This window comes from Xenopus tropicalis, chromosome 2, assembly GCF_000004195.4.
Source record: "Xenopus tropicalis strain Nigerian chromosome 2, UCB_Xtro_10.0, whole genome shotgun sequence".
NCBI lineage: Eukaryota > Metazoa > Chordata > Amphibia > Anura > Pipidae > Xenopus > Xenopus tropicalis.
This window is the reverse complement of record NC_030678.2, coordinates 179638359-179771760: the sequence shown is the minus strand read 5'-3', so window position 1 is coordinate 179771760 and position 133402 is coordinate 179638359. Positions and strand designations below refer to the sequence as shown.

The 133402-nt window shown below is 49.0% G+C and overlaps 1 protein-coding gene, 1 long non-coding RNA gene, 65 other non-coding genes and 41 pseudogenes across 67 annotated transcripts in view; 106 read left to right on the top strand and 2 right to left on the bottom strand.

The window, feature by feature from the left end:
• Positions 1-21272: 21272 nt before the first annotated feature.
• LOC116408940 lies at positions 21273-25276 on the bottom strand. Its single transcript, XR_004221447.1, has 3 exons — positions 24984-25276; positions 23127-23194; positions 21273-21924 (listed from the first exon to the last, which is right to left on the bottom strand). It is a non-coding gene; the product is annotated as an uncharacterized LOC116408940 (long non-coding RNA).
• Positions 25277-66050: 40774 nt separating this feature from the next.
• LOC116409045 lies at positions 66051-66169 on the top strand. The gene has a single exon (XR_004221502.1). It is a non-coding gene; the product is annotated as a 5S ribosomal RNA (ribosomal RNA).
• A 135-nt stretch (positions 66170-66304) lies between these two features.
• LOC116408983 lies at positions 66305-66423 on the top strand. Its single transcript, XR_004221486.1, has one exon. It is a non-coding gene; the product is annotated as a 5S ribosomal RNA (ribosomal RNA).
• Positions 66424-66568: 145 nt separating this feature from the next.
• On the top strand, positions 66569-66677 carry LOC116409029 (annotated as a pseudogene).
• Positions 66678-66813: 136 nt separating this feature from the next.
• Positions 66814-66932, top strand: LOC116408945. Its single transcript, XR_004221448.1, has one exon. It is a non-coding gene; the product is annotated as a 5S ribosomal RNA (ribosomal RNA).
• Positions 66933-67085: 153 nt separating this feature from the next.
• On the top strand, positions 67086-67204 carry LOC116409372. Its single transcript, XR_004221813.1, has one exon. It is a non-coding gene; the product is annotated as a 5S ribosomal RNA (ribosomal RNA).
• Positions 67205-67342: 138 nt separating this feature from the next.
• Positions 67343-67463, top strand: LOC116409011 (annotated as a pseudogene).
• Positions 67464-67608: 145 nt separating this feature from the next.
• On the top strand, positions 67609-67727 carry LOC116409256. Its single transcript, XR_004221701.1, has one exon. It is a non-coding gene; the product is annotated as a 5S ribosomal RNA (ribosomal RNA).
• Positions 67728-67865: 138 nt separating this feature from the next.
• On the top strand, positions 67866-67984 carry LOC116409338. Its single transcript, XR_004221780.1, has one exon. It is a non-coding gene; the product is annotated as a 5S ribosomal RNA (ribosomal RNA).
• A 152-nt stretch (positions 67985-68136) lies between these two features.
• On the top strand, positions 68137-68255 carry LOC116409145. The gene has a single exon (XR_004221590.1). It is a non-coding gene; the product is annotated as a 5S ribosomal RNA (ribosomal RNA).
• Positions 68256-68390: 135 nt separating this feature from the next.
• On the top strand, positions 68391-68509 carry LOC116409383. Its single transcript, XR_004221824.1, has one exon. It is a non-coding gene; the product is annotated as a 5S ribosomal RNA (ribosomal RNA).
• A 145-nt stretch (positions 68510-68654) lies between these two features.
• On the top strand, positions 68655-68773 carry LOC116409002 (annotated as a pseudogene).
• Positions 68774-68918: 145 nt separating this feature from the next.
• LOC116408966 lies at positions 68919-69037 on the top strand. The gene has a single exon (XR_004221469.1). It is a non-coding gene; the product is annotated as a 5S ribosomal RNA (ribosomal RNA).
• A 145-nt stretch (positions 69038-69182) lies between these two features.
• LOC116408960 lies at positions 69183-69301 on the top strand. Its single transcript, XR_004221463.1, has one exon. It is a non-coding gene; the product is annotated as a 5S ribosomal RNA (ribosomal RNA).
• Positions 69302-69446: 145 nt separating this feature from the next.
• Positions 69447-69565, top strand: LOC116408968. Its single transcript, XR_004221471.1, has one exon. It is a non-coding gene; the product is annotated as a 5S ribosomal RNA (ribosomal RNA).
• Positions 69566-69701: 136 nt separating this feature from the next.
• On the top strand, positions 69702-69820 carry LOC116408974. The gene has a single exon (XR_004221477.1). It is a non-coding gene; the product is annotated as a 5S ribosomal RNA (ribosomal RNA).
• Positions 69821-69965: 145 nt separating this feature from the next.
• Positions 69966-70084, top strand: LOC116408988. The gene has a single exon (XR_004221491.1). It is a non-coding gene; the product is annotated as a 5S ribosomal RNA (ribosomal RNA).
• A 145-nt stretch (positions 70085-70229) lies between these two features.
• LOC116409284 lies at positions 70230-70348 on the top strand. The gene has a single exon (XR_004221729.1). It is a non-coding gene; the product is annotated as a 5S ribosomal RNA (ribosomal RNA).
• A 138-nt stretch (positions 70349-70486) lies between these two features.
• On the top strand, positions 70487-70605 carry LOC116409047. Its single transcript, XR_004221504.1, has one exon. It is a non-coding gene; the product is annotated as a 5S ribosomal RNA (ribosomal RNA).
• A 145-nt stretch (positions 70606-70750) lies between these two features.
• Positions 70751-70869, top strand: LOC116409106. Its single transcript, XR_004221552.1, has one exon. It is a non-coding gene; the product is annotated as a 5S ribosomal RNA (ribosomal RNA).
• A 406-nt stretch (positions 70870-71275) lies between these two features.
• Positions 71276-71394, top strand: LOC116408984. The gene has a single exon (XR_004221487.1). It is a non-coding gene; the product is annotated as a 5S ribosomal RNA (ribosomal RNA).
• A 145-nt stretch (positions 71395-71539) lies between these two features.
• LOC116409040 lies at positions 71540-71648 on the top strand (annotated as a pseudogene).
• Positions 71649-71786: 138 nt separating this feature from the next.
• On the top strand, positions 71787-71895 carry LOC116409039 (annotated as a pseudogene).
• Positions 71896-72033: 138 nt separating this feature from the next.
• On the top strand, positions 72034-72152 carry LOC116408994. The gene has a single exon (XR_004221497.1). It is a non-coding gene; the product is annotated as a 5S ribosomal RNA (ribosomal RNA).
• A 138-nt stretch (positions 72153-72290) lies between these two features.
• Positions 72291-72409, top strand: LOC116409003 (annotated as a pseudogene).
• A 2516-nt stretch (positions 72410-74925) lies between these two features.
• LOC116409019 lies at positions 74926-75044 on the top strand (annotated as a pseudogene).
• Positions 75045-75188: 144 nt separating this feature from the next.
• LOC116409007 lies at positions 75189-75307 on the top strand (annotated as a pseudogene).
• Positions 75308-75451: 144 nt separating this feature from the next.
• Positions 75452-75570, top strand: LOC116408989. Its single transcript, XR_004221492.1, has one exon. It is a non-coding gene; the product is annotated as a 5S ribosomal RNA (ribosomal RNA).
• Positions 75571-75708: 138 nt separating this feature from the next.
• LOC116409022 lies at positions 75709-75817 on the top strand (annotated as a pseudogene).
• A 145-nt stretch (positions 75818-75962) lies between these two features.
• Positions 75963-76081, top strand: LOC116409195. Its single transcript, XR_004221640.1, has one exon. It is a non-coding gene; the product is annotated as a 5S ribosomal RNA (ribosomal RNA).
• A 145-nt stretch (positions 76082-76226) lies between these two features.
• On the top strand, positions 76227-76345 carry LOC116409006 (annotated as a pseudogene).
• Positions 76346-76489: 144 nt separating this feature from the next.
• LOC116409001 lies at positions 76490-76608 on the top strand (annotated as a pseudogene).
• A 138-nt stretch (positions 76609-76746) lies between these two features.
• Positions 76747-76855, top strand: LOC116409028 (annotated as a pseudogene).
• Positions 76856-77000: 145 nt separating this feature from the next.
• On the top strand, positions 77001-77119 carry LOC116409184. The gene has a single exon (XR_004221629.1). It is a non-coding gene; the product is annotated as a 5S ribosomal RNA (ribosomal RNA).
• A 145-nt stretch (positions 77120-77264) lies between these two features.
• On the top strand, positions 77265-77383 carry LOC116409014 (annotated as a pseudogene).
• Positions 77384-77521: 138 nt separating this feature from the next.
• Positions 77522-77632, top strand: LOC116409042 (annotated as a pseudogene).
• A 145-nt stretch (positions 77633-77777) lies between these two features.
• LOC116409173 lies at positions 77778-77896 on the top strand. Its single transcript, XR_004221618.1, has one exon. It is a non-coding gene; the product is annotated as a 5S ribosomal RNA (ribosomal RNA).
• Positions 77897-78041: 145 nt separating this feature from the next.
• On the top strand, positions 78042-78160 carry LOC116409005 (annotated as a pseudogene).
• A 144-nt stretch (positions 78161-78304) lies between these two features.
• Positions 78305-78423, top strand: LOC116409000 (annotated as a pseudogene).
• A 138-nt stretch (positions 78424-78561) lies between these two features.
• Positions 78562-78670, top strand: LOC116409026 (annotated as a pseudogene).
• Positions 78671-78813: 143 nt separating this feature from the next.
• Positions 78814-78932, top strand: LOC116409162. Its single transcript, XR_004221607.1, has one exon. It is a non-coding gene; the product is annotated as a 5S ribosomal RNA (ribosomal RNA).
• Positions 78933-79077: 145 nt separating this feature from the next.
• Positions 79078-79196, top strand: LOC116409013 (annotated as a pseudogene).
• A 299-nt stretch (positions 79197-79495) lies between these two features.
• LOC116408947 lies at positions 79496-79614 on the top strand. Its single transcript, XR_004221450.1, has one exon. It is a non-coding gene; the product is annotated as a 5S ribosomal RNA (ribosomal RNA).
• Positions 79615-79759: 145 nt separating this feature from the next.
• LOC116409273 lies at positions 79760-79878 on the top strand. Its single transcript, XR_004221718.1, has one exon. It is a non-coding gene; the product is annotated as a 5S ribosomal RNA (ribosomal RNA).
• Positions 79879-80023: 145 nt separating this feature from the next.
• LOC116408946 lies at positions 80024-80142 on the top strand. Its single transcript, XR_004221449.1, has one exon. It is a non-coding gene; the product is annotated as a 5S ribosomal RNA (ribosomal RNA).
• A 391-nt stretch (positions 80143-80533) lies between these two features.
• On the top strand, positions 80534-80652 carry LOC116408951. The gene has a single exon (XR_004221454.1). It is a non-coding gene; the product is annotated as a 5S ribosomal RNA (ribosomal RNA).
• A 145-nt stretch (positions 80653-80797) lies between these two features.
• On the top strand, positions 80798-80916 carry LOC116409095. Its single transcript, XR_004221541.1, has one exon. It is a non-coding gene; the product is annotated as a 5S ribosomal RNA (ribosomal RNA).
• Positions 80917-81054: 138 nt separating this feature from the next.
• On the top strand, positions 81055-81173 carry LOC116408979. The gene has a single exon (XR_004221482.1). It is a non-coding gene; the product is annotated as a 5S ribosomal RNA (ribosomal RNA).
• A 145-nt stretch (positions 81174-81318) lies between these two features.
• On the top strand, positions 81319-81437 carry LOC116408973. Its single transcript, XR_004221476.1, has one exon. It is a non-coding gene; the product is annotated as a 5S ribosomal RNA (ribosomal RNA).
• A 145-nt stretch (positions 81438-81582) lies between these two features.
• Positions 81583-81690, top strand: LOC116409037 (annotated as a pseudogene).
• Positions 81691-81828: 138 nt separating this feature from the next.
• Positions 81829-81947, top strand: LOC116409084. The gene has a single exon (XR_004221530.1). It is a non-coding gene; the product is annotated as a 5S ribosomal RNA (ribosomal RNA).
• Positions 81948-81986: 39 nt separating this feature from the next.
• Positions 81987-82105, top strand: LOC116408978. The gene has a single exon (XR_004221481.1). It is a non-coding gene; the product is annotated as a 5S ribosomal RNA (ribosomal RNA).
• Positions 82106-82233: 128 nt separating this feature from the next.
• LOC116409024 lies at positions 82234-82342 on the top strand (annotated as a pseudogene).
• A 145-nt stretch (positions 82343-82487) lies between these two features.
• Positions 82488-82606, top strand: LOC116408982. Its single transcript, XR_004221485.1, has one exon. It is a non-coding gene; the product is annotated as a 5S ribosomal RNA (ribosomal RNA).
• Positions 82607-82742: 136 nt separating this feature from the next.
• On the top strand, positions 82743-82861 carry LOC116408963. The gene has a single exon (XR_004221466.1). It is a non-coding gene; the product is annotated as a 5S ribosomal RNA (ribosomal RNA).
• Positions 82862-83006: 145 nt separating this feature from the next.
• Positions 83007-83125, top strand: LOC116408956. Its single transcript, XR_004221459.1, has one exon. It is a non-coding gene; the product is annotated as a 5S ribosomal RNA (ribosomal RNA).
• Positions 83126-83270: 145 nt separating this feature from the next.
• On the top strand, positions 83271-83391 carry LOC116409015 (annotated as a pseudogene).
• Positions 83392-83536: 145 nt separating this feature from the next.
• LOC116409250 lies at positions 83537-83655 on the top strand. The gene has a single exon (XR_004221695.1). It is a non-coding gene; the product is annotated as a 5S ribosomal RNA (ribosomal RNA).
• A 138-nt stretch (positions 83656-83793) lies between these two features.
• Positions 83794-83912, top strand: LOC116408972. Its single transcript, XR_004221475.1, has one exon. It is a non-coding gene; the product is annotated as a 5S ribosomal RNA (ribosomal RNA).
• A 135-nt stretch (positions 83913-84047) lies between these two features.
• On the top strand, positions 84048-84166 carry LOC116409401. The gene has a single exon (XR_004221842.1). It is a non-coding gene; the product is annotated as a 5S ribosomal RNA (ribosomal RNA).
• Positions 84167-84311: 145 nt separating this feature from the next.
• Positions 84312-84430, top strand: LOC116409008 (annotated as a pseudogene).
• Positions 84431-84575: 145 nt separating this feature from the next.
• On the top strand, positions 84576-84694 carry LOC116409034 (annotated as a pseudogene).
• Positions 84695-84847: 153 nt separating this feature from the next.
• Positions 84848-84966, top strand: LOC116408991. Its single transcript, XR_004221494.1, has one exon. It is a non-coding gene; the product is annotated as a 5S ribosomal RNA (ribosomal RNA).
• A 145-nt stretch (positions 84967-85111) lies between these two features.
• LOC116408996 lies at positions 85112-85230 on the top strand (annotated as a pseudogene).
• Positions 85231-85368: 138 nt separating this feature from the next.
• On the top strand, positions 85369-85487 carry LOC116408999 (annotated as a pseudogene).
• A 138-nt stretch (positions 85488-85625) lies between these two features.
• LOC116409038 lies at positions 85626-85744 on the top strand. The gene has a single exon (XR_004221501.1). It is a non-coding gene; the product is annotated as a 5S ribosomal RNA (ribosomal RNA).
• Positions 85745-85889: 145 nt separating this feature from the next.
• LOC116409027 lies at positions 85890-86008 on the top strand. Its single transcript, XR_004221500.1, has one exon. It is a non-coding gene; the product is annotated as a 5S ribosomal RNA (ribosomal RNA).
• Positions 86009-86155: 147 nt separating this feature from the next.
• LOC116409031 lies at positions 86156-86271 on the top strand (annotated as a pseudogene).
• A 917-nt stretch (positions 86272-87188) lies between these two features.
• Positions 87189-87308, top strand: LOC116408990. Its single transcript, XR_004221493.1, has one exon. It is a non-coding gene; the product is annotated as a 5S ribosomal RNA (ribosomal RNA).
• Positions 87309-87445: 137 nt separating this feature from the next.
• LOC116408961 lies at positions 87446-87564 on the top strand. Its single transcript, XR_004221464.1, has one exon. It is a non-coding gene; the product is annotated as a 5S ribosomal RNA (ribosomal RNA).
• A 145-nt stretch (positions 87565-87709) lies between these two features.
• LOC116409035 lies at positions 87710-87829 on the top strand (annotated as a pseudogene).
• Positions 87830-87972: 143 nt separating this feature from the next.
• Positions 87973-88091, top strand: LOC116409030 (annotated as a pseudogene).
• Positions 88092-88230: 139 nt separating this feature from the next.
• Positions 88231-88350, top strand: LOC116408967. The gene has a single exon (XR_004221470.1). It is a non-coding gene; the product is annotated as a 5S ribosomal RNA (ribosomal RNA).
• Positions 88351-88490: 140 nt separating this feature from the next.
• On the top strand, positions 88491-88608 carry LOC116408948. Its single transcript, XR_004221451.1, has one exon. It is a non-coding gene; the product is annotated as a 5S ribosomal RNA (ribosomal RNA).
• A 722-nt stretch (positions 88609-89330) lies between these two features.
• On the top strand, positions 89331-89451 carry LOC116409004 (annotated as a pseudogene).
• A 434-nt stretch (positions 89452-89885) lies between these two features.
• LOC116409043 lies at positions 89886-89999 on the top strand (annotated as a pseudogene).
• Positions 90000-90138: 139 nt separating this feature from the next.
• On the top strand, positions 90139-90255 carry LOC116408985. The gene has a single exon (XR_004221488.1). It is a non-coding gene; the product is annotated as a 5S ribosomal RNA (ribosomal RNA).
• Positions 90256-91434: 1179 nt separating this feature from the next.
• On the top strand, positions 91435-91550 carry LOC116408992. The gene has a single exon (XR_004221495.1). It is a non-coding gene; the product is annotated as a 5S ribosomal RNA (ribosomal RNA).
• A 6841-nt stretch (positions 91551-98391) lies between these two features.
• Positions 98392-98510, top strand: LOC116408952. The gene has a single exon (XR_004221455.1). It is a non-coding gene; the product is annotated as a 5S ribosomal RNA (ribosomal RNA).
• A 142-nt stretch (positions 98511-98652) lies between these two features.
• Positions 98653-98769, top strand: LOC116409394. The gene has a single exon (XR_004221835.1). It is a non-coding gene; the product is annotated as a 5S ribosomal RNA (ribosomal RNA).
• Positions 98770-99169: 400 nt separating this feature from the next.
• On the top strand, positions 99170-99288 carry LOC116409366. Its single transcript, XR_004221807.1, has one exon. It is a non-coding gene; the product is annotated as a 5S ribosomal RNA (ribosomal RNA).
• Positions 99289-99433: 145 nt separating this feature from the next.
• LOC116409328 lies at positions 99434-99552 on the top strand. The gene has a single exon (XR_004221770.1). It is a non-coding gene; the product is annotated as a 5S ribosomal RNA (ribosomal RNA).
• Positions 99553-99690: 138 nt separating this feature from the next.
• LOC116408953 lies at positions 99691-99809 on the top strand. Its single transcript, XR_004221456.1, has one exon. It is a non-coding gene; the product is annotated as a 5S ribosomal RNA (ribosomal RNA).
• Positions 99810-99954: 145 nt separating this feature from the next.
• On the top strand, positions 99955-100073 carry LOC116408962. The gene has a single exon (XR_004221465.1). It is a non-coding gene; the product is annotated as a 5S ribosomal RNA (ribosomal RNA).
• A 145-nt stretch (positions 100074-100218) lies between these two features.
• Positions 100219-100326, top strand: LOC116409036 (annotated as a pseudogene).
• A 145-nt stretch (positions 100327-100471) lies between these two features.
• LOC116409009 lies at positions 100472-100590 on the top strand (annotated as a pseudogene).
• Positions 100591-100728: 138 nt separating this feature from the next.
• LOC116409023 lies at positions 100729-100837 on the top strand (annotated as a pseudogene).
• A 145-nt stretch (positions 100838-100982) lies between these two features.
• LOC116409151 lies at positions 100983-101101 on the top strand. Its single transcript, XR_004221596.1, has one exon. It is a non-coding gene; the product is annotated as a 5S ribosomal RNA (ribosomal RNA).
• A 145-nt stretch (positions 101102-101246) lies between these two features.
• Positions 101247-101365, top strand: LOC116409349. The gene has a single exon (XR_004221791.1). It is a non-coding gene; the product is annotated as a 5S ribosomal RNA (ribosomal RNA).
• A 145-nt stretch (positions 101366-101510) lies between these two features.
• Positions 101511-101629, top strand: LOC116409018 (annotated as a pseudogene).
• A 144-nt stretch (positions 101630-101773) lies between these two features.
• On the top strand, positions 101774-101892 carry LOC116408998 (annotated as a pseudogene).
• A 138-nt stretch (positions 101893-102030) lies between these two features.
• On the top strand, positions 102031-102139 carry LOC116409025 (annotated as a pseudogene).
• A 145-nt stretch (positions 102140-102284) lies between these two features.
• On the top strand, positions 102285-102403 carry LOC116409217. Its single transcript, XR_004221662.1, has one exon. It is a non-coding gene; the product is annotated as a 5S ribosomal RNA (ribosomal RNA).
• A 145-nt stretch (positions 102404-102548) lies between these two features.
• LOC116409032 lies at positions 102549-102667 on the top strand (annotated as a pseudogene).
• Positions 102668-102805: 138 nt separating this feature from the next.
• On the top strand, positions 102806-102924 carry LOC116408958. The gene has a single exon (XR_004221461.1). It is a non-coding gene; the product is annotated as a 5S ribosomal RNA (ribosomal RNA).
• A 306-nt stretch (positions 102925-103230) lies between these two features.
• LOC116409010 lies at positions 103231-103349 on the top strand (annotated as a pseudogene).
• Positions 103350-103487: 138 nt separating this feature from the next.
• LOC116408957 lies at positions 103488-103606 on the top strand. Its single transcript, XR_004221460.1, has one exon. It is a non-coding gene; the product is annotated as a 5S ribosomal RNA (ribosomal RNA).
• A 306-nt stretch (positions 103607-103912) lies between these two features.
• LOC116408976 lies at positions 103913-104031 on the top strand. The gene has a single exon (XR_004221479.1). It is a non-coding gene; the product is annotated as a 5S ribosomal RNA (ribosomal RNA).
• Positions 104032-104176: 145 nt separating this feature from the next.
• On the top strand, positions 104177-104284 carry LOC116409044 (annotated as a pseudogene).
• Positions 104285-104428: 144 nt separating this feature from the next.
• On the top strand, positions 104429-104547 carry LOC116409073. Its single transcript, XR_004221519.1, has one exon. It is a non-coding gene; the product is annotated as a 5S ribosomal RNA (ribosomal RNA).
• A 145-nt stretch (positions 104548-104692) lies between these two features.
• LOC116408970 lies at positions 104693-104811 on the top strand. The gene has a single exon (XR_004221473.1). It is a non-coding gene; the product is annotated as a 5S ribosomal RNA (ribosomal RNA).
• Positions 104812-104946: 135 nt separating this feature from the next.
• On the top strand, positions 104947-105065 carry LOC116409128. The gene has a single exon (XR_004221573.1). It is a non-coding gene; the product is annotated as a 5S ribosomal RNA (ribosomal RNA).
• A 138-nt stretch (positions 105066-105203) lies between these two features.
• Positions 105204-105322, top strand: LOC116409016. The gene has a single exon (XR_004221499.1). It is a non-coding gene; the product is annotated as a 5S ribosomal RNA (ribosomal RNA).
• Positions 105323-105460: 138 nt separating this feature from the next.
• On the top strand, positions 105461-105579 carry LOC116409239. Its single transcript, XR_004221684.1, has one exon. It is a non-coding gene; the product is annotated as a 5S ribosomal RNA (ribosomal RNA).
• A 145-nt stretch (positions 105580-105724) lies between these two features.
• LOC116409021 lies at positions 105725-105833 on the top strand (annotated as a pseudogene).
• A 145-nt stretch (positions 105834-105978) lies between these two features.
• Positions 105979-106097, top strand: LOC116409228. Its single transcript, XR_004221673.1, has one exon. It is a non-coding gene; the product is annotated as a 5S ribosomal RNA (ribosomal RNA).
• A 145-nt stretch (positions 106098-106242) lies between these two features.
• LOC116409020 lies at positions 106243-106351 on the top strand (annotated as a pseudogene).
• An 18691-nt stretch (positions 106352-125042) lies between these two features.
• The window catches only part of LOC100494678 (arachidonate 15-lipoxygenase B), a 15021-nt gene continuing 6661 nt past the window's right edge, over positions 125043-133402 (bottom strand). The window contains 4 exon segments of the mRNA XM_031896272.1: positions 125043-125299; positions 126790-126960; positions 130199-130299; positions 130835-130956. Coding sequence (XP_031752132.1) covers positions 125120-125299; positions 126790-126960; positions 130199-130299; positions 130835-130956 — 574 coding nt within the window. The 3' untranslated portion in view covers positions 125043-125119.

The following is a 133402-nucleotide window of genomic DNA, read 5'->3' as shown; positions in this document are numbered from 1 at the left end:
GCACCTTCCATGTTCCCTCACTGCCCCCCAGTACTGTGTGCCCCCTGCTGGCAGCCTCTCTGTAATGCACCTTCCATGTTCCCTCACTGCCCCCCAGTACTGTGTGCCCCCTGCTGGCAGCCTCTGTGTAATGCACCTTCCATATTCCCTCACTGCCCCCCCAGTACTGTGTGCCCCCTGCTGGCAGCCTCTCTGTAATGCACCTTCCATGTTCCCTCACTGCCCCCCCAGTACTGTGTGCCCCCTGCTGGCAGCCTCTCTGTAATGCACCTTCCATGTTCCCTCACTGCCCCCAGTACTGTGTGCCCCCTGCTGGCAGCCTCTGTGTAATGCACCTTCCATATTCCCTCACTGCCCCCCCCAGTACTGTGTGCCCCCTGCTGGCAGCCTCTCTGTAATGCACCTTCCATATTCCCTCACTGCCCCCCCCCCAGTACTGTGTGCCCCCTGCTGGCAGCCTCTGTGTAATGCACCTTCCATATTCCCTCACTGCCCCCCCCCAGTACTGTGTGCCCCCTGCTGGCAGCCTCTCTGTAATGCACCTTCCATATTCCCTCACTGCCCCCCCCCCCCCAGTACTGTTTGCCCCCTGCTGGCAGCCTCTCTGTAATGCACCTTCCATATTCCCTCTCTGCCCCCCCCCCCAGTACTGTTTGCCCCTGCTGGCAGCCTCTCTGTAATGCACCTTCCATATTCCCTCACTGCCCCCCCCAGTACTGTGTGCCCCCTGCTGGCAGCCTCTCTGTAATGCATCTTCCATGTTCCCTCACTGCCCCCCCAGTACTGTGTGCCCCCTGCTGGCAGCCTCTCTGTAATGCATCTTCCATGTTCCCTCACTGCCCCCCCAGTACTGTGTGCCCCCTGCTGGCAGCCTCTCTGTAATGCACCTTCCATATTCCCTCACTGCCCCCCAGTACTGTGTGCCCCCTGCTGGCAGCCCCTCTGTAATGCACCTTCCATATTCCCCCACTGCCCCCCCAGTACTGTGTGCCCCCTGCTGGCAGCCTCTCTGTAATGCACCTTCCATATTCCCTCACTGCCCCCCCCCCCCAGTACTGTGTGCCCCCTGCTGGCAGCCTCTCTGTAATGCACCTTCCATATTCCCTCACTGCCCCCCCCAGTACTGTGGTGCCCCCTGCTGGCAGCCTCTGTGTAATGCACCTTCCATATTCCCTCACTGCCCCCCAGTACTGTGTGCCCCCTGCTGGCAGCCTCTCTGTAATGCACCTTCCATATTCCCTCACTGCCCCCCAGTACTGTGTGCCCCCTGCTGGCAGCCTCTCTGTAATGCACCTTCCATATTCCCTCACTGCCCCCCCAGTACTGTGTGCCCCCTGCTGGCAGCCTCTCTGTAATGCACCTTCCATATTCCCTCACTGCCCCCCAGTACTGTGTGCCCCCTGCTGGCAGCCTCTCTGTAATGCACCTTCCATATTCCCTCACTGCCCCCCCCCCAGTACTGTGTGCCCCTGCTGGCAGCCTCTCTGTAATGCACCTTCCATATTCCGTCACTGCCCCCAGTACTGTGTGCCCCCTGCTGGCAGCCTCTGTGTAATGCACCTTCCATATTCCCTCACTGCCCCCCCCAGTACTGTGTGCCCCCTGCTGGCAGCCTCTCTGTAATGCACCTTCCATATTCCCTCACTGCCCCCCAGTACTGTGTGCCCCCTGCTGGCAGCCTCTGTGTAATGCACCTTCCATATTCCCTCACTGCCCCCCCCCAGTACTGTGTGCCCCCTGCTGGCAGCCTCTCTGTAATGCACCTTCCATATTCCCTCACTGCCCCCCCCCCCAGTACTGTGTGCCCCCTGCTGGCAGCCTCTCTGTAATGCACCTTCCATATTCCCTCACTGCCCCCCCAGTACTGTGTGCCCCCTGCTGGCAGCCTCTCTGTAATGCACCTTCCATATTCCCTCACTGCCCCCCAGTACTGTGTGCCCCCTGCTGGCAGCCTCTGTGTAATGCACCTTCCATATTCCCTCACTGCCCCCCCCAGTACTGTGTGCCCCCTGCTGGCAGCCTCTCTGTAATGCACCTTCCATATTCCCTCACTGCCCCCCCCAGTACTGTGTGCCCCTGCTGGCAGCCTCTCTGTAATGCACCTTCCATATTCCCTCACTGCCCCCCAGTACTATGTGCCCCCTGCTGGCAGCCTCTGTGTAATGCACCTTCCATATTCCCTCACTGCCCCCCCCAGTACTGTGTGCCCCCTGCTGGCAGCCTCTCTGTAATGCACCTTCCATATTCCCTCACTGCCCCCCAGTACTATGTGCCCCCTGCTGGCAGCCCCTCTGTAATGCACCTTCCATATTCCCTCACTGCCCCCCCCCCAGTACTGTGTGCCCCCTGCTGGCAGCCTCTCTGTAATGCACCTTCCATATTCCCTCACTGCCCCCCCCAGTACTGTGTGCCCCCTGCTGGCAGCCTCTCTGTAATGCACCTTCCATATTCCCTCACTGCCCCCCCAGTACTGTGTGCCCCCTGCTGGCAGCCCCTCTGTAATGCACCTTCCATATTCCCTCACTGCCCCCCCCCAGTACTGTGTGCCCCCTGCTGGCAGCCTCTCTGTAATGCACCTTCCATATTCCCTCTCTGCCCCCCCCCCCCAGTACTGTGTGCCCCCTGCTGGCAGCCCCTCTGTAATGCACCTTCCATATTCCCTCACTGCCCCCCCCCCAGTACTGTGTGCCCCCTGCTGGCAGCCTCTCTGTAATGCACCTTCCATATTCCCTCACTGCCCCCCCCAGTACTGTGTGCCCCCTGCTGGCAGCCCCTCTGTAATGCACCTTCCATATTCCCTCACTGCCCCCCCCCAGTACTGTGTGCCCCCTGCTGGCAGCCTCTCTGTAATGCACCTTCCATATTCCCTCACTGCCCCCCCCCCAGTACTGTGTGCCCCCTGCTGGCAGCCCCTCTGTAATGCACCTTCCATATTCCCTCACTGCCCCCCCCAGTACTGTGTGCCCCCTGCTGGCAGCCTCTCTGTAATGCACCTTCCATATTCCCTCTCTGCCCCCCCCCCCCAGTACTGTGTGCCCCCTGCTGGCAGCCTCTCTGTAATGCACCTTCCATATTCCCTCACTGCCCCCCCCCAGTACTGTGTGCCCCCTGCTGGCAGCCTCTCTGTAATGCACCTTCCATATTCCCTCACTGCCCCCCCCCCAGTACTGTGTGCCCCCTGCTGGTAGCCCCTCTGTAATGCACCTTCCATATTCCCTCACTGCCCCCACCAGTACTGTGTGCCCCCTGCTGGTAGCCCCTCTGTAATGCACCTTCCATATTCCCTCACTGCCCCCCCCAGTACTGTGTGCCCCCTGCTGGCAGCCTCTCTGTAATGCACCTTCCATATTCCCTCACTGCCCCCCCAGTACTGTGTGCCCCCTGCTGGCAGCCTCTCTGTAATGCACCTTCCATATTCCCTCACTGCCCCCCAGTACTGTGTGCCCCCTGCTGGCAGCCTCTCTGTAATGCACCTTCCATATTCCCTCTCTGCCCCCCAGTACTGTGTGCCCCCTGCTGGCAGCCTCTCTGTAATGCACCTTCCATATTCCCTCACTGCCCCCCAGTACTGTGTGCCCCCTGCTGGCAGCCTCTCTTTAATGCACCTTCCCATATTCCCTCACTGCCCCCCCCAGTACTGTGTGCCCCCTGCTGGCAGCCTCTCTGTAATGCACCTTCCATATTCCCCTCTCTGCCCCCCAGTACTGTGTGCCCCCTGCTGGCAGCCTCTGTGTAATGCACCTTCCATATTCCCTCACTGCCCCCCCCAGTACTGTGTGCCCCCTGCTGGCAGCCTCTCTGTAATGCACCTTCCATATTCCCTCACTGCCCCCCAGTACTGTGTGCCCCCTGCTGGCAGCCTCTCTTTAATGCACCTTCCATATTCCCTCACTGCCCCCCCCAGTACTGTGTGCCCCCTGCTGGCAGCCTCTCTGTAATGCACCTTCCATATTCCCTCTCTGCCCCCAGTACTGTGTGCCCCCTGCTGGCAGCCTCTCTGTAATGCACCTTCCATATTCCCTCACTGCCCCCCAGTACTGTGTGCCCCCTGCTGGCAGCCTCTCTTTAATGCACCTTCCATATTCCCTCACTGCCCCCCCAGTACTGTGTGCCCCCTGCTGGCAGCCTCTCTGTAATGCACCTTCCATATTCCCTCACTGCCCCCCCAGTACTGTGTGCCCCCTGCTGGCAGCCTCTCTGTAATGCACCTTCCATATTCCCCCACTGCCCCCCAGTACTGTGTGCCCCCTGCTGGCAGCCTCTCTGTAATGCATCTTCCATATTCCCTCACTGCCCCCCCAGTACTGTGTGCCCCCTGCTGGCAGCCTCTCTGTAATGCACCTTCCATATTCCCTCACTGCCCCCCAGTACTGTATGCCCCCTGCTGGCAGCCTCTCTGTAATGCACCTTCCATATTCCCTCTCTGCCCCCCGGTACTGTGTGCCCCCTGCTGGCAGCCTCTCTGTAATGCATCTTCTATATTCCCTCACTGCCCCCCCCAGTACTGTGTGCCCCCTGCTGGCAGCCTCTCTGTAATGCACCTTCCATATTCCCTCACTGCCCCCCAGTACTGTGTGCCCCCTGCTGGCAGCCTCTCTGTAATGCACCTTCCATGTTCCCTCACTGCCCCCCAGTACTGTGTGCCCCCTGCTGGCAGCCTCTCTGTAATGCACCTTCCATGTTCCCTCACTGCCCCCCAGTACTGTGTGCCCCCTGCTGGCAGCCTCTGTGTAATGCACCTTCCATATTCCCTCACTGCCCCCCCAGTACTGTGTGCCCCCTGCTGGCAGCCTCTCTGTAATGCACCTTCCATGTTCCCTCACTGCCCCCCCAGTACTGTGTGCCCCCTGCTGGCAGCCTCTCTGTAATGCACCTTCCATGTTCCCTCACTGCCCCCCAGTACTGTGTGCCCCCTGCTGGCAGCCTCTGTGTAATGCACCTTCCATATTCCCTCACTGCCCCCCCCCAGTACTGTGTGCCCCCTGCTGGCAGCCTCTCTGTAATGCACCTTCCATATTCCCTCACTGCCCCCCCCCCAGTACTGTGTGCCCCCTGCTGGCAGCCTCTGTGTAATGCACCTTCCATATTCCCTCACTGCCCCCCCCCAGTACTGTGTGCCCCCTGCTGGCAGCCTCTCTGTAATGCACCTTCCATATTCCCTCACTGCCCCCCCCCAGTACTGTGTGCCCCCTGCTGGCAGCCTCTCTGTAATGCACCTTCCATATTCCCTCACTGCCCCCCCCCCCCCCAGTACTGTTTGCCCCCTGCTGGCAGCCTCTCTGTAATGCACCTTCCATATTCCCTCTCTGCCCCCCCCCCCCCAGTACTGTTTGCCCCCTGCTGGCAGCCTCTCTGTAATGCACCTTCCATATTCCCTCACTGCCCCCCCCAGTACTGTGTGCCCCCTGCTGGCAGCCTCTCTGTAATGCATCTTCCATGTTCCCTCACTGCCCCCCCCAGTACTGTGTGCCCCCTGCTGGCAGCCTCTCTGTAATGCATCTTCCATGTTCCCTCACTGCCCCCCCAGTACTGTGTGCCCCCTGCTGGCAGCCTCTCTGTAATGCACCTTCCATATTCCCTCACTGCCCCCCAGTACTGTGTGCCCCCTGCTGGCAGCCTCTCTGTAATGCACCTTCCATATTCCCTCACTGCCCCCCCCCCCAGTACTGTGTGCCCCCTGCTGGCAGCCTCTCTGTAATGCACCTTCCATATTCCCCCACTGCCCCCCCAGTACTGTGTGCCCCCTGCTGGCAGCCCCTCTGTAATGCACCTTCCATATTCCCCCACTGCCCCCCCAGTACTGTGTGCCCCCTGCTGGCAGCCTCTCTGTAATGCACCTTCCATATTCCCTCACTGCCCCCCCCCCCAGTACTGTGTGCCCCCTGCTGGCAGCCTCTCTGTAATGCACCTTCCATATTCCCTCACTGCCCCCCCCAGTACTGTGTGCCCCCTGCTGGCAGCCTCTGTGTAATGCACCTTCCATATTCCCTCACTGCCCCCCCAGTACTGTGTGCCCCCTGCTGGCAGCCTCTCTGTAATGCACCTTCCATATTCCCTCACTGCCCCCCAGTACTGTGTGCCCCCTGCTGGCAGCCTCTGTGTAATGCACCTTCCATATTCCCTCACTGCCCCCCAGTACTGTGTGCCCCCTGCTGGCAGCCTCTCTGTAATGCACCTTCCATATTCCCTCACTGCCCCCCCCCCCCCAGTACTGTTTGCCCCCTGCTGGCAGCCTCTCTGTAATGCACCTTCCATATTCCCTCTCTGCCCCCCCCCCCCCCAGTACTGTTTGCCCCCTGCTGGCAGCCTCTCTGTAATGCACCTTCCATATTCCCTCACTGCCCCCCCCAGTACTGTGTGCCCCCTGCTGGCAGCCTCTCTGTAATGCATCTTCCATGTTCCCTCACTGCCCCCCCAGTACTGTGTGCCCCCTGCTGGCAGCCTCTCTGTAATGCATCTTCCATGTTCCCTCACTGCCCCCCCAGTACTGTGTGCCCCCTGCTGGCAGCCTCTCTGTAATGCACCTTCCATATTCCCTCACTGCCCCCAGTACTGTGTGCCCCCTGCTGGCAGCCCCTCTGTAATGCACCTTCCATATTCCCCCACTGCCCCCCCAGTACTGTGTGCCCCCTGCTGGCAGCCTCTCTGTAATGCACCTTCCATATTCCCTCACTGCCCCCCCCCCCCCCAGTACTGTGTGCCCCCTGCTGGCAGCCTCTCTGTAATGCACCTTCCATATTCCCTCACTGCCCCCCCCAGTACTGTGTGCCCCCTGCTGGCAGCCTCTGTGTAATGCACCTTCCATATTCCCTCACTGCCCCCCCAGTACTGTGTGCCCCCTGCTGGCAGCCTCTCTGTAATGCACCTTCCATATTCCCTCACTGCCCCCCAGTACTGTGTGCCCCCTGCTGGCAGCCTCTCTGTAATGCACCTTCCATATTCCCTCACTGCCCCCCCAGTACTGTGTGCCCCCTGCTGGCAGCCTCTCTGTAATGCACCTTCCATATTCCCTCACTGCCCCCCCCCCCAGTACTGTGTGCCCCCTGCTGGCAGCCTCTCTGTAATGCACCTTCCATATTCCGTCACTGCCCCCCAGTACTGTGTGCCCCCTGCTGGCAGCCTCTGTGTAATGCACCTTCCATATTCCCTCACTGCCCCCCCCAGTACTGTGTGCCCCCTGCTGGCAGCCTCTCTGTAATGCACCTTCCATATTCCCTCACTGCCCCCCAGTACTGTGTGCCCCCTGCTGGCAGCCTCTGTGTAATGCACCTTCCATATTCCCTCACTGCCCCCCCCCAGTACTGTGTGCCCCCTGCTGGCAGCCTCTCTGTAATGCACCTTCCATATTCCCTCACTGCCCCCCCCCCCCAGTACTGTGTGCCCCCTGCTGGCAGCCTCTCTGTAATGCACCTTCCATATTCCCTCACTGCCCCCCCAGTACTGTGTGCCCCCTGCTGGCAGCCTCTCTGTAATACACCTTCCATATTCCCTCACTGCCCCCCCCAGTACTGTGTGCCCCCTGCTGGCAGCCTCTCTGTAATGCACCTTCCATATTCCCTCACTGCCCCCCAGTACTATGTGCCCCCTGCTGGCAGCCTCTCTGTAATGCACCTTCCATATTCCCTCACTGCCCCCCAGTACTGTGTGCCCCCTGCTGGCAGCCTCTCTGTAATGCACCTTCCATATTCCCACACTGCCCCCCCCAGTACTGTGTGCCCCCTGCTGGCAGCCTCTCTGTAATGCACCTTCCATATTCCCTCACTGCCCCCCCAGTACTGTGTGCCCCCTGCTGGCAGCCTCTCTGTAATGCACCTTCCATATTCCCTCTCTGCTCCCCCAGTACTGTATGCCCCCTGCTGGCAGCCTCTCTGTAATGCACCTTCCATATTCCCTCTCTGCCCCCCAGTGGAACATGTGGGTACAGCTGTGGGGCACTTAGCGGTTCTGCCTGAGGGGGGCGCCAGGCTTGGGCACTATTACTGCTGGGCACTGGAACATGTGGGTACAGCTGTGGGGCACTTAGCGGTTGTGCCTGAGGGGGGCGCCAGGCTTGGGCACTATTACTGCTGGGCACTGGAACATGTGGGTACAGCTGTGGGGCACTTAGCGGTTGTGCCTGAGGGGGGCGCCAGGCTTGGGCACTATTACTGCTGGGCACTAGAACATGTGGGTGCAGCTGTGGGCAGCGACAGTGTGTTTAGTGGGTTCAGTGGGTACAGTCGGTTGCCCCTCTGCCGTGCTGCATTAGGGGTTTGATTCCAGTCAGGGCTCAATTTGCAGGGACTGTGTATGTTCTTAGAGTGTCTGCATGGGTGTCCCCCCAAAATTCCAATTTGCTCCCACAAAATACATGCTGATTAAATGGTTAAATTGCCCTGATACAGTTTGCCTTAGTGTGTCTGTAAATGGGCCCTTAGATTGTAAGCTCACTGGGGCAGGGGCTGATGGGAATGGGATAGGGACCTTAGATTGTAAGCTCACTGGGACAGGGGCTGATGGGAATGGGATAGGGACCTTAGATTGTAAGCTCACTGGGGCAGGGACTGATGGGAATGGGATAGGGACCTTAGATTGTAAGCTCACTGGGACAGGGGCTGATGGGAATGGGATAGGGACCTTAGATTGTAAGCTCACTGGGGCAGGGGCTGATGGGAATGTGATAGGGACCTTAGATTGTAAGCTCACTGGGGCAGGGACTGATGGGAATGTGATAGGGACCTTAGATTGTAAGCTCACTGGGGCAGGGGCTGATGGGAATGGGATAGAGCCCTTAGATTGTAAGCTCACTGGGGCAGGGGCTGATGGGAATGGGATAGGGACCTTAGATTGTAAGCTCACTGGGGCAGGGGCTGATGGGAATGGGATAGGGACCTTAGATTGTAAGCTCACTGGGGCAGGGGCTGATGGGAATGTGATAGGGACCTTAGATTGTAAGCTCACTGGGGCAGGGGCTGATGGGAATGGGATAGGGGCCTTAGATTGTAAGCTCACTGGGGCAGGGACTGATGGGAATGTGATAGGGACCTTAGATTGTAAGCTCACTGGGGCAGGGACTGATGGGAATGGGATAGGGGCCTTAGATTGTAAGCTCACTGGGGCAGGGACTGATGGGAATGTGATAGGGACCTTAGATTGTAAGCTCACTGGGGCAGGGACTGATGGGAATCCTTGTACCTATCTAATGTATCTGCCAGTACCACTGATTCAGGGGGGGGGATCCCACAACTTCCCAGCCCCCCCTGTAACTCCCCTTCCTTGTACCTATCTAATGTATCTGCCAGTACCACTGATTCAGGGGGGGGGGGGGGATCCCACAACTTCCCAGCTCCCCTGTAACTCCCCTTCCTTGTACCTATCTAATGTATCTGCCAGTACCACTGATTCAGGGGGGGGGATCCCACAACTTCCCAGCCCCTCCTGTAACTCCCCTTCCTTGTACCTATCTAATGTATCTGCCAGTACCACTGATTCAGGGGGGGGGGGATCCCACAACTTCCCAGCCCCCCCTGTAACTCCCCTTCCTTGTACCTATCTAATGTATCTGCCAGTACCACTGATTCAGGGGGGGGGGGATCCCACAACTTCCCAGCCCCCCCTGTAACTCCCCTTCCTTGTACCTATCTAATGTATCTGCCAGTACCACTGATTCAGGGGGGGGGGATCCCACAACTTCCCAGCCCCCCTGTAACTCCCCTTCCTTGTACCTATCTAATGTATCTGTCAGTACCACTGATTCAGGGGGGGGGGATCCCACAACTTCCCAGCCCCCCCTGTAACTCCCCTTCCTTGTACCTATCTAATGTATCTGCCAGTACCACTGATTCAGGGGGGGGGGATCCCACAACTTCCCAGCCCCCCTGTAACTCCCCTTCCTTGTACCTATCTAATGTATCTGCCAGTACCACTGATTCAGGGGGGGGGGGATCCCACAACTTCCCAGCCCCCCTGTAACTCCCCTTCCTTGTACCTATCTAATGTATCTGCCAGTACCACTGATTCAGGGGGGGGGGATCCCACAACTTCCCAGCCCCCCTGTAACTCCCCTTCCTTGTACCTATCTAATGTATCTGCCAGTACCACTGATTCAGGGGGGGGATCCCACAACTTCCCAGCCCCCCCTGTAACCCCCCTTCCTTGTACCTATCTAATGTATCTGCCAGTACCACTGATTCAGGGGGGGGGGATCCCACAACTTCCCAGCCCCCCTGTAACTCCCCTTCCTTGTACCTATCTAATGTATCTGTCAGTACCACTGATTCAGGGGGGGGGGGGGGTCCCACAACTTCCCAGCCCCCCTGTAACTCCCCTTCCTTGTACCTATCTAATGTATCTGCCAGTACCACTGATTCAGGGGGGGATCCCACAACTTCCCAGCCCCCCCTGTAACTCCCCTTCCTTGTACCTATCTAATGTATCTGCCAGTACCACTGATTCAGGGGGGGGGGATCCCACAACTTCCCAGCCCCCCCTGTAACTCCCCTTCCTTGTACCTATCTAATGTATCTGCCAGTACCACTGATTCAGGGGGGGGGGATCCTACAACTTCCCAGCCCCCCTGTAACCCCCCCTTCCTTGTACCTATCTAATGTATCTGCCAGTACCACTGATTCAGGGGGGGGATCCCACAACTTCCCAGCCCCCCCTGTAACTCCCCTTCCTTGTACCTATCTAATGTATCTGCCAGTACCACTGATTCAGGGGGGGGTCCCACAACTTCCCAGCCCCCCCTGTAACTCCCCTTCCTTGTACCTATCTAATGTATCTGCCAGTACCACTGACTCAGGGGGGGGGTCCCACAACTTCCCAGCCCCCCCTGTAACTCCCCTTCCTTGTACCTATCTAATGTATCTGCCAGTACCACTGATTCAGGGGGGGGGGGATCCCACAACTTCCCAGCCCCCCCTGTAACCCCCCTTCCTTGTACCTATCTAATGTATCTGCCAGTACCACTGATTCAGGGGGGGGGATCCCACAACTTCCCAGCCCCCCCTGTAACTCCCCTTCCTTGTACCTATCTAATGTATCTGCCAGTACCACTGATTCAGGGGGGGGGATCCCACAACTTCCCAGCCCCCCCTGTAACTCCCCTTCCTTGTACCTATCTAATGTATCTGCCAGTACCACTGATTCAGGGGGGGGGATCCCACAACTTCCCAGCCCCCCCTGTAACTCCCCTTCCTTGTACCTATCTAATGTATCTGCCAGTACCACTGATTCAGGGGGGGGGGTCCCACAACTTCCCAGCCCCCCTGTAACTCCCCTTCCTTGTACCTATCTAATGTATCTGCCAGTACCACTGATTCAGGGGGGGGATCCCACAACTTCCCAGCCCCCCCTGTAACTCCCCTTCCTTGTACCTATCTAATGTATCTGCCAGTACCACTGATTCAGGGGGGGGGATCCCACAACTTCCCAGCCCCCCCTGTAACTCCCCTTCCTTGTACCTATCTAATGTATCTGCCAGTACCACTGATTCAGGGGGGGGGGGATCCTACAACTTCCCAGCCCCCCCTGTAACCCCCCTTCCTTGTACCTATCTAATGTATCTGCCAGTACCACTGATTCAGGGGGGGGGATCCCACAACTTCCCAGCCCCCCCTGTAACTCCCCTTCCTTGTACCTATCTAATGTATCTGCCAGTACCACTGATTCAGGGGGGGGGATCCCACAACTTCCCAGCCCCCCCTGTAACTCCCCTTCCTTGTACCTATCTAATGTATCTGCCAGTACCACTGATTCAGGGGGGGGTCCCACAACTTCCCAGCCCCCCTGTAACCCCCCTTCCTTGTACCTATCTAATGTATCTGCCAGTACCACTGATTCAGGGGGGGGATCCCACAACTTCCCAGCCCCCCTGTAACTCCCCTTCCTTGTACCTATTGAAAGGCCAAAGGCCATTTCCAAGGAACGATAGAACAGGAGATAATACAAAGCTCACCCAGAAAAGGAAATGTATTGATTGGGGGCACCAAGCATAGAATAGCAGCGCCGCATTCATCAGCTTCTCCCAAATGTGTGTGTGCCCCCACCCTGTGACATCAATTATTTATACCTTTGAATAAACATCATTAACATAAGTAATTACGTATTATTACCTTTGTAATTTCATTGGTTAACACATTAATATACAGAATGAGACAATTATTCTATTGGATAAGGTAGTTAAGCGCCACCTGGGGTAAGGCAAGATGCCCAGGGAAACAGGACTATATCTCGGCCATTCTCACTTCCCTCTGTACCTAAAGCCGCTGGGCCACATCCTGCCCCGCACACATGACTTCCTGTTGAGCAGAACATTTGCAGAACCGTTCCAGACATGGAAGGCTGCCGGGCATATTATTACGTAGGTAAAAGGTTATCTGAGCCCAATCTTCTGGGCAATGCAAGCTCAGGTCTAAGAAGCAAAGCAAAAATCAGACCTTACAGTCCCCCCTTTGGAGATGTCCATCCCCACACAAAGTGAGTTATACAGAGAGGTGATATGGTTTAAAGACATTTCAGGCACTTAGCAGTTTGGATGGAGATGCCCTATAGATTTCCATTTCCAAACATATTCTCCTGGATCACTAGATACTGTTCCAAGCATAACAGCTTATTGGCCACTAGACACTGGATCCTGCCCATGTCCACACCCAGATATGGCCTTGAGGAAACAATATTTCATTAACCAAATAATGACCCCCAACCCCTAAAATAAACACTACTAATCACTATCTGCCATGAATTGGGGGTAAGTTCTTTCTAATCATTTCTGGAACCCATGTGATTTAAATGGGACTTGATGATCCAGCACTGTATCTGCCATATAGATGAGATTTGCCCCTATACAATCAATATACCCTTAAATACTGCCGTTTTCCTTTCAGATCCACACAAACACTTGGGAATTCAATAGTATTTTTAAAAAAATGGTATGGCCGACTCAAAACTGTAATTGCTTTTTTTCCAGAAGGAATATTCAATTCTACAATCTTTGTATAATTAAGGAATAATCCTATTAAGGCAGATTCCCCTCCACTAGTAGGTATAGCAGAACAACCCAACAGATTTACAGTCTTACCAATAGGAACATGCATTTGAAATAGCATATTATCATTGTAGGAAATACTGTAGGGAAACAGGAAAGAAAGTAAAATTATTGTTGCAAACATCATTGGTGATAGAATGGCCAACTACTCTCAGGAGGTAAGTGACTTATCAATTACCACAAACCCCTTACACACAATGTCTCACTGGGTTACACCACTCAGCCACAAAAGATGTGTTGTTCTGTTGTTGACATGTTGTCTTCTTCCTTGTCTGGGTCTTTGAATAATAAGTCTCTGGGTCTTTCTTCTACACCTTGGTCTGGAGTTGTGGTCAATTCAGTAATCTTTTTAGCTTTTGCTTGTGCTCTCGTCACCGGAGGGCTATAAGTAGGAGTAGGCTTTTGCAGTTCCACCTTTTTAGCTATAGCATTAGCATGCACCTTTTTGCAGTGTAAAGCATGGACCCAATAGTCTTTACCCTCAAGTTTAACTGATGTTGGTGCCACAAGCAAGACTTGAAAAGGACCTTTCCACCTTGGCTCCAACGCACTCTTTCGCTTGTTGTAGACCCAATCACCTGGCTGTAACTGACGTGCTTGATCCATCGATGTCTTTGGCTGAGCGGCTTTAACCTGTTATTAGTGATAGGCGAAAAGTTTCGCCAGGCATGGATTCGCGGTGGAAAAATTCGCCGCACGTCCAAAAATTGTCACCGGCGTCAAAAAAGAATAGTCGCGGGCGACAAAATAATAGCCGCGCACAACGAAACAATAGCCGCGGGCGACGAAGCAATAGCCGTGCGACAAAATAAGAGCCGCAGGCGACGAAACAATAGCCGCGGGCAACGAAACTATAGCCGCGGGCGACAAAACAATAGCCGCGCGACAAAATAATAGCTGTGGGCGACGAAACAATAGCCGCGGGCAACGAAACTATAGCCGCGGGCGACAAAACAATAGCCGCGTGACAAAACTATAGCCGCGGGCGACGAAACAATAGCCACGCGACAAAATAATAGCCACGGGCGACGAAACAATAGCCGCGGGCGAAGAAACAATAGCCGCGGGCGACGAAACAATAGCCGCGGGCGACAAAACAATAGCCGCGCGACAAAATAATAGCCTCGGGCGACAAATTTTTTTGTCGCATGACATTTTCGCCGTTTTGCAAATTTTTCGCCGTTTTGCGGATCTTTTGAAAGATTCACAAATTTTTTGGCAAAGTGAAACAGAACAGATTCGCTCATCACTACCTGTGATTTAAGCATTGACAAATTGTGTGAAAGTTGAATGCAATACTGGACAACTTTATCACTGCAAGTCCTGAGCTCTGCAGGAATAGTCATTGAAACATTAGTAGCCAAACAATACCTCATAAGGACACAGCCCATGCTTTGCCAATGGAGTAGTTGGTAGGAAAGTAAGTACTAATGGTAGGGCTTTTACCCAATTGGAGTCTAATAATGTCTCTGAAGTTTTTGCAAGTTTTTGTTTTATTGACCCATTTTGTTCTTTGAAGCCTGTGGTCTGTATGGGGTGTGTAGTTGCTGGGTGATGTGCAACACTTTGCATACTTGCGCCATTAATTTATTATCAGAATGAGTACCCCTGTCTGAGCTTATGACCCAAATCTAGGAATGACCTCACGTACCAACAGTCTGACAGTGCTGGCTGCTTCAGGCCAATTAGAGAAAACATCAACGCATACGAATACATATTTCAACCTCTGGCCTGGGGACATTTCAATATAATCAATTTGTAAAACCCAAAAGGGGGCTTCTGTTTGTGGTAAATGAGTTAATATAGTTGGTACTGCTTGGCCTATATTAGACAAATAGTACAACCATCAATTATAAGTTGGGCTACAGAAGAAAACCCTGGGGCATGCCAAAATTTCGTAATTAATCGCTTCATCCCCCCTTTGCTAAATGTGAAACACGATGGGCAATTGCTGCTAATGGGGAAGCAAAGCCTTTGGAGCCACCACTTTCCCTTTAAAGGCATATACATTGCTTGTGTTAGGGAGACAGCCAGTTGGAACCCAGGATGTTCGTTGTGGTGCTCCCTCTTGAGCTGCTCTGTTTCTGCAGGAGACAGACAGTGAATCAGTTAAGGGTGAGGGAGCAGACTCTATTTTTGGTAAAAATGGTGACCCCCAACCATAGAGGAGCGGTGTCTTGGTTCCTAAGACCATCGGAAATAAGTGTTTTCCCATGGTCTTAGGCAACCCCTGTGAAAGGGTCGTTCGACCCCCAAAGGGGTCCCGACCCACAGGTTAAGAACCGCTGTATTAGATCTTTAATCAACTTGTAATGTGCTATAGGTTTACCTGAAGATGTTAAGAAACCTCGCTCTTTCCATAATTGAGCAAAAGAATACACAACCCCTACAGCATATGCGGAATCAGAATAGATATTTACCCGTTTTTTATGTGCAATCTGACAAGCTCGAATGAGAGCAAAAAGCTCAGCAGCTTGTGCTGATATACAATTAGGAATGGGTTCTGCTTCTGAATATATCTGTAATATATCTTTATTGTCATTGTCACATAGTAAACAACGAGATTTAAAAGAAGCAACAACTCAAAGCAGTGGCATAGTAAAAGATAATATCAGTCTACTGTTACATATTTAAAGCCATAATTGCTCTTGGATAAAAGCTGTCTCTCAGACGATTAGTTCTGGCTTTAAATGCTCTATATCGCCTCCCCGATGGCAAGGGCTGGAAGAGACAGTGGCCGGGGCGAGTCGGGTCGTGTGCAATGCCCAGAGCTTTTTTCCGGCAACGGGAGATGTAAATGTGTTCCAGGGTTGGGAGCGGACAATCAATTATCTTCTCTGCAGATCTAACAACCCTCTGAAGTGCCTTAACCTCTTTGGAGGTGCAGGCACGGAACCCCACACATAGTCCATACGTAAGTATGCTCTCGATGGAACAGTGATAAAAGGCAAGAAGAAGATGTTTAGGTAGATGGTTTTTCCTCAGAACTCTCAGAAAGTACAGTCTTTGCTGCGCTCTCTTTAACAGCCCCTTAGTGTTTACACTCCATGTCAGATCATCCTCCAACTCCATTCCTAGGAATTTAAACCCTGAAACCCTCTCCACCTGCATTTTATCAATGATGAGTGGTTCCACGTTGGTCTTTTTTTTCCTAAAATCAATGACCAGTTCCTTGGTTTTTTCAATGTTCAGGAGCAGGTTATTGTCTTTCCACCACTCTGACAGCCGTTCCACTTCATCCCTGTAGTCCATCTCACTCTCTTTTCCAGAGATAAGTCCGATCACCGTAGTATCATCCGAAAACGTAATGATTTTATTTCCAGAGTGTGTAGGAACACAATCATATGTGTATAAGGTATATACAGTAATAGCGGACTTAATACACAACCCTGGGGTGAGCCGGTGCTTAAGCATAGAGCGTTTGAGATGTGTGAGCCCAGTCTAACCCTCTGAGAGCGACCGGACAAAAAGTCCAAGATCCAGCTACACGTAAGAGATGGAAGACCCAAAACTGCCAATTTGGACACTAATCGTTGTGGAAGTATGGTATTGAACGCCAAGCTAAAATCCACAAAAAGCAGCCTCGCATAACTCCCCCGTTGCTCCAGATGAGTCAAGGTAGCATGAAGAGCTGTAGCCACGGCATCCTCAGTAGATCTTTTTGCCTTGTAAGCAAATTGGAATGGATCTAAATCTACTGGCAGGCACACAATGATATGATTCCGCATCGGCTTCTCAAAACACTTCATGATAACAGATGTAAAGGTGGCCATACACGGACCGATTTTTTACTTACAAACGACCGATTCCCGAACGATCCGATGCTATCGTTAAGTTATCGTATAGTTGGTGGTGTACGAACGATCGTCGGCCCACTAAACGAGCCGACATTATCGTCCCCAAAATCGATCGGCTAGGTTTAAAAATTTTGGTCGTTTAACGATAAAATCTGCCAGTTGGTGTGAGTGTCAGAGATTTGTCTTTCAACGATTGTTCTCTGCGCATGTCACGATTGCCAGCAGCGGAAGTCAACGACATTGGATCGTACGTAGATGTACGATCGTACGTATTTTACGATAATGATGCGACAAAATCTTTCCCGAATTATCGTTGCCCGTGGATGGCATATCGTATGGGAACTCGATCGCCATACGATCGTTTGTCGATATAATATCGTTCATCGCACAACGAGCGAAATCGCCTGGTGTATGGCCACCTTTAGTGCCACTGGATGAAAATCATTCAAGCTCTTTGTACCAGATTTTTTTGGCACTGGAACAATGATGGATACAAGAGTAAACTGGTGGTGAGCTGTAAAGCTGCAGACTATGGCATAAGATGCTGTGGAGATGCCAAGGTTATTACGTATGCAGCTACCATCAATGAACAAATCAAATTCTGACTGAGCAATGGGTGTATCAGATAAATCTGGGCGGGGCAACAAATTGACAAAAAATCACAACAATCGTGGCATACACTTCATCATGAATATCCGGTTGGTTTTCACATCCTGTCGGTAACAAAGTGGCAGGATTAAGGGTGGAACATTTCTTTAAAATGATGTTGGTATTGGACAATAATGGAAGTTCATACTTATACAAGCACGCAATTGAAAAATGTCTGGTATTGGCAGAGTTAAGCAAAGTATAGAGTGAATGAGGACTAAGGGACCAAGTCACTGCATTTTTATTCCACAATCAAAGCAGCTGCTGCAAGAGAACGTAGACATCCTGGAAGGCCTCTTGCTATAGGATCAAGATGGTAACTGTAATAGGCGATAGGACTTTGTCTGTCAAGATGAGCCTGTGTTAAAACTCCCGTAGCATGTCCATTCCACTCATGACATATAAGGTAAATGGCTTTGAATAATCTGGTAATCCCAAAGCAGGAGCATGCTGAAGAATATCTTTTAAAGCATTAAAGGTGTCCTCATTGTCATCTGACCAGGATAGAGTGTCATCAGGCTGCACCTGTTGGAGTCTAACAAAGGTCTGGTTAATTCAGAGTAACTGGCAATCCACTGTCTTCAATACCCAAGCATACTGTACCTAGGAAAGTGCGTAATTGAGAAGCTTGTGAAGGAAGGGGTAAATCACGAATGGCTTGTACACACATGGGACTTAAATGGCGTAACCCAGCAGAAATGCAATGTCCTAGGTAATGCACCTTAGGCTTACAGTACTGTAATTTTTGGAAAGATACTTTATGGCCTAGTGCAGCCAACTGGCAAAGTAAGGCATGAGTGTCAATTTTGCAAGCCTGTTCTGTGGGGGAGGCAATTAAAATGTCATCTACATATAGAATTACAGCAGAGCCCCCCCAGCAGTTTTAAAAAGTCTAAATCTTCCTTGAAAAATTCCTAGTCATGCTTTGGGATACATTGGATATTGTGGAATTCTAGAAATTGGTTTGGTGGGGTCAACAGTAATCTTAATTGGTGGAATTTCCATATGACCAACATCATTAGGGCCAGTGGAACATACACTGTAAGGTACTGTTAAAAGCTCAGCAGGTATATCAGTTGGTTTAGTATTTGTAGTTGGATTAGTAGTTGATTTAGTAGTAGAACAATACAACAAAGGAAAAACAGTTGAGGCTTGCAAAGCAATAGGATCATCAGCTATTTGTAAATAAACTCCATCTGCCGTACAGTGAATAGTGGCCCCTAACTTGCTGAGTAATCACAGCAAAAAAAACTGGCCAATAGAACAGTCATGTATGGTAACTGGCACACTGTTAGTTAATGGCAGTTGCCGAGGAGTATTAGTTACACCAACAGTGGTTAAAGTAATGCCAGGCAATGATAGCGAGAAGTGTCCATCAATTGGTCGTAGTAGAGATTTTGAAGCTCCGGTGCCTACAAGGCAGGAAACAAGTGACCCACTAATAACACAATTAATAACAGGCTCAGTAGTTGAATTACATACTTTGAAAGGTATTTGTATGAATGAGTATAAAGCATCGGCTTCAGTTCCCTGCGCTGCTCCCTGCTCATCAGCTCCTCAGTATCGCTCCAGCCCTGATACCCTGTCAGTTGTGGGCAGTTATGCCTAAGGTGTCCCACTGGCCAACATTGCCAGCATTGAGGAGGAGGCTGAGGAGGTAAACTGGTAGGCTGATCTAATGGAGGAGGTGGGAATGCTGGTTGCGCAGGAATTACAGCCTGAGGAGCTTGTGAAACTGGAGCAGGAGGGGAATTTGGTATTTGTTGCAAGGGGCCACTCCAATTGTTATAATAACCCCCGCCCTCTTTCTCTACTCCTCCCACAATATTAATGTCCTGGCCAAAGTACTGGTAAGGGTTAATTTGGGCAGGGGCAGTAAATTGAGGAAAGTGGGGGCTAGGGACAGGGGAGAAAGGGCATTGGCTGCGAGTTAAGGGTAGTAATGAATAGAATAGAATAGAATATATCTTTATTGTCATTGTCACATAGTAAACAACGAGATTTAAAAGGAAACAACGAGATTTAAAGGCATTCATCATTAATTGCATGCTTTGTTTCATCAGTACTGTTTGAGATTGCCGTTTCACTTTGTGGAGAATCAGCCTGTTTAGCTGGCTCGTTAGTTTGCTTTCTGTCAGCTAGTCAAGTTTTTATAGCTTTTAGCTGTTGGTTGCAACACTGGGACATAAGGAGCCTTAGCGTATCATTTAGATTCACAGCAACAATCTCGGTTCTACATCACTATCACCCTTTCATTGGCATTCAGATGTCCAATTTGGATATAATCTGTCAGGTTTTATTCCAGTCTGTCCCTGATCTTTCCCTGAATAAGGAGGAGAATTTGGATCTTTACAGGCATCAGCCTCCTCTTCCCACAAGGTGAACATTGCCCAATCACTATCATAAGGAACCTTACATTGCCTTAACAGAGTTTCTAGAAACCTTATACAAGCTCCATTATACATTATGGCCAAATCATATCTGGGTCATTAGTAGCCCGTGTGGTTTCCTAATGCCATGCTGCCATAAACAGTTGCAACTTCATGTTTCTTAACCATTAATGCACAAGGGGCAATATTGTCACTAGGCTCTCTCGGGGCCGTATTTACCACTTTGACAGGAATCAAATGCCATTCCTTTATAGTTACCTTTTTGCCATCGGGGTATTCTGCCCCCCTAGATCTATTGTTCCCCATAGCTGTCCCTCCGTAACTACCTCCTAGGCTCTGTCACTTTCTCTCTTATTAGAAGATAGTTCAGTTCAACCACCTGACCCTCTAATTCTCTCTTTGTAGTGATTGATCAAATTCTCTTTTCTTTTCTCTTTTTCTTCTTATTCTCTTTAACACTTCTTTCTCTTATTCTCTTTAACACTTCTTTCTCTTATTCTCTTTAACACTTCTTTCTCTTATTCTCTTTAACACTTCTTTCTCTTATTCTCTTTAACACTTCTTTCTCTTATTCTCTTTAACACTTCTTTCTCTTATTCTCTTTAACACTTCTTTCTCTTATTCTCTTTAACACTTCTTTCTTCTTATTCTCTTTAACACTTCTTTCTCTTATTCTCTTTAACACTTCTTTCTCTTATTCTCTTTAACACTTCTTTCTCTTATTCTCTTTAACACTTCTTTCTCTTATTCTCTTTAACACTTCTTTCTCTTATTCTCTTTAACACTTCTTTCTCTTATTCTCTTTAACTCTTTACTCAGATCATTAAAGATAGCATTAATCCACTTCAAAACACACCACCTTTCCTGTATACTCTTCCATCAGTGCGGTTGCAAAAATTGCCAAACCAATAGTTACAGTTACTTTAGGCAAATGCCTCTGACCAATAGTGACGGGTGCAAGCAACAGGTCTGTCTGTAGCAATACTACTATCATTTGGTGTAACTCAAGACAGTGTTATAGCCTAGGGTGAAATTCACCCCAATAATTTGGGAAAAACTTTCGATTTTAAGGCTTTCTAATTAACACTTTACAGTCCCTTGCTACACCCTAATGCAATTCCCGAGCTGGCCCAGCAACACATAAGTTTCCAACAGGACTTCAAAAGACACCAACCGTAACAACCAGACAAAGCCCAAATATAGGGTCATATACATACACACAGAGCTGCTTATTTTCACTCTTTTTTTTTTCTTCTTTTCTCTCAAGCAGCAGATGATCTTTCCCTTCCTATTCTCATGAGGAAACTTAATCCAGAATCCCAAAATACCCAGGGGGGAATGAGGAAAATTGTATCATACTTACCGTGATTTTCCTTTCCTGGCCACTCCATGTCAACACTTACAGGGATAGCCCCTCCCCTCTGCTCCCATCAGAAGGACCCTCCCCAAAGCTTTAAAAGACCAACCCTACCTCCACTCCGGTGTCTAGTAATGAGCTTCTAGAAACTTACCGAAAAAGGGTGGGAATCTTGACATGGAGTGGCCAGGAAAGGAAAATCACGGTAAGTATGATACAATTTTCCTCATTCCCTGGCCACTCCATGTCAACACTTACTGGGACATAGCAAGCTAATATCCCTAATCGGGAGGGTAAAAGTTCCACAAAGGAAGGAAGTCTGGATCCCAGAGTATAAATCTATTCCAGAAACATCCCAAACCAAGTGAAAACCCCACTGTGGGGTGTAGAAACCAATATCTGGTAAAAACCTGTGAACCCTATATCTGCCCAGGAATCGGGGCTGAAATCAAAGATGATTGAGCTGTGTGAATCGCCAGGGTAACGACTTTACCTATAAAAAGGTAAAGCCCACACCAAAATAATGATACCAAATGTGCAACCCACATCTGGGGAAAGAGGACCAAACACTTACCGATAAGGAAGGAGGATAGTTAGACCCGAAGGTCTTTTTACTTCCACTACTTACCAGCACGCCTGAAACAACGTGCTCTCTCAGCGATCACTGCTGGAAACCGCTAAAGTAGTAAACACCCGAGGAAAAGACTTAGCAGGGGAAACAAAAAAAAAAAACAAACCAGTCAATGACATTCTACCTGTATCAGACCAGGACAAGCTAATACTAATAGCCTTCTTGTTTACCCCTGCAAAACATACGCATCTTGTAGATATGTCACTCCTCCTGATTTCTACAGAGTGCATAAGGGCCTGCCCATGTCCTAGACCCCAAAACCCATGAATCATTCCAGGAGTCCAGTTGGAAAAAATCTAGCTAAGCATGAGACCCCTGAAACTAACCCAGCAAATCCAACCAGTCAAGAGCCTTGTAAGTCCCACAGGCTCTAAAATGGTACCCGTCACAAAAGCCTACCAAGTAGCCAATACTAACCCCCAGAGACTACATGCCACCACTGGAAGTGAACAGTGCCCGCCTCTGTGAGGAGACCGCATAGAGAAAGCTTCAGACAAGGCTGATCCTAACCCTACACTCCTGGTACCCTGCCCAAGCATAATTTGGATGGCACTACAGGATCTGCGCAAAATAGAATGGGGGTCCAGCTGTAATACATGCCCGCAAGACTGGCATTTGCAGAAATGCTTTTTTTTTTTCTCCCTCCTATGAGGATATATACCTTAACAAGGATAATAGATTTCATCATGTAGATTGGATCTAGAACCTATGACTCATTTGCATGCTCTAAAATAAGGGCACCAACAGGAAGTGAAGACCCAGGTAAAGAAAGGATTAAATCTAGGTAAGGGGACAGTTATCCCCCTATAGATATAAAAGGAAACCGACCCATACCAACAGTATGACAGTGCTCAAACCCATAGACCACTTAGCTCATGGGTCTGTCCCATAGCCTTAGCCTGCTGATGGTTCAAGCACCCTTCTAAGATTCTAAATGTGACAGTTGTAATATGTGGCCTCTGAGCCTAAACTTAGTCCGCTAACTGGCCCCTCTATGTACCTGACCAAGGATACTGGACAGGTCTATCTTACTGTCTACCCCAACAGTAAGGCCTGAAAATGATGCACTAGTCATGGCCATAGTTGCCTATACAGATTACTATCTCTGTAGTCCCATATACAAGAAGTTCTTTAAACCGATGCACCCACTGAATACTGGACTTAAATGGTGAACCAATCAGTGTCCAGAGCCAGGAATGTTTATTGACCATATAGAGCCCTATTGATCAGGCTTCTAGCATAATGCCCTGCTATATGGATAACCATGGAAACCTACAAGGCATTGTGAGCCACGTTCCTCTGAGCCGCTCCTTGTTCCTAGAAGTATCTGCCAGATCAGAAGCCCTGGCAATTTAAAAAAAAAAGTGATAAACATTTATAACACTTACCCCAGCAGCACAGCTGTAGTGGGAATCCTCCAACCACTAGTCTTGAGAAAAACCAGTGTGTAATACCTGTCTGCACTCCGAGTGTGGCCCTTAGCATCTACACAATATAACAGTGCCTATGAAGCCAAGATGGCTGCTGGTTTCAGACCAGTGTATCCTACCTAAACACAGTCTTGGCTGTTTGTACTGGTCCTGTATTGAGAGAAGAGAAAAATACATATACACTGTGTTGTTGCCCCCTCAAAATTTAGCTTTTTACAAATATACAGTATAATACCTGCATGCAACACCTCTGTTAGATATAATACATATACAACCACAATTCCGCTTGGTTGTACCCTTAAGTCAGTTGACCACTACCTTAAACACAAATAAAATACAGCGTAGGGACTACATTAACATGCAAACTACATTATCCTGCTTGGCTGTTGCTTCTACATAAGCCATAGTCAATGGGTGAGCAATACCCAAACAGCCCGTTTCAATAGAAACTATTCTGTAAACCAAAATAAATGTTGTTTAAACAAGCATGATACCGGGTCACTATCAGTGATAATGTTACCCCTACTTACCTGGAAGCTGCATAAGCCAATATGACCCAAAACTGAATCAATACAGTATGGACATTGCCTTAACCCACAGAACCGATAAAATGCTGCAACATATACATTCAAATTGTTAGTTATCTAAGCCGGCCAGGCAACTACAGATGTGTTTTAACATACATATCAGTTTAAATGGCATATTACCCTGCATGAGGACCGCTCAAGTGTTTGAACCTATACATTCAGTATTACATGGAATATTACCCACTAATATGTTTACCCTATACATTCAGCATCGATGGTATTTTACTGGAATGACTTAATCTATACATCCAGTATAAATGGTAAATTGCCCATAGCAACCACTAAAATGATTTAACATATACATTAAGCATAAATGGTATACTGCCCATAGCAACCACAGAAATGATTTAACATTTCCATTCAGCCTAGGTGGTATCTTATGCATGGGAACCACTGAAATTATTTAACATATACATTCAGCATAGATGGTATATTGCCCATAGCAACCACTGAAATAATTTAACATATTCAATCAGCATATATGGTATATTACAAATGGAAACCACTGAAATGGTTTAACATAGCAACCACTGAAATTAATTAACCTATGCATTCAGCATAGATAGTATTTTACTGAAATGATTTAACATATACATTCAGCATGGATGGTACATTACACCTAGGAACCACTGACACGATTTAACATATACATTCAGCATGGATGGTATATTATGCATGGGGAACCACTGAAATGATTTAACATATACATTCAGCATGGATGTTATATTATGCATGGGGAACCACTGAAATGATTTAACATATACATTCAGCATGGATGGTATATTATGCATGGGGAACCACTGAAATGATTTAACATATACATTCAGCATGGATGGTATATTATGCATAGGGAAACACTGAAGTGATTTAACATATACGTTCAGTAGGCTGTTCCAATAATCTGGCCCATAAAGATTCTGCTACAGAGCCATGCTGCCCATTCCAGGCTAGCACATATTCCCATGTACACACTGGCTGAGCCAGGTTACATATAAATATTGCAGACACCAGTTCCCTAGCTTAAAAAGACTAGCCCAACTCTTTATGAGAAGCAGTATGAAGGGAAGTAACAGCAACTTACGGCACCAAAACATAAGTGTAACACAAAGTCCTTACCTCATACTCCTGGGGCTTCAGCCTCACAGCCAGGAAGGAGAAAGGGAAGGAAGAAAAGGGGGAGGGGACCTATCTACCCCATTACCTACAGCTGAATACTGCCCTGCCAAGTAATTACCCAATTACCTGCAACTGGTGTCTGCTCCAACAGGCATTGCATTTGCACAGCTCCCAGAATAGACAAAATTGCAGACTTACCAATTTGCTCCAAGTGTTGAGATTTTGGAAATCAAGCTTGCATCTTGAGCATTACCTCCGTGTGCTGGCTTGAATGGCACCCTTTTTTTTTTTTTTTTTTTTTTTTAATTTTTTTAATTACCTCAACCTTGGAAAAGACTTGTGAGGAAGGCAGCTGGCTCTGAAACCTGGAATCCTCCATTTAAAGAAAAAAATAATGCCCCAGTATAGGGGAAATAAGGAAAGGAGGCCATAAGGCTCAGGCCGCTAACTAAGTCCATGTTTCCTGATGCTTAGCGAACTGCCACCTCCCTCTCCCATCTGTAAAAATGAGGAGGAGTGTAGGGGCCACACACTCCACTGCCGCTGGACGCTTCACAAGCAGGCCCAGTAGGGCACACAGATGGGGGGATAAGCACCTGCCACCAGACCTGCTACCCGCAGCTGGGAGGGCACATGGATCAAGGACAAACAAGTGATACCTGCCATAGCACCACCATGCCCTCCTGATCTCAGAGCCCAGACATCAAGGACTCCAAAAAAAAAAAAATGAGGTAATGTGCTTGGGGGGATAAAAGATCTCCATGACCAAAAACCCCCAGTCCCTAGGACGCTTTCAGGCAGTCCTAATGCTTCCCCAAGGCTAAAAAGAAAAATTTGCTTCCAATGGGAGCAAAACAAAAAGTGAGGCAGAAGGACAAAAAAGACACCGGAGTGGAGGTAGGGTTGGTCTTTTAAAGCTTTGGGGAGGGTCCTTCTGATGGGAGCAGAGGGGAGGGGCTATCCCTGTAAGTGTTGACATGGAGTGGCCAGGGAAAGATTACATGTAATATTCAATAAAGTTGCATTTTCTGAGAGTAGCGATTAGGGTGCAGCCTTACCCAAGGACAGATAGAATAGTGACCAACACCTGAGCACAAAATGAGGGAAAAGCTCACCTTATGGGCCCGGTTTGTACACAGGTCAATAATTCCCGGTTCCGTCCCAAGGTCGGTGCGTCCAATCCTCATCGCCAACTGAAAGGTCAAAGGCCATTTCCAAGGAACGACAGAACAGGAGATAATACAAAGCTCACCCAGAAAAGGAAATGTATTGACTGGGGCACCAAGCATAGAATAGCAGCGCCGCATTCATCAGCTTCTCCCAAATGTGTGTGTGCCCCCACCCTGTGACATCAATTATTTATACCTTTGAATAAACATCATTAACATAAGTAATTACGTATTATTACCTTTGTAATTTCATTGGTTAACACATTAATATACAGAATAAGACAATTATTTTATTGGATAAGGTAGTTAAGCGCCACCTGGGGTAAGGCAAGATGCCCAGAGAAACAGGACTATATCTCGGCCATTCTCACTTCCCTCTGTACCTAAAGCCGCTGGGCCACATCCTGCCCCGCACACATGACTTCCTGTTAAGCAGAACATTTGTAGAACCGTTCCAGACATGGAAGGCTGCCGGGCATATTATTACGTAGGTAAAAGGTTATCTGAGCCCAATCTTCTGGGCAATGCAAGCTCAGGTCTAAGAAGCAAAGCAAAAATCAGATCTAACACTATCTAATGTATCTGCCAGTACCACTGATTCAGGGGGGGGGGGATCCCACAACTTCCCAGCCCCCCTGTAACTCCCCTTCCTTGTACCTATCTAATGTATCTGCCAGTACCACTGATTCAGGGGGGGGTCCCACAACTTCCCAGCCCCCCTGTAACTCCCCTTCCTTGTACCTATCTAATGTATCTGCCAGTACCACTGATTCAGGGGGGGGGGGGGATCCCACAACTTCCCAGCCCCCCTGTAACTCCCCTTCCTTGTACCTATCTAATGTATCTGCCAGTACCACTGATTCAGGGGGGGGGGTCCCACAACTTCCCAGCCCCCCTGTAACTCCCCTTCCTTGTACCTATCTAATGTATCTGCCAGTACCACTGATTCAGGGGGGGGGTCCCACAACTTCCCAGCCCCCCTGTAACTCCCCTTCCTTGTACCTATCTAATGTATCTGCCAGTACCACTGATTCAGGGGGGGGGATCCCACAACTTCCCAGCCCCCCTGTAACTCCCCTTCCTTGTACCTATCTAATGTATCTGCCAGTACCACTGATTCAGGGGGGGATCCCACAACTTCCCAGCCCCCCTGTAACTCCCCTTCCTTGTACCTATCTAATGTATCTGCCAGTACCACTGATTCAGGGGGGGGGGATCCCACAACTTCCCAGCCCCCCTGTAACTCCCCTTCCTTGTACCTATCTAATGTATCTGCCAGTACCACTGATTCAGGGGGGGGGATCCCACAACTTCCCAGCCCCCCTGTAACTCCCCTTCTTTGTACCTATCTAATGTATCTGCCAGTACCACTGATTCAGGGGGGGGATCCCACAACTTCCCAGCCCCCCTGTAACTCCCCTTCCTTGTACCTATCTAATGTATCTGCCAGTACCACTGATTCAGGGGGGGGGGATCCCACAACTTCCCAGCCCCTCCTGTAACTCCCCTTCCTTGTACCTATGGGTGCCTATACATATATATATATATATATATATATATATATATATATATATATATATATAGACAAGGAATTCTTTCACTTTCATATCTGACTGTCGCTCACTGGGTGCCACTAAGGGTTTTGCCTTACAAGCCATGAATTATCTGACCAGATTCTTTTACGTATGGAATTTTCAGGGAACAATTGTGCGACTAAGTTTTCTTACATTTGTATTTATTGTGATAGAGGAGTTGCTGGAGTTGGAGTTTAAATGCCCAGAGGGGAAAGTGTTACAAGTTCTTTACTCGCTCCCTATATTCATTCTGGGACCAGTTGTGATCTGTGCTGTTCAGCCTTGTGTTTCTATAAGGAATCGCTGTGTTTCCTTCATTTTTAAGAAATGTGTCAAAAAATGTTTCGTACCTTCACTCATATGGATCATTGTTGTTTTGATTGATGGAAGATATCTGGAATGCTTGGTGCTACCAATTGGATCAGAATCTACAGGATCAACATGGTATTCAGCTTTATCCAAGGTAAGCCTAAGGTTTATATGTATGTTAGCTTTAATTATTAGCTGTTGTATAACTAATACCAAAGCAACACAATGACACACACACACACATACAGACACACACACACACACACACGCCATCAGGGGGGCACAGCGGGTACAACTGTCCCGGGCAATTTTTACTTTCAAAGGGGGCCCGGCGATGCTACAGTTTTTCTTAGTAGCTCGGGCCCCCTTTAATAAAATCCGGGCCCTGTCATTGGTTGCGCCCCGTGTGTACGGGTGACGTCAGTACGCACGGGGTGCAACGTTATAAAAGGGCCTGTGTGCGGTCGCGTGTAGGCAGAAGTGCAGAGGCGGCGCGTGAGGGGAAGATGCTGCTGGGCACCAATGTATTAGGGGGGGCCACGGGGCACACTGACTTATTACATTACATTAACATTTATTTATAAAGCACCAACATACCCCGCAGCGCTGTACAATAAGTGGGTTACATACATTGGGCATACAGAGTAACATATAAAGCAAGCAGTAACCGATACAGGAGGGGAAGAGAGCCCTGCCCAAAAGAGCTTACACTCTACAAGGAGTAACATATAAAGCAATCAGTAACCAATACAGGAGGGGAAGGGAGCCCTGCCCAAAAGAGCTTACACTCTACAAGGAGTAACATATAAAGCAATCAGTAACCGATACAGGAGGGGAAGGGAGCCCTGCCCAAAGAGCTTACACTCTACAAGGAGTAACATATAAAGCAATCAGTAACCGATACAAGAGGGGAAGAGAGCCCTGCCCAAAAGAGCTTACACTCTACAAGGAGTAACATATAAAGCAATCAATAACCGATACAAGATGGGGGCACTGCTGCTGGGCACCAATGTATTAGGGGGGGCCACGGGGCACACTGACTTATGGGGGCACTGCTGCTGGGCACCAATGTACTAGGGGGGCACTGCTGCTGGGCACCAATGTACTAGGGGGGCACTGCTCTTGGCACCAATGTACTAGGGGGGCACTGCTCTTGGCACCAATGTACTAGGGGGGACCTGCTGCTGGGCACCAATGTACTAGGTGGGTACTGCTGCTGGGCACCAATGTACTAGGGGGGCACTGCTCTTGGCACCAATGTACCAGGGGGGCACTGCTGCTGAGCACCAATGTACCAGGTGGGCACTGCTGCTGGGCACCAATGTACTAGGGGGGCACTGCTCTTGGCACCAATGTACTAGGGGGCACTGCTGCTGGGCACCAATGTACTAGGGGGGCACTGCTGCTGGGCACCAATGTACTAGGGGGGCACTGCTCTTGGCACCAATGTACCAGGTGGGCACTGCTGCTGGGCACCAATGTACTAGGGGGGCACTGCTCTTGGCACCAATGTACTAGGGGGGCACTGCTCTTGGCACCAATGTACTGGGGGGCACTGCTGCTGGGCACCAATGTACTAGGGGGGCACTGCTGCTGGGCACCCGTGTACTAGGGGGGCACTGCTGCTGGGCACCCGTGTACTAGGGGGGCACTGCTCTTGGCACCAATGTACTAGGGGGGCACTGCTGCTGGGCACCCGTGTACTAGGGGGGCACTGCTGCTGAGCACCAATGTACTAGGGGGGCACTGCTGCTGAGCACCAATGTACTAGGGGGGCACTGCTGCTGGGCACCCGTGTACTAGGGGGGCACTGCTGCTGGGCACCAATGTACTAGGGGGGCACTGCTGCTGAGCACCAATGTACTAGGGGGGCACTGCTGCTGGGCACCAATGTACTAGGGGGGCACTGCTGCTGGGCACCCATGTACTAGGGGGGCACTGCTGCTGAGCACCCATGTACTAGGGGGGCACTGCTGCTGGGCACCAATGTACTAGGGGGGCACTGCTGCTGGGCACCAATGTACTAGGGGGGCACTGCTGCTGGGCACCAATGCACTAGGGGGGCACTGCTGCTGGGCACCAATGTACTAGGGGGGCACTGCTGCTGGGCACCAATGTACTAGGGGGGCACTGCTCTTGGCACCAGTGTACTAGGGGGGCACTGCTGCTGAGCACCAATGTACTAGGGGGGCACTGCTGCTGGGCACCAATGTACTAGGGGGGCACTGCTGCTGGGCACCAATGTACTAGGGGGGCACTGCTCTTGGCACCAGTGTACTAGGGGGGCACTGCTGCTGAGCACCAATGTACTAGGGGGGCACTGCTCTTGGCACCAGTGTACTAGGGGGGCACTGCTGCTGAGCACCAATGTACTAGGGGGGCACTGCTGCTGGGCACCAATGTACTAGGGGGGCACTGCTGCTGGGCACCAATGTACTAGGGGGGCACTGCTGCTGGGCACCAATGTACTAGGGGGGCACTGCTGCTGGGCACCCATGTACTAGGGGGGCACTGCTGCTGGGCACCCATGTACTAGGGGGGCACTGCTGCTGGGCACCCATGTACTAGGGGGGCACTGCTGCTGGGCACCAATGTACTAGGGGGGCACTGCTGCTGGGCACCAATGTACTAGGGGGGCACTGCTGCTGGGCACCAATGTACTAGGGGGGCACTGCTGCTGGGCACCAATGTACTAGGGGGGCACTGCTGCTGGGCACCAATGTACTAGGGGGGCACTGCTGCTGAGGACCAATGTACTAGGGGGGCACTGCTGCTGGGCACCAATGTACTAGGGGGGCACTGCTGCTGGGCACCGCTCTTGGCACCAGTGTACTAGGGGGGCACTGTTGCTGAGCACCAATGTACTAGGGGGGCACTGCTGCTGGGCACCAATGTACTAGGGGGCACTGCTGCTGAGCACCAATGTACTAGGGGGGCACTGCTGCTGAGCACCAATGTACTAGGGGGGCACTGTTGCTGAGCACCAATGTACTAGGGGGGCACTGTTGCTGAGCACCAATGTACTAGGGGGGCTGGCTCTTGGCACCAATGTACTAGGGGGGCACTGCTCTTGGCACCAATGTACTAGGGGGGCACTGCTGCTGGGCACCAGTGTACTAGGGGGGCACTGCTGCTGGGCACCAGTGTACTAGGGGGGCTGGCTCTTGGCACCAATGTACTAGGGGGGCACTGCTGCTGGGCACCAATGTACTAGGGGGGCACTGCTCTTGGCACCAATGTACTAGGGGGGCACTGCTGCTGGGCACCAATGTACTAGGGGGGCACTGCTGCTGGGCACCAATGTACTAGGGGGGCACTGTTGCTGGGCACCAATGTACTAGGGGGGCACTGTTGCTGGGCACCAATGTACTAGGGGGGCACTGCTGCTGGGCACCAATGTACTAGGGGGGCACTGCTGCTGGGCACCAATGTACTAGGGGGGCACTGTTGCTGGGCACCAATGTACTAGGGGGGCCCTGGCTACCAATGTTTGTGTGTCCCTTATACTGATGGGAGGGGTCACTGGGGGAGAGGCCATTAGGGGGCAGAGCGTGGGAGGAGGAGGAGGGCCCTGAAAATTTTGTTGTGAGGGGCCCCGTGATTTCTGTTGGCGGCCCTGCACACACACACACTCACAGACACACTCACAGACACACTCTCACACACTGTGTCTACCCATCGCTACCCATTTTCCTTCAGTCTCAACCAATCCTTTTCATCTCATGTGTTGCTGCTTTAGTAATCACCAGCCTATATTAACCCTCTCCGGGCAGCACCCAGTTGCTTGATCACCACCCTAGCTGAGCCTGGTAGTGATGAGCGAATCTGTTCCGTTTCGCTTCACCGAAAAATTTGCGAATCTTTCAAAAGATCCGCGAAACGGCGAAAAATTCGCGAAACGGCGAAAATGTCGCACGTGGCTATTGTTTCGTCGCACGGCGATCGTTTCGTCGCACGCGGCTATTGTTTCGTCGCACGGCGATCGTTTCGTCGCACGCGGCGATCGTTTCGTCGCACGCGGCTATTGTTTCGTCGCATGGCTATTGTTTCGTCGCCCGCGACTATTCTTTTTTGACTCCGGCGACAATTTTTGGACGTGCGGCGAATTTTTCCGCGGCGACATTTTTCAGCAGTTTCGCGAAACAATCCGCCAATGGCGAAACGCGGAAATTCGCCGCGAATCCATGCCTGGCGAAACTTTTCGCCCATCACTAGAGCCTGGTCTTGCCATCCTGATTCTGACTTCTGCGGTTCCTGACTCCTGGTTCCTGTGTCCCCACCCTGTACCCTGTCTGTTGTGGATCTCCCTGGTTTGACCTTCGCCTGTTTCCTTGACCTTGCTTGCCTGCTGCCTGCCCCTGACCCCAGCCTGCCTTATGGACCTTGCTTGCCTGCTGCCTGCCCCTGACCCCAGCCTGCCTTATGGACCTTGCCAGTACCCTGCCTGCCCCTGACCCCAGCCTGCCTTATGGACCTTGCTTGCCTGCTGCCTGCCCCTGACCCCAGCCTGCCTTATGGACCTTGCTTGCCTGCTGCCTGCCCCTGACCCCAGCCTGCCTTATGCACCTTGCCAGTACTCAGCCAGCCCTGACCCCAGCCTGCCTTATGGACCTTGCCAGTACTCTGCCTGCCCCTGACCCCAGCCTGCCTTATGCACCTTGCCAGTACTCAGCCAGCCCTGACCCCAGCCTGCCTTATGGACCTTGCCAGTACCCTGCCTGCCCCTTACCCCAGCCTGCCTTATGCACCTTGCCAGTACTCAGCCAGCCCTGACCCCAGCCTGCCTTATGGACCTTGCCAGTACTCTGCCTGCCCCTTACCCCAGCCTGCCTTATGGACCTTGCCAGTACCCTGCCTGCCCCTGACCCCAGCCTGCCTTATGGACCTTGCCAGTACCCTGCCTGCCCCTGACCCCAGCCTGCCTTATGGACCTTGCCAGTACCCTGCCTGCCCCTGACCCCAGCCTGCCTTATGGACCTTGCCAGTACTCTGCCTGCCCCTTACCCCAGCCTGCCTTATGCACCTTGCCAGTACCCTGCCTGCCCCTGACCCCAGCCTGCCTTATGGACCTTGCCAGTACCCTGCCTGCCCTGACTACTTGCCTGTTACCGGACTCTGTTTATTTGCCAATTCATCCCAGGCCTGTATATTTCCTGTTTTGTTCTGTTCAGTTTCTATTAAACTTCTTTTACTTCACCACACTTGGCTGTCCTGCCGTTAAAGGGAGTTGTGGGGGTTACTTTGCACATAGGCTCCTACCTGCTGGTCTCTCGCCAGAGGCCAGTCCTGACAATATAATAGTGTTAAACACTTTTGTTTTACAGTTTCCTTTCACTAAAAATCCCAAATTTCCTTTCTTTGTACATTGAGCTCATCATTTCCCAAAGCGGCTCTGTTAGTTGCAACATAATGTAACACATGTTTGGCTTAGATATGGCAAACCCAGGCTAGTAATGTGCTGTAGAGCATGTGTTACATGCGACCTTAATACTTAGGAGTGGGCCTCCGCTACGTGGGAGATAGATAATGGAGCTGAGGGTGTTGTTGAACTACAACTAGCTGAAGTAGTGTGGTGCCAGAAGGTTTTTATGGTAAACTATAATACAGGTTTATTGTCCAGCAAGATAGATGTAATAGTGCACACAGGGTATTATACTCACAGAAACAGCAGATATAGATTGGGTCACAGTGATAAACAGCAGTTGTGACCTATAGGAACAGCACAGCCCAACATGGAGAAGTGCAGAGAAATAGCTGTGAGCCCAGGATGGCTGCCCTTTACTGGAACAGATCCCCTCCAGCCAACTGTGGTTCAGGGGTAAATACTGCCTGAATCCTGCGTCTTAACTGTGGTCCCTACAGCAAGGCATACAGAGCCTGGGTTAGACTAAACCCTTACAGTCTCCTTTGATGGGGCGAGTGCTGCCCTTACTAAATAAGCTATCTATGCTCACCTCTCCTAGAGGGCGCTATTACATATAACTGACTGTGCTGGCTTGTTCTCATTCACGGGGCCCTGTCCCCGACTTATCACTAGGGTATGAGGCCCCCTAGGGTACAAATGGCTTCTGGGCCTATGTCCGGTCCAGGCTCAGTTGGGGCTCTGCCTAGGACTTAGCATGCTGCCAAAAGAGGAAGCCACTCCCTCCTGCCAGACACTATATCAGCCTGTAGGGGGAGTGGCCAACCTGGCTAAACCTATTAGGGATAGTGTTTCAACTGTAACCTGAGTTTAGAGGGCTCTGCCCTATAACAGTACAGATGTGAAGAGGAAGGGAAGTAAAGCCGTAGGGAGCTTAACCCTATGGGTCCCTACAATAACATTCTCATAATAGAATGGATTAGTGAGAGGTACATGTACTGTCTTCATTGGGATATGTTTTTGGCAGTTATCCGAAAAAGCTAAAAAATCCCCTCAAATCTTTCACTTTGCAGCACCTTATCTCCCACATAACATTAGGCACCAAGAAAACACACCCTAAATATGAAAGCCAAGGGTCCGCTGAACAGTTTGATGCCCATTGTGCATAGGATCAGCACTGTATCTGGCATTTAGAGACCCCATAAGGAAGTTAGTGCATAGAGATTGCCCCAGAGGTCTCTTTAGCCACTGAAAATTCTACATGTTTACTGTATTTTTTTGTGGGGTAAAAACACAAAAAAATACATTGTCTCCCCTATATACCTGAAAGTCTCATCAAATCTTCAACTTTAAAGCACCTTATCCCCCACATAACATTAGGTACCAGGAAAAGGCAGTTAGTGCATTCACATTACATGGCATATAAATCAGACAGTGTATTTTTTGGTGTTGGAAATAAATGTGGTAGAAGTAGAGAATAAGCAAGTTGACCCCAGAAAACCTCATATTTTCAGAAAAAACATATTGTGCCTAATGTAAAATGGGTAAATATGTCTTTGTATGGCAAAGCACCAAACTGCAATGCTAAGCTAAATGTAGCAAAAGTATTTATGTAATATCTCAAAGCTTGCATCTTACCCTATTCTATATCCTACATTTTGTAATGTATCAACATAAAACATTCTAAAATTTGAATATATAAACGCTCAGCCTTACTGCTCACACGGCACGATGCGCCAATCCCCAACAGCCCACCGCTTGGCTTTTTTGGAATATCGCAAGAAAAGAGGAGAGCACCTTCACGCAGATGAACTGCTTCAGCCTTTATTCAAACCACACGACATGTTTCGGGCTGTATCAAGCCCTTTCTCAAGTGTAACTAGTTAACAACAGAGTGAACATTTGAACCCATAGCCCCACCTCCTAAGCACTAAGGTCCATAATTAGAAAAATACTGTATAGAAAATCCTTAGATGATCCATCCTTTGTGCACAGAAAACTGTGAAAAAATATTAAAATCAGAAAATCACCAATTAAACATACATATACCAGGGTGCTTGGGACTGCACATCACCATGCCTACCGAATAAGCACCATGTATAACAAATAGCACGATAAAAACTATTATAAAAACAATCTTACCCTTATATTTATGTAGCTACCATTTCTGGTAAATAAGATTTTCAAAGCCTGCAAAAAGATAACACATATATAGATCCATCAGTGTATAGATAAGCTAAAGAATTTCATAGAAAAGGTTTTAAACTCCAAGCGTCATTAAGCCCATCTGGCACCAATGTACTGAGTTTCTTTATCCATTTACCTTCACACTTTAAGAGCTCTTTCTTTCGATCGCTACCCCTCAATTTTAAAGTCACTTCATCTAAGACACACCATCTAAGTTGTGCTACATTATGCTTATGTTCCATAAAGTGTCAAGATACTTGTGTGTCAGTTTGTGTATTAGCTTTAAAGTTCCTAATATTCCCTTTATGCTCTTGAATTCTTAATTTTACCTCTCTTGTGGTTTGACCCACATAGCCCAAACCACACGGGCATTTCAATAGGTAGACCACATATGAGGAATTACACGTTGCATAGATTTTTAAAGGGATCTCGTACCCTTTTGTTGGATGATGTATAACTTTACCTCTCATTATTGCGGAGCAGCAGTTACAATTTAGACAGGAGAAAGTACCTATTTTGGGCATACTTTTAAATCTTGGTCTCTCTAGTCTGGTGTCAGAAGGACATAAAATGTCTTTTATTGTAGAACCCCGTTTATAACAGAACAGGGGAGTATCTTGAAACAATTTACCAAAGTGTTTGTCATTTTGTATCAAAGGCCAGTACTTATGGATCACACTCTGTACCTTACTGCTATGTTGGTTAAAAGTAGAAACAAAAGTTATTCTCTGATTATTTTGCCTCTTATTTTTACTACATAACAAATCATTTCTATCCAATTTATCTACTTCATTGATTGCAGTCTGTATTTTGCATCTCTTATACCCTCTTTCAGCAAATCTCTCTACAAGCCCAGTTTTTATTCCTCATATTTCTCTGGACGTGAAGAGATCCTTTTTAACCGCATAAACTGCCCTTTGGGTATTGCACGCATTACTTTTGGATTATGATAACTTTTAGCATGTAACAAATTGTTTCTATCCACTGTTTTTCTATACAGGTCTGTCTGCAATATGCCATTATGCAAGGATATCTTCACATCCAAGAAATTTAATTCTGACCTAGACCACTCGTACGTGAATTTAATAGTATTATGGCTTCCATTAGCCTCACTCATCATTTCATGCAGCATCTCTAGCGAACCTTTCCAAAACAAAAGAATATCATCCACATACCTAAAATATGTGTGTATAAAGTGACAAAAAGGTGCTTTTTCCAAAAAGAATACTTTTTCTAAATGGTTGACAAAAATATTAGCAAAAGACGGCGCGACCATCGCCCCCATTGACGTACCTTGTGTCTGCCAATAATAGTCACCTTCAAAGTTAAAGTAATTCCTAGTTAGGACCATGTTAAGACAATCAAGTATAAAGTAGATTTTTTGATTGGCCAGATTGGTTTCAAGTAATGTTTCCTCTATATATACCATACCTTCTTCATGGGGGATAGAAGTATAGAGGCTTTGAATATCTATACCACACAGAATCAAATCTGGTGGTACTGGTCCCATCTGCTGTAATCTGACTAACAGGTCTGTTGTGCCCTTCAAGCATATATTGACTTTTTGTACTTCCTTCTGTAAATAAAAATTAACATATTTTGATAAAGGTTCCAAAACAGACCCTATGCCAGAGACTATCGGCCTCCCAGGGGGGTTTTCCAAAGTTTTATGTATTTTTGGTAAAAAATATAGAACAGGGACCCGTGGATGTGTAGTCGTAAGGAATTCCCTCTCAACATTATCAATTATGGCATTCAACCACGCTTCATTAACCATCATATCAACCTCTTTTTTGATTTTACCTGAAGGGTCATTGGCTATAGGGGCATAATGTCCTGGTATATTTAGTTGTCTAAGGGCCTTTTTATTTACAGAAGGAAGTACAAAAGGTCAATATATGCTTGAAGGACACAACAGACCTGTTAGTCAGATTACAGCAGATGGGACCAGTACCGCCAGATTTGATTCTGTGTGGTATAGATATTCAAAGCCTCTATACTTCTATCCCCCATGAAGAAGGTATGGTATATATAGAGGAAACATTACTTGAAACCAATCTGGCCAATCAAAAAATCTACTTTATACTTCATTGTCTTAACATGGTCCTAACTAGGAATTACTTTAACTTTGAAGGTGACTATTATTGGCAGACACAAGGTACGTCAATGGGGGGCGATGGTCGCGCCGTCTTTTGCTAATATTTTTGTCAACCATTTAGAAAAAGTATTCTTTTTGGAAAAAGCACCTTTTTGTCACTTTATACACGCATATTTTAGGTATGTGGATGATATTCTTTTGTTTTGGAAAGGTTCGCTAGAGATGCTGCATGAAATGATGAGTGAGGCTAATGGAAGCCATAATACTATTAAATTCACGTACGAGTGGTCTAGGTCAGAATTAAATTTCTTGGATGTGAAGATATCCTTGCATAATGGCATATTGCAGACAGACCTGTATAGAAAAACAGTGGATAGAAACAATTTGTTACATGCTAAAAGTTATCATAATCCAAAAGTAATGCGTGCAATACCCAAAGGGCAGTTTATGCGGTTAAAAAGGATCTCTTCACGTCCAGAGAAATATGAGGAATAAAAACTGGGCTTGTAGAGAGATTTGCTGAAAGAGGGTATAAGAGATGCAAAATACAGACTGCAATCAATGAAGTAGATAAATTGGATAGAAATGATTTGTTATGTAGTAAAAATAAGAGGCAAAATAATCAGAGAATAACTTTTGTTTCTACTTTTAACCAACATAGCAGTAAGGTACAGAGTGTGATCCATAAGTACTGGCCTTTGATACAAAATGACAAACACTTTGGTAAATTGTTTCAAGATACTCCCCTGTTCTGTTATAAACGGGGTTCTACAATAAAAGACATTTTATGTCCTTCTGACACCAGACTAGAGAGACCAAGATTTAAAAGTATGCCAAAAATAGGTACTTTCTCCTGTCTAAATTGTAACTGCTGCTCCGCAATAATGAGAGGTAAAGTTATACATCATCCAACAAAAGGGTACGAGATCCCTTTAAAAATCTATGCAACGTGTAATTCCTCATATGTGGTCTACCTATTGAAATGCCCGTGTGGTTTGGGCTATGTGGGTCAAACCACAAGAGAGGTAAAATTAAGAATTCAAGAGCATAAAGGGAATATTAGGAACTTTAAAGCAAATACACAAACTGACACACAAGTATCTTGACACTTTATGGAACATAAGCATAATGTAGCACAACTTAGATGGTGTGTCTTAGATGAAGTGACTTTAAAATTGAGGGGTAGCGATCGAAAGAAAGAGCTCTTAAAGTGTGAAGGTAAATGGATAAAGAAACTCAGTACATTGGTGCCAGATGGGCTTAATGACGCTTGGAGTTTAAAACCTTTTCTATGAAATTCTTTAGCTTATCTATACACTGATGGATCTATATATGTGTAGGGACCCATAGGAACTAAACTTCCTATGGCTTTAGCCCTACACTGTGCTATCTGCTGTTACTGAGCAGATTGTAATGTTGCCACTTTAGTTATGTGTCACTATGCACTTATTGGCCCTTAGTTAGGATGACCACTTCCTGCACACTGTAATATAGTGATTTGCAGGGGGCGGGCACTTCCTCTTTGGCATTCCTATCCTTCAGAACAGGTTGCACATTGAGCCTGGGTTCTCAACTGGGCCCAGAAGTCTGTGCCCTAGAGGAAGCCAATCCATCTAGTGATTCTAAGTCGGGGATCAGGGACCCCGTGAATGAGGTGTAGTCATTTGCAGGTTAGACTCTGTTATAGCAGCTTTAGGAGTGTGACTTAGTTCAGGGCTATTTAGTATGAGCAGCTATACGCTCCCACATAGGAGACTATAGAGGGTTTAGTACCCCCAAGGCTCTGCTGCCTTACTGTAGGGACCGCAGTGTCAGACATAGGATTTAGGCTGTTATTAACCCCTGAACCACCGTCGCTGTAGGGATCCGGTCCAGATAAAGCAGACACTACCTTTGGGACTCCTGGCTATCCCCTATACCTATCTCCACAGTGGTGCCATACTATTCTTGCTATCTGCAACTGCATTTGACATTTATGTGCTATTCTACCTCAAAGCTGTGAGTATTAACCCTGCATATGCTGTGTACCATCAATAAACCAAGTTCTAGTTCAATGCAAAAGAACCTCTGGCGTCCATAATTACTTATATACACGTTGTGGCAGTAGAGAGTTGTAGTTCTGCAACACCTCTCAAGTGTAATTCTTCCGTTTTGCGAAGGCCCAGCCTGTGTGTTGGAGTCACATGTGCCCGTGCTCATACCTACTAGCCGGTACTGGCAATTATTAGCAAGAATAGGGTTACATTTATGGCGCCCAACGTGGGGCCCTTATTGCACACTGCCATGTATTATCTTTATTAAAGTGACTGACAAGCGCTTTTGCAGCTACGGACTCACTAAAGCAAAGCGCCTGATTTTTGAAATAATACCTGTATAAAAGGCCGTGGGTTCGGTTTGAGGTTCTTCCCGAATGTCCCATGTGCCTAGACTACTAAAACTGTATTTTGTGATTTTCGCGCCTATCTCCTACTCCACGCTGCAAGCTGTGGGCGCCGCCATATTTGGCGCGAAGTAAACCGCCGCCATCTTGGTAAAGGAGACGCGCGCTGCAGAAACCGCCGCCCATCACCCCAGTCACGTGGGGGAAGGCAGCCAATCAAGTGCGGTTCTGTAGGGAGGTGCCCGGACATGATGTCACGAGCGCCATTTTGTGCCAGACTTGCTGAGAGTGCGGACGCATCTCAGATAGCTCTTGCAGCATCGCTACCTGACTTAGCTAAGAAAGCCTTTAACAGCTTCCAAAGCTTTTACAGCGCTCAGTCCACACCTACCAAACACAGCGGCTGCTGTTGTGGACATTTCACTGTGGCGGATACTACCTCCAGGACCCCACAGCATCTGTACCCAGATAACAAAATGGCGGACGCCGGCTGGGACGGATGGGAGGAGTTGGATATGCCCCGGGTAAAGTATCCCTTTTCATTCCGGGAGCCCGACAAAGTAAAGCTTGAGCCCAGATACACATGGGCAGGGAACTTTGGCATAAGGGTGATACGGGACAACATCCACCTAGTAACCCCTTACTGTGGGAAGTGCGGGCAAGCGCTTATAAAGGAGTTTGACAAATTTAGCTCCATCTGCCCCCATTGCTCAAAGGAGTGCTGGAATGGCCCCTTCAATGTTGTTGTGGAGCCAGAGGACAGTGAACCAGCCTCCTCAGTGGTCTCAGCCCTGGACAGCGTGTCTCTCAAGGCCATCGCCGCCACAGACACAGAGATTAAAGGGGAAGCTACCCCTCCAGTGGATACTACTGAGCCACCTATAGAGCCACCCACAGAGCCTAAAAAAGAGTCTGTTACAGCGCTTGAATGTGCGCCTATTACTGGACTGTCTCCAAGCCACCTACGCAAACCTTCCTATACTATTGCGAGGAAAAAGGGCACATTTCCCATGTCAGTGTCCGAGGTTTATGGGAGCCAGCCAGGGGAAGGCCCATTCATCATGGGGTCCTCCGACTCCGATGTGGCTGAAAACAAGCCACCCGCCAGGGGGAGGGGTCGCGGCCGTGGCTCCTCCAGACCATCACCTACTCTGGGGGTATCACCTTCAGGAAGTGTGCTTGATACTCCTGCAGAACAATCTGCCCCAGAGTCAGTTCCAGGATGGGGAGATCAGGATGACCCCCCAGAGACTCAACAAATCGACACTACCGCTACAACCAGCACCAAGGTAGGCCCTTCAAGTGAGAGGCACCTTGCCATCTGACGGTTTCCAGATGTGGATGAGAGTACCTTTTGGGTCCTCCCCGGTAGAGCAAACCCAGAAGTCTTCCGCACAGTCTCCCGGGTGCAACGGATAATAAATTTCCGGGTTCGAGACCTGTACGGATACTTCATGCCATATGCACCTGAGTGGGTGTTTGATAAAGTGGATCGACACCTGGAGGAGTGGTTGTACGGGGAGTTATGTCGCCGCGAGGATATCGGGCCGGCTGGCTTGTTCCACGCAAACCCAAAGAAAAGAGAAAAAGATCTCACCTATTTGTGCGACACTGTAAATGAGTGGTGGTACGGCCGTACCATCATGAAGCATTTCGTTAAAAGCTGCGGCAAATACAGCAAGGAGAAGCACTTCTGCATCAATGCGTTGCTCCCCAGCGGTGCTCGCATAGACAAACCGCATCCAAGGTACTATATCTCCTACGAGGACACTGTTGAGAGGTTTGGGACCCTAGTCTGAATACCCACAGTGGCTCTAGGATGCCTGGATAATCTTCATTATTGGGAACCTTTTCCCTTAAAGATTTTGCTGGACTCACTCATATGAGTTAGAGACTTGCACCATATCTCCTTTGTTGCCCCAAAGTTGTTGGGCTGTGTAATTTTCATTTTTTCTCCTAAGAGACTAATTTGAGCTTTGTAAATAGTTGGCTCTAAAAAAAAAAAGACTGCTGAGCCCCCACCACAACATAACTTCTATTTTGACTTGCCTATCAAGGTGGGACTTACTACCTCTTCTCATATCCTACAAAGTGCATAGAATTGGCACTCTATGAACACTGGGCTAGGGTGGGATGAGATGCACAGACTGAAGAATGGTTTTTGGTGGGGCCAGTTGATTAAAGTTTGCACTTACATGTTTGCACTGCTAAGATGTGCTTTATATGATTTTTCCTTTTCAGAAAAACCCAACCGGGGTTGTGTAACGAACTATGTAAAACCTCACCACAATCTAAGCAAGTGCCTGGGTGGGCCTGATGGCAGCAGGACTCTCCCAAGTTGTAAGTGTGTGCCTGGGAAACCCTGAGCAGGGACAGGAGTTATCCCATGGTTCTCTAAGTATAGGCCTGAGTGTTCTCTGGTAGACACTCATGTGGGTTGTATATATGTTCCAGTAACGTAACAGTAACAGTTCACTATTGTGCCTTAACTATGCCTTTTCTTGCAGTATCCATTGTGTCGTGATAGATCTCAGGAGAGACTATCTGAAGCGGTTGTATGGAACTGTTTATTTTGCAATATTTTCAAACTAATGTTTTGATATATGTGTTTGCATTCTCTCTCCATTGCCGGGTCGGAATGGGTTTTCCCGGGGGAGAATGTAGGGACCCATAGGAACTAAGCTCCCTATGGCTTTAGCCCTACACTGTGCTATCTGCTGTTACTGAGCAGATTGTAATGTTGCCACTTTAGTTATGTGTCACTATGCACTTATTGGCCCTTAGTTAGGATGACCACTTCCTGCACACTGTAATATAGTGATTTGCAGGGTGTGGGCACTTCCTCTTTGGCATTCCTATCCTTCAGAACAGGTTGCACATTGAGCCTGGGTTCTCAACTGGGCCCAGAAGTCTGTGCCCTAGAGGAAGCCAATCCATCTAGTGATTCTAAGTCGGGGATCAGGGACCCCGTGAATGAGTCATTTGCAGGTTAGACTCTGTTATAGCAGCTTTAGGAGTGTGACTTAGTTCAGGGCTATTTAGTATGAGCAGCTATACGCTCCCACATAGGAGACTATAGAGGGTTTAGTACCCCCAAGGCTCTGCTGCCTTACTGTAGGGACCGCAGTGTCAGACATAGGATTTAGGCTGTTATTAACCCCTGAACCACCGTCGCTGTAGGGATCCGGTCCAGATAAAGCAGACACTACCTTTGGGACTCCTGGCTATCCCCTATACCTATCTCCACAGTGGTGCCATACTATTCTTGCTATCTGCAACTGCATTTGACATTTATGTGCTATTCTACCTCAAAGCTGTGAGTATTAACCCTGCATATGCTGTGTACCATCAATAAACCAAGTTCTAGTTCAATGCAAAAGAACCTCTGGCGTCCATAATTACTTATATACACGTTGTGGCAGTAGAGAGTTGTAGTTCTGCAACACCTCTCAAGTGTAATTCTTCCGTTTTGCGAAGGCCCAGCCTGTGTGTTGGAGTCACATGTGCCCGTGCTCATACCTACTAGCCGGTACTGGCAATTATTAGCCAGAATAGGGTTACATATGTGTTATCTTTTTGCAGGCTTTGAAAATCTTATTTACCAGAAATGGTAGCTACATAAATATAAGGGTAAGATTGTTTTTATAATAGTTTTTATCGTGCTATTTGTTATACATGGTGCTTATTCGGTAGGCATGGTGAGCACCCTGGTAGATGTATGTTTAATTGGTGATTTTCTGATTTTAATATTTTTTCACAGTTTTCTGTGCACAAAGGATGGATCATCTAAGGATTTTCTATACAGTATTTTTCTAATTATGGACTTTTTTAAATTGATGGACTTTTCTATAAATATTTTGTAAAAGGAAATATATGGTGATCTAAAGTAATTTGGTTGGATATTTGCAAGCACTAATTAGTGCTTAGGAGGTGGGGCTATGGGTTCAAATGTTCAATGTTAACTGTTGTTAACTAGTTACACTTGAGAAAGGGCTTGATACAGCCCGAAACATGTCGTGTGGTTTGAATAAAGGCTGAAGCAGTTCATCTGCGTGAAGGTGCTCTCCTCTTTTCTTGCGATAAAACACTCTAAATATGAACGCCAGGGGCCTACTGAACAGTTTGATGCCCAATATACACAGATTTACCAAACTATGTGGGGTACAGGGGCACCAGATGGAAATAGTGCAATGAATTCTCACTTCTGACGCTCTGAACGCTGCAATATAAGCTATGGGTATGTGCATTATGTGCCATAAGATCCCCTAACAGTACGGAGACCCTAGAAAACTATACATTTTCCGAAAGTACACATTCTGACAAAACAAAAATGGGTAAATACATCTTTCTACTGCAAACTAACAAACTACAAAGCTATGCTAAACTGGACAGTTTTTATGAAATTCTGAAAATGGTCACAAAGCTTGCACTTTACCCCATTATGCTTACCTCCCAACATTTGAAAATTACAAAGTGGGACAAAAGATCTTCCACACGCAGTGCAGCAAAATTTTTTGGCATGCCCACTATGGGGGCACGCCAATTTCACAAAACACACCCCTTTTACATGGAACAATGGCAGTATCAGACACACAAATTCTGTAGCCCAAGCTACTTGGGCTACTTGGGAATGCTTGTTGCACAAGCTGTAAATACCACCATCACTTAACAGCATGTTTTATGGATAATGATGGGTGCAGGGAGTTGTAGCTAAATAATAGGAGCTGCAGAATGTATTTTAGATAATGATGGGTGCGGGGAGTTTTCACACCACAGCAGTGATGCCTCCAAGACCAGTCGACTGACTAAATCCAACAGGCAAAATCAAACACTGCAACTTGCTGTGCCATCTTGTGCCCAATGGATGAATTATTTGCACTTTGTTTTGTTGCAGATAATAGGAATGGGGCTTTTCTTTGTGGTTCTGATCGGCTATTGGATATGTAAAGTGTGCAATAAGTGCTGTAACGGGCCCTGCTGCAAGGAGTGCTGTGAGCAGACGGACCTGCAGGACGAAACGATTAAAACCTTTACAGCGAAAGCCTGGAATCAGGCAGAGGGAAAAAACAAACAGTTTGTACAGACAAAGCTCAACCAATATTTTTCTCAGAGGCAAATGGATGAAGTTATCACAGATTGACGCATCGAAAATATCGTGTCTGAATTTGAAGATGAGATACATGAATTATGGGGACAATCTCCAACCCCCGGTCCAGCTAGTTCTATAGGAAACCCTGGGGTTTTAAATGACCTGCCCCTAAGTGGTGAGAATGCCCAGGGGAGCAGTGGGGGTGCCCAGGGGAGCAGTGGGGGTGCCCAGGGGAGCAGTGGGGATGCCCAGGGGAGCAGTGGGGATGCCCAGGGGAGCAGTGGGGGTGCCCAGGGGAGCAGTGGGGATGCCCAGGGGAGCAGTGGGGGTGCCCAGGGGAGCAGTGGGGATACCCAGGGGAGCAGTGGGGGTGCCCAGGGGAGCAGTGGGGGTGGTGCTTCTTCTGTTGCCCCAGGGTTGACTGATCCAGCAGGGCAAAGTGTGAGAACTTCCAGAGCTTTCAACCCTAGAACAAACTCTGCTGCTTACTAAATCCCCAATCCCCGCCTCCCCCGCCATTCCCCCATCTCCCCATCCCCCCGATGTCAACAACCCGCTCTTAGCTATCATCACCCCGCCCAATGACATCATTTCTCCGCCTCCTCTATCTTATCTGCATATTATCCGCCCACTCCCCGCCGCTGTGTGCCGGCTATGGGGGAACAACTTCTTTTTACAAGTAAAGGTACAGTGGGAGAACGTAGCGCTACCTGGGGTATAAAGGCACTTAGTAGGGGGCATTTATCCCAACCAGGTGGGACTGTCACTTTAACAGAGTGGCCTCGCTGGTTAGCCAGTCGGTATTTCTGTAGTTAGTAAGCCGGTATTTCTGTAGTTAGTAAGCCGGTATTTCTGTAGTTAGTAAGACCAACCCACATGTACCGAGGGGGATTTTGCTGTATTACTGCCTATTGCATTTTTCTCTTTTCAATATAAAGTTTATTACTGTTGCACATATATGTGTGTATTTTATTTCCCAGTGGGACCCCCGGGGGTGTATCCATTAGGGCCACTAGGGGGGGACACTGCGCTATGGAGGTTTCCAAGTCTCTCCCACATTTCCCATCTGTGCCTGAGGGTAAGTGCCCTGTGTGTGCCGGGAGGGATCTGGCTAAGGCAGGGAGCCAACAAAGGGTTACAGTCATCTGCCTGCAAAGCTCGGGGCAACTAAGTGCAATTAATGTAAAGTCTTTATTTTTTTTCTCAAATTCGAATATACAGATTATATAAATTTGGTCCGGGATCCGGTACAATCTGTCATGAAGAACTGTGCAACATAGTAACAAAGTTAGGCTAAAAAAACACCCACATCCATCAAGTTCAACCTTAATATATATATATATAAAATATAAAGAAAGGAGGGGGGGCGTGGCCAACTGCAAAACAAGATGGACGCGTAGCGCTGGAGCTCCACTGCAGACCTGTGGGAAAAAGTTAGAGACCGCAGTAATAATGGGCAAACATGGTAAAACAAAAGAGCAAATGAAAGATGACCCTAAGATGCGTAAGCTTACCGAGTCGCAGAAACTCTTAAAAAAGTTCCTGATGACGATGGAGACGAACGGTGCGCACAAAGGCCTAGTGCGGCGCGAGGGAGAGACTCCGACGGGGACTCCTCCGTTTCTGAACAAAATACAATTACATACTTAAAGACTCAACCAACGAAGCGAGACCTTGCAGAACTAGCGCAGCAAATTAAGGAAACACTTAAAGAGGAGGGAGCAGAAATAGCAGCGCTACTCATCAGAGCTGCTGAAAATGACACGAAACTAGAAGCGGTGGAGACATCGGTGGAATCACTTGTGACGGTGACACAAATGCAAGGTAAAACCCTTATCCTTTCCCGCTTAGATTACTGCAATCTCCTACTAACCGGCCTCCCAGACTCCCACCTCTCTCCCCTGCAATCAATCTTAAACTCTGCTGCCAGGATCCTCCTGCTCTCTCCTCAATTAAGCTCACTAGCATGGCTGCCTGTCAAGCAAAGGAGCTTACAGAATCCTTCTGCTGACATTCACAGCCCCTCTGCTCCTCACTACATTCCCTCACTGGTCTCCCTGCTCCTCACTATATTCCCTCACTGGTCTCCCTGCTCCTCACTACATTCCCTCACTGGTCTCCCTGCTCCTCACTACATTCCCTCACTGGTCTCCCTGCTCCTCACTCCATTCCCTCACTGGTCTCCCTGCTCCTCACTACATTCCATCACTGGTCTCCCTGCTCCTCACTATATTCCCTCACTGGTCTCCCTGCTCCTCACTACATTCCCTCACTGGTCTCCCTGCTCCTCACTCCATTCCCTCACTGGTCTCCCTGCTCCTCACTCCATTCCCTCACTGGTCTCCCTGCTCCTCACTCCATTCCCTCACTGGTCTCCCTGCTCCTCACTACATTCCCTCACTGGTCTCCCTGCTCCTCACTACATTCCCTCACTGGTCTCCCTGCCCCTCACTACATTCCCTCACTGGTCTCCCTGCCCCTCACTACATTCCCTCACTGGTCTCCCTGCCCCTCACTACATTCCCTCACTGGTCTCCCTGCCCCTCACTACATTCCCTCACTGGTCTCCCTGCTCCTCACTACATTCCCTCACTGGTCTCCCTACATGTTCCTGGTCGTCTCCTCCGCTCCTCTCAGAGCTTCTGTCTCTTAACATCATCCACACCCACTGCGCTTTCTCGGCTTAACCCTTTCTATCTCGCTGCCCCTTCCCTCTGGAACTCTATCCCTGAATCCCTCCGTAGGGAACACTCACTAACTCTCTTTAAGAAAAGACATTATTTTGCCCAGTCCTGCACTTAAGGGCAAATGCCCATACCTGATGCACTCTTACCTTCCAGTTTGTGCCTGTATGTTACCCAACCACTCAGATTGTAAGCTCTACGGGGCAGGGACCTCCTTCCATTGACTTTGACAGGGAATATTTTCAAACTGCTGCCGCACTTACAGCTTTGAAGCTACACCCCCCAAACTTGAAAAACATAATCATGGGTTCACCCCGAATGAAGCAGCAACATTTGTTGGATGACCCCAAAGTGGGAGGGGCCAACAACAGCCAATCAAATTTTAATCATTGACTTTAATGGGGAAATTGAAACTGCTGCCAATCTTACAGCTTTGAGGCCACACCCCCAAACTTGAATCACACAGTCATGGGCTCAGCCTGAATGAAAATAGGATGATTATTGGATGCCCAAAAGTGGGCGGAGCTGTGAACCGCCAATCAGATTTTACCTATTAATTTGGCGGAAACCCAACCTGCTGCCAGTCTCACAGTAATAACGTCGGGGTCCCCAAACTTTTTACACTTGGTCACTAGGGAACTGCAGTTTAAGTTATGAAAAGTGGGCGGAGCCACCAACAGCCAATCAAATTTCACCTATTGATTTTTATTGGTTTGATGCCAGATTTTCCAAACTTTGCATAGTCAGACACTGGGTGACTATGCATTTAAGATTTTTTTTTTTGTAAGTGGGTGGAGCCACCAACAGCCAATCAGATTTTACCTATTGACTCTAAATGGGGAAATTCAACCTGCTGCCATTCTCACAGTATTAATACCAGGGTCCCCAAACTTTTCACAGTTGGTCACTAGAGGACTACAGTTTTAGTTTTGGAAAAGTGGGCGGGGCCACAAACAGCCAATCAGATTTCACCTATTGAATTTTATTGGTTTGATGCCAGAGTTCGCAAACTTTGCATAGTCACTGCGTGACTTGTACTCAAGGTTAGAAAAAGTGGGCAGGGCCGCCAAAAGCCAATCACATTTCTTTCATTGTTTTCAGTGGGAAAATTTTAACTGCTGCCATTCTCACATGTCAGGGTCCCCAAACTTTGCACAGTTTGTCACTAGGTGACTATGTTCCAAGTTTAGAAAAGTGGGTGGGGCCAACAACAACCAATTAGATTTCACCTATTGATTTTTATTGGTTTGATGCCAGATTTTCCAAACTTTGCATAGTCAGTCACTGGGTGACTATGCATTCAAGGTAAGAAAAAGTGGGCGGAGCCACCAACAGCCAATCAGATTTTACCTATTGACTCTAAATGGGGAAATTCAACCTGCTGCCATTCTCACAGTAATAACACCCGGGTCCCCAAACTTTGCAGAGTTGGTCACTAGAGGAGTACAGTTTTAGTTTTGAAAAAGTAGGCGGGGCCACCAACAGCCAATCAGATTTCACCTATTGAATTTTATTGGTTTGATGCCAGAGTTCGTAAACTGCGTGACTTTGTACCCAAGGTTAGAAAAAGTGGGCAGGGCCGCTAAAAGCCAATCACATTTCTTTCATTGTTTTCAGTGGGAAAATTTTAACTGCTGCCATTCTCACATGTTTAATGTCAGGGTCCCCAAACTTTGCACAGTTTGTCACTGGGTGACTATGTTCCAAGTTTAGAAAAGTGGGTGGGGCCAACAACAACCAATTAGATTTCACCTATAGACTTCATATGTTTAAATTTAAACTGCTGCCATTCTTTAAATATTAATACGAAGGTCTCCAAACTTTGCAGAGCTAGTCACCTGGTAACTGCAGTTCAGAGTTAGAAAAAGTGGGTGGAGCCAACAACAGCCAATCAGATTTTACCTATTGATTTTCAATGGGAACTTCAACCTGCTGCCATTCTCACAGTATTAACACCAGGGTCACTAGGGGACTGCAATTTTAAGTTTTAAAAAGTGGGTGGAGCCACCAACAGCCAATCAGACTTCACCTATTGAATTTTTTTGGTTTATATCTAAAATGTTGCTTTGCTCACACTATTTATGTCAGGGTTCCCAAACAAGTGGGAGGAGCCACCAACAGCCAATCCATTTCCACCCATTAGATTTCCTTGGTTTATATTTCAACTGATGCCATTATTTAAATATTAATTCCAGGGTTGTTAAAGTTTCCAGAGTTAGTCACTGGGTATTTGCCATTCAAAGTTAGAAAAAAGTGGGCGGAGCCACCAACAGCCAATAACATTTCACCTATTTACTTTCAATGGTGAAGTGTAAAATGCTGTCAGCCTCACAATGAATGCCTGAGTCCCCAAAATTTGCAATGTTGGTCACTGGGGGACTGCAGTTCAAAACTAGGAAAAGTAGGTTGGGCCACTAACAGCCAATCAGATTCCATCCATTGAATTTTATTGGTTTAAATTTAAAATGCTGTCATTCTCAAACTATTTATGCCAGGGTGCCCACTGTTTGTCACTGGGTGACTTCCAGTCAAGGTTAGAAAAAGTGGGCGGAGCCACCAATCACAATTCACCTATTGACTTTTATTGGTGTAATTGCTGCCGTTCTTTAACTATTAATCCAAGGGTCCGTAAACTTCGCAGAGTTAGTCACTGGGTAACTGCAGTTCCAGGTTAGAAAAAGGGGGTGGAGCCACCAGCCGCCAATCAGATGTCGTTGACTTTCAGTGGGGAAATTTAAGTTGCTGCTATTCAGACACTATTAAAACCAGGGTCCCCAAACTTTGCACAGTGGTTTTTACTGTATAACTGGGGTCCATGGTCAGAGAAAGTGGGCAGAGCCCATTCAGTGACTTCATGTTTTTCAACCCAACATGAAGTTTGTTCTCAAACTTCCCTTTCTAGTTTATTATATCACTCTCTGTGTGTACTTTTGTATTCTGTAAAACTGTACAGCGCTGCGTACCCTTGTGGCGCTTTATAAATAAAGTTATACATACACACATACATACATACAAAACAATACAAGCCTTAACTAGATGGGTGGAAGAGCCTACGCAGTTAAAGCAAACAGTAATGGCAATATTTAACTTTGTACTTAATAGGCCTGAAGCCACCGAGATTCACATTGAGTGAATACATAGGGCCCTGCGGCCCAAAGGGTTGGCATCAGACAGGCCTAGAGATGTAATATGCTGCCTCTTACACTTTACCGGCAAGGAGGAAATCCTCACTAAAGCTAGACAACTAAAAAACATAACGCATGGTAATGCAGAGATTGTAATCCTTCAGGACCTCTCTTGGTTTACTTTACAGCAGAGACGTATGTTGAAACCGCTCACTGGTATTCTTAAGGAAAAGAAGATTTTATTTAGATGGGGATACCCATTCAATATACAGGCCACAATTGCAGGGAAACTACATGTGCTTGCATGCCCAGACGACATCCAACCCTTCCTGCAGGCCAGCAACGCACCAGGTATATCTCTCACAGAATGGATAAAATTTGCCTCCCAGCAGAGAATTCTGGACCGAAGTCTCTACTCCTAAAGCATAGAGAAAATGGCCGCGACAGATTACGGATAAAAATGGGGACCAGATGGAAACCTCAGAACCTGGATGACTCTGGTAACTATAAGGAATATCAAAACAGCAGACACTGCCTGCTTATTATGCCCACACTTAGGGGCTGATTTACTTACCCACGAACGGGTCGAATGGAGTCCGATTGCGTTTTTTTCGTAATGATCGGTACTTTGCGATTTTTTTGTATGTTTTGCGTTTTTTTCGGATTCTTTACGAATTTTTCGGATCCAATACGATTTTTGCGTAAAAACGCGAGTTTTCCTATCCATTACGAAAGTTGCGTAAAAAGTTGCGCATTTTGCGTAGCGTTAAAACTTACGCGAAAAGTTGCGCATTTTTCGTAGCGTTAAGTTTTAACGCTACGAAAAATGCGCAACTTTTCGCGTAAGTTTTAACGCTACGAAAAATGCGCAACTTTTCGCGTAAGTTTTAACGCTACGCAAAATGCGCAACTTTTTACGCAACTTTCGTAATGGATACGAAAAACTCGCGTTTTTACGCAAAAATCGTATTGGATCCGAAAAATTCGTACAGAATCCGAAAAAATCGCAAAACATACGAAAAAGTCGCAAAATATTCGTTTTCAAGTCGGAACTTTTCCAATTCAGGTCGGATTCGTGGGTTAGTAAATCAGCCCCTTAATATTATGGCTTAAGCCCGCGGTGCCTGGATCTGAACCAAGGGACAAAACATTACCCACTAAGGCTATGCAGAAACCTGGAAAGCATACCCACCCCCCCAGTAATAGATGGGAATACTACAATGCGCGCCTATAACAAAGAGGCAGCATTAATCCCATTCCTGGTAATGTGCATTAAAAAGTATAAATATGCTGTTTATGGCCGGACCGGAACCAATCCGGCCAAATTACAAAATTGTTATGTGATAGATATACATGTATATAGTTCTTGGCACAACCTTTTCTCTGGTTGGTTATCTCGGTGTGGCACTCTCAATACTTTAAGTTGGTATAAACAAATGTGGTATAGTAACACTCACCTTGATATGTATGATGGCGGATAACTTGAAAATTGTGTCCTTGAATGTGAATGTCTTGAACATTCCTGAAAAAAGGAAACAAATAGTTAACATTATGAGAAAACAGAAGGGTGATATAGTTATTATGCAAGAATCACACTTTAGAAAAGAAGCCCCCCCAATGCATAAACTGGGCACCTACTCACAATGGTTTTACAGTAATAATCCCACACAGAAAACAAAAGGAGGAGCCATAGCTATTAAGAACACAATTGACTTTAAAATACAGGCAATACTATCAGACCAAAATGGGAGATTTTTTAGTAATTAAAGGCCTACTATATCACACTGTATACACCATAGGAAGTGTTTATGTACCCAACGTAAAACAAGGAAAATTCTTCTCGCAAACTGATAAACTTTGCGGAAGGGGTTACAGTGCTTGGAGGGGATCTGAATTTGGCTCTTAACCCAGTGTTAGACTCATCTAAAGGTACATCCAGCTCCCCCATCCAAACTAGAAAAGAGGTAAACAGAAAGCTGCAAACACTCCGATTGATAGACTCATGGAGATTCCTTAATCCCTCCTCCAGGCAATACTCCTTTTATTCCCATGCCCAAAATGGATACTCACAAATCGATTATATATTTATCTCCCAATACCACCTCCAACAGCTCCAACAAGCCACCATTGGCAATATCATGTGGTCGGATCACGCAGCAATGTCTGTAACTATCCAGACTATAAAAAAAACCAAGTATGTATGGAACTGGAGGCTAAATGATAATTTACTAAAGGACCCTGACTGTAAAACAGAAATCCAGTCTACTATAGAGGAGTATAAAAAATAATGTAATAGCAGACCCTTCTATCCACCAAAGCAAATGGTTAGCCCTCAAATGCTTACTTAGGGGAATTTTAATTAAACATGGCACTCGACTTAAAAAGCAAAGACAAAGTGCTATAGAAAAACTGATTACAGAGATTAAGCAATTAGAATTGCAACACCAGCAGAACCTAGACAGTGAGAATCTAAAAGCCTTAAGCAACAAAAGACTTGAGCTAAAACAATACCTGAATGCCCAAATGAAATTTGCAATGACCAGGCTATTTGGAAATAAATCAGGGAAACTCTTAGCTAGAGCTCTAAAAGACAAACAAATAAACATACACAAAATTAAAAATATGAAAGGTGAAATGCAAGTTATCCCTGACAAAATAGCATTAGCCTTTAAAAATTTTTATGAATGCTTATACAATCTACCGCAAAAGACCAACAAAGACACGCTACAGGCCAAGATCAAAGAATACATAGCAAAATATTCTCTTCCTAAACTAGAGGCCACCACTCTAGAGAATCTATGTGCACCCTTTCAAACCCAGGAAATAATATTAGCTATTAAACAAACACAACCACATAAGGCTTCACAAACCAGTTTTACAAACAATATGCCACATCCCTCACCCCTCTCTTCCTAAGTTTTATCAACGAAATAGGCCAAACTCAACCACTAAATAAAGAATTCCTAGCGGCCCATATTTCAGTAATACACAAACAGGGTAAAGACCCTACTTGCTGCAGTAGCTATAGACCAATATCTCTACTTAATACTGATCTTAAACTATTCACGAAAATTATAGCTACAAGACTTAGCCTCCTACTCCCCACCTTGGTACATAGGGATCAAGTAGGCTTCATGAAAGGAAGAGAGGGAAAGGAGAACACGATGGAAATTCTACACCTAATTGCTATAGCCCAAAAGCAGCATATACCTTCTCTGCTCCTCTCAACAGATGCAGAGAAGGCATTTGATAGAGTCAGCTGGACATTTTTGAAACACATGTTAGAAGGTTTAGGCCTGACCAACACCTTTAGAGACAAAATAATGGCGGTATATACTGAACCCATGGCCCAAATTAAAATTAATGGTATCAAGTCAGACCCTTTTTGTATAAGCAACGGGACAAGACAAGGTTGTCCACTGTCCTGTGTATGGAACATTTGTTGGTAGCAATTAGAGCAAATCAAGATGTTAAAGGGCTGACAGTAGGAACACATGAGTATAAAGCTGCGGTATTTGCAGATGACCTAATGATGTTTGTGACGAAACCACATATTTTTATGCCTAATATTATGAAAGAGATACAAATATATGGGGAAATCTCAAACTAACTAAGATTAATATGTCTAAATCAGAGGCACTACCCATTTCTATGCCTAAACAAATGGAAAAACTTTCCGTTCAATTGGCAAAAAGACAAGATTAAATATTTGGGAATATATATACCACAAAACCTAGGCAATATATACCTATACAATTATTAAACCCTAATTTCTACAATAGAGAGACTGCTTCAAAGATAGGACCTTAAACACTTCACATGGACAGGAAGGATCAGCATAATTAAAATGACAGTGCTACCTAAGATCCAATACCATTTTCAAACACTCCCTATCCATCTCCCCAAAAGTTTTTTCCAAACAATGGAATCCTCCATTAGCAGATTCATATGGTGCAAGAAACACCCCAGACTAAGGAAATCCATTCTATTTATGCCCAAAAGTGCAGGAGGCTTAAGTCTCCCAGACCTCACATCTTACTACCAAGCTACTTTATTGACCAAACTAACTGACCACTCACAAACTGCGATTACCAAACAATGGAAAACGCTAGCAAACTACTGGACAATAGAGATGTAGCGAACTGTTCGCCGGTGAACTAAGTCGCGGGAACATTGGGTGTTCGCGAACGCGCAAGTTTGTGAACTTTTCGCGTATGTTCGCAATTTGGGTTCGCGTGGCATTTTCCTGCTGCGTTTTTTCTCAGCCTAAAAATGCCGCGCAAGCCACACATGGCGTTTTTCAGCAAATCCCGTTTCCATGGTGCTAATAGCGCGAAAGAGCAAAAAACGCAGCGTATTTCCGCTAGGTCTGCCAGCTGCCTTTGCGATTTTACGCAACCCTGTGTCAACAAAGTATTTTTCAGAGAAATTTTTGCCCTTGATCCCCCTCCTGCATGCCGCTGTCCAGGTCGTGGCACCCTTTAAACAACTTTAAAATCAGTTTTCTGGCCAGAAATGACTTTTCTAGGTTTTAAAATTCGCCTTCCCATTGAAGTCTATGGGGTTCGCAAAGTTCGCGAATATTCGTGCTTTTTGGTGTAAGTTCGTGAACGCATTCGTGAACTTTTTTTTTGAGGTTCGCTACATCCCTACTGGACAACACTACCGATACAAAATATCCTTTGGAACAAAAACCTCCACGCTAAGTTATATACAGGCAACAACCCTCAGATTGAAGCTCAAGTCAAGTTCTGGAGAATCCTCAACTCGGCCCATCATCTTATACCATACACCTCACCGCTAACCCCATAAAGCCTAAACCCGGAATATCCTCCTGGCCTAATAAACAATGGACTTTCCCACGCCTTTTTGGAATACAAAATTTACAACTACATCATGTCTTAGAAGTACCAGGCAAACTTCCTACCATACAAGCGGGTACATCACTGTGGACCAATAGAGACTACTGGAGACACACACAAATTAAACATTACCTGAATAAAAACCCCACTCTACAAAAGGCAGATAGACCTCTCACAGACCTGGAAAAGATCTGCAACTTTAAGGTACCCACTAATCACCGGATATCTCAGCTGTATAAATTACTAATTGCAAAAAAATACTCTAACTTACCTTACTTCACACGCATCTGGAATACAGAACTGCAACTGAACCTACAAGAAGAAGAATGGGGAAAAATTGTTAGGCTTATAGCCAAATGCTCTATAAGTAACAGATATCAAGAGAACTCATATAAGATTATCTCAAAATGGTATAGAACCCCGTCACAACCGCACCAAATGGGTCTATTACCGCATGACAGATGCTGGAGATGCAATTCTGCCCAGGGTACAATCCCCCACATTTGGGTTGCATGCCCAGTACTATCCCACTTTTGGAACAATGTGCAAATGATTATTCGGGAGATCCTAGGTTCTCAGGTAATACTCAATTAATACTCCTATATTACACAGATTTACCGGAGTATATCTTTAAACACAGTCTCCTCCTACAGCTGTTACTCGCAGCAAAGATTTTAATTCCTAAACATTGGAGGGATGCAAACCCACCAACCATAGAGGAATGGTTCATAAACATAAATGACATCTGCACAATGCAAGAGATTACCTCTTCGATACATGAAAAACTACAGGAGTATTTATTTACCTGGAAAACTTGGATATCCTATCTGCATTCTCACAAAAAGCTGTAAGGTGATATAGAATAATACGTATAAACGCCACAACGAGATACCTAATACTTACCAACCATGTGCCAAACGACTTCACTTCTGACTTCTTCTATCTTTCTTTTCTTCTCCTTATGATCCTTTTTTTTCGGTCTTCATAGAAAGTCCGTAGTTCCTCCAACGATTTTCGAGTTACGTATATTCAGCTCCTTGCTTTTTCCTCTCTCTCTCTTTGTTCCTTTCTTTCCCTTTTCTTTTCTCTTCAATTACCTTAACAATACTTAAGAAAGTATAAAGATTGTTAAATGAGTACTCACATAAATGTACGTGTAACTTTGGACTTGTTATTGCAATAAAGATTTTGGTGAAATACAAAAAAAAAATATAAAGAAGGGATACTGCACACACAGGGAGTTAATGCAAAGAAAAAAGTGTTTATTGAAAAAAATCCAACGTTTCAATCACGGTCTGTGCTCTTCCTCAGGGACAAACTGACAGACTATGTCCCAACAGCCAAGTTAAATAACCCCCCACCACATAAAATGGTGCACAAAAAATGGCCCCAGTAACCATGGCAACCAATGTAAACATATCCAGCATCAAAGGTAAATAAGCAAACAATAAAGGAAAAAGCAAAGAAGCCTTTTCCACGTACGCCAGGCCACAAGGGCACCATGCCATATACACCACATACAGTATTTACTAGTGCAAGTCAAATGATGGATTTTAAAGTGTTGGCCAGTATGCGGATATCTGAAGACAGAACCCTGTACCATTACATGTCTGACACCCAGTGCCAGGTTTATGTAGTCTGTCCAGCCAGGTGGAGGGAGCAGGTGAAGTCTTTTACCATAAGCATGTCATCCAAGTTCCTCACCCTCCTGTATCCCATGATTCCATGCCACCAAACGGGAGTGAGGTATCAGAGCATATCCCATCTGTTAAGCAAAGACTTCTGGAGATTCCTGGTTTCCACTGAAAAAGTGTTAGTAAAAATCAATGGAGGTTCTTTCCTTGAAGAATCTGTTTTGGGTTTTAGTAGCTCCACCTGGGGGAACATTTTCCCCTTTTCTTTCTGTTCCAACATGAGTTTGGGATCATAGCCCCGGTGCAGAAATTGTTCCCCCATGGAACCCAATTGTGTAAGAGCCGCTGCACAGTCAGAGTTATTTCTGATGAGTAGAGAACCCCCCCCTTGTAGTTGAACTAGAGTGATGTGAGTGTAAAATAGTGTTGCGGTCCGTGGCCTTGCGGAATAAGGTGGTACCCAGTGTATTGCCAAGCTTGAAAATTTCTAAGTCCAGGAAATGTATGCAGTCAGAGTTCCAGTCAGCAGTGAATCTAACCGGGCTAGGTAATTGACTGAGAAAATTGACAAAAGCAGACAAGTCTGTCTCAGAACCCTGCCAGATCAGAACCCAATCGTCAGTGTAGCGTCTATAGAACACAATGGAATGTTCTAAATAGGAATAAATATACTTACGCTCGTAATGGTGAATAAATAGATTAGCAAAGAAAAAGGAGCTACATTAGACCCCCATGGCGATGCCAGAGATCTGTAAGTAGAACTTATTTTCAAACAGAAAATAATTGGGAGTTAAAACAAAGTCAAGAAGGGCACAGAGATGTTCTACAGTAGGTTCAGTATAATGAGAGTCACATAGTACTGAGCGAACCCCATCAATGCCCAACATCATGAGGGATGATGGTATAAAGGCTGGAGCAAAAAAGGGGAAAGTTGTGCTCAACCGCTAAATTTTAAACCATTAGGCGGGGGTGCAATGAGGTTGTGACCACAAAATACATATAGACAACAACAAGAGATCCTCTGCACTCACCCATTATCAATATATAAAGGACATTAAGACATTCTGTGCATTAAGCTACTAAGAAATGCCCTCCCCTCCCAAAACAGGGATTGTTTGTCCATACATTGCAATATACTTCAAGCTGGCCAACTGCGTCACAGTCATCCCTTCTGGCCAGTCCTACACTGACTTATGTGATTCATTAGGAATTCTGCTGCTTCAATATACATTTAGCCAAGGGACTAAGTTTTACCTGCAACTTACTTGCTTTCAAGGTTAAAACCCCCATATGGTTGCCCTTTTATTGGCTCCACTGAGATCACCTGACTGTAGCTGGGAAGGGTGGGAGCTATAAAGGCTGGACACATCCATGGACACTAGTAAACAGCTATCAGGAACTGACACATCAGTGAGATTAGGTGGGTGCTGTCCTGTATGAATGAATCCATGGCTCTCACTAAGGGTTGTAGAAAAAAATCAAGAAAAATGGCCACAGGTTGACATAAGGAATTCATGGCTGAAATGATAGGTCTGCCTGGAGGATTATTGAGAGCTTTGTGGATCTTAGGAATTGTATCGATGAAAGGAATTCTAGGGTTCGAGTTGTATAAAAATTCATATGTAGACACATCAAGCCAACCACTGTCCAAACCCTTACAGCGTAGGGCATCAAGTTTAAATTTAAGTTCTGCTGTAGGATCTTTAGATAAACTGCAGTAAGGGGATGTGTCAGACAACTGGCCCAATAGTTCCAAGATGATAATATTGTGGGTCAAGAAGCACAATAGCGCCGCCCTTATCAGCCTGCCTGGAAAGAATTGAGAGCCTCCCATTCACTCTTGGACAGATTACTGTAGGAACACTGCCCCTTGTCCGAATGCCTGGCCAAAGATTTACAGTAATTCATCAGTAAGTGAGAAAAGGTGGCAATTGAAGCTGGGGTGTTAGGTGGGATATAGTTGCTCTTAGGTCTAAAAGCGCTGGGGGGTTTACCTTTTGGAGGTGAGATGGATTTTCAAACTGGACACAGTTGCCCCTCGTGGCCTGAATGATCTACTTCTACTTTCCATTTTCATCTAATTCATATGTAAGACTCTTGCAATGACTATACTTGCTTGGGACACATGGGGGCTGATTCACTAAAGGCCGGAAAAACGAGAATTAACGATCGATTCACAAAAACGACACTTGTCTGAATTGAGAAGATGTTATTGTGGTTATTTATCTGGCATGTGATATATTATTATTATTTATTTAGCGCCATCAGTTTACGCAGCGCTTTACAGAATAGAGGGGTACAAAAGACAGAACAGTTAACATGTACATATAAACAATTCACACAAATGGTTTGCAGTTGGATGAGGATCGGAGGCACTAGGGGGAGGGCCCTGCTCACAAGAGCTTACATTCTAAAAGGGAGAGCAGATGAGACATAAGGTCAGGGTAACTAGCAGGCGATAAAGTTCATGTAGGTGTGTAAAGTGACAGTAAGTGCGGAGTGAGAGGTGAAACCCAGTGGTTAGTGAGTGTATGAGGGAAGATTAGGGGGGATCAGAGGGTAGTCTCATTTCTGAGGGTTTAGGTTAATTCGTAGTGATATTAGCGCACACTATTACGCACATAAACATTACAAGACATATACCACATGAATTCCGCTAATTTTGCCCATTTCCGCTGTGAGTCGCAAGATGGAGGACACGGAAAATGCAGCTGCGCAATCACCGCCTGGAGCGATTCTAAATAACCCATTGGCAGGGCAAACAATGGAGAGGAGGGGCAACAGCGATATTTCACTCAGTAGTGGGGTAATAAACAAGTGAATAAAATGAAGGGTGCCCAAGGTAGGCGGGGCATGATAGAGGTGACAGTAGAGGGAGGCATGAGGCTCACAGGGGCAAAAAGGAATGGACACAGTACAAAACACCAGCAGAGGCCCCAATACACAAAACTCCCAACTGAAAACAGAAAGGAACAAAGTAACTTCTATATCAGAGATTGAGCCCAAACCAACAAACATGCACGTGTTAGTAAATGTGAAGGGAAAACTGAAATCCCTATTCATGTTAATGGCAGCAGTGCCAGTTCTGGGGTTAGCAAATAGGGCACAACACAAACCCAACACAAAAAATGTGCAAACAGTCAAACTTGTGCAACTTCACATTTGTCCAACACTGACAGTGAGGGAGAGAGGCTACATTAGCCCCCAATCCCCTGATATTGAACGTACAGATACAGATTATCAGAGGGTTTTTATGTCTTTTTATTAAAAACTTCACAAGAAAGAATTAACAGAACTCAGACCGACATGCCGGCCAATAATGTCAACTTACAACCAAAATTCACCCCCCCAGTCCACTGGCCAAATGAGCAAGTGAAGTGGAAAGTGATGACCCCCCCCCCTCACCCAAACACAGCAAGAAACACCAGCAGGAGAGCAGGCTGGGAAATCTGACATTTACTGAATTTGAAAATAAGGCTCTTATAGAGAAATTAGTGCCACTGTATGACAGAATCATAGGAAAATATTCTGATAAAACTGCTACTGTTGTGAAAACTAAATACTGGAAGGACAGAGCTGCCCAAGTGAATAGTGATGGGCGAAATGTTTCGCCAGGCATGGATTCGCGGTGAATTTCCGCGTTTCGCCATTGGTGGATTGTTTCGCGAAACGGATGAAAAAATTTGCCGCGGAAAAATTCGCCGCACGTGCAAAAATTATCGCCGGCGTCAAAAAAGAATTGTCGCGGGCGTCAAAAGAATAGCCGCGCGACGAAATAATAGCCGCGCGACGAAATAATAGCCGCGGGCGATGAAACAATAGCCGCGTGCGACGAAACAATAGCCGCGCGACGAAATAATAGCCGTGGGCGACGAAACAATAGCCGCGCGACAAAGTAATAGCCGCGGGTGACGAAACAATAGCCGCGCAACAAAATAATAGCCACGTGCAACGAAACAATAGCCGCGCGACAAAATAATAGCCGCGTGCAACAAAACAATAGCCGCGCGACAAAATAATAGCCGCGGGCGACAAAATAATAGCTGCGGGCGACGAAACAATAGCCGCACAACAAAATAATAGCCGCGGGCGACAATTTTTTTTTGTCGCACGACATTTTCGCCGTTTCGCAGATCTTTTTAAAGATTCGCGAATTTTTCGGCGAAGCAAAAAGGAACAGATTCGCTCATCACTACAAGTGAACAGTGTTGGTGTCTGTCTAAGAAGCGTGCGGCATTGCAAGGAAAGATATCTACATATAATAAGGGTCCTGAAGAAAAAACTTGCGGAAGAATCCAAATACAGGTACCCATCTTATATTGATATTTCTATTTAACACTCGCTCATCTGCTTTTCTCCTCAATCTGCTTTTACTGTTGGTTTACTGATTTTCCTTCCTTTTGGCTTCTTGCTTTCTTTACTTTTATGTTATGGGATCAAGTACAGGTACTGTTTTATTATTACAGAGAAAAGGGAATCATTTAACCATTAAATAAACCCAATAGGGCTGTTCTGCCCCAATAAGGGGTAATTATATCTTAGTTGGGATCAAGTACAGGTACTGTTTTATTATTACAGAGAAAAGGGAATCATTTAACCATTAAATAAACCCAATAGGGCTGTTCTGCCCCAATAAGGGGTAATTATATCTTAGTTGGGATCAAGTACAGGTACTGTTTTATTATTACAGAGAAAAGGGAATCATTTAACCATGAAATAAACCCAATAGGGCTGTTCTGCCCCCAATAAGGGGTAATTATATCTTAGTTGGGATCAAGTACAGGTACTGTTTTATTATTACAGAGAAAAGGGAATCATTTAACCATGAAATAAACCCAATAGGGCTGTTCTGCCCCAATAAGGGGTAATTATATCTTAGTTGGGATCAAGTACAGGTACTGTTTTATTATTACAGAGAAAAGGGAATCATTTAACCATTAAATAAACCCAATAGGGCTGTTCTGCCCCAATAAGGGGTAATTATATCTTAGTTGGGATCAAGTACAGGTACTGTTTTATTATTACAGAGAAAAGGGAATCATTTAACCATGAAATAAACCCAATAGGGCTGTTCTGCCCCAATAAGGGGTAATTATATCTTAGTTGGGATCAAGTACAGGTACTGTTTTATTATTACAGAGAAAAGGGAATCATTTAACCATTAAATAAACCCAATAGGGCTGTTCTGCCCCAATAAGGGGTAATTATATCTTAGTTGGGATCAAGTACAGGTACTGTTTTATTATTACAAAGAAAAGGGTAATTATTTTTTTTTAAATTTGAATTATCTGATTAAAATAGAGTCTATAGGAGATGGCCTTTGGATAACTGAAATAGTTCTGATAGAACAGACTATGACATGGATTCAAATTACAGTGAGAGTGTTGTATATTTGCTTATCACTCCTGATTCAGCTGGGACTGCACCACAAGCCCCTTTGTCATTTGCCAGAATCCACAGAATACACAAAGAAAGTGAAATGAGAAATAATGATCAGAAATCCCCACTGGGCATTACTGATTATAAAGTTTCTGAGAGTTGTAGTTCAGAGCAAGACTGACAAACAAGTAAAAAAGAAACTGATACATATACAGGGTTTAGCCACAAATAGTGTGCCTGACAATAGCATTTATTAAGGTGCAAGGAGCTGTCAGTTACTCCTGCACAGCAAGTAATATATATACAGATCTAGCAGTAAAGTAATAATCAATATTGTGATCTAAGACATAAAACAATTATAAGGGTTTGAACTTGCAACCTCTCTACTTATTATAACATAACTTATTAGAACTATACCCCTGTTTGTGTAAAGCACTGCAGACAATGTTGGTACTATATAAACAAATACATTCATACACCCCATTGTACCTCTTCGCTTACTCACTGAGCTACAAGAGCACATGATGGGTTTTATTTCAATATATAACGCTACATACTGATATTTATATAGGCACAATATGAGCAACCAGAGAACACATACTGGTGTTTCTCTATAGCTTTTAACTTTCACCAGTAATTCAAAGGCTGCATCCATATGAATAGATCATTACACTTCTGCACATTTAACTAATCTGTGACTGTCTGTACATTGTTCTAGGCTCCAGAGCTAACACTTCATTAGCACAGAAGCCAAATGTGACACTGAAGATCAAAGGCATTCCAGTAAGCACGTTCACAAATGTGTCTTGGGTTTTACAATGGGCACTGAGTGACTAAGCTCACTAGCAGCATCTAGTGGTGAGCTTTTCATTGCAGTTTGGGTAACTCAATTATCTTGTGATATCACAACTGGTTGTAACCAGGCACCTTATGGGATGCCCAGCACTTCATCTGTATTTCAATTTTTTCAGCCAAATCACCTGCGGCCACAACATTCAAAATCAGTCCATTGAAGTGAGTGTGCCTGTGTATGCTAGGTCTCTTAACTCTTTGAATTTTTTCATGGCCCTTTTGGCTTTAGCTTGCCGCTTTTCTCAGCTTTGATTCTCTCTCTTGACTTTTACACTTTGCCAAAGTATTTCATACACTGTCAACCAAGTCACCTGTGGCCTGAATGAACCTGATCTTGGTACAATATGCTCTTGCCTTTTATAGGTACTTGGGGGGTAGGTACATACTGACACCAGGTATATACTCTGGGGCACAAGGTATTGTATTAATTTAGCAAAGGTTTCAGATTTGTTGTAATGCAAAGTTAATATATACATGGAAATGTGTATTGTTTGAATAACCATTTTTCAAATTTCCCATATTAATTAAACAATAGTTTATATGCTGCTAACTGGAGATTGTAACCCATGGGAATAGTGTGCAAATATTGTTTATGTGGGAGAATGTATTCTAGTATGTTGCATTTTCATTTCCATGGATATTGACTGTTTAAAAAGTATCCTAAATTAAAAATCAATTTGCCAACCTTTACTAAATAAGCCCCTATGAAGGTTGAATACTGTAAGTCCTTATGATGTAGGTGTATTAACAGATGCACTTAGTGTATATTTTTACTTTGTTAAAAGGGAATGGGATTTGCTAAGGTGCTAGAACAGCAATTCCTTGAGACGCAGAACAGCTGCTGGGGGTCATTAGTATACGGGGTATATTCCCCTATGTGAGGGGGAGGGAATAGCCAACTTATAGTATCATAGTATGATATGGCTGGGAAAAAATTACTTCTGAAACTATAGGGCCGATTCACTAAAGTGGGTTAAAATGAGCGGCATTACTTTCGTAAAACTACTTTTCTGAAAATGCCCATTTCCCTGCAAACTGGCGGCTGCGTCACTCTGGGGCCAACGCAGACTGAATAAATAGCACTGAAAAGTCTTTATTGTGTTGCCAAAAGCTCATGAACTGTACTTTTCTATAATTACCGCCTGCCCCAAGTAGGGGTTATTTTTCACACAGACAAATGCGATATTTAGCACGCAATGCGGTAGCGCGAAGTTTAATGCAATATGCGACTTAACGCACACGATAATACTTTAGTGAATCGCGTGTCAATTTTAACGCAAGAAAACATGCGATATGCGTTATTGCACTTTAGTGAATCGGCCCCTATGTCTCTAATATGTTGAACCTTGTTTTAATGTTTTTCCTAATTTTCTCTAGGAATTATGGTTTAGTCCAAGGGGACTAAGAGTAGAGCAATCGTGCTAACAATGAGCAAGAAAATACATTCAACTTGATACCTCACAGAAATAATAAATAAACTTTTATTGACCACTAGCCCAATAGGTTTGATTTAACCCATATTTGTGTATTTGTATGTACTTTGGATACATTCATATATATATGTATTGAAGTGAATTATAGGTTTAATTAGTTATTTCTTTTGTTAAAGGAGACATTAGACAGTGTAGGACTCACGTACAATGAGGGGCCGTGACGCGGCACGTGAGCTTACATATTTTGGCCAAAGTGTGGTACTAACACCTCATTTTTTGTAAAAATTATTTTTAAAGGCAAACTAAGTGCTGGCAAACTTTCTTTCTCTTTGTGTATAATTAATGGCTTTTTATCGTTTATAGCAGCTGGTCAACTCCAGATTGTGGGTCAGACCGAGCGCTGGCGATTTCTTTCTGTGTTTTGTGAACAACTCCCTGCACCCAGTCCTACAGTGTCCCTGCCCATCAGTATTATGTTCTGCAATCGCTGAGTTTTTTACATGCAACTCCCTGCAACTTGTACTTTAACACCTAAACTGGGTTTTTTTGGTATTTTCTCCTGCAACAACTCCAAAAGTAAAGCTCAGGCAGCAGCACAGGACAGCTATGTGCAGACTGGTAACAGATACACAGGCAGGGAGGTGGGAGGGGTTTCCCTGCTACAGCAGAGTTCAGCCTGTCAGTCAGTGCTGTGACCATTTCCTGTGGGAGAATGAAGAGACACTCCCATCTCTCATTTCAGCTTGGCTTCAGAAGAGTGAAGATCTCTCTGCAGCTCTGATAAAAAAATGATTTTAGGAGGTAAAATGCATTCAAATCATTTTTTTTTCTACAAGATTCCATAGATTGAAGAAAGATGAATCATATAGCTGAATATGAAGGTGATATGAAATGTCTCCTTTAAGAGGACGAAAAGTCAGCTTAGTCATCGCCTACGGCCATACCACCCTGAAAGCGCCCGATCTCGTCTGATCTCGGAAGCTAAGCAGGGACGGGCTTGGTTAGTACCTGGATGGGAGACCGCCTGGGAATACCAGGTGTTGTAGGCTTTTGCATTTTGCCATTCTGACCAGCAGGAGGCAGTCTTCTCTATGCTTTCCTGCATGGATTCTGAGAAAGCCAGCCTTTGGGTGGGTAGAAGCGGATAGGGATGTTTAAGAGGACGAAAAGTCAGCCTAGTCAACGCCTACGGCCATACCACCCTAAAAGCGCCCAATCTCGTCTGATCTCGGAAGCTAAGCAGGGACGGGCTTGGTTAGTACCTGGTTGGGAGACCGCCTGGGAATACCAGGTGCTGTAGACTTTTGCATTTTGCCATTCTGACCAACAGGAGGCAGTCTTCTCTAGGCTTTCCTGCATGGATTCTGAGAAGAGCCCGAGAGCGCACCTTTGGGCGGGTAGAAGTGGCTAGGGGATGTTTAAGAGGACGAAAAGTCAGCTTAGTCATCGCCTACGGCCATACCACCCTGAAAGCGCCTGATCTCGGAAGCTAAGCAGGGACGGGCTTGGTTAGTACCTGGGTGGGAGACAGCCTGGGAAATCCTGGTGCTGTAGGCTTTTGCATTTTGCCATTCTGCCCAGCAGGAGGCAGTCTTCTCTAGGCTTTTCTGCATGGATTCTGAGAAAGCCAGCCTTTGGGCGGGTAGAAGCGGCTAGGAGATGTTTAAGAGGACGAAAAGTCAGCTTAGTCATCGCCTACGGCCATACCACCCTGAAAGCGCCCGATCTCGTCTGATCTCGGAAGCTAAGCAGGGACGGGCCTGGTTAGTACCTGGATGGGAGACCGCCTGGGAATACCAGGTGTTGTAGGCTTTTGCATTTTGCCATTTTGCCATTCTGACCAGCAGGAGGCAGTCTTCTCTATGATTTTCTGCATGGATTCTGAGAAGAGCCCGAGAGCGCGCCTTTGAGCGGGTAGAAGTGGCTAGGAGATGTTTAAGAGGATGAAAAGTCAGCCTAGTCATCGCCTACGGCCATACCACCCTGAAAGCGCCCGCTCTCGTCTGATCTCGGAAGGTAAGCAGGGGAGGGCCTGGTTAGTACCTGGATGGGAGACCGCCTGGGAATACCAGGTGTTGTAGGCTTTTGCCATTGTGACCAGCAGGAGGCAGTGTTCTCTATGCTTTTCTGCATGGATTCTGAGAAGAGGCCGAGAGCGCGCCTTTGGCCGGGTAGAAGCAGCTAGGGGATGTTTAAGAGGACGAAAAGTCAGCTTAGTCATCGCCTACGGCCATACCACCCTGAAAGCGCCCGATCTCGTCTCATCTCGGAAGCTAAGCAGGGACGGGCTTGGTTAGTACCTGGATGGGAGACCGCCTGGTAAAATACCAGGTGTTGTAGGCTTTTGCATTTTGGCATTCTGACCAGCAGGAGGCAGTGTTCTCTATGTTTTTCTGCATTGATTCTGAGAAGAGCCCGAGAGCGCGCCTTTGAGCGAGTAGAAGCGGCTAGGAGATGTTTAAGAGGACAAAAAGTCAGCCTAGTCATCGTCTACGGCCATACCACCCTGAAAGCGCCCGATCTCGTCTGATCTCGGAAGCTAAGCAGGGGAGGGCCTGGTTAGTACCTGGATGGGAGACCGCCTGGGAATACCAGGTGTTGTAGGCTCTTGCCATTCTGACCAGCAGGAGGCAGTCTTCTCTATGCTTTTCTGTATGGATTCTGAGAAGAGCCCGAGAGCGCGCCTTTGGCCGGGTAGAAGTGGCTAGGGGATGTTTAAGAGGACGAAAAGTAAGCCTAGTCTTTGCCTACGGCCATACCACCCTGAAAGCGCCCGATCTCGTCTGATCTCGGAAGCTAAGCAGGGACGGGCTTGGTTAGTACGTGGATGGGAGACCGCCTGGGAATACCAGGTGATGTAGGCTTTTGCATTTTGCCATTCTGACCAGCAGGAGGCAGTGTTCTCTATGCTTTTCTGCATGGATTCTGAGAAGAGCCCGAGAGCGCCTTTGGGCGGGTAGAAGCGGCTAGGGGATGTTTAAGAGGACGAAAAGTCAGCCTAGTCAGCCTAGTCATCGCCTACGGCCATACCACCCTGAAAGCGCCCGATCTCGTCTGATCTCGGAAGCTAAGCAGGGACGGGCCTGGTTAGTACCTGGATGGGAGACCGCCTGGGAATACCAGGTGCTGTAGACTTTTGCATTTTGCCATTCTGCCCAGCAGGAGGCAGTCTTCTCTATGCTTTCCTGCATGGATTCTGAGAAAGCCAGCCTTTGGGTGGGTAGAAGCGGATAGGGATGTTTAAGAGGACGAAAAGTCAGCCTAGTCAACGCCTACGGCCATAGCACCCTGAAAGCGCCCGATCTCGTCTGATCTCGGAAGCTAAGCAGGGACGGGCCTGGTTAGTACCTGGATGGGAGACCGCCTCGGAATACCAGGTGTTGTAGGCTTTTGCATTTTGCCATTCTGGCCAGCAGGAGGCAGTCTTCTCTATGATTTTCTGCTTGGATTCTGGGAAGAGCCCGAGAGCGTGCCATTGGCCGGGTAGAAGTGGCTAGGGGATGTTTAAGAGGACGAAAAGTCAGCCTAGTCATCGCCTACGGCCATACCACCCTGAAAGCGCCCGCTCTCGTCTGATCTCGGAAGCTAAGCAGGGGAGGGCATGGTTAGTACCTGGATGGGAGACCGCCTGGGAAAACCAGTTGTTGTAGGGTATTGCATTTTGCCATTCTGACCAGCAGGAGGCAGTCTTCTCTATGCTTTTCTGCATGGATTCTGAGAAGAGCCCGAGAGCGCGCCTTTGAGCGAGTAGAAGTGGCTAGGAGATGTTTAAGAGGACAAAAAGTCAGCTTAGTCATCGCCTACGGCCATACCACCCTGAAAGCGCCCAATCTCGTCTGATCTCGGAAGGTAAGCAGGGGAGGGCCTGGTTAGTACCTGGATGGGAGACCGCCTGGGAATACCAGGTGTTGTAGGGTATTGCATTTTGCCATTCTGACCAACAGGAGGCAGTGTTCTCTATGCTTTTCTGCATGGATTCTGAGAAGAGCCCGAGAGCGCGCCTTTGGCCGGGTAGAAGTGGCTAGGGGATGTTTAAGAGGACGAAAAGTCAGCCTAGTCATCGCCTACGGCCATACCACCCTGAAAGCGCCCGCTCTCGTCTGATCTCGGAAGCTAAGCAGGGACGGGCTTGGTTAGTACCTGGATGGGAGACTGCCTGGGAATACCAGGTGTTGTAGGCTTTTCCATTTTGCCATTCTGACCAGCAGGAGGCAGTGTTCTCTATGCTTTTTTGCATGGATTCTGAGAAGAGCCCGAGAGCGCGCCTTTGGGTGGGTAGAAGTGGCTAGGAGATGTTTAAGAGGACGAAAAGTCAGCCTAGTCATCGCCTACGGCCATACCACCCTGAAAGCGCCCGCTCTCGTCTGATCTCGAAAGCTAAGCAGGGGAGGGCCTGGTTAGTACCTGGATGGGAGACCGCCTGGGAATACCAGGTGTTGTAGACTTTTGCATTTTGCCATTCTGCCCAGCAGGAGGCAGTCTTCTCTAGGCTTTCCTGCATGGATTCTGAGAAAGCCAGCCTTTGGCCGGGTAGAAGTGGCTAGGGGATGTTTAAGAGGATGAAAAGTCAGCCCAGTCATCGCCTACAGCCATACCACCCTGAAAGCGCCCGCTCTCGTCTGATCTCGGAAGCTAAGCAGGGACGGGCTTGGTTAGTACCTGGATGGGAGACCGCCTGGGAATACCAGGTGTTGAAGGCTTTTGCATTTTGCCATTCTGACCAGCAGGAGGCAGTGTTCTCTATGCTTTTCTGCATTGATTCTGAGACGAGCCCGAGAGCGCGCCTTTGAGCGAGTAGAAGCGGCTAGGAGATGTTTAAGAGGACAAAAAGTCAGCCTAGTTATCGCCTACGGCCATACCACCCTGAAAGCGCCCGCTTTCGTCTGATCTAGGAAGCTAAGCAGGGACGGGCCTGGTTAGTACCTGGATGGGAGACCGCCTGGGAATACCAGGTGTTGTAGGCTTTTGCATTTTGCCATTCTGACCAGCAGGAGGCAGTCTTCTCTATGCTTTTCTGCATGGATTCTGAGAAGAGGCCGAGAGCGCGCCTTTGGCCGGGTAGAAGTGGCTAGGAGATGTTTAAGAGGACGAAAAGTCAGACTTGTCATCGCCTATGGCCATACCACCCTGAAAGCGCCCGATCTCGTCTGATCTCGGAAGCTAAGCACGGACGGGCTTGGTTAGTACCTGGATGGGAGACCGCCTGGGAATACCAGGTGTTGTAGGCTTTTGCCATTGTGACCAGCAGGAGGCAGTGTTCTCTATGCTTTTCTGCATGGATTCTGAGAAGAGGCCGAGAGCGCGCCTTTGGCCGGGTAGAAGTGGCTAGGAGATGTTTAAGAGGACGAAAAGTCAGCCTAGTCATCGCCTACGGCCATACCACCCTGAAAGCGCCCGATCTCGTCTGATCTCGGAAGCTAAGCAGGGACGGGCTTGGTTAGTACCTGGATGGGAGACCGTCTGGGAATACCAGGTGTTGTAGGCTTTTGCATTTTGCCATTCTGACCAGCAGGAGGCAGTCTTCTCTATGGTTTTCTGCATGGATTCTGAGAAGAGCCCGAGAGCGCGCCTTTGAGCGAGTAGAAGCGGCTAGGAGATGGTTAAGAGGACGAAAAGTCAGCCTAGTCGTCGCCTATGGCCATACCACCCTGAAAGCGCCCGATCTCGTCTGATCTCGGAAGTTAAGCAGGGGAGGGCCTGCTTAGTACCTGGATGGGAGACCGCCTGGGAATACCAGGTGTTGTAGGCTTTTGCATTTTGCCATTCTGACCAGCAGGAGGCAGTCTTCTCTATGCTTTTCTGCATTGATTCTGAGAAGAGCCCGAGAGCGCGCCTTTGGCCGGGTAGAAGTGGCTAGGAGATGTTTAAGTGGACGAAAAGTCAGCTTAGTCATCGCCTACGGCCATACCACCCTGAAAGTGCCCTATCTCGTCTGATCTCGGAAGCTAAGCAGGGACGGGCCTGGATGGGAGACCGCCTGGGAATACAAGGTGTAGTAGGCTTTTGCATTTTGCCATTTTGCCATTCTGACCAGCAGGAAGCAGTCTTCTCTATGCTTTTCTGCATGGATTCTGAGAAGAGCCCGAGAGCGCGCCTTTGAGCGGGTAGATGCGGCTAGGAGATGTTTAAGAGGACGAAAAGTCAGCCTAGTCATCGCCTACGGCCATACCACCCTGAAAGCGCCCGATCTCGTCTGATCTCGGAAGTTAAGCAGGGGAGGGCCTGGTTAGTACCTGGATGGGAGATCGCCTGGGAATACCAGGTGTTGTAGGCTTTTGCATTTTGCAATTCTGACCAGCAGGAGGCAGTCTTCTCTATGCTTTTCTGCATGGATTCTGAGAAGAGCCCGAGAGCGCGCCTTTGGCCGGGTAGAAGTGGCTAGGAGATGTTTAAGAGGACGAAAAGTCAGCCTAGTCATCAACTATGGCCCTACCACCCTGAATGCGCCTGATCTCGGAAGCTAAGCACGGACGGGCTTGGTTAGTACCTGGATGGGAGACCGCCTGGGAATACCAGGTGTTGTAGGCTTTTGCCATTGTGACCAGCAGGAGGCAGTGTTCTCTAAGCTTTTCTGCATGGATTCTGAAAAGAGGCCGAGAGCGCGCCTTTGGCCGGGTAGAAGTGGCTAGGAGATGTTTAAGAGGACGAAAAGTCAGCCTAGTCATCAACTATGGCCCTACCACCCTGAATGCGCCTGATCTCGGAAGCTAAGCACGGACGGGCTTGGTTAGTACCTGGATGGGAGACCGCCTGGGAATACCAGGTGTTGTAGGCTTTTGCCATTGTGACCAGCAGGAGGCAGTGTTCTCTAAGCTTTTCTGCATGGATTCTGAAAAGAGCCCGAGAGCGCGCCTTTGAGCGAGTAGAAGCGGCTAGGAGATGTTTAAGAGGACGAAAAGTCAACCTAGTCATCGCCTACGGCCATACCACCCTGAAAGCGCCCAATCTCGTCTGATCTCGGAAGCAAAGCAGGGACAAGCCTGGTTAGTACCTGGATGGGAGACCACCTGGGAATACCAGGTGTTGTAGGCTTTTGCCATTCTGACCAGCAGGAGGCAGTGTTCTCTATGCTTTTCTGCATGGATTCTGAGAAGAGCCCGAGAGCGCGCCTTTGAGCGAGTAGAAGCGGCTAGGAGATGTTTAAGAGGACGAAAAGTCAGCTTAGTCATCGCCTACGGCCATACCACCCTGAAAGCGCCCGATCTCGTCTCATCTCGGAAGCTAAGCAGGGATGGGCCTGGTTAGTACCTGGATGGGAGACCGCCTGGGAACACCAGGTGTTTTAGTATTTTGCCATTCTGACCAGCAGGAGGCAGTGTTCTCTATGCTTTTCTGCATTGATTCTGAGAAGAGCCCGAGAGCGCACCTTTGAGCGAGTAGAAGCGGCTAGGAGATGTTTAAGAGGACGAAAAGTCAGCTTAGTCATCGCCTACTGCCGTACCACCCTGAAAGCGCCCGATCTCGTCTGATCTCGGAAGCTAAGCAGGGAAAGGCCTGGTTAGTACCTTTTTTTTTTTTTTTTTTTTTTTTGATACCTGCATATATTCCTCTTAAGAGACAAGCTCCTACTATGTCCCGGATTGTTACTACATGGCCTCTGGATGCCTCCCAACAACTGCAGGACTGCTTTGAGAGAACTGATTGGGAGATCTTTAAACAACAAGATCTGGAATCTTATACCACGACAGTTTTGGATTATATCAGATTCTGCACGGACAATGTCACAAGGGAAAAGAGGATAAGGATTTATCCAAATAGGAAGCCCTGGATGACGAGGGAGGTGCAGGGTCTATTGAAAGACAGGAACACTGCTTTCAGGAGTGGGGATAGGGTGCTTTATAGTGCGTCTAGGGCCAGACTGAAGAGAGGCATCCGGGAGGCAAAGGTAGCCTACAGAAAGAAGATAGAGGAGCATTTGAGGAGTAATAATACCAGGCAAGTGTGGAGGGGCATTCAACATCTCACTAGTTATAAATCAAGCATCACTACAACCAGTGAGGGGGATGCTGCTCTAGCAGAAGAGCTGAACAGATTTTTTGCTCGGTTTGAGGTGACACCAACAACAGGACTATGGCAGTCAACTAGTCAAGAGGAGGATGTGTTTCAGGTGGGGGAGACAGATGTGAGGCGGGTACTGAGGAAGGTGAACCCAAGGAAGGCTGCAGGACCTGACGGCGTGGCAGGGCGGGTGTTGAAGGACTGTGCAGATCAACTGGCTGAAGTCCTTACTAAGATTTTTAATCTGTCCCTTTCTCAGGCCTCTATTCCATCTTGTCTTAAGTCTTCTATCATTGTTCCGTTGCCAAAAAAATCTGCTACTAAGAGTCTGAATGACTTTCGTCCAGTGGCACTCACTTCAGTCATCATGAAATGTTTTGAGAAACTGATGCGGAATCACATCATTGCGTGTCTACCAGCCGACTTGGATCCTTTCCAATTTGCTTATAAGGAAAAAAGATCTACTGAAGATGCTGTGGCTACAGCCCTTCATGTTGCCTTGACCCATTTGGAGCAACGGGGTGGTTATGCAAGACTGGTTTTTGTGGATTTTAGTTCGTTGTTTAATATCATACTTCCACAACGATTAGTGGCTAAATTGGCAGTTCTGGGACTTCCATCTTTCACCTGTAGTTGGATTTTGGACTTTCTGTCGGGTCGCTCTCAGAGGGTTAGACTGGGTTCACATATCTCGACTGCTCTTACTTTAAATACTGGGTCATCTCAGGGTTGTGTTTTGAGTCCACTACTGTATACTCTGTACACATATGATTGTGTTCCTTCTTACTCTGGAAATAAAATCATTAAGTTCGCAGATGATACTACGGTGATCGGACTTATCTCGGGAGAAGAGAGTGAGATGGACTACAGGGATGAGGTTGAGCGGCTATCGGAGTGGTGCAGAACTAACAACTTGCTCCTAAATACTGCGAAAACAAAGGAACTGGTTGTGGATTTTAGGAGAAATAAGACCGACATTGAGCCACTCATTATTGATGGAACTAATGTGGAGAGAGTTTCGGTGTTTAAATTCCTAGGAATGGAGTTGGAGGACGATCTGACTTGGAGTGTAAACATCAAGGGGCTGTTAAAGAGAGCGCAGCAAAGACTGTACTTTCTGAGGATTTTAAGGAAAAACCATCTTCCTAAAAATCTGCTTCTTGCCTTCTATCATTGTTCCATTGAAAGCATACTTACGTATGGATTATGTGTGTGGTTTGGTGGCTGCACTTCTAAAGATGCAAAAGCACTAAATAGGGTTGTTAGGTGGGTAGAGGAAATAATTGATTGTTCGCTCCCCACCCTGGAACACATTTACAGCTCTCGCTGCCAGAAAAAAAGCTATGGACATTATACATGATCCAACCCATCCTGGCCACTGTCTCTTCCAGCTTTTGCCATCGGGGAAGAGATTTAGAGTCTTGAAAGCTAGAACAAATAGGATGAGAAATAGCTTCTATTCAAAAGCAATTATGGCCCTAAATATGAAAGACTGATGTATTGCCGGTATTGTTGCTAAATGCTTTTCGCTTTGAGTTGTTCTTTTTTTTTTTTTTTTTACTTCTGTAAATCTCGTTGTTCTCGTAACAATGACAATAAAGATATTCTATTTCTATTTAAATACGATGGGAGAAAGCCTGGGAATACCAGGTGTTGTAGGCTTTTGCATTTTGCCATTCTGACCAGCAGAAGGCAGTGTTCTCTATGCTTTTCTGCATTGATTCTGAGAAGAGCCCGAGAGCGTGCCTTTGAGCGAGTAGAAGCGGCTAGGAGATGTTTAAGAGGACGAAAAGTCAGTTTATTCATCGCCTATGGCCATGCCACCCTGAAAGCGCCCGCTCTCATCTGATCTTGGAAGCTAAGCAGGGACGGGCTTGGTTAGTACCTGGATGGGAGACCGCCTGGGAATACCAGGTCTTGTAGGGTTTGCATTTTGCCATTCTGACCAGCAGGAGGCAGTGTTCTCTATGCTTTTCTGCATTGATTCTGTGAAGAGCCCGAGAGCGCGCCTTTGAGCGAGTAGAAGCGGCTAGGAGATGTTTAAGAGGACGAAAAGTCAGCCTAGTCATCGCCTACGGCCATACCACCCTGAAAGCGCCCGCTCTCATCTGATCTTGGAAGCTAAGCAGGGACGGGCTTGGTTAGTACCTGGATGGGAGACCGCCTGGGAATACCAGGTCTTGTAGGGTTTGCATTTTGCCATTCTGACCAGCAGGAGGCAGTGTTCTCTATGCTTTTCTGCTTTGATTCTGAGAAGAGCCCGAGAACGCGCCTTTGAGCGGGTAGAAGTGGCTAGGAGATGTTTAAGAGGATGAAAAGTCAGCCTAGTCATCGCCTACGGCCATACCACCCTGAAAGCGCCCGATCTCGTCTGATCTCGGAAGGTAAGCAGAGACGGGCCAGGTTAGGACCTGGATGGGAGTCCGCCTGGGAATACCAGGTGTTGTAGGCTTTTGCCATTCTGACCAGCAGGAGGCAGTGTTCTCTATGCTTTTCTGCATTGATTCTGAGAAGAGCCCGAGAGCGCACCTTTGAGCGAGTAGAAGCGGCTAGGAGATGTTTAGGAGGACGAAAAGTCAGCCTAGTCATCGCCTACAGCCATACCACCCTGAAAGCGTCTGATCTCGGAAGCTAAGCAGAGACGGGCCTGGTTAGTACCTGGATGGGAGACCACCTGGGAATACCAGGTGTTGTAGGCTTTTGCATTTTGCCATTCTGACCAGCAGGAGGCAGTCTTCTCTATGCTTTTCTGCATGGATTCTGAGAAGAGCCCGAGAGCGCGCCTTTGGCCGGGTAGAAGTGGCTATGGGATGTTTAAGTGGACGAAAAGTCAGCTTAGTCACCGCCTACGGCCATACCACCCTGAAAGCGCCCGATCTCGTCTGATCTCGGAAGCTAAGCGGGCACGGGCCTGGTTAGTACCTGGATGGGAGACCGCCTGGGAATACCAGGTGTTGTAGGCTTTTGCATTTTGCCATTCTGACCAGCAGGAGGCAGTGTTCTCTATGCTTTTCTGCATTGATTCTGAGAAGAGCCCGAGAGCGCGCCTTTGAGCGAGTAGAAGCGGCTAGGAGATGTTTAAGAGGACGAAAAGTCAGCTTAGTCATCGCCTACGGCCATACCACCCTGAAAGCGCCCGCTCTCATCTGATCTTGGAAGCTAAGCAGGGACGGGCTTGGTTAGTACCTGGATGGGAGACCGCCTGGGAATACCAGGTCTTGTAGGGTTTGCATTTTGCCATTCTGACCAGCAGGAGGCAGTGTTCTCTATGCTTTTCTGCATTGATTCTGAGAAGAGCCCGAGAGCGCGCCTTTGAGCGAGTAGAAGCGGCTAGGAGATGTTTAAGAGGACGAAAAGTCAGCTTAGTCATCGCCTACGGCCGTACCACCCTGAAAGCGCCCGATCTCGTCTGATCTCGGAAGGTAAGCAGAGACGGGCCTGGTTAGGACCTGGATGGGAGTCCGCCTGGGAATACCAGGTGTTGTAGGCTTTTGCCATTCTGACCAGCAGGAGGCAGTGTTCTCTATGCTTTTCTGCATTGATTCTGAGAAGAGCCCGAGAGCGCACCTTTGAGCGAGTAGAAGCGGCTAGGAGATGTTTAGGAGGACGAAAAGTCAGCCTAGTCATCGCCTACAGCCATACCACCCTGAAAGCGTCTGATCTCGGAAGCTAAGCAGAGAAGGGCCTGGTTAGTACCTGGATGGGAGACCGTCTGGGAATACCAGGTGTTGTAGGCTTTTGCATTTTGCCATTCTGACCAGCAGGAGGCAGTCTTCTCTATGCTTTTCTGCATGGATTCTGAGAAGAGCCCGAGAGCGCGCCTTTGGCCGGGTAGAAGTGGCTATGGGATGTTTAAGTGGACGAAAAGTCAGCTTAGTCACCGCCTACGGCCATACCACCCTGAAAGCGCCCGATCTCGTCTGATCTCGGAAGCTAAGCGGGCACGGGCCTGGTTAGTACCTGGATGGGAGACCGCCTGGGAATACCAGGTGTTGTAGGCTTTTGCATTTTGCCATTCTGACCAGCAGGAGGCAGTGTTCTCTATGCTTTTCTGCATTGATTCTGAGAAGAGCCCGAGAGCGCGCCTTTGAGCGAGTAGAAGCGGCTAGGAGATGTTTAAGAGGACGAAAAGTCAGCTTAGTCATCGCCTACGGCCATACCACCCTAAAAGCGCCCGATCTCGTCTGATCTCGAAAGCTAAGCAGAGACGGGCCTGGTTAGGACCTGGATGGGAGACCGCCTGGGAATACCAGGTGTTTTAGGCTTTTGCCATTCTGACCAGCAGGAGGCAGTGTTCTCTATGCTTTTCTGCATTGATTCTGAGAAGAGCCCGAGAGCGCACCTTTGAGCGAGTAGAAGCGGCTAGGAGATGTTTAGGAGGACGAAAAGTCAGCCTAGTCATCGCCTACAGCCATAACCACCCTGAAAGCGTCTTGATCTCGGAAGCTAAGCAGAGACGGGCCTGGTTAGTACCTGGATGGGAGACCACCTGGGAATACCAGGTGTTGTAGGCTTTTGCATTTTGCCATTCTGACCAGCAGGAGGCAGTCTTCTCTATGCTTTTCTGCATGGATTCTGAGAAGAGCCCGAGAGCGCGCCTTTGGCCGGGTAGAAGTGGCTATGGGATGTTTAAGTGGACGAAAAGTCAGCTTAGTCACCGCCTACGGCCATACCACCCTGAAAGCGCCCGATCTCGTCTGATCTCGGAAGCTAAGCGGGCACGGGCCTGGTTAGTACCTGGATGGGAGACCGCCTGGGAATACCAGGTGTTGTAGGCTTTTGCATTTTGCCATTCTGACCAGCAGGAGGCAGTGTTCTCTATGCTTTTCTGCATTGATTCTGAGAAGAGCCCGAGAGCGCGCCTTTGAGCGAGTAGAAGCGGCTAGGAGATGTTTAAGAGGACGAAAAGTCAGCTTAGTCATCGCCTACGGCCATACCACCCTGAAAGCGCCCGCTCTCATCTGATCTTGGAAGCTAAGCAGGGACGGGCTTGGTTAGTACCTGGATGGGAGACCGCCTGGGAATACCAGGTCTTGTAGGGTTTGCATTTTGCCATTCTGACCAGCAGGAGGCAGTGTTCTCTATGCTTTTCTGCATTGATTCTGAGAAGAGCCCGAGAGCGCGCCTTTGAGCGAGTAGAAGCGGCTAGGAGATGTTTAAGAGGACGAAAAGTCAGCTTAGTCATCGCCTACGGCCGTACCACCCTGAAAGCGCCCGATCTCGTCTGATCTCGGAAGGTAAGCAGAGACGGGCCTGGTTAGGACCTGGATGGGAGTCCGCCTGGGAATACCAGGTGTTGTAGGCTTTTGCCATTCTGACCAGCAGGAGGCAGTGTTCTCTATGCTTTTCTGCATTGATTCTGAGAAGAGCCCGAGAGCGCACCTTTGAGCGAGTAGAAGCGGCTAGGAGATGTTTAGGAGGACGAAAAGTCAGCCTAGTCATCGCCTACAGCCATACCACCCTGAAAGCGTCTGATCTCGGAAGCTAAGCAGAGAAGGGCCTGGTTAGTACCTGGATGGGAGACCGTCTGGGAATACCAGGTGTTGTAGGCTTTTGCATTTTGCCATTCTGACCAGCAGGAGGCAGTCTTCTCTATGCTTTTCTGCATGGATTCTGAGAAGAGCCGAGAGCGCGCCTTGGCCGGGTAGAAGTGGCTATGGGATGTTTAAGTGGACGAAAAGTCAGCTTAGTCACCGCCTACGGCCATACCACCCTGAAAGCGCCCGATCTCGTCTGATCTCGGAAGCTAAGCGGGCACGGGCCTGGTTAGTACCTGGATGGGAGACCGCCTGGGAATACCAGGTGTTGTAGGCTTTTGCATTTTGCCATTCTGACCAGCAGGAGGCAGTGTTCTCTATGCTTTTCTGCATTGATTCTGAGAAGAGCCCGAGAGCGCGCCTTTGAGCGAGTAGAAGCGGCTAGGAGATGTTTAAGAGGACGAAAAGTCAGCTTAGTCATCGCCTACGGCCATACCACCCTAAAAGCGCCCGATCTCGTCTGATCTCGAAAGCTAAGCAGAGACGGGCCTGGTTAGGACCTGGATGGGAGACCGCCTGGGAATACCAGGTGTTTTAGGCTTTTGCCATTCTGACCAGCAGGAGGCAGTGTTCTCTATGCTTTTCTGCATTGATTCTGAGAAGCGCCCGAGAGCGCGCCTTTGAGCGGGTAGAAGCGGCTAGGAGATGTTTAAGAGGACGAAAAGTCAGCCTTGTCATCGCCTACGGCCATACCACCCTGAAAGCGCCCGATCTCGTCTGATCTCGGAAGCTAAGCAGAGACTTTCTGCATGGATTCTGAGAAGAGCCCGAGAGCGCGCCTTTGAGCGAGTAGAAGCGGCTAGGGGATTTTTAAGAGGACGAAAAGTCAACCTAGTCATCGCCTAAGGCCATACCACCCTGAAAGCGCCCGATCTCGTCTGATCTCGGAAGCTAAGCAGGGACGGGCTTGGTTAGTACCTGAATGGGAGACCGCCTGGGAATACCAGGTGTTGTAGGCTTTTGCATTTTGCCATTCTGACCAGCAGGAGGCAGTCTTCTCTATGCTTTTCTGCATGGATTCTGAGAAGAGCCCGAGAGCGCGCCTTTGGCCGGGTAGAAGTGGCTATGGGATGTTTAAGTGGACGAAAAGTCAGCTTAGTCATCGCCTACGGCCATACCACCCTGAAAGCGCCCAATCTCGTCTGATCTCGGAAGCTAAGCAGGGACGGGCTTGGTTAGTACCTGGATGGGAGACCGCCTGGGAATACCAGGTGTTGTAGGCTTTTGCATTTTGCCATTCTGACCAGCAGGAGGCAGTGTTCTCTATGCTTTTCTGCATTGATTCTGAGAAGAGCCCGAGAGCGCGCCTTTGAGCGAGTAGAAGCGGCTAGGAGATGTTTAAGAGGACGAAAAGTCAGATTAGTCATCGCCTACGGCCATACCACCCTGAAAGCGCCCGATCTCGTCTGATCTCGAAAGCTAAGCAGAGACGGGCTTGGTTAGTACCTGGATGGGAGACCGCCTGGGAATACCAGGTGTTGTAGGCTTTTGCCATTCTGACCAGCAGGAGGCAGTGTTCTCTATACTTTTCTGCATTGATTCTGAGAAGAGCCCGAGAGCGCGCCTTTGAGCGAGTAGAAGCGGCTAGGAGATGTTTAAGAGGACGAAAAGTCAGCTTAGTCATCGCCTACGGCCATACCACCCTGAAAGCGCCCGATCTCGTCTGATCTCGGAAGCTAAACAGGTTAGTACCTGGATATGAGACCGCCTGGGAATAACAGGTGTTGTAGGCTTTTGCATTTTGCCATTCTGACCAGCAGGAGGCAGTCTTCTCTATGCTTTTCTGCATGGATTCTGAGAAGAGCCCGAGAGCGCGCCTTTGGCCGGGTAGAAAGGGGTATGGGATGTTTAATTGGACGAAAAGTCAGACTAGTCATCGCCTACGGCCATACCACCCTGAAAGCGCCCGATCTCTTCTGATCTCGGAAGCTAAGCAGGGACGGGCCTGGTTAGTACCTGGATGGGAGACCGCCTGGGAATACCAGGTGTTGTAGGCTTTTGCATTTTGCCATTCTGACCAGCAGGAGGCAGTGTTCTCTATGCTTTTCTGCATTGATTCTGAGAAGAGCCCGAGAGCGCGCCTTTGAGCGAGTAGAAGCGGCTAGGAGATGTTTAAGAGGACGAAAAGTCAGCTTAGTCATCGCCTACGGCCATACCACCCTGAAAGCGCCCGATCTCGTCTGATCTCGGAAGCTAAGCAGGGACAGGCCTGGTTAGTACCTGGATGGGAGACCGCCTGGGAATACCAGGTGTTGTAGGCTTTTACCATTCTGACCAGCAGGAGGCAGTGTTCTCTATGCTTTTCTGCATTGATTCTGAGAAGAGCCCGAGAGCGCACCTTTGAGCGAGTAGAAGCGGCTAGGAGATGTTTAAGAGGACAAAAAGTCAGCTTAGTCATCGCCTACGGCCATACCACCCTGAAAGCGCCCGCTCTCGTCTGATCTCGGAAGCTAAGCAGGGACGGGCCTGGTTAGTACCTGGATGGGAAACCGCCTGGGAATCCAAGGTGTTGTAGGCTTTTGCATTTTGCCATTCTGACCAGCAGGAGGCAGTGTTCTCTATGCTTTTCTGCTTTGATTCTGAGAAGAGCCCAAAAGGGAGCCTTTGAGCGAGTAGAAGCGGCTAGGAGATGTTTAAGAGGACGAAAAGTCAGCTTAGTCATCGCCTACGGCCATACCACCCTGAAAGTGCCCGATCTCGTCTGATCTCGGAAGCTAAGCAGGGACGGGCCTGGTTAGTACCTGGATGGGAGACCGCCTGGGAATACCAGGTGTTGTAGGCTTTTGCATTTTGCCATTCTGACCAGCAGGAGGCAGTCTTCTCTATGCTTTTCTACATTGATTCTGAGAAGAGCCCGAGAGAGCGCCTTTGAGCGAGTAGAAGCGGCTAGGAGATGTTTAAGAGGACGAAAAGTCAGCTTAGTCATCGCCTATGGCCATACCACCCTGAAAGCGCCTGATCTCGGAAGCTAAGCAGGCTCGGGCCTGTTTAGTACCTGGATGGGAGACCGCCTGGAATACCAGGTGTTGTAGGCTTTTGCCATTCTGACCAGCAGGAGGCAGTCTTCTCTATGCTTTTCTGCATTGATTCTGAGAAGAGCCCGAGAGCGCGCCTTTGAGCGAGTAGAAGCGGCTAGGAGATGTTTAAGAGGACGAAAAGTCAGCTTAGACATCGCCTACGGCCATACCACCCTGAAAGCGCCCGATCTCGTCTGATCTCGGAAGCTAAGCAGGGACGGGCTTGGTTAGTACCTGGATGGGAAACCGCCTGGGAATACCAGGTGTTGTAGGCTTTTGCATTTTGCCATTCTGACCAGCAGGAGGCAGTCATCGCCTACGGCCATACCACCCTGAAAGCACCCGATCTCGTCTGATCTCGGAAGGTAAGCAGAGACGGGCCAGGTTAGGACCTGGATGGGAGTCCGCCTGGGAATACCAGGTGTTGTAGGCTTTTGCCATTCTGACCAGCAGGAGGCAGTGTTCTCTATGCTTTTCTGCATTGATTCTGAGAAGGGCCCGAGAGCGCACCTTTGAGCGGCTAGGAGATGTTTAGGAGGACGAAAAGTCAGCCTAGTCATCGCCTACAGCCATACCACCCTGAAAGCGTCTGATCTCGGAAGCTAAGCAGAGACGGGCCTGGTTAGTACCTGGATGGGAGACCGCCTGGGAATACCAGGTGTTGTAGGCTTTTGCATTTTGCCATTCTGACCAGCAGGAGGCAGTCTTCTCTATGCTTTTCTGCATGGATTCTGAGAAGAGCCCGAGAGCGCGCCTTTGGCCGGGTAGAAGTGGCTATGGGATGTTTAAGTGGACGAAAAGTCAGCTTAGTCACCGCCTACGGCCATACCACCCTGAAAGCGCCCGCTCTCGTCTGATCTCGAAAGCTAAGCAGGGGAGGGCCTGGTTAGTACCTGAATGGGAGACCGCCTGGGAATACCAGGTGTTGTAGACTTTTGCATTTTGCCATTCTGCCCAGCAGGAGGCAGTCTTCTCTATGCTTTTCTGCATGGATTCTGAGAAAGCCAGCCTTTGGCCGGGTAGAAGTGGCTAGGGGATGTTTAAGAGGACGAAAAGTCAGCCTAGTCGTTGCCTACGGCCATACCACCCTGAAAGCGCCCGCTCTCGTCTGATCTCGGAAGGTAAGCAGGGGAGGGCCTGGTTAGTACCTGGATGGGAGACTGCCTGGGAATACCAGGTGTTGTAGGCTTTTGCATTTTGCCATTCTGACCAGCAGGAGGCAGTGTTCTCTATGCTTTTCTGCATTGATTCTGAGAAGAGCCCGAGAGCGCGCCTTTGAGCGAGTAGAAGCGGCTAGGAGATGTTTAAGAGGACGAAAAGTCAGCCTAGTCGTTTCCTACGGCCATACCACCCTGAAAGCGCCCGCTCTCGTCTGATCTCGGAAGGTAAGCAGGGGAGGGCCTGGTTAGTACCTGGATGGGAGACCGCCTGGGAATACCAGGTGTTGTAGGCTTTTGCATTTTGCCATTCTGACCAGCAGGAGGCAGTCTTCTCTATGCTTTTCTGCATGGATTCTGAGAAGAGGCCGAGAGCGCGCCTTTGGCCGGGTAGAAGTGGCTAGGAGATGTTTAAGAGGACGAAAAGTCAGCCTAGTCATCGCCTACTGCCATACCACCCTGAAAGCGCCCGATCTCGTCTCATCTCGGAAGCTAAGCAGGGGAGGGCCTGGTTAGTACCTGGATGGGAGACCGCCTGGTAAAATACCAGGTGTTGTAGGCTTTTGCATTTTGGCATTCTGACCAGCAGGAGGCAGTGTTCTCTATGTTTTTCTGCATTGATTCTGAGAAGAGCCCGAGAGCGCGCCTTTGAGCGAGTAGAAGCGGCTAGGAGATGTTTAAGAGGACGAAAAGTCAGCCTAGTCATTGACTACGGCCATACCACCCTGAAAGCGCCCGATCTCGTCTGATCTCGGAAGCTAAGCAGGAGAGGGCCTGGTTAGTACCTGGATGGGAGACCGCCTGGGAATACCAGGTGTTGTAGGCTCTTGCCATTCTGACCAGCAGGAGGCAGTCTTCTCTATGCTTTTCTGTATGGATTCTGAGAAGAGCCCGAGAGCGCGCCTTTGGCCGGGTAGAAGTGGCTAGGGGATGTTTAAGAGGACGAAAAGTCAGCCTAGTCTTTGCCTACGGCCATACCACCCTAAAAGCGCCCGATCTCATCTGATCTCGGAAGCTAAGCAGGGACGGGCTTGGTTAGTACGTGGATGGGAGACCGCCTGGGAAAAACAGGTGCTGTAGACTTTTGCATTTTGCCATTCTGCCCAGCAGGAGGCAGTCTTCTCTATGCTTTCCTGCATGGATTCTGAGAAAGCCAGCCTTTGGGTGGGTAGAAGCGGATAGGGATGTTTAAGAGGACGAAAAGTCAGCCTAGTCAACGCCTACGGCCATACCACCCTGAAAGCGCCCGATCTCGTCTGATCTCGGAAGCTAAGCAGGGACGTGCCTGGTTAGTACCTGGATGGGAGACCGCCTCGGAATACCAGGTGTTGTAGGCTTTTGCATTTTGCCATTCTGGCCAGCAGGAGGCAGTCTTCTCTATGATTTTCTGCATGGAGTCTGAGAAGAGCCCGAGAGCGCACCTTTGAGCGGGTAGAAGTGGCTATGGGATGTTTAAGAGGATGAAAAGTCAGCCTAGTCATCGCCTACGGCCATACCACCCTGAAAGCGCCCGCTCTTGTCTGATCTCGTAAGCTAAGCAGGGGAGGGCCTTGTTAGTACCTGGATGGGAGACCGCCTGGGAATACCAGGTGTTGTAGGCTTTTGCATTTTGCCATTCTGACCAGCAGGAGGCAGTCTTCTCTATGATTTTCTGCTTGGATTCTGGGAAGAGCCCGAGAGCGTGCCATTGGCCGGGTAGAAGTGGCTAGGGGATGTTTAAGAGGACGAAAAGTCAGCTTAGTCATCGCCTACGGCCATACCATCCTGAAAGCGCCCGATCTCGTCTTATCTTGGCAGCTAAACAAGGGAGTGCCTGGTTAGTACCTGGATGGGAGACCGCCTGGGAATACCAGGTGTTATAGGCTTTTGCATTTTGCCATTTTGCCATTCTGATCAGCAGGAGGCAGTCTTCTCTATGCTTTTCTGCATGGATTCTGAGAAGAGCCCGAGAGCGCGCCTTTGAGCGAGTAGAAGTGGCTAGGAGATGTTTAAGAGGACGAAAAGTCAGCTTAGTCATCGCCTATGGCCATACCACCCTGAAAGCGCCCCATCTCGTCTGATCTCGGAAGGTAAGCAGGGGAGGGCCTGGTTAGTACCTGGATGGGAGACCGCCTGGGAATACCAGGTGTTGTAGGGTTTTGCATTTTGCCATTCTGACCAGCAGGAGGCAGTGTTCTCTATGCTTTTCTGCATGGATTCTGAGAAGAGCCCGAGAGCGCGCCTTTGGCCGGGTAGAAGTGGCTAGGGGATGTTTAAGAGGACGAAAAGTCAGCCTAGTCGTTGCCTACGGCCATACCACCCTGAAAGCGCCCGCTCTCGTCTGATCTCGGAAGCTAAGCAGGGACGGGCTTGGTTAGGACCTGGATGGGAGTCCGCCTGGGAATACCAGGTGTTGTAGGCTTTTGCCATTCTGACCAGCAGGAGGCAGTGTTCTCTATGCTTTTCTGCATTGATTCTGAGAAGAGCCCGAGAGCGCACCTTTGAGCGAGTAGAAGCGGCTAGGAGATGTTTAAGAGGACGAAAAGTCAGCTTAGTCATCGCCTACGGCCGTACCACCCTGAAAGCGCCCGATCTCGTCTGATCTCGGAAGGTAAGCAGAGACGGGCCTGGTTAGGACCTGGATGGGAGTCCGCCTGGGAATACCAGGTGTTGTAGGCTTTTGCCATTCTGACCAGCAGGAGGCAGTCTTCTCTATGCTTTTCTGCATTGATTCTGAGAAGAGCCCGAGAGCGCACCTTTGAGCGAGTAGAAGCGGCTAGGAGATGTTTAAGAGGACAAAAAGTCAGCTTAGTCATCGCCTACGGCCATACCACCCTGAAAGCGCCCGATCTCGTCTGATCTCGGAAGCTAAGCAGGGACGGGCTTGGTTAGTACCTGGATGGGAGACCGCCTGGGAATACCAGGTGTTGTAGGCTTTTGCATTTTGCCATTCTGACCAGCAGGAGGCAGTCTTCTCTATGCTTTTCTGCATTGATTCTGAGAAGAGCCCGAGAGCGCGCCTTTGAGCGAGTAGAAGCGGCTAGGAGATGTTTAAGAGGACGAAAAGTCAGCTTAGTCATCGCCTACGGCCATACCACCCTGAAAGCGCCCGATCTCGTCTGATCTCGGAAGCTAAGCAGGGACGGGCTTGGTTAGTACCTGGATGGGAGACCGCCTGGGAATACCAGGTGTTGTAGGCTTTTGCATTTTGCCATTCTGACCAGCAGGAGGCAGTCTTCTCTATGCTTTTCTGCATTGATTCTGAGAAGAGCCCGAGAGCGGCGCCTTTGAGCGAGTAGAAGCGGCTAAGGAGATGTTTAAGAGGACGAAAAGTCAGCTTAGTCATCGCCTAGGCCATACCACCCTGAAAGCGCCCGATCTCGTCTGATCTCGGAAGCTAAGCAGGGACGGGCTTGTTAGTACCTGGATGGGAGACCGCCTGGAATACCAGGTGTTGTAGGCTTTGCATTTTGCCATTCTGACCAGCAGGAGGCAGTTCTTCTCTATGCTTTTCTCGCATTGATTCTGAAGAGAAGCCCGAGACAGCGCCCTTTGAGCGAGTAGAAGCGGCTAGAGAATTTAAGAGAGGACGAAAAGTCAGCCTTAGCATCCCTACGGCCATACCAACCCTGAAAGCGCCGAATCTCGTCTGATCTCGGAAGCTAACAGGGACGGGCTGGTAGTACCTGGATGGAAGAGACCGCCTGGGATAACAGTGTTGTAGGCTTTTGCATTGCCATTCCTGACCAGCAGGAGGCCAGCTTCTCTATTGCTTTTGCATTATTCTGAGAAGAGCCCGAGGCGCGCCTTTGAGCGAGTAGAAGCGGCTGAGGTATAAGAAGGACGAAAGTCAGACTAGCATCGCCTACGGCCATACCACCCTGAAAGCAGCCCGATCTCTCTATCTCGGAAGCTAAGCAGGACGGCTTGGTAGTACTGGATGGGGAGACCGCCTGGGAATAACAGGTGTTGTAGCTTTTGCATTTGCCATTCGACCAGCAGAAGCAGTCTTCTCTATGCTTTTCTGCATGATTCTGAGAAGAGCCGAGAGCGCGCCTCTTGAGCGAGTAGAGCGGCTAGGAGATGTTTAAAGAGGACGAAAAGTCAGCTTAGCATCGCTACGGCCAATACACCCTGAAAGCGCCCGATCTCGTCTGATCTCGGAAGCTAAAGACAGGACGAGACTTGACGTTAGTACCATCGTGGAGGAACCGCCTGAGGAATACCAGTGTTGTAGGCTTCATTTTGCCATTCTGACAGCAAGAGGCAGCTTCTCTATGCTTTCTGCATTGATTCTGAGAAGAGCCCGACGAGCGCGCCTTTGAGCGAGTAGAAGCGGCTATGAGATGTTTAAGAGGACGAAAAGTCAGCTTAGTCATCGCCTACGGCCAATACCACCCTGAAAGCGCCCGCTCTCGTCTGATCTCGGAAGCTAAGCAGGGACGGGCCTGGTTAGTACCTGGATGGGAGACCGCCTGGGAATACCAGGTGTTGTAGACTTTTGCATTTTGCCATCTGACCAGCAGGAGGCAGTCTTCTCTATGCTTTTCTGCATGGATTCTGAAAAAGCCGAGCCTTTGAGCCGAGTAGAAGCGGCTAGGGGATGTTTAAGAGGACGAAAAGTCAGCCTAGTCATCGCCTACGGCCATACCACCCTGAAAGCGCCCGCTCTCGTCTGATCTCGGAAGCTAAGCAGGGGAGGGCTTGGTTAGTACCTGGATGGGAGACTGCCTGGGAATACCAGGTGTTGTAGGCTTTGCATTTTGCCATTCTGACCAGCAGGAGGCAGTGTTCTCTATGCTTTTCTGCATTGATTCTGAGAAAGAGCCCGAGAGCGCGCCTTTGAGCGAGTAGAAGCGGCTAGGAGATGTTTAAGAGGACGAAAAGTCAGCCTAGTCATCGCCTACTGCCATACCACCCTGAAAGCGCCCGATCTCGTCTCATCTCGGAAGCTAAGCAGGGGAGGGCTGGTTAGTACCTGGATGGGAGACCGCCTGGTAAAATACCAGGTGTTGTAGGCTTTTGCATTTTGCATTCTGACCAGCAGGAGGCAGTGTTCTCTATGTTTTTCTGCATTGATTCTGAGAAGAGCCCGAGAGCGCGCCTTTGAGCGAGTAGAAGCGGCTAGGAGATGTTTAAGAGGACGAAAAGTCAGCTAGACATTGACTACGGCCATACCACCCTGAAAGCGCCCGATCTCGTCTGATCTCGGAAGCTAAGCAGGAGAGGGCTGGTTAGTACCTGGATTGGAGAACCGCCTGGGAATACCAGGTGTTGTAGGCTCTTGCCATTCTGACCAGCAGGGAGGCAGTCTTCTCTATGCTTTTCTGCATGGATTCTGAGAAGAGCCCGAGAGCGCGCCTTTGAGCGAGTAGAAGGCGGCTAGGAGATGTTTAAGAGGACGAAAAGTCAGCTAGTCTTCGCCTACGGCCATACCACCCTGAAAGCGCCCGATCTCCGTCTGATCTCGGAAGCTAAGCAGGGACGGGCTTGGTTAGTACCTGGATGGGAGACCGCCTGGGAATACCAGGTGTTGTAGCTTTTGCATTTTGCCATTCTGACCAGCAGGAGGCAGTCTTCTCTATGCTTTTCTGCATGGATTCTGAGAAGCCCGAGAGCGCCTTTGAGCGAGTAGAAGCGGCTAGGAGATGTTTAAGAGGACGAAAAGTCAGCTTAGTCATCGCCTACGGCCATACCACCCTGAAAGCGCCCGATCTCGTCTGATCTCGAAGCTAAGCAGGGACGGGCCTGGTTAGTACCTGGATGGGAGACCGCCTGGGAATACCAGGTGTTGTAGGCTTTTGCATTTTGCATTCTGACCAGCAGGAGGCAGTCTTCTCTATGCTTTTCTGCATTTGAATTCTGAGAAGAGCCATCTCGAAGAGCGCGGCCTTTTGATGCGAGTAGAAGCGGCCTAAGGAGATGTTTAAAGAGGGACGAAAAGTCAGCTTAGACATCGCCTACGGCGCATATCCACCTCTGAAAGGCCCGAGTCTCGTCTGATCTCGGAAGCTAAGCAGGGACTGGGCTTGGTTAGTACCTGGATAGGGAGACCGCCTGGGAATACCAGGTGTTGTAGGCTTTTGCATTTTGGCCATTCTGACGGCAGCAGGAGAGCAGTCCTTCTCTATTGCTTTTCTGCATTGATTCTGGAGAATGAGGCCCGCTGAGAGCGCGCCTTTGAGCGAGTAGAGAGCTGGCTAAGAGATGCTTAATAGAGGACGAAAGAGTCAGTTCTTAGAACGGATCGGCCTACGGCCCATACCACCTGAAAGGCGCTCCGATCTCGTCTGATCTCGGAAGCTAAGGCAGGGGACGGGGCTTGGTTAGTACGCTGGATGGGAGACCGCCTGGGATATCCAGGTGTTTGTAGGCTTTGCATTTTGCATTTCTGACCAGCAGGAGGCAGTCTTCTCTATGCTTTTCTGCATGGATTCTGAGAAAGAGCCCGAGAAGCGCGCCTTTGAGCGAGTAGAAGCGGCTAGAGATGTTTAAGAGGACGAAAAGTCAGCTTAGTCATCGCCTAACGGCCATACCACCCTGAAAGCGCCCGATCTCGTCTGAATCTCGGAAGCTAAGCAGGGACGGGCCTGGTTTAGTACCTGGATGGGAGACCGCCTGGGAATACCAGGTGTTGTAGGCTTTTGCATTTTGCCATTTACTGACCAGGCAGGAAGGCAGTCTTCTCTATGCCTTTTCTGCCATTGATTCTGAGAAGAAGCCCCGCGAGAGCGCGCCCCATTTGGCCGAGTATGAAGGCGGCTAGGAGATGTTTATAGGAGGACGAAAGTCAAGCTTAGTCCATCGCCTAACGGCCATACGCACCCCTGAAAGCGCCCGATCTGCGTCTGATCTCGGGAAGCTAAGCCAGGGACGGGCTTGTTAGTACCTGGATGGGGAGACCGCCCTGGGAAATACCAAGGTGTTGTAGGCTTTTGCATTTTGCCATTCTGACAGCAGGAGGCAGTCTTCTCTATGCTTTTCTGCATTGATTCTGAGAAGAGCCCGAGAGCGCCGCTTGAGCGAGTAGAAGCGGCTAAGAGATGTTTAAGAGGACGAAAAGTCAGCTTAGACATCGCCTACGGCCATACCACCCTGAAAGCCCCGATCTCGTCTGATCTCGGAAGCTAAGCAGGGACGGCTGCTTAGTACCTGGATGGGAGACCGCCTGAATACCAGGTGTTGTAGGCTTTTGCATTTTGCCATTCTGACCAGCAGGAGGCGTCTTCTCTATGCTTTTCTGCATTGATTCTGAGAAGAGCCGAGAGCGCGCCTTGAGCGAGTAGAACGGCTAGAGATGTTTAAGAGGACGAAAAATCAGCTTAGCATCGCCTACGGCCATACCACCCTGAAAGCGCCCGATCTCGTCTGATCTCGGAAGCTAAGCAGGACGGGCTTGGTTAGTACCTGGATGGGAGACCGCCTGGGAATACCAGTGTTGTAGGCTTTTGCATTTTGCCATTCTGACCAGCAGAGGGCAGTCTCTCTATGCTTTTCTGCATTGATTCTGAGAAGAGCCCGAGAGCGCGCCTTTTAGCGAGTAGAAGCGGCTAGAGAGATGTTTAAGAGGACGAAAAGTCAGCTTAGTCATCGCCTACGCCATACCACCCTGAAAGCGCCCGATTCTCGTCTGATCTCGAAGCTAAGCAGGGACCGGCTCTGGTTAGTACCTGGATGGGAGACCGCCTGGAATACCAGGTGTTGTAGGCTTTTGCATTTGCCATTCTGACCAGCAGGAGGCAGCTTTCTCTATGCTTTTCTGCATTGATTCTGAGAAGAGCCCGAGAGCGCGCCTTTGAGCGAGTAGAAGCGGCTAAGAGATGTTTAAGAGGACGAAAAGTAGCTTGCATCGCCTACGGCCATACCACCCTGAAAGCGCCCGATTCATCTCGCCGATCTCGGGAAGCTAAGCAGGACGGGTCTGGTTAGTACCTGGATGCGGAGACCGCCTGGGAATACCAGGTGTGTAGGTTTTGCATTTTGCCATTCTGACCAGCAGGAGGCAGTCTCTCTAGCTTTTCTGCATTGATTCTGACGAAGAGCCCCGAGCGCGCCTTTGAGCGAGTAGAAGCGGCTAAGATGTTTTAAGAGGACGAAAAGTCAGCTTAGCATCGCCTACGGCCATACCACCCTGAAAGCGCCGATCTCGTCTGATCTCGGAAGCTAAGCAGGACGGCTGGTTTAACCGTATGGATGAGAGCCTGACCTGGGAATACCAGTGTTGTAGGCTTTTGCATTTGCCATTCTGACCAGCAGGAGGCAGTCTTCTCTATGGCTTTTCTGCATTGATTCTGAGAAGAGCCCGAGAGCGCGCCTTTGAGCGAGTAGAAGCGGCTAAGAGATGTTTAAGGACGAAAAGTCAGCTTAGCATCGCCTACGGCCATTCCACCCTGAAAGCGCCCGATCTCGTCTGATCTCGGAAGACAGGAGGCTGGTTAGTACCTGGATGGGAGACCGCCTGGGGAATACCAGGGTTGTAGGCTTTTGCATTTTGCCATTCTGACCAGCAGGAGCAGTCTTCTCTCATGCTTTTCTGCATTTGATTCTGGAAGAGCCCGAGAGCGCGCCTTTGAGCGAGTAAAGCGGCTAGAGATGTTTTAAGGGACGAAAAGTCAGCTTAGACATCGCCTACGGCCATACCACCTGAAAGCGCCCGATCTCGTCTGATCTCGGAAGCTAAGCAGGACGGGCTTGGTTAGTACCTGGATGGGAGACCGCCTGGGAATACCAGTGTTGTAGGCTTTTGCATTTTGCCATTTCGACCAGCAGGAGGCAGTCTTCTCTATGCTTTCTGCATTGATTCTGAAGAGCCCGAGCGCCGCCTCTTGAGCGAGTAGAAGCGGCTAAGAGATGTTTAAGAGGACGAAAAGTCAGCTTAGACATCGCCTACGCCATACCACCCTGAAAGCGCCCGGTCTCGTCTGATCTCGGAAGCTAAGCAGGACGGCTTGGTTAGTACCTGGATGGGAGAACCGCCTGGGGAATACCAGGTGTTGTAGCTTTTGCATTTTGCCATTCCTACCAGCAGGAGGCAGTCTTCTCTATGCTTTTCTGCATTGATTCTGAGAAGAGCCCGAGAGCGCGCTCTGCTTGAGCGAGTAGAAGCGGCTAGGAGATGTTTAAGAGGACGAAAAGTCAGCTAAATCAATCTATCGGCGCATATACCACCCCTGAAAGCGCCCGATCTCGTCTGAGTCTCGCGGAAGCTAAGCAGGGACGGGCCTGTGTTAGTACCTGGATGTGGGTGGAGGACCGGCGCTGGGAATACCAGGTGTGTAGGCTTTTGCATTTTGCCATTCTGACCAGCAGGAGGCAGTCCTCTATGCTTCTGAGCGCATGATTTTGAGGAAGACGCCGCGGCGCCAGAGAGGTTCTCGCCCGCTGAGGAGTTGGTACGTTGAGCAGTAGAACCGGCTAATGAGACTGTAAAGGACTGAAAAGGTGCATGCCTTCCCGCAGTCGGCTGGCCTACTCGTCTGAGTCGGTGCAGTGCAGCCGCTGAGAATCGTCGCGCCGTGAGGTGCTCGTCTGATCTGCGAATGTCTGATGAGCAGTATGGGGAACTGGCGTTTATTATATCGTGTGATGAGACTGGCCTGGAATACCAGTGTTGTCAGCGCTTTGCATTTTGCCCATTCGCAGCCAGTCAGACTGGCAGTCTTCTCTATGCTGTGTCGTGCATTGATTCTGAGACAACTCTGAGCCCGAGTAGCGCGCGCTGGTGTTGGACTGCAGCGCGACATAGAGAACTCGCCGCTAGAAACGATGTTCTTAGATGGTAACTCGGCTGACGGATATATATGTCCAGGCCTCAGGACATCGGCCGTCGAGGCGCGTCGGCCATACGACTCGCTGAACGCGCACACCGATCTCGTGTCTTTCTCTCGGGTAAGCTAAGCGAGCGGTCACGGAGCGACTTGGCTACGTGACCTGTGTATGTGACAGAATCCGCCTGTGCAGTCAGGCGCACCGTTCATAATACCAAAGGTGGTGTGTAGGGCTTTTGTGCTATTGGCTCAATTCTTTGGACCGGACGTGCTAGTGATGGCAGCGGCTGCTGCTATGCTGTCGTTGTCCTATGACTCTGATTGAAGAGCGCTGTCTGGAGGGTAGCGCTGCCTTCTGAGCGCGCGCTAATCCTTGTCACGGAGTAGGAAGCTGCTAAGAGATGACTTTAAGTACGCATCGGAATACACGTCAGGCTTAGACAGATCATGCCTTCTGCATGCTTCATACCACCCTGAAAGCGCCCGATCTCGTCTTGATCTCGGCAAGTCTAAGCAGAGTGACGGGCGCCTTGGGTAGGACCTGTGATGGTGCAGACCTGCTCCTGAGGGGAATACCTATGTTGTAGCTTTTGATTTTTCCATTTCTGATCCAGCAGAGCGCCAGTTCTCTTTCCTCCTATTGCTTTTCGATCTTGATCTGAGAAGACGTTGCCCCCCAAGCTCGGGTGACGACCCATGCGGTCAGAGCGCCGCCTTGTCAGCCGATGAGAAGCGGGCTTAAGATGTCTTAAGAGGCCGAAAAGCAGTTCTTAGGACACGTCCACGGCCCATCTACCACCTCTGAAAGCCCCCCGATCTCGCATTGCTGATCTGCGCGAGCTAATGCATCGGGGAACGGCTTGTTGCAGACCTGATGGAGACCGCCTGTGGGGAATCCAGGTGTTTGAGGCTTTGCATTTTGGCCGATTTCCGTGACCAGCAGGACGGGCAGTCTTCTCTATGCATTTCTGCATGATTCTGAGAAGAGCCCGAGAGCCTGCGCCTATTCGAGCGCCCAGTAGGAAGCGGCTAAAGATGTTTTAAGAGGACGAAAGTCAGCTTAAGAGCAACTTCGCCTAACGGCCCATTCACCACGCCTGAAAGCGGCCCGATCTCGTCTATCCTCGTGGAAGCTTAGCGAGGACTGCTTGGGTAGTACCTGCGTATGGAGAGACCGCCTGGTCGAATACCATGTGTGTTGTAGGCTTTTGCATTTTTGCCCATTCTGACCAGCAGGAGGCAGTCATTCTCTATGCTTTACGTGCACTGTTGATTCTGAGAAGAAGCCCCCTCCGGAGCGACGCTGCGCCTTTGAGCGAGTAGAAGGCTGGCTAAGAGATGTTTAAGAGGACGGAAAAAGTTCTCAGCTGTATGACATCGCTACGCCCATACCACCCTGACAGAATCGCCTGCCGATCATCCGTCCGGTGCATCGCGCAGAAGCGCTAAGCGCAGGAACGGCATTTGGTTCAGATACATCGTACGCATGCGAGTACCGCCTACGATTACCAGGTTGTTGTAGGCTTTGCATTCATGCCCATTTCTGAGCCAGCAGGATGCAGCTGCTCCTATGCTTCTATCTTGGCGAGAGTTTCTGGATCATAGGCGAGCCCGCTGTTGATTGAGCGGGCGCTGCTCTTCGAACAGACGTCCAGTCATACTTATTAACAGCGCCTAAAGATGTTTTAAGAGCGACGAATAAGTCAGCTTTTCAGACATCGCCTACGGCCATACTCATCCCTTGATAAGGCGCCCCTCCGATTCTTCGACGTCCGTCTGGAGCGTCTGGAAGCCTATAGCTCAGGTCACGCTTTTGACGTAGCCTGGTTCATGTCGCGAGCGACGCTCGGCTGGAGGTCAATACCAGCGTGGTTTGTTTGTAGGACTTTGTAGCATGCTTTTTTGCCATTGTTCTGCACCAGCAGGACAGCAGTCTTCTCTAGTCGCTTCGTTCGGTTTGCAGGGTGATTCTGAGAGATAGAAGCCCGAGAGCGCTGTCGCTTAGTCGTTAGACGGGAGTAGTAAGATACGGTCTCTTGAAGAGATGCTTTACAGGAGGACGAAAGTCAGTCTAGACCATCGGCCTCTGCACGGCCATACCCACCCTGGAAAGCGCCGGATTCGTCCGTGGCTCGATCTCGGGAACGCTTATGACGCTAGGGACGTGCGTTGGTGTTAGAGTAGCCTGGGTATGGGAGACGCCTGTTGGAAATAACCACGTGTTGTAGCGTTTTGCATTTGCTCTATTACACTGACCACAGTCAGGAGAGGCTATGTTCTTGCCTCTGGGGATGCTTTCTCGGCATTGATTCTTGAGGATAGAGCCCAGGGTGGGAGGCGAGCGCTAGCGCCTGACGGGTTGAGCGTCGAGCTAGAAGCGGCTACAGAGAGCGTATTATAAGCAGCGGGGGACGACAAAGTCCCAGCGCTCTAGATCGAGTCGCGCGTGAGCGGCGATTAGAGACCACGCACTGAATAGGCGGCGGCCCTGGGATTCTGCTGACGATCGCCCGTGAGAAGCTAGTCAGGGACGCGGTCTTCAGCGGGTTAGTTACCTCAGGCGGATTCGGCTGGAGGGAGACCTGCCTCTTCGGCGTGTAGCGCCGGAGAGTACGCAGGGTTGGTGTTGAGGCTGTGTTGCATGTGTCCATGTGCTGTAGTCACCAGTCGATGGCAGTCTTTCTCGATATGCTTTCTGCAGTGAATCCTGAGACTAGAGGTCCGAAGCGACGAGCGGCGCCTCTGTGACGCGCATCTAGAACTCAGAACCAAGCCGCGTAAAGACGATGCTAGATCGGCAGCCCGAACAACAGTCAAGCTAGATCTAATCGCCTTGACGCGCAGCATACCACCCTGAAGGCGCCCGATTCACTCTGATCTCGCCGTACAACGCTGAACGCCAGCCACTGAGCCTTGTGGCGCTGCGCACCGGTCAGGGTGTTTATTACCTGGACTAGGTACTAACCTGGCGGAGAACCGCCTTGTGGGAACTACCAGGCTGTGGTAGGCTTTTTGTCATTCTCGTGCCATTTACTGTAAGCTGCTGGTCCCGTGACCAGCAGGAGGCAGTCTTTCTCGTATTCGCTTTTCTGCATTGACCTTCTCGACGAAGAGGAGCCCCGACGAGCGCGCCTTCCAGGGGTTGCAGCAAGTTAGAGAGGGCTAACGAAGTAGATGTTAAGGACGGAAAAGTCAGCTCGTAGACATCGCCTACGGCCATTAAACCCCGCCCCCCCCCACCCCCCCTGAAAAAAAAAAAAGCGCTCCAGTTCTCGTCTGCATCTCGGAAGCTATAGCATGGAGACGGGCTTTGGTATTACCTGGATGGCGAGACCGCCTGGGAAACAGGTTTGTAGGGCTTTTGCATTTTGCGCATTTCCGACCAGCAGGGAGCAGTCTTCTCTATGCTTTCTGCATGATTCTCGAAGAGCCCTGAGAGCGGCCTTGGTTGAGCGAGTAGAAGTCGGCTAAGAGATGGTTTAAGAGCGGTACGAAAGTTTCAGCTTAGACATCACCTACGGCCATTACCTAGCCCTGTAAAGCGCACCCATTCTCGTGCTGATTCTCGAAGCTAGCGAGGGGACGGCGCGTTTAACCTTGGAGGAGACACGCCTGGAATACCAGGTGTTGGTAGGCTGTAGGCATTTTGCCATTCTGACCAGCAGGAGGCAGTCTCTCTATGCTTTTCGGCATTCGCATTCTGAGAAGACGCCCGATACAGCGCGCTAGTCGTGAGCGAAGTAGCAAAGCCGGACTAAAGATGTTTAAAGAGGGACGAAAAGTCAGCTTCGACATCGCTACTCTCTCTTATACCACCTCAAAGCGCCCATTCTCTCTACTTATCTCTTGTGAATTCTAAGAGACGGGCTTGGTTGTACCTGGATTGGTAGACCTTCCTGGTGGAATATCTCATGTGTTTGTCAGGCTTTTGCAAGTTGTGGCCATTCGTACCTATGTCAGAGCAGTCTCTATTGCTCTAGTCTATTTATCTGAGTATATGGGAGCGCCGGACGAGCGCGCCTGTTGAGCGAGTATATCAGCGGCTAAGATTATGTTTAACAGCAGGACGAAAGTTCGAGCTTCGACATCGCCTACGCGCATACCACCCTTGAAAGCGCCGCGATACGTCTGATTTCTCGAAGCTAAGCAGGAACGGCTGGCTTAGTACCTGGCATCCGATTGGCAGACCGCCCTGGAATACAGGTTGTAGCTTTTCATGTTTGCCAGTCCGAAACCAGCAGGAGGCAGCTCTTCTCTATGCTTGTTCTCTATTATCTATATATATGCCCGTATTGGTGACTCGCAGCGGACCTCATTGAGCGTATATACATCTCTAAGAGATAAATAGCGACAGACTAAGGCATAATAAACTACAGCCTACAGGCACAATACCACCATAATATAAGCGCCGATACTACGTAATGATCTCGGAGCCTAAAGCGAGACGAGGAGACAAATGAAAATTATAAAGAATACACTGAGCGATGAAGACAGCCTAGGGATACCATAAGTAGTTAGTAAGCTCATGCAATATTTGCCACATATATCTGAACCGAGCAGGAGAGCAAGATCTCTAACATAGACTTCTATCATGCATTGATTCTAGAGAAGAGCCCGAAGCACAAAGCAGACGGCGACGCGCTTTTGAGCGCAAAAAGTACAGCCATACAGAGGACGAAAAGTCAAGCAAAACAAACCCCTCTACCAGGCCCATACCACCCGTGTGACAAGCGCCCGATCTCGTTGCTGGAGTCTCAGGAAGCTAAGCAGGGACGGCTTGCGTTACACCTTGCGAAATAGGGAGACCGCCTGGTAATACCAGGTTGTGTGTAGGCTATTTGCACTTGCCATTCTGACAGCAAGAGGCCAGGCTTCCTATGCTTGTTTTTCTTGCGATTGATTCTGAGAAGAGCCCGAGGGAGCGGCGCCTTCAGCTGAGCGAATGTAGAAAGCGGCTAAGAGATGTTTAAGAGGACGAACACGAGTTAACAGACTTTAGCACATCAGCCGACGGCCATGACCAACCCTGAGAAGGCGCCCGATTTCCTCGTTCTATCCGCTGCGACGCTAAGCTAGGGACGGGCTTGGTTCTAGGTTACCTGGTCATGAGGGGAGACCGCCTGGGCCTAATACCATTTGTTTGTAGCCGCTTTATGCATTTGCCATATCATGGCCAGCAGGAGGCTATCTTCTCTATGCTTTTTTTTCGCCGATTGACTCTCTGAGAAGAGCCTGACGGATGCAGCCGCCATATTAGCCGCAGGTAGAAGCGGCCTAAGAGGATGTTTTAATGAGGTACGAAAAGTCAGCTAACACGGCCTACGCGGCTCATACCCACCCTGAAAAGCGCCGTCGATCTCTCGTCTGCACTCGGAACGCTACAATAGCCAGGACGGGCTGGTTAGTACCTGGATGGGAGACCCGCGCTGGGAATACCCAGGTTGTTGTAGGAGCTTTTATTGCATTCTCTTGCCATTCACGAAGCAGCACGGAGCAGTCTTCTCTATGCTTTTCTGCATCTGGATTCTGAGAAGAGCCCGCGAGACGCGCCGGCCATGTCTCTGATGCGGAGTAAACAGCGGCTAGCAGATCGCTGTAATGAGGCAACGAACAAGTCAGCTCAGACACGGCCTACGCGGCCATACCACCCTGAAAGCGCTCCGATCTCGTCTTCGATCTCGGAAAAAGCTAAGCAGGTATCTGGTCTTATCTGGTGTATGTTTCATTCCTTGTGTATGTAGTTTTTGGTGAGAGCGCGCCTTTGAGAGTAGAAGCGGCGTAGATTTTTAAGAGGACGAAAAGTCAGCCTAGTCATCGCCTAAGGCCATACCACCCTGAAAGCGCCCGATCTCGTCTGATCTCGGAAGCTAAGCAGGGACGGGCTTGTTTAGTACCTGGATGGGAGACCGCCTGGGAATACCAGGTGTTGTAGGCTTTGCATTTTGCCATTCTGACCAGCAGGAGGCAGTCTTCTCTATGCTTTTCTGCATGGATTCTGAGAAGCCCCGAGAGCGCGCCTTTGAGCGAGTAGAAGCGGCTAGGGATGTTTAAGAGGACGAAAAGTCAGCTTAGTCATCGCCTACGGCCATACCACCCTGAAAGCGCCCGATCTCGTGATCTCGGAAGCTAAGCAGGGACGGGCTTGGTTAGTACCTGGATGGGAGACCGCCTGGGAATACCAGGTGTTGTAGGCTTTTTGCATTTTGCCATTCTGACCAGCAGGAGGCAGTCTTCTCTATGCTTTTTCTGCATTGATTCTGAGAAGAGCCCCGAGAGCGCGCCTTTGAGCGAGTAGAAGCGGCTAGGAGATGTTTAAGAGGAGGAAAAGTCAGCCTAGTCATCGCCTACGGCCATACCACCCTGAAAGCGCCCGATCTCGTCTGATCTCGGAAGCTAAACAGGTTAGTACCTGGATATGAGACCGCCTGGGGAATAACAGGTGTTGTAGCTTTTGCATTTTGCCATTCTGACCAGCAGGAGGCAGTCTTCTCTATGCTTTTCTGCATGGATTCTGAGAAGAGCCCGAGAGCGCGCCTTTGGCCGGGTAGAAAGGGTATGGGATGTTTAATTGGACGAAAAGTCAGACTAGTCATCGCCTACGGCCATACCACCCTGAAAGCGCCCGATCTCTTCTGATCTCGGAAGCTAAGCAGGGACGGGCCTGGTTAGTACCTGGATGGGAGACCGCCTGGGAATACCAGGTGTTGTAGGCTTTTGCATTTTGCCATTCTGACCAGCAGGAGGCAGTGTTCTCTATGCTTTTCTGCATTGATTCTGAGAAGAGCCCGAGAGCGCGCCTTTGAGCGAGTAGAAGCGGCTAGGAGATGTTTAAGAGGACGAAAAGTCAGCTTAGTCATCGCCTACGGCCATACCACCCTGAAAGCGCCCGATCTCGTCTGATCTCGGAAGCTAAGCAGGGACGGGCCTGCTTAGTACCTGGATGGGAGACCGCCTGGGAATACCAGGTGTTATAGGCTTTTACCATTCTGACCAGCAGGAGGCAGTGTTCTCTATGCTTTTCTGCATTGATTCTGAGAAGAGCCCGAGAGCGCGCCTTTGAGCGAGTAGAAGCGGCTAAGAGATGTTTAAGAGGACGAAAAGTCAGCTTAGTCATCGCCAACGGCCATACCACCCTGAAAGCGCCCGATCTCGTCTGATCTCGGAAGCTAAGCAGGGACGGGCCTGGTTAGTACCTGGATGGGAAACCGCCTGGGAATCCAAGGTGTTGTAGGCTTTTGCATTTTGCCATTCTGACCAGCAGGAGGCAGTGTTCTCTATGCTTTTCTGCATTGATTCTGAGAAGAGCCCAAAAGGGAGCCTTTGAGCGAGTAGAAGCGGCTAGGAGATGTTTAAGAGGACGAAAAGTCAGCTTAGTCATCGCCTACGGCCATACCACCCTGAAAGTGCCCGATCTCGTCTGATCTCGGAAGCTAAGCAGGGACGGGCCTGGTTAGTACCTGGATGGGAGACCGCCTGGGAATACCAGGTGTTGTAGGCTTTTGCATTTTGCCATTCTGACCAGCAGGAGGCAGTCTTCTCTATGCTTTTCTACATTGATTCTGAGAAGAGCCCGAGAGAGCGCCTTTGAGCGAGTAGAAGCGGCTAGGAGATGTTTAAGAGGACGAAAAGTCAGCTTAGTCATCGCCTATGGCCATACCACCCTGAAAGCGCCTGATCTCGGAAGCTAAGCAGGCTCGGGCCTGTTTAGTACTTGGATGGGAGACCGCCTGGAATACCAGGTGTTGTAGGCTTTTGCATTTTGCCATTCTGACCAGCAGGAGGCAGTCTTCTCTATGCTTTTCTACATTGATTCTGAGAAGAGCCCGAGAGCGCGCCTTTGAGCGAGTAGAAGCGGCTAGGAGATGTTTAAGAGGACGAAAAGTCAGCTTAGTCATCGCCTACGGCCATACCACCCTGAAAGCGTCTGATCTCGTCTGATCTCGGAAGGTAAGCAGAGACGGGCCAGGTTAGGACCTGGATGGGAGTCCGCCTGGGAATACCAGGTGTTGTAGGCTTTTGCCATTCTGACCAGCAGGAGGCAGTGTTCTCTATGCTTTTCTGCATTGATTCTGAGAAGAGCCCGAGAGCGCACCTTTGAGCGAGTAGAAGCGGCTAGGAGATGTTTAGGAGGACGAAAAGTCAGCCTAGTCATCGCCTACAGCCATACCACCCTGAAAGCGTCTGATCTCGGAAGCTAAGCAGAGACGGGCCTGGTTAGTACCTGGATGGGAGACCGCCTGGGAATACCAGGTGTTGTAGGCTTTTGCATTTTGCCATTCTGACCAGCAGGAGGCAGTCTTCTCTATGCTTTTCTGCATGGATTCTGAGAAGAGCCCGAGAGCGCGCCTTTGGCCGGGTAGAAGTGGCTATGGGATGTTTAAGTGGACGAAAAGTCAGCTTAGTCACCGCCTACGGCCATACCACCCTGAAAGCGCCCGATCTCGTCTGATCTCGGAAGCTAAGCGGGCACGGGCCTGGTTAGTACCTGGATGGGAGACCGCCTGGGAATACCAGGTGTTGTAGGCTTTTGCATTTTGCCATTCTGACCAGCAGGAGGCAGTCTTCTCTATGCTTTTCTGCATTGATTCTGAGAAGAGCCCGAGAGCGCGCCTTTGAGCGAGTAGAAGCGGCTAAGAGATGTTTAAGAGGACGAAAAGTCAGCTTAGTCATCGCCTACGGCCATACCACCCTGAAAGCGCCCGATCTCGTCTGATCACGGAAGCTAAGCAGGGACGGGCTTGGTTAGTACCTGGATGGGAGACCGCCTGGGAATACCAGGTGTTGTAGGCTTTTGCATTTTGCCATTCTGACCAGCAGGAGGCAGTGTTCTCTATGCTTTTCTGCATTGATTCTGAGAAGAGCCCGAGAGCGCGCCTTTGAGCGAGTAGAAGCGGCTAGGAGATGTTTAAGAGGACGAAAAGTCAGCTTAGTCATCGCCTACGGCCATACCACACTGAAAGCGCCCGCTCTCATCTGATCTTGGAAGCTAAGCAGGGACGGGCTTGGTTAGTACCTGGATGGGAGACCGCCTGGGAATACCAGGTCTTGTAGGGTTTGCATTTTGCCATTCTGACCAGCAGGAGGCAGTGTTCTCTATGCTTTTCTGCATAGATTCTGAGAAGAGCCCGAGAGCGCGCCTTTGAGCGAGTAGAAGCGGCTAGGAGATGTTTAAGAGGACGAAAAGTCAGCTTAGTCATCGCCTACGGCCGTACCACCCTGAAAGCGCCCGATCTCGTCTGATCTCGGAAGGTAAGCAGAGACGGGCCTGGTTAGGACCTGGATGGGAGTCCGCCTGGGAATACCAGGTGTTGTAGGCTTTTGCCATTCTGACCAGCAGGAGGCAGTGTTCTCTATGCTTTTCTGCATTGATTCTGAGAAGAGCCCGAGAGCGCACCTTTGAGCGAGTAGAAGCGGCTAGGAGATGTTTAGGAGGACGAAAAGTCAGCCTAGTCATCGCCTACAGCCATACCACCCTGAAAGCGTCTGATCTCGGAAGCTAAGCAGAGAAGGGCCTGGTTAGTACCTGGATGGGAGACCGTCTGGGAATACCAGGTGTTGTAGGCTTTTGCATTTTGCCATTCTGACCAGCAGGAGGCAGTCTTCTCTATGCTTTTCTGCATGGATTCTGAGAAGAGCCCGAGAGCGCGCCTTTGGCCGGGTAGAAGTGGCTATGGGATGTTTAAGTGGACGAAAAGTCAGCTTAGTCACCGCCTACGGCCATACCACCCTGAAAGCGCCCGATCTCGTCTGATCTCGGAAGCTAAGCCGGCTCGGGCCTGGTTAGTACCTGGATGGGAGACCGCCTGGGAATACCAGGTGTTGTAGGCTTTTGCATTTTGCCATTCTGACCAGCAGGAGGCAGTGTTCTCTATGCTTTTCTGCATTGATTCTGAGAAGAGCCCGAGAGCGCGCCTTTGAGCGAGTAGAAGCGGCTAGGAGATGTTTAAGAGGACGAAAAGTCAGCTTAGTCATTGCCTACGGATATACCACCCTGAAAGCGCCCGATCTCGTCTGATCTCGAAAGCTAAGCAGAGACGGGCCTGGTTAGGACCTGGATGGGAGACCGCCTGGGAATGCCAGGTGTTTTAGGCTTTTGCCATTCTGACCAGCAGGAGGCAGTGTTCTCTATGCTTTTCTGCATTGATTCTGAGAAGCGCCCGAGAGCGCGCCTTTGAGCGGGTAGAAGCGGCTAGGAGATGTTTAGGAGGACGAAAAGTCAGCTTAGTCATCGCCTACGGCCATACCACCCTTAAAGCGCCTGATCTCGTCTGATCTCGGAAGGTAAGCAGAGACGGGCCTGGTTAGTACCTGGATGGGAGACCGCCTGGGAATACCAGGTGTTGTAGGCTTTTGCATTTTGCCATTCTGACCAGCAGGAGGCAGTCTTCTCTATGCTTTTCTGCATGGATTCTGAGAAGAGCCCGAGAGCGCGCCTTTGAGCGAGTAGAAGCGGCTAGGAGATGTTTAAGAGGACGAAAAGTCAGCCTTGTCATCGCCTACGGCCATACCACCCTGAAAGCGCCCGATCTCGTCTGATCTCGGAAGCTAAGCAGAGACTTTCTGCATTGATTCTGAGAAGAGCCCGCGAGCGCGCCTTTGAGCGAGTAGAAGCGGCTAGGCTATTTTTAAGAGGACGAAAAGTCAACCTAGTCATCGCCTAAGGCCCTACCACCCTGAAAGCGCCCGATCTCGTCTGATCTCGAAAGCTAAGCAGAGACGGGCCTGGTTAGGACCTGGATGGGAGACCGCCTGGGAATGCCAGGTGTTTTAGGCTTTTGCCATTCTGACCAGCAGGAGGCAGTGTTCTCTATGCTTTTCTGCATTGATTCTGAGAAGCGCCCGAGAGCGCGCCTTTGAGCGGGTAGAAGCGGCTAGGAGATGTTTAGGAGGACGAAAAGTAAGCTTAGTCATCGCCTACGGCCATACCACCCTTAAAGCGCCTGATCTCGTCTGATCTCGGAAGGTAAGCAGAGACGGGCCTGGTTAGTACCTGGATGGGAGACCGCCTGGGAATACCAGGTGTTGTAGGCTTTTGCATTTTGCCATTCTGACCAGCAGGAGGCAGTCTTCTCTATGCTTTTCTGCATGGATTCTGAGAAGAGCCCGAGAGCGCGCCTTTGAGCGAGTAGAAGCGGCTAGGAGATGTTTAAGGGGACGAAAAGTCAGCCTTGTCATCGCCTACGGCCATACCACCCTGAAAGCGCCCGATCTCGTCTGATCTCGGAAGCTAAGCAGAGACTTTCTGCATTGATTCTGAGAAGAGCCCGCGAGCGCGCCTTTGAGCGAGTAGAAGCGGCTAGGCTATTTTTAAGAGGACGAAAAGTCAACCTAGTCATCGCCTAAGGCCATACCACCCTGAAAGCGCCCGATCTCGTCTGATCTCGGAAGCTAAGCAGGGACGGGCTTGGTTAGTACCTGGATGAGAGACCGCCTGGGAATACCAGGTGTTGTAGGCTTTTGCATTTTGCCATTCTGACCAGCAGGAGGCAGTCTTCTCTATGCTTTTCTACATTGATTCTGAGAAGAGCCCGAGAGCGCGCCTTTGAGCGAGTAGAAGCGGCTAGGAGATGTTTAAGAGGACGAAAAGTCAGCTTAGTCATCGCCTACGGCCATACCACCATGAAAGCGCCCGATCTCGTCTGATCTCGGAAGCTAAGCAGGGATGGGCCTGGATGGGAGACCGCCTGGGAATACCAGGTGTTGTAGGCTTTTGCATTTTGCAATTCTGACCAGCAGGAGGCACTGTTCTCTATGCTTTTCTGCATTGATTCTGAGAAGAGCCCGAGAGCGCGCCTTTGAGCGAGTAGAAGCGGCTAGGAGATGTTTAAGAAGACGAAAAGTCAGCTAGTCATCGCCTACGGCCATACCACCCTGAAAGCGCCCGATCTCGTCTGATCTCGGAAGCTAAGCAGGGACGGGCTTGGTTAGTACCTGGATGGGAAACCGCCTGGGAATACCAGGTGTTGTAGGCTTTTGCATTTTGCCATTCTGACCAGCAGGAGGCAGTCTTCTCTATGCTTTTCTGCATGGATTCTGAGAAGAGCCCGAGAGCGCGCCTTTGGCCGGGTAGAAGTGGCTAGGAGATGTTTAAGAGGACGAAAAGTCAGCTTAGTCATCGCCTATGGCCATACCACCCTGAAAGCGCCCGATCTCGTCTGATCTCGGAAGCTAAGCAGGGGAGAGCCTTGTTAGTACCTGGATGGGAGACCGCCTGGGAATACCAGGTGTTGTAGGCTTTTGCATTTTGCCATTCTGCCCAGCAGGAGGCAGTCTTCTCTAGGGTTTCCTGCATGGATTCTGAGAGAGCCAGCCTTTGGGCGGGTAGAAGCGGCTAGGGATGTTTAAGAGGACGAAAAGTCAACCTAGTCATTGCCTACGGCCATAGCACCCTGAAAGCGCCCGATCTCGTCTGATCTCGGAAGCTAAGCAGGGACGGGCCTGGTTAGTACCTGGATGGGAGACCGCCTGGGAATACCAGGTGTTGTAGGCTTTTGATATTCTGACCAGCAGGAGGCAGTGTTCTCTATGCTTTTCTGCATTGATTCTGAGAAGAGCCCGAGAGCGCGCCTTTGAGCGGGTAGAAGCGGCTAGGAGATGTTTAAGAGGACGAAAAGTCAGCTAAGTCATCGCCTACGGCCATACCACCCTGAAAGCGCCCGATCTCGTCTGATCTCGGAAGCTAAGCAGGGACGGGCTTGGTTAGTACCTGGATGGGAGACCGCCTGGGAATACCAGGTGTTGTAGGCTTTTGATATTCTGACCAGCAGGAGGCAGTGTTCTCTATGCTTTTCTGCATTGATTCTGAGAAGAGCCCGAGAGCGCGCCTTTGAGCGAGTAGAAGCGGCTAGGAGATGTTTAAGAGGACGAAAAGTCAGCTTAGTCATCGCCTACGGCCATACCACCCTGAAAGCGCCCGATCTCGTCTGATCTCGGAAGCTAAGCAGGGGAGGTCCTGGTTGGTACCTGGATGGGAGACCGCCTGGGAATACCAGGTGTTGTAGGCTTTTGCATTTTGCCATTCTGACCAGCAGGAGGCAGTGTTCTCTATGCTTTTCTGCATTGATTCTGAGAAGAGCCCGAGAGCGCGCCTTTGAACGAGTAGAAGCGGCTAGGGGATGTTTAAGAGGACGAAAAGTCAGCTTAGTCATCGCCTACGGCCATACCACCCTGAAAGCGTCTGATCTCGGAAGCTAAGCAGAGACGGGCCTGGTTAGTACCTGGATGGGAGACCGCCTGGGAATACCAGGTGTTGTAGGCTTTTGCATTTTGCCATTCTGACCAGCAGGAGGCAGTGTTCTCTATGCTTTTCTGCATTGATTCTGAGAAGAGCCTGAGAGCGCGCCTTTGGCCGGGTAGAAGTGGCTATGGGATGTTTAAGCGGACGAAAAGTCAGCTTAGTCATTGCCTACGGCCATACCACCCTGAAAGCGCCCGATCTCGTCTGATCTCGGAAGCTAAGCAGGGACGGGCTTGGTTAGTACCTGGATGGGAGACCGCCTGGGAATACCAGGTGTTGAAGGCTTTTGCATTTTGCCATTCTGACCAGCAGGAGGCAGTCTTCTCTATGCTTTTCTGCATGGATTCTGAGAAGAGCCCGAGAGCGCGCCTTTGAGCGAGTAGAAGCGGCTAGGAGATGTTTAAGAGGAAGAAAAGTCAGCTTAGTCATCGCCTACGGCCGTACCACCCTGAAAGCGTCTGATCTCGGAAGCTAAGCAGGGACGGGCCTGGTTAGTACCTGGATGGGAGACCGCCTGGGAATACCAGGTGTTGTAGGCTTTTGCATTTTGCCATTCTGACCAGCAGGAGGCAGTCTTCTCTATGCTTTCCTGCATTCAGAGGTATTCCTTAATGTTGCAACAAATTTTAGATGACCGATTTAAAAATATAACATTTACTTCTAAAGACAATAACAAAGACACAACACAGGCAAACAGTAATTTATCCAACAGTACCTTTGATTTTCTCTCGCGATCAAATCTTAATACCATAAATTTCCAAAATTGAAAATATAAACACATTTGGCAAAGCAAAGTCATTAGGGCTGAACTGAGATCAAGGTCCCAACAAGACCCACAATGACTTGCGATCACTCTTAATACCAGGTGTGCTTATATGAGCAGATACATAAAATACAGTTACAGGTACATATAACAAAGACAGGACAACACAGGAATACACATGCAGAGACGAATCAGTCAGTAAATAATGTTTCCCACACACGTCCTGAGAATCCCTAATTCTCTTATTATCTCTGTATCTCTTTTATTTCTGTATCTCTATTTATCTCTGTATCTCTTTTATTTCTGTATCTCTATTTATCTCTGTATCTCTTTTATTTCTGTATCTCTATTTATCTCTGTATCTCTGTATTTCTGTATCTCTGTATCTCTATTTATCTCTGTATTTCTGTATCTCTTTTATTTCTGTATCTCTATTTATCTCTGTACCTCTGTATCTCTTTTATTTCTGTATCTCTATTTATCTCTGTATCTCTGTATCTCTTTTATTTCTGTATCTCTATTTATCTCTGTATCTCTGTATCTCTTTTATTTCTGTATCTCTATTTATCTCTGTATTTCTGTATCTCTGTATCTCTGTATCTCTGTATCTCTGTATCTCTATTTATCTCTGTATTTCTGTATCTCTGTATCTCTGTATCTCTGTATCTCTATTTATCTCTGTATCTCTGTATCTCTTTTATTTCTGTATCTCTATTTATCTCTGTATTTCTGTATCTCTGTATCTCTGTATCTCTGTATCTCTGTATCTCTGTATCTCTGTATCTCTATTTATCTCTGTATTTCTGTATCTCTGTATCTCTATTTATCTCTGTATTTCTGTATCTCTTTTATTTCTGTATCTCTGTATCTCTATTTATCTCTGTATTTCTGTATCTCTTTTATTTCTGTATCTCTGTATCTCTATTTATCTCTGTATTTCTGTATCTCTGTATCTCTGTATCTCTGTATCTCTGTATCTCTGTATCTCTATTTATCTCTGTATTTCTGTATCTCTGTATCTCTATTTATCTCTGTATTTCTGTATCTCTTTTATTTCTGTATCTCTGTATCTCTATTTATCTCTGTATTTCTGTATCTCTTTTATTTCTGTATCTCTGTATCTCTATTTATCTCTGTATCTCTATTTATCTCTGTATCTCTTTTATTTCTGTATTTTTGTATCTCTATTATTTCTTTTTATCTCTGTATCTCTATTAGACTGCTAACTGTACCCTTTTTAGATCGGCCTGTAGGGAAGAGCCAGAGGTAAGAGGAAAACCATCAATTAAGATGTAAATTCTACTTACTGCTGGATTCTCCTGCCGATCCCACTTCTGACACCAAACTGTAAGGGTTAATCTCTTTAACTCCGTCTGTGTCACACAAACCAATTCGCTTTTATTGTGTGTTGACGAAACATCTGATATATCTGCGCATGTGCGCTGATCAGGGAACTTGTACAAATGATACAATCAGTATGTGTATTGCAAACAAGTACGACTTTATTTTGTTTTGATATTACTTATATAGTAGATAGAAAAACACATCCCATTATGCTTACGTATCATGGGTGGGTACATTGCAATTATTAGTAGAAATACAGAAATTATTTAATTAGCTGCTGAAGCTTTATTATGATCTCTTAGCCTTGAATATTAGCTGAGATAATCAAGGCCGGAGCAACTTGGACAAAGACAAGATAGTGAGGGTAATCATAACAACTGAAGTAACACATTCACATACACAGGCCTTCATGATTCAAAACAAAATTGTGTAGATTCAGCATTTAGCAATTTAACCCCTATAACAGCCCCCCTGGCATTCCCAGTACCCAGAGGCACAAACAGCCCCCCCCAGCCCAATAAATAGTGACTGTCTGTGGCACCTTACAGTCCCCCTGGCATTCCCAGTACCCAGAGGCACAAACAGCCCCCCCCCCCAGCCCAATAAATAGTGACTGTCTGTGGCACCTTACAGCCCCCCTGGCATTCCCAGTACCCAGAGGCACAAACAGCCCCCCCCCCAGCCCAATAAATAGTGACTGTCTGTGGCACCTTACAGCCCCCCTGGCATTCCCAGTACCAGAGGCACAAACAGCCCCCCCCAGCCCAATAAATAGTGACTGTCTGTGGCACCTTACAGCCCCCCTGGCATTCCCAGTACCCAGAGGCACAAACAGCCCCCCCCCCCAGCCCAATAAATAGTGACTGTCTGTGGCACCTTACAGTCCCCCTGGCATTCCCAGTACCCAGAGGCACAAACAGCCCCCCCCCCAGCCCAATAAATAGTGACTGTCTGTGGCACCTTACAGCCCCCCTGGCATTCCCAGTACCCAGAGGCACAAACAGCCCCCCCCCCAGCCCAATAAATAGTGACTGTCTGTGGCACCTTACAGTCCCCCTGGCATTCCCAGTACCCAGAGGCACAAACAGCCCCCCCAGCCCAATAAATAGTGACTGTCTGTGGCACCTTACAGCCCCCCCGGCATTCCCAGTACCCAGAGGCACAAACAGCCCCCCCAGCCCAATAAATAGTGACTGTCTGTGGCACCTTACAGCCCCCCTGGCATTCCCAGTACCCAGAGGCACAAACAGCCCCCCCCAGCCCAATAAATAGTGACTGTCTGTGGCACCTTACAGCCCCCCTGGCATTCCCAGTACCCAGAGGCACAAACAGCCCCCCCGGCCCAATAAATAGTGACTGTCTGTGGCACCTTACAGCCCCCCCGGCATTCCCAGTACCCAGAGGCACAAACAGCCCCCCCCCAGCCCAATAAATAGTGACTGTCTGTGGCACCTTACAGCCCCCCCTGGCATTCCCAGTACCCAGAGGCACAAACAGCCCCCCCCCAGCCCAATAAATAGTGACTGTCTGTGGCACCTTACAGCCCCCCCGGCATTCCCAGTACCCAGAGGCACAAACAGCCCCCCCCCCCAGCCCAATAAATAGTGACTGTCTGTGGCACCTTACAGCCCCCCTGGCATTCCCAGTACCCAGAGGCACAAACAGCCCCCCCCCAGCCCAATAAATAGTGACTGTCTGTGGCACCTTACAGCCCCCCTGGCATTCCCAGTACCCAGAGGCACAAACAGCCCCCCCAGCCCAATAAATAGTGACTGTCTGTGGCACCTTACAGCCCCCCCGGCATTCCCAGTACCCAGAGGCACAAACAGCCCCCCCAGCCCAATAAATAGTGACTGTCTGTGGCACCTTACAGCCCCCCTGGCATTCCCAGTACCCAGAGGCACAAACAGCCCCCCCAGCCCAATAAATAGTCACTGTCTGTGGCACCTTACAGCCCCCCTGGCATTCCCAGTACCCAGAGGCACAAACAGCCCCCCCAGCCCAATAAATAGTGACTGTCTGTGGCACCTTACAGCCCCCCTGGCATTCCCAGTACCCAGAGGCACAAACAGCCCCCCCCAGCCCAATAAATAGTGACTGTCTGTGGCACCTTACAGCCCCCCTGGCATTCCCAGTACCCAGAGGCACAAACAGCCCCCCCAGCCCAATAAATAGTGACTGTCTGTGGCACCTTACAGCCCCCCTGGCATTCCCAGTACCCAGAGGCACAAACAGCCCCCCCAGCCCAATAAATAGTGACTGTCTGTGGCACCTTACAGCCCCCCTGGCATTCCCAGTACCCAGAGGCACAAACAGCCCCCCCAGCCCAATAAATAGTGACTGTCTGTGGCACCTTACAGCCCCCCCGGCATTCCCAGTACCCAGAGGCACAAACAGCCCCCCCAGCCCAATAAATAGTGACTGTCTGTGGCACCTTACAGCCCCCCTGGCATTCCCAGTACCCAGAGGCACAAACAGCCCCCCCAGCCCAATAAATAGTGAGTGTCTGTGGCACCTTACAGCCCCCCTGGCATTCCCAGTACCCAGAGGCACAAACAGCCCCCCCCCCAGCCCAATAAATAGTGACTGTCTGTGGCACCTTACAGCCCCCCTGGCATTCCCAGTACCCAGAGGCACAAACAGCCCCCCCCCGCCCAATAAATAGTGACTGTCTGTGGCACCTTACGGCCCCCCTGGCATTCCCAGTACCCAGAGGCACAAACAGCCCCCCCAGCCCAATAAATAGTGACTGTCTGTGGCACCTTACAGCCCCCCCGGCATTCCCAGTACCCAGAGGCACAAACAGCCCCCCCAGCCCAATAAATAGTGACTGTCTGTGGCACCTTACAGCCCCCCTGGCATTCCCAGTACCCAGAGGCACAAACAGCCCCCCCAGCCCAATAAATAGTGACTGTCTGTGGCACCTTACAGCCCCCCTGGCATTCCCAGTACCCAGAGGCACAAACAGCCCCCCCAGCCCAATAAATAGTGACTGTCTGTGGCACCTTACAGCCCCCCTGGCATTCCCAGTACCCAGAGGCACAAACAGCCCCCCCAGCCCAATAAATAGTGACTGTCTGTGGCACCTTACAGCCCCCCCTGGCATTCCCAGTACCCAGAGGCACAAACACCCCCCCCCAGCCCAATAAATAGTGACTGTCTGTGGCACCTTACAGCCCCCCCTGGCATTCCCAGTACCCAGAGGCACAAACAGCCCCCCCAGCCCAATAAATAGTGACTGTCTGTGGCACCTTACAGCCCCCCCGGCATTCCCAGTACCCAGAGGCACAAACAGCCCCCCCCCAGCCCAATAAATAGTGACTGTCTGTGGCACCTTACAGCCCCCCCGGGCATTCCCAGTACCCAGAGGCACAAACAGCCCCCCCCAGCCCAATAAATAGTGACTGTCTGTGGCACCTTACAGCCCCCCCCCCGGCATTCCCAGTACCCAGAGGCACAAACAGCCCCCCCAGCCCAATAAATAGTGACTGTCTGTGGCACCTTACAGCCCCCCTGGCATTCCCAGTACCCAGAGGCACAAACAGCCCCCCCCCAGCCCAATAAATAGTGACTGTCTGTGGCACCTTACAGCCCCCCGGCATTCCCAGTACCCAGAGGCACAAACAGCCCCCCCAGCCCAATAAATAGTGACTGTCTGTGGCACCTTACAGCCCTCCTGGCATTCCCAGTACCCAGAGGCACAAACAGCCCCCCCCAGCCCAATAAATAGTGACTGTCTGTGGCACCTTACAGCCCCCCCGGCATTCCCAGTACCCAGAGGCACAAACAGCCCCCCCCCCAGCCCAATAAATAGTGACTGTCTGTGGCACCTTACAGCCCCCCCGGCATTCCCAGTACCCAGAGGCACAAACAGCCCCCCCAGCCCAATAAATAGTGACTGTCTGTGGCACCTTACAGCCCCCCCGGCATTCCCAGTACCCAGAGGCACAAACAGCCCCCCCCCCCAGCCCAATAAATAGTGACTGTCTGTGGCACCTTACAGCCCCCCTGGCATTCCCAGTACCCAGAGGCACAAACAGCCCCCCCCCCAGCCCAATAAATAGTGACTGTCTGTGGCACCTTACAGCCCCCCCGGCATTCCCAGTACCCAGAGGCACAAACAGCCCCCCCAGCCCAATAAATAGTGACTGTCTGTGGCACCTTACAGCCCCCCCGGCATTCCCAGTACCCAGAGGCACAAACAGCCCCCCCCCAGCCCAATAAATAGTGACTGTCTGTGGCACCTTACAGCCCCCCTGGCATTCCCAGTACCCAGAGGCACAAACAGCCCCCCCCCCAGCCCAATAAATAGTGACTGTCTGTGGCACCTTACAGCCCCCCCTGGCATTCCCAGTACCCAGAGGCACAAACAGCCCCCCCCCCAGCCCAATAAATAGTGACTGTCTGTGGCACCTTACAGCCCCCCTGGCATTCCCAGTACCCAGAGGCACAAACAGCCCCCCAGCCCAATAAATAGTGACTGTCTGTGGCACCTTACAGCCCCCCCGGCATTCCCAGTACCCAGAGGCACAAACAGCCCCCCCCCCCAGCCCAATAAATAGTGACTGTCTGTGGCACCTTACAGCCCCCCTGGCATTCCCAGTACCCAGAGGCACAAACAGCCCCCCAGCCCAATAAATAGTGACTGTCTGTGGCACCTTACAGCCCCCCTGGCATTCCCAGTACCCAGAGGCACAAACAGCCCCCCCCCCAGCCCAATAAATAGTGACTGTCTGTGGCACCTTACAGCCCCCCCTGGCATTCCCAGTACCCAGAGGCACAAACAGCCCCCCCCCCAGCCCAATAAATAGTGACTGTCTGTGGCACCTTACAGCCCCCCTGGCATTCCCAGTACCCAGAGGCACAAACAGCCCCCCAGCCCAATAAATAGTGACTGTCTGTGGCACCTTACAGCCCCCCGGCATTCCCAGTACCCAGAGGCACAAACAGCCCCCCCCCCAGCCCAATAAATAGTGACTGTCTGTGGCACCTTACAGCCCCCCTGGCATTCCCAGTACCCAGAGGCACAAACAGCCCCCCCCAGCCCAATAAATAGTGACTGTCTGTGGCACGTACCTTACAGCCCCCCCTGGCATTCCCAGTACCCAGAGGCACAAACAGCCCCCCCCCCCAGCCCAATAAATAGTGACTGTCTGTGGCACCTTACAGCCCCCCTGGCATTCCCAGTACCCAGAGGCACAAACAGCCCCCCCCCCAGCCCAATAAATAGTGACTGTCTGTGGCACCTTACAGCCCCCCCTGGCATTCCCAGTACCCAGAGGCACAAACAGCCCCCCCAGCCCAATAAATAGTGACTGTCTGTGGCACCTTACAGCCCCCCTGGCATTCCCAGTACCCAGAGGCACAAACAGCCCCCCCCAGCCCAATAAATAGTGACTGTCTGTGGCACCTTATAGCCCCCCTGGCATTCCCAGTACCCAGAGGCACAAACAGCCCCCCCCAGCCCAATAAATAGTGACTGTCTGTGGCACCTTACAGCCCCCCCGGCATTCCCAGTACCCAGAGGCGCAAATTTCATTTAAACCTTATGCAGAAATATAAATGCACTAAATGTTTTCATGTTCTCAGCATATTGATGTTACTGGTGTTTATGATACTGGTGTTACTGGTGGATGAGAGCGCAGGGATTTCCTGTGTGTGTCTGTTGTGGTGACTCTCTTGTTGCACCTCACCTTGTATAAATGTGTTTAGTGGTGAGCGCAACTTCCCCTGCTATAATGTAAACGTGTGTATATATATCTGTATGTGTGTATATATATCTGTATGTGTATATATATGTGTGTTATATAACAAGGTATTATTACTCTGACTGGTTTCTGAGTGCCCTAAAGCTCTTGCCTCCTGGTTTTGCCTCTAACGAGCCATGAATTATCTTACACAATTTTTACAATTATGGAGATCCCAACATGCCGTCCTACAGACATCTTTTCTCGCTTTAGTATTTTTGGTGATAGAGAGAATTTTCGAGTCGCAGTTTGAATGCCCAGAGAATAGCACATTGCAGCTTCTGTACACTCTCCTTATTTTCATCTTAGGGCCGGCCGTGATCTTTACTGTCCAACCCTGTTTCTCTCTGACGAGATGTTGCACTTGGTACAAGTTAAGGAAATGTGGCTTTTATTTTATTGTGCCTTCAGCTATGTGGATCGTTGTTATTTTGCTTGATGGAAGATATTTAAGTTGCATGCTTGACCAAATGTTGCAACCGAATGGGACGCCACCTAAGAACGGCACAGAAGCACGTTTGCCAAGTAACCCAACTGACAGGAGTGCATTTTCCAAGGTTTGTGTGATACCAACTTTGTCATACACAGAGGGACCATTGTTGTTAGACAGAGTGTGCCAGGGGCTGGTACCCCAGGAGGGGAGAGACAGCCGGGCTGAGTGAGTAGCCAGAGTGTGCCAGGGGCTGGTACCCCAGGAGGGGAGAGACAGCCGGGCTGAGTGAGTAGCCAGAGTGTGCCAGGGGCTGGTACCCCAGGAGGGGAGAGACAGCCGGGCTGAGTGAGTAGCCAGAGTGTGCCAGGGGCTGGTACTCCAGGAGGGAAGAGACAGCAGGGCTGAGTGAGTAGCCAGAGTGTGCCAGGGGCTGGTACCCCAGGAGGGGAGAGACAGCTGGGCTGAGTGAGTAGCCAGAGTGTGCCAGGGGCCGGTACCCCAGGAGGGGAGAGACAGCTGGGCTGAGTGAGTAGCCAGAGTGTGCCAGGGGCCAGTACCCCAGGAGGGGAGAGACAGCTGGGCTGAGTGAGTAGCCAGAGTGTGCCAGGGGCCAGTACCCCAGGAGGGGAGAGACAGCTGGGCTGAGTGAGTAGCCAGAGTGTGCCAGGGGCCAGTACCCCAGGAGGGGAGAGACAGCCGGGCTGAGTGAGTAGCCAGAGTGTGCCAGGGGCTGGTACCCCAGGAGGGGAGAGACAGCAGGGCTGAGGAAGGGAGAGACAGCTGGGCTGAGTGAGTAGCCAGAGTGTGCCAGGGGCCAGTACCCCAGGAGGGGAGAGACAGCTGGGCTGAGTGAGTAGCCAGAGTGTGCCAGGGGCTGGTACCCCAGGAGGGGAGAGACAGCCGGGCTGAGTGAGTAGCCAGAGTGTGCCAGGGGCTGGTACTCCAGGAGGGAAGAGACAGCAGGGCTGAGTGAGTAGCCAGAGTGTGCCAGGGGCTGGTACCCCAGGAGGGGAGAGACAGCCGGGCTGAGTGAGTAGCCAGAGTGTGCCAGGGGCTGGTACCCCAGGAGGGGAGAGACAGCCGGGCTGAGTGAGTAGCCAGAGTGTGCCAGGGGCTGGTACCCCAGGAGGGGAGAGACAGCCGGGCTGAGTGAGTAGCCAGAGTGTGCCAGGGGCTGGTACCCCAGGAGGGGAGAGACAGCCGGGCTGAGTGAGTAGCCAGAGTGTGCCAGGGGCTGGTACCCCAGGAGGGGAGAGACAGCCGGGCTGAGTGAGTAGCCAGAGTGTGCCAGGGGCTGGTACCCCAGGAGGGGAGAGACAGCCGGGCTGAGTGAGTAGCCAGAGTGTGCCAGGGGCTGGTACCCCAGGAGGGGAGAGACAGCCGGGCTGAGTGAGTAGCCAGAGTGTGCCAGGGGCTGGTACCCCAGGAGGGGAGAGACAGCAGGGCTGAGGAAGGGAGAGACAGCTGGGCTGAGTGAGTAGCCAGAGTGTGCCAGGGGCCAGTACCCCAGGAGGGGAGAGACAGCTGGGCTGAGTGAGTAGCCAGAGTGTGCCAGGGGCTGGTACCCCAGGAGGGGAGAGACAGCCGGGCTGAGTGAGTAGCCAGAGTGTGCCAGGGGCCGGTACCCCAGGAGGGGAGAGACAGCCGGGCTGAGTGAGTAGCCAGAGTGTGCCAGGGGCTGGTACTCCAGGAGGGAAGAGACAGCAGGGCTGAGTGAGTAGCCAGAGTGTGCCAGGGGCTGGTACCCCAGGAGGGGAGAGACAGCCGGGCTGAGTGAGTAGCCAGAGTGTGCCAGGGGCTGGTACCCCAGGAGGGGAGAGACAGCCGGGCTGAGTGAGTAGCCAGAGTGTGCCAGGGGCTGGTACCCCAGGAGGGGAGAGACAGCCGGGCTGAGTGAGTAGCCAGAGTGTGCCAGGGGCTGGTACTCCAGGAGGGGAGAGACAGCAGGGCTGAGTGAGTAGCCAGAGTGTGCCAGGGGCCGGTACCCCAGGAAGGGAGAGACAGCAGGGCTGAGGAAGGGAGAGACAGCCGGGCTGAGGATGGGAGAGACAGTCGGGCTGAGTGAGTAGCCATATCAGTTCTCTTGTGATTGATTCACCCTTGCGCAGTCGTTGCTGCGATGGCTCTTATCCCCGTTATTTTAAATAGATTATTTGGCCTTAGGTGGGCATATCGCCAGAAAGATCTCGTTTGGTGACCTCGCCATGTGTATCTTACCCCATACACCCACCTTTATACAGGAAACCCCCAGCTGTGCCCCAGGGAGAGAGAAGTGCAAGTGCCAAGGCACACGTAGGGGATAAAGGTCCAGGTTGGCACCTTGGCATTCCCTACTAATTCACATTTCATTCATTTTATATTAATGGTTATCGGCTGTGCCCATCTTGTGCCCAATGGATGAATCATTTGCACTTTGTTTTGTTGCAGGTAATAGGAATGGGGCTTTTCCTCTTGGTTCTGATCGGCTATTGGTGCAGGGAGTTGTGTAGGAAGTGCTGCAAGGAGTGCGGGGAGAAGTGCGGGGAGAAGTGCGGGGAGGAGACGGACCTACAGGAGGAAATGCTCGAGAACTTGACAGCGGAAGCCCGGAAACTGGCAGAGGAAAAAAACAAAAAGTTTGTAGAGACAAAGCTGAAGGAACATTTTTCTCAGGATGAAATGATCACGGATCGGCGCATCGATGATATCAGGTCTAAAGCGGAAGATGAGATACGGAAATTATGGGGAAACCCCGAGGGTTCAAATAAACCACTCCTGAGTGGTGGGGATGCCGAGGGGAGCAGTGGGGGTGCCCAGGGGAGCAGTGGGGGTGCCCAGGGGAGCAGTGGGGGTGCCCAGGGGAGCAGTGGGGATGCCCAGGGGAGCAGTGGGGGTGCCCAGGGGAGCAGTGGGGGTGCCCAGGGGAGCAGTGGGGATGCCCAGGGGAGCAGTGGGGGTGCCCAGGGGAGCAGTGGGGGTGCCCAGGGGAGCAGTGGGGGTGCCCAGGGGAGCAGTGGGGATGCCCAGGGGAGCAGTGGGGGTGCCCAGGGGAGCAGTGGGGGTGAGGCTACTGCTGTTGCCCCAGAGGTCACTGATTCATCTGTGTAGAGTGTTAGAGTGCAGGGCCCATGTCAGCACCATGGGGGGCAAACACTTGTGGCCTGGGGTTGTCACCTGTTCAGTTTTAAACTGGTCAGTTTGACTTTCACTTGGGTTATTTGGTGTAAAAGTGACTGCCCAAGTGTCAGGGCTTTCAACCCCAGAACAAACTCTGCTGCTTACTAAATCCTCAATCCCTGCCTCCCCCACCATTCCCCCATCCCCCGGTGTCAACAACCCGCTCCAATGTAAACAACCCTCCCCCAATAATTGCCCTATCCTGAAAACCATTTGTTATTTTGAATGCTTTAGAAGAAAATACCTGTTAAACTTGGCTTCCTGTCATTTGAACAAAGGCGATAGGGCGATGCCGGGGAAAGTATCAGGAGATGCATCGACTATGCGGCGATCAATTGACCGAGCCTAGCCTGACTTTTTCCTATACAGAAGTCAGGCTCGATCAATCGATCGCCACATAGTTGATGCATCTCCTGATACTTTCAGGATAGGGCAATTATTGGGGGAGGGTAGAATAGATTTTTTAGTTAAAAATTTTCAGTGTTACTTTTCCTTTAGCTATCATCACCCCGCCCAATGACATCATTACTCCGCCTCCTCTATGTTATCTGCATATTATCCGCCCACTCCCTGCCCCTGTTTCAAAAAAAGGGAAAGGTGGCAACGCTAACCTAAATAAAGGTACAGTGGGAGAATGTAGCGCTACCTGGGGTATAAAGGCACTTAGTAGGGGGCATTTATCCCAACCAGGTGGGACTGTCACTTTAACAGAGTGGCCTCGCTGGTTAGCCAGCCGGTATTTCTGTAGTTAGTAAGCCGGTATTTCTGTAGTTAGTAAGCCGGTATTTCTGTAGTTAGTAAGCCGGTATTTCTGTAGTTAGCCAGCCGGTATTTCTGTAGTTAGTAAGCCAGTATTTCTGTAGTTAGCCAGCCGGTATTTCTGTAGTTAGTAAGCCGGTATTTCTGTAGTTAGTAAGCCGGTATTTCTGTAGTTAGTAAGCCGGTATTTCTGTAGTTAGTAAGCCGGTATTTCTGTAGTTAGTAAGCCGGTATTTCTGTAGTTAGCCAGCCGGTATTTCTGTAGTTAGTAAGCCAGTATTTCTGTAGTTAGCCAGCCGGTATTTCTGTAGTTAGTAAGCCGGTATTTCTGTAGTTAGTAAGCCGGTATTTCTGTAGTTAGTAAGCCGGTATTTCTGTAGTTAGTAAGACCAACCCACAAGTACCGAGGGGGATTTTGCTGTATTACTGCCTATTGCATTTTTCTCTTTTCAGTATAAAGTTTATTACTGTTGCACATATATGTGTGTATTTTATTTCCCAGTGGGACCCCCGGAGGTGTATCCATTAGGGCCACTAGGGGGGGACACTGCGCTATGGAGGTTTCCCAGTCTCTCCCACATTTAGCAGAATGTTCCCATCTGTGCCTGAGGGTAAGTGCCCTGTGTGTGCCGGGAGGGATCTGGCTAAGGCAGGGAGCCAACAAAGGGTTACATGCATCTGACTGCAAAGCTCGGGGCAACTAAGTGCAACGATTTTTATATGACAATTCTTTCTTAAATCTGAATATACAAATGATATACATTTGGTCCGGGATCCAGTACAATCTGTCATAAGGAACTGTGCAACATAGTAATGTAACCCCTATTTGGGGGTGAAACGAGGCAGCACCAGCCAGACTTTCCTCAGAGCACGGGGTACATAGGACTCTACACACCAGATGGGCTTTCGCTATGTGGAAATATCCTTGGGGTGTAGTGCAACTACAACTTGGGCTGTGTGTAAAGCTAACAAAAGAATGGGTGCCAGAAGGTTCTTTGTGGTAAACCAGAATGTAACTTGTTTATTGTCCAAGACAATGATCCCCAGGGTTAGAGCAATACTCACACAGAGGGGATATCAGGGAATTGCACAGAAGGTAGAAAAATATGGTGCCTACCTGTATAGCCCTCAGCCGAGGGTGGGGAAGGTAAGGGCCACCAACCAGCACGGCCTCCCTGCGGACAGTAGCCTGACCCAGTATCTGTATCCTCAGGGTGATCCCTCACAGCCGGCTATGGATGGGGGTAGGAACTCATCTGATACCTGCGTCTTAACCGTGTCCTGCTCTAAGGCACAATGCCTGTAGGGAACATACTTCCAGCTAATCTCTCCTGGTTGGAGCCGGAAACTGCTCTTTCTAACTAACATCACTAACCCACTTTCCTACAAAGTGATCTTAGAAATTATCCTGATACTCACTACTCCTCATTCACGGGGTTCCTGTTCCCCGACTTCAGTAGAGCTAGATGCAGACTCTAGGGTAGAAGGCTTTACTGGGGCCCTGTTGATCCCAGGCTCAGTGGAACTCCCACCTGGGTCAACAGATGCAGCCAATGAGGAAGCCCCACCCCGTTGCTAAGCTGTTAGGCCTGGCCTCTGGTGAGAGACCAACAGGTAGGAGCCTATATGCAAATAAACCCCAGAACTCCCTTTAAGGGCCAGACAGCCAAGGTGCAATGAAAAAGGTAATTTAATGAAAACAAACAAAACAAGAGTAAGTACAAGCCTGTGATGAAGGTAAGATAAAGTCCGGCAACAGGCAAATCCGTGAAACAGGCAGGGGTCAGTCCAGGCAGAGAACAAGCAGTAACGATAATCAGGCAGGGGTCAGTCCAGGCAGAGAGCAAGCAGTAACGATAATCAGGCAGGGGTCAGTCCAGGCAGAGATCAAGCAATAACGATAATCAGGCAGGGGTCAGTCCAGGCAGAGATCAAGCAATAACGATAATCAGGCAGGGGTCAGTCCAGGCAGAGAACAAGCAATAACGATAATCAGGCAGGGGTCAGTCCAGGCAGAGAGCAAGCAGTAACGATAATCAGGCAGGGGTCAGTCCAGGCAGAGAACAAGCAATAACGATAATCAGGCAGGGGTCAGTCCAGGCAGAGAACAAGCAATAACGATAATCAGGCAGGGGTCAGTCCAGGCAGAGAACAAGCAATAACGATAATCAGGCAGGGGTCAGTCCAGGCAGAGAGCAAGCAGTAACGATAATCAGGCAGGGGTCAGTCCAGGCAGAGAACAAGCAGTAACGATAATCAGGCAGGGGTCAGTCCAGGCAGAGATCAGGCAATAACGATAATCAGGCAGGGGTCAGTCCAGGCAGAGAGCAAGCAGTAACGATAATCAGGCAGGGGTCAGTCCAGGCAGAGATCAGGCAATAACGATAATCAGGCAGGGGTCAGTCCAGGCAGAGAGCAAGCAGTAACGATAATCAGGCAGGGGTCAGCCCAGGCAGAGATCAGGCAATAACGATAATCAGGCAGGGGTCAGTCCAGGCAGAGAGCAAGCAGTAACGATAATCAGGTAGGGGTCAGCCCAGGCAGAGATCAGGCAATAACGATAATCAGGCAGGGGTCAGTCCAGGCAGAGATCAGGCAATAACGATAATCAGGCAGAGAACAAGCAGTAACGATAATCAGGCAGGGGTCAGTCCAGGCAGAGAGCAAGCAGTAACGATAATCAGGCAGGGGTCAGCCCAGGCAGAGATCAAGCAATAACGATAATCAGGCAGGGGTCAGTCCAGGCAGAGATCAAGCAATAACGATAATCAGGCAGGGGTCAGCCGAGGCAGAGATCAAGCAATAACGATAATCAGGCAGGGGTCAGTCCAGGCAGAGATCAAGCAATAACGATAATCAGGCAGGGGTCAGTCCAGGCAGAGATCAAGCAATAACGATAATCAGGCAGGGGTCAGTCCAGGCAGAGAGCAAGCAGTAACGATAATCAGGCAGGGGTCAGTCCAGGCAGAGAGCAAGCAGTAACGATAATCAGGCAGGGGTCAGTCCAGGCAGAGAGCAAGCAATAACGATAATCAGGCAGGGGTCAGCCCAGGCAGAGATCAGGCAATAACGATAATCAGGCAGGGGTCAGTCCAGGCAGAGATCAAGCAATAACGATAATCAGGCAGGGGTCAGTCCAGGCAGAGATCAAGCAATAACGATAATCAGGCAGGGGTCAGTCCAGGCAGAGAACAAGCAATAACGATAATCAGGCAGGGGTCAGTCCAGGCAGAGATCAAGCAATAACGATAATCAGGCAGGGGTCAGTCCAGGCAGAGATCAAGCAATAACGATAATCAGGCAGGGGTCAGCCGAGGCAGAGATCAAGCAATAACGATAATCAGGCAGGGGTCAGTCCAGGCAGAGATCAAGCAATAACGATAATCAGGCAGGGGTCAGTCCAGGCAGAGATCAGGCAATAACGATAATCAGGCAGGGGTCAGTCCAGGCAGAGAACAAGCAGTAACGATAATCAGGCAGGGGTCAGTCCAGGCAGAGAACAAGCAGTAACGATAATCAGGCAGGGGTCAGTCCAGGCAGAGAACAAGCAGTAACGATAATCAGGCAGGGGTCAGTCCAGGCAGAGATCAGGCAATAACGATAATCAGGCAGGGGTCAGTCCAGGCAGAGATCAGGCAATAATGATAATCAGGCAGGGGTCAGTCCAGGCAGAGAACAAGCAGTAACGATAATCAGGCAGGGGTCAGTCCAGGCAGAGATCAGGCAATAACGATAATCAGGCAGGGGTCAGTCCATGCAGAGATCAGGCAATAACGATAATCAGGCAGGGGTCAGTCCAGGCAGAGATCAGGCAATAACGATAATCAGGCAGGGGTCAGTCCAGGCAGAGATCAGGCAATAACGATAATCAGGCAGGGGTCAGTCCAGGCAGAGATCAGGCAATAATGATAATCAGGCAGGGGTCAGTCCATGCAGAGATCAGGCAATAACGATAATCAGGCAGGGGTCAGTCCAGGCAGAGATCAGGCAATAACGATAATCAGGCAGGGGTCAGTCCAGGCAGAGATCAGGCAATAACGATAATCAGGCAGGGGTCAGTCCAGGCAGAGATCAGGCAATAACGATAATCAGGCAGGGGTCAGTCCAGGCAGAGATCAGGCAATAACGATAATCAGGCAGGGGTCAGTCCAGGCAGAGATCAGGCAATAACGATAATCAGGCAGGGGTCAGTCCAGGCAGAGATCAGGCAATAACGATAATCAGGCAGGGGTCAGTCCAGGCAGAGATCAGGCAATAACGATAATCAGGCAGGGGTCAGTCCAGGCAGAGAACAAGCAGTAACGATAATCAGGCAGGGGTCAGTCCAGGCAGAGATCAGGCAATAACGATAATCAGGCAGGGGTCAGTCCAGGCAGAGATCAGGCAATAACGATAATCAGGCAGGGTCAGTCCAGGCAGAGAACAAGCAGTAACGATAATCAGGCAGGGGTCAGTCCAGGCAGAGATCAAGCAATAACGATAATCAGGCAGGGGTCAGTCCAGGCAGAGAACAAGCAGTAACGATAATCAGGCAGGGGTCAGTCCAGGCAGAGATCAGGCAATAACGATAATCAGGCAGGGGTCAGCCCTGGCAGAGATCAGGCAATAACGATAATCAGGCAGGGGTCAGTCCAGGCAGAGATCAAGCAATAACGATAATCAGGCAGGGGTCAGCCCAGGCAGAGATCAGGCAATAACGATAATCAGGCAGGGGTCAGTCCAGGCAGAGATCAGGCAATAACAATAATCAGGCAGGGGTCAGTCCAGGCAGAGATCAGGCAATAACAATAATCAGGCAGGGGTCAGTCCAGGCAGAGATCAGGCAATAACGATAATCAGGCAGGGGTCAGTCCAGGCAGGGGTCAGCAAATCCAGGAATCAAGCAGAAGTCAAAGGAAACAAAACAGGGACCAAGCAGGACAAGGACAGGGAACACGGAATCGGAAGGGGCAAGACCAGGCTCAGTAGCAACGATGATCGAGCACTGGGTGTTGCCCGGAGAGGGTTTATATAGGTGGGTAATTGGAAAAGCAGCAACACATGTGATAAACAATATATGTTTCGACATAAGGAAAACTGGGGGAAATGCACATAAGGGCGACTGATCCCATGGAGCTCACGGAGCCTCCTGTGGCTCACTAAGCAAGTGCACCTGGGGTTCCGCACACAGTCCAGGATTCCAATCCCTATAGTTCCTGATATAAGTACTATATTGAAGTGCCATGGGAGTGGTCTCCCTATTATCCAATAAGGCACAAATGCTAATGGCACAGCAGATACATGGGCCTCTGCCCAGCAACAGGAATGAGGAAACAGTAGGGTTTAAATCCATAGGGGCATCTTAACCCTATGGGTCCCTACAGTAACATAGTAAGTGAGGTTGAAAACAGACACACGTTCAACCATAATGCCTATATATAACCTGCCCAACTGGTACTGATCCAGAGGGAGGAAAAAACCCCATCTGTACCCTCTCTAATTTGCCTTACAGGGGGAAAGGAATCCTTCCTGACTCCAAGATGGCAATCGGACCAGAACCTGGATCAACTTACGTCATCGCACATAGGCATATGATTAAGTACCAAGTAGGTAGGAAACGCGTAAGGCTTTGTAGCATCATGTGTGAGTGTAAATAAACTTTTTTGATTTTACTTCATTTTTGGAGCGACTGCTGTATAGTTTTTCCATCAGTTTCCGGAGTGTCTGCCTTCATATTATGGTTTTCCTTTGTGTAAAAGCTGCTGGGTCAGCACTGTGTAAAGGGCAAGTTACTGTTCATTTCTACTGTCTCTGATTTCTCCCATGGGGATCCGAATAGAACTTATACTAAGTGTCGGATCCCTTCTGGCAGAGAACCCAGGACCCATCGGTACAGACAACAAGTAACGTGGGATCTCATTATTCAGCTTTATTTAGAATCAGTATAAATACAGGGCACCCTGTTTATATAGAACATTACAGAGTTTATATTGCAGCTAATTCTCCCATTTAGCAGGAGTGAGAATCAAACTTCCAGAGAGACTGCGTATAGGGAATCAAAGAACTAACCTCCTGCAAACCAAAGCCCCCTCCACTTGCCTCCATTGCCCCCTCCACTTGCCTCCATTGCCCCCTCCACTTGCCTCCATTGCCCCCTCCACTTGCCTCCATTTCCCCCTCCACTTGCCTCCATTGCCCCCTCCACTTGCTTCCATTGCCCCCTCCACTTGCCTCCATTTCCCCCTCCACTTGCCTCCATTACCCCCCTCCGCTTGCCTCCATTGCCCCCTCCACTTGCCTCCATTTCCCCCTCCACTTGCCTCCATTGCCCCCTCCACTTGCCTCCATTGCCCCCTCCACTTGCCTTCATTGCCCCCCCCACTTGCCTCCATTACCCCCCTCCGCTTGCCTCCATTGCCCCCTCCACTTGCCTCCATTGCCCCCTCCACTTGCCTCCATTGCCCCCTCCACTTGCCTCCATTGCCCCCTCCACTTGCCTCCATTGCCCCCTCCACTTGCCTCCATTGCCCCCTCCACTTGCCTCTATTGCCCCCTCCACTTGTCTATCACCAGAAGAGACACGCCTGGGATAAATAAAGAAGTTGGTTGCTCTATTCATTCACTGAAACTGTCGGTTAACAGACCAACTATTTGGTCTCTTCCTGGGCAGAAGAAGAAACCCAGGGATTATATTTGGCCGGGAGTTGCAGGGAGTTGCAGGGAGTTGCAGGGAGTTGTCCCTACCAAGCGCATTACTAGCAGCACCATTACTATTATAGCACAAACTGTTATAGTCAGGTTCACATAAAGGGACACTTTTCAGTGTTATTGATGTTACAGGGAGGGAACCTGGAGGTGGCAATAGTGGGGGCTGACATTAAGGTGAGGGTTAAGTTCTCCTTTAAAGCAAAGCAAGAGGTGCCCAGTACAGCCGGCAGCTACACCCCAGTACCCACATCTCCCATATATCTCCATAATGTGCAGCTCATGTGTCTGTGTGGGGCAAAGAACATGAGGAATACGCTGAATCTGATTTGCTCTCTGGGCCCAGACTAGATAAAGACACTGATTGGCTCTCTGGGGCCCAGATTAGATGGAGACACTGATTGGCTCTCTGGGGCCCAGACTAGATGGAGACGCTGTTCTCAATCACCTCTGGATCCAGGTAATGGTATTTCAGTCTCTTGCTCTGGTTCCGTTCCTTGACATCCTTGGAAATCTCCGCCAGCTTCTCCTGGAATTCCTTAATGAATATCTTTGGCATTTCCTCAGTAAAGTGCTCATCTGGATACGTCCCCAGGGGTCTCTGTAATGAGCACAAACAACATCTCATTAGGGGACATGTTTCATATCGTTAGGAGATCAGTTCATAAACTCAGCATCAGAGAGAATTACCTTGTTGTCTTGCAAATGTGGGCCTCTTGCAGTACCGTTAGTTCATTACCTGCCCCCCAACATCTCATTCCCAACCTAAGGGGGTTTATATGAAGTTGCCCCTCCCTTTGCTGCTATAACTGCCCCTGCCCTTCTGGGAAGGTTCCCACTAGATGGTGGAACAGTGTTGCTGGGAGTTGCTCCCATTCAGCCACAAGGGCATTAGTGAGGTTGGGCAGTGATGTTGGGGGTCAGGCTCACAGTCAGGGTTCCATCCCACAGGGGTTAAGTTGGGTCCCCCCCCCCCTTGCTGCTATAACTGCCCCTGCCCTTCTGGGAAGGTTCCCACTAGATGGTGGAACAGTGTTGCTGGGAGTTGCTCCCATTCAGCCACAAGAGCATTAGTGAGGTTGGGCAGTGATGTTGGGGGTCAGGCTCACAGTCGGGGTTCCATCCCACAGGGGTTCAGTTGGGTCCCCCCTCCCCTTGCTGCTATAACTGCCCCTGCCCTTCTGGGAAGGTTCCCACTAGATGTTGGAACAGTGTTGCTGGGAGTTGCTCCCATTCAGCCACAAGGGCATTAGTGAGGTTGGGCAGTGATGTTGGGGGTCAGCCTCACAGTTGCAGTTCCATCCCACAGGGGTTCAGTTGGGTTGCCCCACCCAACCTGCTATAACTGCCCCTGCCCTTCTGGGAAGGTTCCCACTAGATGTTGGAACAGTGTTGCTGGGAGTTGCTCCCATTCAGCCACAAGGGCATTAGTGAGGTTGGGCAGTGATGTTGGGGGTCAGGCTCACAGTCGGGGTTCCATCCCACAGGGGGTCAGTTGGGTTGCCCCCTCCCCTTGCTGCTATAACTGCCCCTGCCCTTCTGGGAAGGTTCCCACTAGATGTTGGAACAGTGTTGCTGGGAGTTGCTCCCATTCAGCCACAAGAGCATTAGTGAGGTTGGGCAGTGATGTTGGGGGTCAGGCTCACAGTCGGGGTACCATCCCACAGGGGGTCAGTTAGGTCCCCCCTCCCCTTGCTGCGGTAACTGCCCCTGCCCTTCTGGGAAGGTTCCCACTAGATGGTGGAACAGTGTTGCTGGGAGTTGCTCCCATTCAGCCACAAGGGCATTAGTGAGGTTGGGCAGTGATGTTGGGGATCAGGCTCACAGTCGGGGTTCCATCCCACAGGGGGGCAGTTGGGTTGCCCCTCCCCTTGCTGCTATAACTGCCCCTGCCCTTCTGGGAAGGTTCCCACTAGATGTTGGGACAGTGTTGCTGGGAGTTGCTCCCATTCAGCCACAAGAGCATTAGTGAGGTTGGGCAGTGATGTTGGGGATCAGGCTCACAGTTGGGGTTCAAATTATTCCACCATTGCTCCATTAAAACATTACTCTTATATAGGAGAATGGGCTCCCAGCCGTACCAGTACTCACCCGGTCCATGGGTTCTGTACTGAGCAGGTGAACAGCAGCCACAGATTTGGCAGTTACATTAACAGCCGGTAACGTCTCCAGGATACTCTGGTGGGTGGCGGTGCCCCTAGTGGTGGGGGGAGGCTTCCTCAGGGAGGATGGGCCATTGGGCATCCAGGAGTAGATGTCATACTGTAGAATAAGGAGAAGAGAATGTGACCCCCCAGCCCTAAGGTTTAATGCAGCCGCTGACCAGTTCCTTTGTATCTTTCATACCCCCCATTGGTGCCACACAGTAATAAAGGCCTCCCAGTGCATGATGGGATTAGGGAGTTTCAGGGTTGAGTCTGTATATAGGATGGGGGTCACACTAAGAGATATTAAGCCCCAACTGTGCCCCCAGTGCAATGTGCAAAGTGCAGATCACAATTCCGTGTTTTTATTCCCAAAAAGTTACAGCCGCCATTTTGCATCCACCACAATTGCGAATGATGTGCCAAACCCATAAGCGCATTTTTATCACTTCCGTAGCATTAGTATCAGCACTAGCCAATCTGGGCAGCTAAGTGGCAGATGGGGTTTAATGAGGGTAAATGTAAGGTCATGCATCTGGGGGGGTAACAATCTGCCCCCACTTATACCCTTAACCCCTTCCCTGCCAACCACATAGCTCTTACTAGTTAACTTAAAATCTTGTTAGGCGCCAAGCACGTAGGATCTACGTTTTCTTTATCTTGTGCTCATTCTCTGTACTCCCCACTCAATGTGACTGCAGGGAACGAGCGCAAGATAAAGAAACTCCTAGACAACGAGCGTACCTGTGTGTGGAGTTCTCTGCCCCCCTCCGATCACCCCCAGGATGACCCCCAATACACAGTGATGTCCTCAAGACCTGCCTGCTGCGTGGGGTATTTAAATTCAGCCCCAGGCACCTCCCCCTCACTCGTGGGGCATCGTGGAGCCTCCCTGCAGCCCCTGTGGTTCTCCAGCACCAGATCTGCCCTGCCCGCCCCCAGGTACCAATTTTGCACTACTATTTACTCACACAGCACACTAAGGGGCACATTTACTAACCCACGAACGGGCCGAATGCGTCCGATTGCGTTTTTTTCGTAATGATCGGTAATTTTGCGATTTTTTCGGCGTCTTTACGATTTTTGCGTAAAAACGCGAGTTTTTCGGCGTCTTTACGAAAGTTGCGCAAAGTCGCGATTTTTTCGTAGCGTTAAAACTTGCGCAAAACGTCGCGCCTTTTAAGTTTTAACGCTACGAAAAAGGCGCGACTTTGCACGCAAGTGTTAACGCTACGGAAAACTCGCGTTTTTACGCAAAAATCGTAAAGACGCCGGAAAACTCGCGTTTTTACGCAAAAATCGTAAAGACGCCGAAAAAATCGCAAAAAATACGAAAAAGTCGCAAAATGTTCGTTTCCAATCAGAATTTTTCCAATTATGATTCGAAATCGTGTCTTAGTAAATCAGCCCCTAATTGTACATTTTTGCTAATTTTACTTCTTTGCAGTTTTCTCTTCTTTTTTTTGCACTGTTTTTTACTGCACACATACATTTTTTTTACTTTGCCTTTATTTTCCATTTTAGCCCTGTTTTTACACTCTAATCTCTCTGTTTGATCAGTTTTATTTTATATTATTGATTTGATTTGCTTTGTTGCATTTTCAGTTCAGCATTGTGTTTTATTTCTGTTACTTGTGTTACTGTGACTTTGCAGTGTGACAAGTGATCAGGGAGCCTGAATGCAAATCACATTATTTTTCTTGCATTTTCAATGGTTTCATTGCAGTTTTAGATTGTGTTGTTGCTGTTCATTTACTGTTCTTATTTACTGACTGTTCTTGGTTGTATTTACAGAACTTTGCTTGCGTTACATTTATTTCAATAGTAATTAGGTCATAATCACTTTTTTGCATATTCAGTGATTTTATTGCATTTTTCTCTGTGTGTTGCTGTTTAGCTACCGGCTTTTGCTTTTTCTTGCTTGTTCTGGATTGTTCCTGATTGTTCTTGATCTTCATTGTTAGATAGGTACAAGGAAGGACCGGATGCTTTATTCATCAGTAGCTCCTCCCAACAAAAGGAAGCCAATCAGATTAGAGGAAAGCAGGTTCCATGTTAAGGAGGGAAAACCCCTTAGTGACTTCTAATATCCTTATCATTTACAGTAGGGGGTACATTATCCCTTATAATACATGAGTGATACTCAGAGTTCCCTGTATAACTCAGCCTGCAGCCTTGTGCCTTTATATGGGGGGCACAGAACCCCTCAGTGACTGCTAATATCCTTATCATTTACAGTAGGGGGTACATTATCCCTTATAATACATGAGTGATACTCAGAGTTCCCTGTATAACTCAGCCTGCAGCCTTGTGCCTTTATATGGGGGGCACAGAACCCCTCAGTGACTGCTAATATCCTTATCATTTACAGTAGGGGGTACAGTATCCCTTATAATACATGAGTGATACTCAGAGTTCCCTGTATAACTCAGCCTGCAGCCTTGTGCCTTTATATGGGGGGCACAGAACCCCTCAGTGACTGCTAATATCCTTATCATTTACAGTAGGGGGTACATTATCCCTTATAATACATGAGTGATACTCAGAGTTCCCTGTATAACTCAGCCTGCAGCCTTGTGCCTTTATATGGGGGGCACAGAACCCCTCAGTGACTGCTAATATCCTTATCATTTACAGTAGGGGGTACATTATCCCTTATAATACATGAGTGATACTCAGAGTTCCCTGTATAACTCAGCCTGCAGCCTTGTGCCTTTATATGGGGGGCACAGAACCCCTCAGTGACTGCTAATATCCTTATCATTTACAGTAGGGGGTACATTATCCCTTATAATACATGAGTGATACTCAGAGTTCCCTGTATAACTCAGCCTGCAGCCTTGTGCCTTTATATGGGGGGCACAGAACCCCTCAGTGACTGCTAATATCCTTATCATTTACAGTAGGGGGTACATTATCCCTTATAATACATGAGTGATACTCAGAGTTCCCTGTATAACTCAGCCTGCAGCCTTGTGCCTTTATATGGGGGGCACAGAACCCCTCAGTGACTGCTAATATCCTTATCATTTACAGTAGGGGGTACAGTATCCCTTATAATACATGAGTGATACTCAGAGTTCCCTGTATAACTCAGCCTGCAGCCTTGTGCCTTTATATGGGGGGCACAGAACCCCTCAGTGACTGCTAATATCCTTATCATTTACAGTAGGGGGTACATTATCCCTTATAATACATGAGTGATACTCAGAGTTCCCTGTATAACTCAGCCTGCAGCCTTGTGCCTTTATATGGGGGCACAGAACCCCTCAGTGACTGCTAATATCCTTATCATTTACAGTAGGGGGTACATTATCCCTTATAATACATGAGTGAAATAGTTAAATGCCACTTACCTGCCCACTGTTGACAGCTGCATGTTGAGCCGAACATCTGAAAATCACCATAGTCAGGTATTTGATCAGCTCCCCCTGGGTTGCAAAGGATGATGGGATTCCTGGGTGACAAAACAAGTGGATAGGACAGAATGGTGCTGTAATATTATAGGCATGGGGGTGGGGCTGGGTATCTGCTGTTGCTCCGTCAGCTGAGCACTGTTACAATGGGGGAACAGGGGTGGAGCTGGTGACATTTGGGGTGGAGCTGGTGACATTTGGGGTGGAGCTGGTGACATTTGGGGTGGAGCTGGTGACATTTGGGGTGGAGCTGGTGACATTTGGGGTGGAGCTGGTGACACTGGGGATAGGCCAGTGAAGTTTAGCGGCTGAGGTATTTAAGCCAGGGTCTTTGATTGGTTGGATTCTCCATCAATCAGGGGAGAGTCTAAATTCTGGGCATCAGTTTTGAACCATAAAGTCCATGTAAAACTGGGACTGGGAACACTGGCCGGGAAGCCTGGGGTCTGTTACCTCAGAGAGGGGCCAAGTAGTTGGGTTGGGTAGTGGCAGGGCAGATCTATGGGCAGAATATTGCGCTCAGGCCCCCATCTTGCCTTCTTGCCCCATTAGAGTGCAGCAAGTTCCGGAACCTACCTGAGGACTGGAGCGACAGGAACCCTTCCTTATATATCTCTGCCACCCAAGCCTGAAGCTCTGGGTCCTTATACACAGACTCATCACTCGGGTAATAGTAACGGACAATGTTGGCCACAAAGCTGGGGAACAGAACGTAAAAATATATTAGTGGGGTAATTACCCAAACAGCACCCCCTAGGGGGGGCGGCCTGTCCTTTTGGGAACCCCTGCTGTACTGCCTATAAATATTGATTTGTACTAATATATAATTATATAATAAGGGATAACGGAGCTCATATCACAATGTAATAAAGTCCATATCCCACAATGCAACACTTTGCTGAGTGACAGTGACAATGGGAGGTTGGTAGAGCCTGTAACCGCTCAGCTCCACCCTCCCATTTAGATTGTAAGCTCTATGGGGCAGGGACCTCAATCCTCTCAGGGGAATCTTTGCATTTATTTGTATTTATTATTGGAATGACCCCCCACATCGGTATGTAAATAAACACAAGGAATTGGAATGGATCAGGCACTCACGTATCAGCAGGGTTTAGGATGCCTGGGTGCAGAATTTAAAGTAAAGATACTGCAGAAAAGATACCCCGCACTCACAGGACTTATGAAAATAAAGAAATAATTTATTGGTCAAACAACTAACGTTAGTTGTTTGACCAATAAATTATTTCTTTATTTTCATAAGTCCTGTGAGTGCGGGGTATCTTTTCTGCTATATATATATATATATATATATGTATATATATATATATATATACCACTGTGCAAAGGTGAATTGTGATTGATGGTTGGTGCCCCCACCCACTTTTTCTAACCTTGAATGGAAGTCACCGGGTGACAAAGAGTGGCACCCCGGCATAAATAGTGTGAGACTGGCAGCATTTTATATTTAAACCAATAAAATTCAATCGATGAAATCTGATTGGCTGTTAGTGGCCCAACCCACTTTTCCTATTTTTGAACTGCAGTCCCCCAGGGACCAACTCTGCAACGTTTGGGGCTCAGGTATAAAAATGATGGGACTGACAGCATTTTACACTTTACCATTGAAAGTAAAAAGGTGAAATATGGCTGTTGGTTGCTCCACCCACTATTTCTAACTCTGAATCACAAATACCCAGCGACTTACTTTGCAAAGTTTAACAATCCTGGAATTAATACTTAAATAAAGGCATCAGTTTAAATATAAACCACTTATGAACAAAGAAGAGGAGGTAACCCTGCACTAAAGCCTCAGGGTGCACACATTGTGTTAATGATTTACAAGCAATGAAAAGAAAAGAGGCCCAATTATTGTATAAGCACACCTGTATTACCAGAATATAAACAAAAACTTTTATTATTAATCGTTAAAATGACTACATTTAAAACAAAGGAGAAAAAGTAGGAAAGATTAAAACCAATCTCTCTTGTATTGGGCTACTGGTGAGAGTTGTTGATACAGTTTCAACTCTTTCATACTGAATGGGAAATGGGATATTTACCTCCTTGAGAGACTATTGTCACTTACTATATACGTGATACTTACCTCATGAAGTGATCGCTGGTTTAAACAGACTGTACAGATGAACCATATAACACATTGCCAAACTGTTTCAAGCTGAATCAGGCAAAAGGAATATCTCAGTTACTTAGTAATAGATTTCAGCCCTCTCCGTAGTAACATTTAATTGTAGCGATCCACTAATCTGCAGATTGCAGACTGAAAGAGTTGAAACTGTATCAACAACTCTCACCAGTAGCCCAATACAAGAGAGATTGGTTTTAATCTTTCCTACTTTTTCTCCTTTGTTTTAAATGTAGTCATTTTAACGATTAATAATAAAAGTTTTTGTTTTTATTCTGGTAATACAGGTGTGCTTATACAATAATTGGGCCTCTTTTCTTTTCATTGCTTTTAAATATAAACCAATGAAATTTAATGGGTGGAAATGGATTGGCGGTTGGTGGCTCCGCCCACTTTTCCTAACCTTTAACCTTAGTCCCCAAGTGACCAGTTGTGAAAAGTTTGGGGTCACTGGCATTAAACATGTGAGAATTCCCCACTGAAATCAATTTAAAAAATGTGATTGGCTGTTGCTGGCTCCGCCCACTTTTTCTAACCCTAAACACATAGTCAGCCAGTGACTGACTCTGCAAAGTTTGGGAACCCCGACATAAATAGTGTGAGAAAGGCAGCAGCTTAAATTTAACCAAAAAGGTTAGCCAATAGGTGAAGTCTGATTGGTTGTTGGTGGCTCCACCCACTTTTTAAATCCTAAAAATGCAGTCCCCTAGTGACCCTACTGTGACATAACAAACTGTATAAGTTGGATGAAACTATTGGATATTTCTCTGTGGGGTAATTCTCTGGCCTTGTTGTCTGCCAGAGGGGGTTTCCGGAACAACTGCCCTGGTTACACGTTGTGCTTTTGGGGTGCCCCTTACTCCATTCCCAGAACTGACTGCTCTGATAGACATTGGGGAATGCTGAGCAATGCTTTCCTCTTGGTCCTGTTCCTCTCCAGCCAGCAACAACTCAGGTAGTGGGGAATCCTCATCTCTTCCCTCCTTGGAGCTTTTTTCAAA